This window comes from Typopeltis vanoorti, chromosome 1 (assembly GCF_054136105.1).
Source record: "Typopeltis vanoorti isolate ZY-2024b chromosome 1, IOZ_Tvanoo_1.0, whole genome shotgun sequence".
In the NCBI taxonomy this organism is placed as follows: domain Eukaryota; kingdom Metazoa; phylum Arthropoda; class Arachnida; order Uropygi; family Thelyphonidae; genus Typopeltis; species Typopeltis vanoorti.
This window is the reverse complement of record NC_143549.1, coordinates 146,295,605-146,439,783: the sequence shown is the minus strand read 5'-3', so window position 1 is coordinate 146,439,783 and position 144,179 is coordinate 146,295,605. Positions and strand designations below refer to the sequence as shown.

The 144,179-nt window shown below is 35.1% G+C and overlaps 1 protein-coding gene across 1 annotated transcript; it reads right to left on the bottom strand.

Annotated features, from left to right (window-relative positions):
* Positions 1-40,323: 40,323 nt before the first annotated feature.
* LOC150110518 (T-cell leukemia homeobox protein 3-like) lies at positions 40,324-124,452 on the bottom strand. The gene is made up of 3 exons (XM_090394422.1): positions 123,521-124,452; positions 81,912-82,143; positions 40,324-41,212 (listed from the first exon to the last, which is right to left on the bottom strand). The coding sequence occupies exons 1-3, from the start codon at positions 124,020-124,022 to the stop codon at positions 40,918-40,920; spliced, it is 1,029 nt and encodes a 342-aa protein (XP_090250548.1). The 5' UTR covers positions 124,023-124,452; the 3' UTR covers positions 40,324-40,917.
* Between the last annotated feature and the right edge of the window lie 19,727 nt (positions 124,453-144,179).

The following is a 144,179-nucleotide window of genomic DNA, read 5'->3' as shown; positions in this document are numbered from 1 at the left end:
TTAAGCCCAAATTTCTCGAAGACTGTGTTGACTGTTTCAAATATATCTTCACCAGTAGTTGTTCCTTTTAACGGCCGAAGCGCCAATAATTCTTCTGCGATGTTGAAATCCGCATCAACTCCTGGAATAAATATTGCTAGGTGTGTTGTATCGGTGGCATCGGTGCTGTCATCCAAAGCAATTGAAAATGCTTCCGATCTAGCAATCTTCTCTTTTAAACTTTTTTTGATATCATCAGCCATAATTTTTTTATCCGACGGACAACAGTACGTCTCGACAAACGAATATTCTCGAAGTCTTTTTTCTTTACAGGACATATTATACTTGCAACATCCAGCAGACATTCTTTGATAAATTCTCCTTCACCAAATGAGAATGCTTAGCGATTTTTTCGCTTACCACAAAGCTGACTTTGACAATGCTGTGGTGCTGCGTTCTTTGCTTGTTGAACATTTGCTGCTGGGTATCCAAGTTCTTCTTCAACTCCTGTATTTCATCATTCGTAGCTATCCATCAATTTTTGGGTGATCCGCATGTCTCGTAGTAAAGTGTCTCTTCAAGTTGTATTCTTTGTTGACGGATACGGATTCTTTGCACAGCAACATACAGACAAACCTTTATTCAGAATAAAATAATAATCCTCCGTCCAGATGTCTTGAAATTGATGATTCTCTGCATCTGCTTTTATTTTTTTTTGCAATAACCCCTGACATTGTCCCAAATTTATAAGCGATATTCAGAACTGTCAAACAAAACTGTCTTCTACACCGCACGCACTGAACAGAACACAACATCAATGCAGGCACTGAACAAAGCACAACACCAACGCAAGTACCGAACTGACACTTTGTAACACGTTCACACATGCCACTAGTCAAAGTGAGAAAGAGACCTTGGTTGAAGAAAACATAGTGTGTTTTGCGCAAGTCATATGACGTCAGCTTAATGTGACTTAATACAACGCACCATGTTTTCTCCCACCAGGAATCAGACAAACTTCGCTGAAATAGATTAGGGCCGAATCAAAAGAAGTAGAGAGCTGGATCCGGGCCGAGGGTTGCCCAATATGTGCTCTAGAGTCTAGACGGTTGATACGTCATCTGTTGGAAAAAATAAGACTTTTACAAGACACTGGCACACTTGGCTAAGACTGTTTCCTTGGGGATCTTTCCTATTTTCAGAGTGCAATACTCAAGTAACCTCTCAGATGATTCCACGCACTGTAGCAAAGTTAGTCATGGATTGGAGTTTTTTGCTTTCCTAGAACTTAGAAAGAGAGAGAGAGAGAAAAAGAGATTTTTTCACTCTTTCTTTTATTAATTGTGATAACTGTATAAAGAACTAAAGAAAGCAATGGCGCAAACGTGTTCGTTTTAAACAGAGTGGGGATGGAGCACAAAAATCAAAATTCTTAGAAAATTGTTAGTGCTAGTGACGACGCATTTTGTTTGTGAAGACCTGGGTCTCATCTGGGATTCGAGGGAGTCTCATCTGGGATACGAGGAAAATTTATAAGAAATAACCAGTCAGACTTTATCTATATATATATCTATATCTATATATATTATATATACTCTTATTTTAAGATACCGGATATGGAAGGATATGACGTAATGTTTCCGTGAAATATACAAGTCACGCTTCTATTATGAAATATACAAGTAAATGACGTCGTTCTTCATGCTTGACCGTGTGCTTTTCTTGGTTTATGTCGTAATAATCATGGACGCGTCTGGTTGAGGGAGGAGAAATACCACGAAGAGATGACGTAAACTAGACACAAGATCAGCTCAGTTCATTATCACGTGAAGATCGAGTGATGAAGCAGCAAATAATTTTAACAGAAAATATAGACGATATAATCAATACACACAACGACTTTTCAAATGAAGGTGAAAAGTCTCATGAGGTAAACCAGCCAGATTACACGCCCATTTTTTCATAAATATATTATACCTTAGTTGTTTTAGATAACTCCAACCAACCTAATCCAGCTTGAGCGCTGCGTTTTTGACCTATTATTTCCACGAAATCATTGCATACATTTGGATAATGAACCATGAGAGAAATGCCTTAAATTCTTCACCAATTTCTTCAGTGGTTCCGTTGCCTTTTGTTTGGAAAGACCAAAGTTCGAGTCCCAATCTCGGGCGCAAGGAATATTTCTACGCATATTTCAACTAAAAATGAGCTGACCGATCTCAACGGAACATAAGATTTTTCTCGTTCTCTAAAAATTCGGATTTCAATCCGAAAACCGGCTTAGTTATAAGACTTCTGCTGCAAGTTCGAACAACCGAACACAAAGGAAGCAGAAATAGTAAGATTCTCTGATCGGAACAGGATCAACATTCTCAGTTGTTGTTTGTTGCTAGGAGCCATCCAATCGTTTTTGACTCTTGGTGATCTTGTGTGCATATATAGGTCTTCGTGTTACTTGATTTCTTCTATTTCTCTCTTTATATTCTTTAAAACTTAGTATTAGTTATTCTTGCAGGTCCATCGGATTCTTAATATTCCTCTCCATATCCATAATTCAAATGATAAATCCATCTTCTTTCATTTTTCTTAATGATCTAGCTTTCGCATCCATGTATCACTAATGGAAAATACCATTTCTTTAATAATTCTAACTTTTCTGGCCTTACTGAGATCTCTATTTTCCATATGTTTTGTCAAGTTTAACATTGCTTTTTCTCCCAATAACTATCCTTTTATCTTTCTTTTAATTTCATCTTCGCATTGACCGTCACTTCTTATTTTGGTTTCCAGTAAATCATAACTTTCATCCATCTCTATTTTATAAAAGATAAGCTTAAGTCTGACGTTTTTACTTTTCTTCTTAACGAACAGAATCAACCTGTTTAGATCTTCATTAGGTCAGCTGCATATCTTATTTTTCTGCAACCAATCTTAATTCCTGCTGGTGTTTTTAATCGAATTCAGCTATTTTCATAATATATTGGCTATGCATATTAAAAAGATAGGGCGACAATATACAACACTTCCTCATCCCTTTTCCCACTCCGACACTGTCCGTTTGGGACTTTTTAAGGTAGGGATGAATATTTATGTTTTTTCAATTTCTAGGCCAGTATATTTTTTCCAAGTCTGTTAATAAATTTCAGTTAATATATTTACTACTTCGTTCCCACCTGCTCTCCACAATCCCTGATGTTCCATCGGTTCCAGGAGATTTTCCTTTTGGCAACTATCACGCTGTCTATATCATTAAACTTGTTATCGTTGGCTTCGCAACAAATTCTCTCCTCTCAAATTATCCTTTAATTCTTGCAAAAATCCTCTCCCCACTCTTCCAATCAATCAGTAATAAATATCCTGAAGTTATCAATATCAAGGTGATATTGCTATTTCTTTCTTTACAAGTTCCAGTTTTTCTTGATAGTACCTCTTTCTTTTCATGTTTCTATTTTATCATCGCAAATGCCTTCTTTGGCATTTGCGATGCACGGTGGCCTTAGGGATGCCTGTCTGCCATGGGAGGCTCTACCAAGAGAGAAGTTCGCCAGACAACATAGCCAGATTTGTTCAAGTTCACTTCCCCACCATACAGAGGTATGCATCTGACTTGAGATGGAATGTAGGCTACCTCTTCATCCCAAAAGCTGCATAACTGTAATGAAAAGGGCATTTTACTGTAACAATAATCTTGACACATCTGGAGAGAAAAGGAAAGTAGACCGCATAGCATGCAGATTCCTCATCGCATCTTTAGTAGGCATCCATTTTGTCCATTGAACAGAAATTCGATGGACGAAAAAGCAACGGCATTTTTTGCACATTCTTTATCATAAGAACACAGTAACGAGCGCACAAATTTCATCAAAATCTGTCCAGCCACAGTTATCATGGACGGATAAAGTAAAACTAATGGGTGATATGCACTCTTGCCAAAATGTATCTAAAAGATTTTCTGTGGGGGATGAAGAGCAAATTGTGGGAATATTTGTTCATTTTTCTCTCAAATAATGTTCAAGTTACACAAAGAAAATTTCTTAAAATATACTTAAATGTATATACTTAAAAAAAAAAAATAATAATAATAATAAACTTGTTCAATTATGAGTCAATCTTAGCAGAAGACAGCCTGGAATAAAATACCAAAAAAAAAAAAAAAAAAAGTGAGTTTTCATTACCGTGCACTAAAATATGGTTTTAGGAAGGAAATCAACATTATAATATACAGCAATGGATTTTTAGCCAAACAGAAACGGACACCTGTCGGAACTTTTCATAGTTACTTAAGTTGGATGTCCTCTTCGGCTGTCCTACTTTTCTTAATAATTTCTCGAAATAAGTAACTTATGTATTTCTACGAAACGTTTTTTTTTTTTTTTTTGATGAGAATGTTCGAAATTATAATTCGGCATAATAAACTGTCACTCACAATGACAACATGCTGCCTAGATTGTAGGTCGATTACCGGGGTTAAGTGGATTGCTCGGGGCGGATATTTAGGTGGGTGAGTGCCGTACAGTACAATGAATGAGTCTTTCACTAAAATGCGTTCTTCGTTGTGAATGAATTTCTAAGGAGGGTGTACACGCTCATTTTTTTTCTTAGGTAATGGTCGGTTGTGGACGAATGTCACTTTGAAGTGCTCAAAGGGTTAAACGAGAAGGTCAAAGACCTAAAAAGTTGAAAATTTTACCAAAAAAAAAGAAGCAAAAATGGTTGTTAGTCCCTTCTTTTATAAGAAGAAAATCACGTAATTTGAGTTTATGTGGGTTTAAACCATTAAGGACCCGTTGAAAGCTGCAATGATGTATCCCGAGGCCAGATATGACGTTTTGCCTCATTTCAAATGAATTCTTTCCAGCCTTTAAAATTACTTGTAAAATATAAGCAAAATACAACCAACCCATAAAGCAGTGAATATCTTAAACCGGATGTTGAAATAATTAATAGTTTATCGATATCAATTTCGGGCAAAGAATTCCCCCCTCCCATTAACACACACACACGCACGCACGCACGCACCAAGAATCGATTATACCACAGTAACAAAACGGACCTCTCCTGGGAACCGGTTCGATTCCCGTCAGTGGCGTGAGGAACCTTTATCTGGTCTCTTTCGACTAAAGGTGAGTTAGCCGGTCTCATACAAGGTAGCATTTTTTTTTTAAACTCGGAAACTCGGGTTTTTGTGTCCCTCAGAACAGGCAAACCTCCGCGAACACGCAACGCATGGATTACACTCATGAATACGTCCCAGCCATATGCCGGTCCCGAGTCCGGATAAAACGGAAGGGGGGGAGCATGGTGAACTACTCTGAAAAAATCTCGCTAGGAATACTTTGTGGGCAAAGCCTACAAGGCCACCTATGGTCAGAAATGACTGAAAGCGAAAATCAGTCAGTTCTGGGACCGAATTCTTCAGCAATTTTAAGTAACTCTGCTACTTTTATTTCAAGACTAACTAATCGCATTTTATTGTATTAAATGAAATACATTGAAGAAATAGTTTAATCATTGAATCAACTGATGCTAGAGTGTGCTGAATATTTTTCTTTGAAAATTTTTTTGGGTCACAAGGATACAAAAAAAAAAAAAAAAAAAGTCACTCTGCATCATAACCCGGCAAGATTATTCAAAAATACGGAAAAATAATTATTGACATAGCATCCGAACGTTATTTTGTGCTATAAAATCACCCTCTGGGTGAGACCAACGCATGTTCTACAGTTCTTTGTTCGTTATCTCAGACAGGTAGTCGAAAATTCTACTTTTAGAAATGAACTACATTTCTTCAGAACAAAGGCTCAACTTTAAATAATAACACGTATTAAAGGATGTGGTTAGAAATAATAAATACCTTTACAGGTGTTGGGGGGGGGGAAGAAATACACAAATATATGTTGAAACAAAATAATCACGTTATTGCTCAATACGCATTCTTTAATCTGTATGTAATTTGAATTGTTATTCTACTGTTAAAATTATAGTTTAGAAACAGTCAAACAGAATCCTAACAATCACTAATATGAAAAAAAGTGCAAAAAAAAAAACGAGTTCTTAGTTGATCGGAGTTACTTGCCTTGAAAGAGATGGTTATCTTTTCCGGATATGGTTAATCATAGATATGGATTTCTGATGTTTATCAAAAGTAAATGATACCGTAGGAAACATGAGTTTTATTGTCATTAAATGAGTATCAAAGATAAAGAAACAAAACACAGCAGCTGGCAGGGTCACACGCTAAATCGGTGATTCCAGTTAGGTAACCTGTATAGAAGGTCACTACTAATTACAACTACAGCCATCTAGTGAAAAATGGTAGAACTATCAGAATTTTTTATATATATATATATGAAATAGGAAGAGTAATAATTAGAAAATGATTTCAAATATCGCGTATGTGTTCTCATTGTCGCAAAAGTGATGCATTTGAGAAAATCTATTAAACGTAGCGGATCCATTTGTTGCGGTGCCCAATTAGACGAAACTGTTAGGCATGTCAAGGTTGACAGAGAATATCCGTACCTGTTTACAACGCCATTAAGCATTGTGTTAATATTTTAAACACACCCATACGAGCACTCGTATCTCAGACTAAATGTTATGGCAGTTCGTTTCTCACCATTTAATTTTCATTACGTTCACCGACTCGGAAACTTTCTGCGGGCCAAGTGTCACGAGGCAGGTTTAGTTTGCACCAAACGAATCTCATCCAGGTAACACAATAAGCTTTATTAAATTACTTCGCTCACTCACTCTAAAGTTCATAATTCTTAGCTGATGTCTTCGTTTTATTTAAAAGTATCTTCCCTATGAGCACTTTCGATAGACAACAAACTAATAATTTTCCACATCCAAACCTCTCGGATCACATACATTCATTGACTAACTACAAAAATGTAACGATCGACTCTGATAAAATGGGGTCTTTATTAAATTAGCTGCCAAGGCTGTCTGGATTGTGTCAGAATGGAGGCGTATGTACACACGGTCTGAGCGCTGACACCATCTGCTACACCGACGAAAACTACTGTTACCAGTAGTTTGAATGGGAAGACATCACCTCGCTTTTTCCATAATAAGTAACGCAAAAAAAAGCTTCTAATTTATTACTATAACACGCTAAGTAAGGGTTAAAAAAGGCTCTAAAGAAACAGTTTATTTTGTCCTTCCCTAAACGGAAAAATAAACATAATTTCATCATAAACTTTGTTTTACGATCTATGTACGATCTTTTTTTTTAATGCTTTTTTTTATTTTTTTAAACAGAGTTCTGAACTTGTATTAAAGAAATGTCTTTCATTAGAGTTGAATCAGAAAATAGTTTATAAAAATCATGGCTAAACGCTCCACAATACAAAGCACTAGGACACGTGACTGATAACAATTGAAATTCATTATGAGATGCCAAAATGAGTTTGGTTACTATGGTTTCCTTAACAATTAGAAGTGACTTTGTAATGGTGATAGCATAAATAGGGCGATAAATATTTATTATAGCAAAGGATAAACAACTGAGTACTATCAAATTACAATGGAAGGTTATCGATCCATATCAATTCTGTACTTATCATTTTATTAATCAAATCCGTAACAGAGGTTTAAGTTTCATATTTCTTTTAGATTTATACGTATAGTCGTTAACGAGTGTTTCTTCTACTTAGGCTACGGGAAGATTATCGCTAGGCGGTGCTGAAGGACCAGCACCGCCTAGCGATAACTATCTCATCTACTGATATTATGTCTTCTATCGTAATGAATTGTTTTAAATTTACAGCCAGTATAAAGGTGTTTGATCTTATGTAGAGGCAAAAAACGTTATCGGAATAAAAATATTCAGATTAAATTTTGTAAATATGGATTAGGCTCTGTCCATTCCTGGGATATTTGAGTGGCTTTTTGTTTACGAATATTGAGTGCTACTTTATGAGGATGGTGTGCGATTGCAAACACACAGACACACATACATTGTGCCAAAAATACTTATACAACAGAATACTCACTATATTCATATGATCCATCTAGTAGAGATTGCTTTGTTTTACAAAACTAAAGTGACATACACGGTCAAACTCACATAATGAAGAAATTGCACACAAGAACACAAATTAGTTGGAAAATAATTTCCAAAAGAGTACCAACGTTGCATCATAAGTGTACAGCATCCAAGACCCAGATTTTGAAGGGGAATAACAAATGAGTCAAACTTTCTAATATATATATTGTTATTATTCATTTCGTCACGCAACACTTTAGACATACCTCGCGTATGTATTTCTTTTTTGTTTTCTGTACAGCTTCATCCAAACTGAAACAGACGCCTGTTTTATCGCCAGGACATTTCACCCGGCTGTTTGCCGTACTTAACCGTTGGCGGCTGATAAAGCATAACTCTCTCTCCTAATTAATTACTATCGTGCGGTAATGAAGCAGGCAGATCGGAATGCATAACGTCGATTGCCTACTGTTCTATTACGTAGATGACCTGACAATTTCTCTAGAGATATGACCACTTTATTCTCCAATTAACTTTAAAAGCACCGTGCTTATATGTAGTGTGTGTTATGACCCGTTTCATTGCCGCACATCTTGCGTCCTTGGCTTGACTCCATGTTTCGTAAGCGATGAATGATATTATCTTCTAAATGGGTGGGTCACGCTCTGCCGGCTTTTGCCACATGTCGCAGTTAGCTTCTTCTCCATGCTAGTGGAAGGAACATACTAGAAAATGGGCTGATAATTCTCTAAATTTGTTTTCTTCAGTCCATTTTTTTCCCTCTGTTTTATGTTCATCATTTTGATTGGCTTTCTGTACTTTTGTATAGCAATCTTAAAATGTGAGAACCAGGAAAAAAATACTCTTCCAAATTGGTCATAAAGGTTTTTTTTTTTTTTTTCAGTGAGAGGCTTCCTACAGGTGCGAAACCTAAGGTGGTCTCACTAAATTGATATGGCTTAGGACAGGGTTCTGTAACTTTTTTAAATTTTTTTATTTTGTGAAGTACGACTAGCTACTTTTCAGTGAAAAGTCAGATTACTATACCTGATGTAAGAGGGCGCCAAGGTCAAACTTGGAGAGATTATAAAATGTGTACAATAAAATTTAATTTATTTAAAAGAATTAAGGATTTCATATAAAATGTAAATTAAAATTATATATTCAAATTATTTTTTAAAATATTTTATTATATTAAAATTTTTTAATTAATATTTGAATTTTAGTAATACACCTTTTATTATTTATAATAGTCTTTAAAGTAAATTACGAGTTCACTAAACTTCCAGGATAACAAATGGCAATGTAGTCAATGAAGTTTTAACTGAGGCTTGGCTTTTGCCATTACCCAGCCATGACTAGAGCCTTTAACTCAATAACATCCCATCTACACAGATTTTCTTCATTCAGATGACGGGACATTCAGATGACGGAATAAAGAGTCAAGGACTCAGCCCATCTCCCAGTTCTTTTAAGAACTTAAGATGTACTTGCTTCCAAATTTGTTGAAATCCGTTTATCCATTTTTAGCAGATTGACCACCATTCTATAAATTTTTTTGTGTTCTAGTACGTTCTTCCTTCCGAATAGCAACGACATGAGAGTTAGACATATGAGTTTAATATTTTTCTCTTCTCCCACCTCCCCCATATGGCACATTCAGTGACACAAGCATGATTTCTCTTTCCCCTCCCTCTCACTGTTCGCTAACCTCTTTCTCCCTGATCCCATACTCACGTAATCTGAACGGCATTAGCCAATGAAAATATATTCTTCGCTATTCAAACACTTCTCACGCTTTATAAGATCATTATAACAAGTGGAAAAAATAAATGTTTTAATATGAGTAACCACTTTTTATTAATGCACAGCGTAATTTGGACCAAATTGAAATGGTTAATCCAGTCGACAATGGCCAGATTTTAGACATAGAAAATTTATATCTAGAGGCGTTATGAAGAGCTTGATAGAGAATGGCAACTATTGAAGACTGTAGAAGCATTGAAAAAAGGTCATGGTTTATTTGAATAAAGTTTTTGAAATGAAAAATGCTATAGGAGAACAAATGCTTACTAATTTAACAACATCAGTTAAAGCTGTACTGTGTCTCCCTTATTCATCAGCAGCAACTGAAAGAATGTTTACAGCAGTGACAATAAATAAGAATAAAATAAGAAATCAACTACAAACGCCCTTGATGAATGGACTCCTTTTGACAAAAGAAAAATTGAAACATTCATCAGCTACAGATTTTCCTATTTTTGAAGAGTTTTAGCAAAATCTGCTAAAAGTAATGAATAAATACTTCCAGTGTTTTTCTTGTGAGTGGGAACTCTTGTATATTTGTAAATAGTATATTAAATAACTGAAAATTTAATGTTACATCAATTTAAACACTAAAATGAGACTAAAATTATGCTAGAGTTACAAAGTTACATGTGCAAGCACTTAACATGTAACTCTAGCACATGTTAAGTGCTAGAGTTACAATTGAGACTTCTCTTATGATGATTGACAACTGCAGCTCTTGGACTCATAGACGTGATTGAAAGATTTTTATATAACTGGAAAGAGAAGAATAAATAATAGAAAAATAAATTACATTTGTATAGAATAGAAAACACATGTACGAAAAAGATAATCCTTGAGAGGTTATCTCATGAATTTCCTATCCCCATTTCTTTTTTTTTTTAATTAATTTGTTTAAGCAGTTTTATTCATATTGTGATAGTACACAACAGGTGGGTGATGTTCCCCATTTCAACATGCAAACTGCCTCTTTATTTCATTTAACTGCCACAACTACCGACATCCTATATAAATCTTAACCCTCACCTCTAGGTAAATAGATACGGAATTTCCAGTTTCATATTCATCACCCAGTGTTGGACTACTTTTCCCAAGTATATTAAGCATACAAAATGGGAGTGGTGCCATCCACACCAGCCTTCATTAACGCAGCTGAATGATGATTGCCAACACAGTCCTACAAAGCGCAGGAAAGTTAAAAGGTATAAATGAGTTGGATACTTATCTAATATGTAAACATTTTCTACGCAGTGGATGAACACTGTTTTAAGATTATTATACATACAGCAACTCACCTAACTACCGCAGGATGTATTAAATATTATCTGTCGATGTAATTGTGCTATGATCGCAGAATTTTTCTGAAAACAGGTAAGCACATTTTACTTCTCTTTGTAGAGCTTATAGCGAACCCCGATGTTCTCCAAATTCCTTCTTGTCTGGAACTTGTGTAATTTGTTACTAGTTTAAATGTTTTTAATGTCACATTCTTAAGTAGCTATTTGTTCGATTTTTTTAAATGCATTTATTATTAAATTTTTATTGAAAAATAAATTATTATCATTCATTTTTGGACAGAATTCTATTTACTTGTTTTAATTTTTTTGTCATAATTAAAAGAAATTAACGAGGAAAAACGTGTGCGAAAGAAAAGATGTCTTACAAGCTTTGGTTTGTATCAATATAATTATGAAATCATGATAAAGAAATTCCTGTAATTCTAGGAATGTGTATTATACAGTTCCGGAATATGTAAAATTACGTTTTTAAGAATATGAACAAGCTTTAAGAATATGAGTGTTTTTTTTTTCTTTTCTTTCCAAGTTAATCATAAACATTTTCAGAAGTAAACCAAATCAGATCATTTGAGAATAGTAAAACAAGAAGCCAAAAAATTTAGTCATCTCCCGCTTCTTTAATTAAAAGAAGCCGAAAAGGACTGACAACCATAACTTGATGCAATTAGTCTGGGTCTTTCTGATCACGCAAATTCGTCTATACTCCAACAAAAGTTCCCCACATAAGAAAAAGGGGAAAAATTTATGAGTCCGAAACCTTTAACTGCTAAGATGAGTCGGTATCTTAACAAATCCGTCAATACGTATCATTGTTCAATAAACTCAGTGTCTTCTGGGAACTGCTTCCTGTAAACAGCCATTTTGAATCAGGTGGAGGCATTTCCGACAACTTACGGAAGGTCTGCAGGCGGGTAGCTTTATTTTTACTACTTGCTTTCCAGACAACTAATATGCAGGACAGGCGGCAGGTTGGAAATAAAGAAACAGTGACATCGTGGGGCCAGTACGGTTCCAATTACAAGTAAAGTAAATCCAAGTGCCGACCTCACTAATACCAAGGGTCAACACACCCTTAGCATATTATTGCACTCTACCCAGAAATTATGTGGCGTCCGTAGAGTTTTGTCAATCGACCCCACACCAACGCACACTTATTCTTTTTTCCCCCTCCGCAGTGAAACACATGTACACTCCAGTACTTGTCACGGCAACAATCTCTTGGCGCACCACGTTAATTGTACTTAACGACACCAAATAGCAACCCAGAGACTTGCAAACACACACGGAAGTGCCTGTTCCTAACTGCTTATTAAGATTGGGGTGTGGAAGGTGTAGGTTACTTTCTTTGTCTTCCCGTTGAAAAAGATACGGTGGCATCACGAGATGAAGCATCTGCTGCTTTCATTACGGAGATGACGTTTGTCGACTAGCCTTAAAGTGTCATTGAAATCAAGAGATAATAAAAAGGAAAACAATAGTGGTTACGGTGCGAATAGTGAACAGAAATAGTTTTCGAAGTATGTAATAGCTGTAAGAATCTGATTTATGAAAGTTCTTTTCGGAATAAATACAAACATCTGTAAGTTTATGCATATTTACGGTGTTTGATACCCAGAGAAGTTGCGTCTTCTGTAGTTGAACTGCTAAAGAATTTATTTTCCCACTAACTTTGTTAATATTACACAATAAACCTCCGGTTGTTACAAACTTGACAGTACTTCTAGAAATACCAGTACTGTTACTCAGATTTATGGGGTAGGGAGAAACTAAACAAACTACTCTTCCGTGTCAATCCCTCGCAATAGCCTTTATAATGGGTTCTATTAAAAAAAAAAATTCTCCCTTGAATGGCATCAAAAATATATAATGTACAATCTGGACGTAACATGAAGCTCCCCCCCTCCCACCAACTAATTGTTGGTAAGTACAAAAACAATGGAAGAAACAAAAGAAATAAGAAGAAAAGAGATGAAATTCTATATCTTGGGATATCTGAAGACTTTTCTTACTTACCAACAATTAACGATAATGCCTCTGAATTTTTCAGCGAACGTAGAGAACTTCATGCCTGTATACTACGTTCTAGTATATCCTACACATTCCTCGTAGAGTTGTTATTTGAGAACGGACGGTGACTGGAGAAGAAGGATGATTGCAATATGACGCTCCTCAACTCACAGCAGAAGAGATCGGATCCATTATCATCATGAACAAAGTCACCATAACAATGCAGGATATTTGTGACATGAAAAATACATAACAACACTGGATATTTCCTCAAAGATATCAGTTAGGCTCAGTTCATCATGAGTAAACTTCCTTATACCAGTATTCTGTCTTCTGCAATGAGGTGAATGATATGAAGGATTCCAGTAGCATTGTGAACAAAAGAATGCAAATTTGGACTCCTCTGACTACTGTAGTCTCTCATTTATATTGGAAATAATTTATAACTAGATTATCTCACATTTCGTATTTTCCTTTGTATGGCTTAAGCCAGTATGGACTGATCATTGTTTAAACAGCGATCTCCATACTAGATTGAATCATTAGGGTCAGTCAGCTATTGACCTCACCAATTAACTTTAATGCTCTTTGAAAAATTGTGGTCATTCTCCTACAATATCTTGACTTTATTTCACATGTACTCCTACCGGAAGAGGATATGTTGTCTTTTAACTCTGACAAGTAGGAAGGTTGCCATAGTTCTTGCTTTAGGTGTGTCTTTGTTCGTCCATATTATCCAACAACAAACGTTTCCAAAATTCATTTATATCACATGTTTTCCATCTCGAAATACAGTGTAATCGGTATCTTTTTATGCAGCATTTAGCACCTGAAGGGATTTAATTACGTGAAACAAAATTTGCGAGCGAAGATACCTCACGCGAAAAGAATATAATTAAAACAGGAATATGATTTCTTGTCTAACACACACACACACACACACACACACACACACACACACACACACACACACACACACACACACACACACACACACACACACACACACACACACACACACACACACACACACACACACACACAGAGAGAGAGAGAGAGAGAAAGAGAGAGAGAGAGAGAGAGACCGAATAACACTAGTGATATAATCCCACCCCTTAACCCATATACGAATTATTAGTAATTGATTTTTATTCCTTTCTTAATATGTTATAATATGCTAAAACATTCCCCTCTTTCAATGCCTTAAGTAGATGTAAAGATCAACACAAAGAAAACATTTATGCTCGAGTTTATGTTAATATTTGATTTCCGAACTTCTCTCAATCTTAAAGGTTCCAAAGCCATCGCCATTTAAGACAACTTAACCATCACCCCCAGACTGAGACTAAAACGAATATGATAAGCGTCTGTGTGGTCTGTATCTAAATTAAACAACCCTGTCATGTCATCGCTTTTAAATACACAAGTTTGCAACACTCCGGAGGTTTTCTCCTCTGACCTGGTCTACCACATCGAAGTCATACCACCCATAGTTGCGCGAGGCCAAATGTTCAACCAGATTCTCACTGATAATTTGTATGTAAAAGTCAAAAACAAATGTAATCAACATCGCGTGGCCGGTGGTGTGTATGTTGTATGTGTAGCGTGTCCCATTTGGACTATTAAAGGTTAAGTTCCTATTACTTTCATACCGGGCTCTATACCAAATTCCACTTAACCCGATCTTATCACTCTTCGACTTAATTAAACTTAAGGTTAAAGTGTTTGAGCTGAAGGTTCTCGATAACGGGTAAAAAGGAAAAAAAAAAAGATTTGGCTTCTGTTAAACAAGTAGAGATTGTTTCCATGACAATGGCTTCTTTGTTGTATACAATGTTATACTGATGATTGCTCCGATCATCTTAGCTATTAATAATGTCCACTCTAGGGTATTTCATGAACAGATTTATTTAACGAGGGCTACTATGCCTCTGTATCAGTGATACTGAACTGGTAAGCTTTTAAGAGAGATTGAAACAGCAAGAAGGAAGATCTAAAAAAAAAAAAAAAAAAAAAAACGAGGTAAAAGTAACACAAAAAACCATATCATCTATGGTTTACAAATTTTTTAAGTTTTCTTCTAAAGTGAGTTATTTCATCATGATCAAATTAGGTTTTTGTTTTACATTGATACCTATACAATATACATATACAAAGCATGGCAGTTGCAAAACTATTTATCGACAATTGTTAAAGAATTTGATGAATAACGACATAAGCCGTTAACATGTAATGATATACTGACTTCGTCGCCTCAAATCCATTGCCGCAGTCCCAATCAATATCCCAAACTTCCCAAAACCCGATAAATAGATCTAATACTACAAACAAAGCCAGATAGACAGGTTGAATCACTGTAAGTTTTAAGCCTGTTGAAAACAATCGTATAGTTTTCTTAGCCTAGGAAGTATGGGAAGCAACTTTGTGAGAGCTTTTTGATTATACAGTTTAATTTTTACGAATCGTCATAAAAATTAAACTGTTTTTGAACTAAGAACATGAATACCTACATACGATTAGAATGGCCAATCATTTTTTATCTACGTTTGTGTGCGCATGCGCGTGTGTTCAAATCCATTCATCCTATCATTTTGAAACAACATTGAATTATACGTTATTACTATTTAAAAAATAAAATCACATTTTTTCTTCTGTGATTTCTCGAAGGAATAGATCTCCTTTTTCTAACTAAATAATAATAAATAATATTATTAATATTATATATTATTATTATGTATTATATATTATTATTATTATTAATTATATATTTTAATATAATTAATATTAATAATATATAAATCTAATACTTATTTAAGAATTTTGTCACAAACATTCTTTCAAACTGTTCGTGAAAAAGTGTTTTGTGAAAACGTATTCGATTTATTTCATCAGCCGTCCGTCTCTTGTAATTTCTCCGCTTTGGACGAACTGATTTTGATGAAATTTGGTATTTAGAATTTCTGCTGAAATCTGTCCAGAAATATCACTTTTTCTTTATATCCATTCATTCTAAGCGTAAAATAAGACAAAACGTTATACTTCAAATGACAATAAATAGTGTGTGTAGAAGCTAAGAACTAATCTTAGTTCAATTTTTGGGGAGATTTTTGCCTGCTTGCTGGGATTTTTTCTCCCGCAAGCAGGCAAACCGGCCTTGAGAACGCAACGCTTCTACAGACATAGGATACACCGGGAAGCATAGGGCCAACCACTTTATCCTCATAAAGCGGTTGCGGTTATAAGCAATAGAAACCCTCGACGCTGTAAAGGGCCCCGCCGCATCCAGGCCCAAGCTAAGGGATCAAAATAAATAAATAAAAGTAGTACTTAATAAAAATAGGCGATATACACTGCAGTTAGCTAATCTATTGTATAGTGGAGTTTGCTACTGATTGATTTCAATCCAAATAATTTCTATTACGGAAGTTGAATGTAACTGGCATTCAATAGAAGTGATAATAAAATCTAAAAAGGATAAAATCTAAAAATCTTAAGAAACTAATCGAATAAGTCTATCTTTCTACATGATAAACAGTTGCTGTATTTCCTCTACGAACAACGCAACTGATATAGAGGTATTGGTGTTTGTGTGTAGCTGCACTTCATTTATTTCGGAACTGACTGCCTGTGAACCCGCTGGTTTATCACAGTGGTCCAATTTAATCAGCTACGAGGTAAAGTGTCTGTTCAATCTATCCATTTGTGGTAGTTAGACAATTTAACAAGTGCCCAGTCATAGAGGCACCTCTTCTGACAGGGTATGTTAGCCACAATTATTTAACCGGCCCCAATTACCGTGAGATGATATGCAAATATGTGGCGAGGGAACAATCCCCACTTCACTGTGTACAGAAACACGAGTCACAGTTGACTGAAGAACCAGTGAGCCGTAGCTTCACTCGTAGATGGCACTTCAGTCCTTATTTCCCACAGGTACTCGGGCTAGTTGCTCCACCCTATTCCACAGCGTTATTTAGAGACTGGTTCGTTAATGTACGCATTCTATGTTCCCCCATCTCCTTTCCCCCCATTCCAGATAATCGTTTCTCTGTTCCTTTTTTTTTTGTATTTGTATATGAGAGGATATCGCATTTATTGTTACTCTTAATAGGTTCTAACGTCAAAGAATTATTTGGCAGCTCTTACGCAAAGCAGTTTAATACTTTTACGTGCAAGATTTTAATGCTCCCTGTGGAGTCTTTATAGATATATTTTATATATGTTCCGCTTTCTTGCTAACCAACTGGTTCTTGCAATAAGAACGTATCTCACTAAACATCATTAATAACAACATCATAAAATGTAATTAAACTCCCGATTTAGGACAACAGACGGCATGTGTATTTACACACTCTCCTTCCTTCCCTCCCCCTTTTTTTCTATCACAAAAGTACTTAAGTGACAAAGAATATTTATAATAACTAATGTTAATCTATACGGAACTAACTCAAATTACATTTAGCTATAAAAAGAACCTATAAAATTGTTTCTTAGACAAGTTTTAATGATATTTCAACTGGAATAATTGTCAATAATAACTTGGTTTATTTTATTTTTCGCATTTTATTTATTCATTTATATTTTTAACTATCCACAGTAGAGATTTTTTTGTAAACTTTTTTTTAATTATGGCCATTCTATTTCAAACTTAGTAAAATTACATAACTGAAAATTCATTACTCATTCAACATAAGCCATTCTTTGGTCTTGATCTATTGCTGTATCAGGTGCAATCCTTGGATGACAGAATTCTCGACACTCACTTTCTAACTATGCCATCGAAATTTAACTAAAACCATATACATTACTTATCTGGACAGTAAGTGCTGTTTCACTTAGAGTTGATCTGTTTCGTGTGTTTTCAGATTGCTGAAGAGAAATAAAGCTGAATTTGAGAATTATAGTAGATAGTACTGAGTGTTCCATGAAAGTTCCAAGCATTATTGAAAGACATAATAAAGAAAAAACTACATTTAGAAATTGAAAGACATAATAAAGAAAAAACTACATTTAGAAATTGAAAGACATAATAAAGAAAAAACTACATTTAGATTTAGACCAAATATTTTCGCATAAATAATACATAATACATACAAATAAAAATTCATATCTTCTAAGTAAAGCTTTTATTTAAACTTTACTAATACTTATGAAGTCCTTATAAGGACTGGCTTAAAGGGGCGAAGCAATGCTTTTCATATTCCTCGTTATCTGTAGAGGACAGTGTAGGGATAAGGTGTTATTGAGCTATTAAAGCTCTGATCATGTCAGCAGGGTAACAGCAATAGCCGAGCTTCAGTTAGAAACTTTATTGGCTACAGCATTGCCATCCATTACCCTCCAAGGGTATTAGATTGAACGAATCAAGCGCCGCATCTCACGGTACTTATGAAAAAGAAGTGTCTATTAATTATATTATTTACATATTTAAAAGAAGTTGGTGTCAAAATGTTATGTAATAAAATAAAACTAAAATAAAATATATTAAGCTATAATTAAATAATTTGTTTAAATTAAAATAATTAACAAGTTTTAGTATAAATATTACTAAAAAAGCATTGAAAATCTGCAGAAAAATTAGAAATTATTACGGCATTATAGGTCGTGGGCTGGAATGGTTTACATACAATCATATCAAAGATTAAGATATTAAAAAAGAAGTCGATATTAATACTCAAATTAAGTATTGATTGTACTTTTCTGTTGATTTAATATAATCTCTACACATAATACTGCAATGCTCTAAAGCAGGATGTTTCCTCCTTCTTCTTCTTCTTCTTGAAACTTGATTATTCTGGCGCTAGTTTTATCGGTCTAATAACACTACAAGTCAACAAATATTTTATGATTCACTATTAACTAGGGTTAAACATAAGGCCTTTTGGGCAAATTTAATAACAACAAAGACGAAAAAAGGCAAAAAAAAAATTCTCCATCCAGTTTAACTACAAGAAACGAGGTTCTATAAATGGGAATTAATCACCAGTAGTAAACGTTAATAGCTTCGCACCTGAAAATAAAACAGATAAACTACCAATATATGACAAGAAACATTACTCAAGCGGGTAACATAATTAAAATATTATTGAAGTAATAGAACTTTATTAGAAAATAATGTGTAATCATATACACATCTGTTTTATTATTACTTTTGCAAAACATTCGTAATAAATATGAGGAAATAGTAAAATTTTAGCAATTAAAATTTAGGAGATCGAATCATTTCCTTAATGAAGTTTGAGGAAACTAGAATATTTAGGTATATGTTAACAACACCTTTGGACGATCGAACTTATTAAACAATGCGGAACAAACTATAACATTTTCCGGCTACAAAAACGCATTATTCACCAGCGGAGGTGATCGATGAGATATTTTGATCCATTGGTTTTTGATTTGTAATAACATTCTTGTAATTCGTACTCTTCCGCGTACAAAAAATGACACCTAAGAAATTAATTTATAAAATACGAAAATACGAATATAAAAACATTAAAAAAATGAATATATAAAGAAATATCAAGTATGAAAATGAAAAGCAATACATTGCAAAAACAAAATGAAACAGTATATAAAAAAACAAACAAAAAATCTTTTGTTTGTGAAGCTAAGTATCCCGGATGGATCACAGTTACACAATGTAACTTTTAACCATAATAACATAACAAGTTATATAAATTTAAAAGAGGACTGAAAGTTTTTCAATCAAACCAAAAATATTGGAGATTAAATCTCGAAGTTGCATTCTGCAGAATATTTCTAAATTTCCAAGACAAGTTTCAACCAAAATCCAAGTCAATCAGTAATCTATACTTCTTGACTAAAATTCTTGGAATTCGTTGAGGTTTGAAAATGTATTTCGAATCCCAATGTTTGCAACCAAGATGGAGATCTTTCCAGGACTATAAAATGAAATCCTATTTTCCAGCAGCTGATCTAGACTTCTTTGTATAACTGAAGAACATAACCCATAGTTCTCTGTTTTGCCGATGAGTAAAAGCTGTTGTTAACTTTTGTCTAGGATCAGCATGCATCATTATCAATATCAGGCATCTCATTGCATGTTTGCAGAATGTTTATGACAAAACGATGCATGTTCTTGGTCTAGATATTAAAATCACATTACAAGTCTCAATGAGCACATTTGTGAGATGTTAAAAGAAAGACATTCGAATCTTCTTGCATATTTACTAAATGAATTTGTCTCAGCAATCAGGAAAGTTGAAGTTCCGCTTCAACGGCAATAGCAAAAATTGATGAAATATTATGCTGCCTGATAATAATTGATGGTAAACAGTTTACATGTTCATCCATGTAGACAATCCTATAGACGATAAGGTATGAAGAAACTGCAACTGTTTCATTAAATGGAATGACCGTTCACTTTTTGGAGGTAAAATTAACATTTACTTGTGCTATTGCATTAACATCGTGGTATAAGGGGGTTGTGAGTCTGTGAGATTTAAGGTAACCAGTGGTCACCACAAGGATCAGTGCTTGGTCCACTGTTATTCAATCTGTACATTGATGATATTGTGAAGGATTTGACAGGCGACATACAGGTATTTGATGGATGATGAAAAGATAGGTAAGGTAATCAGGAGTGCTGCTGATATGCAGTACTTGCAGAATGGTTTGAATAGGCTGGAAATTGTGGGCATAGGAAAATGGGTATCAGTTCAATGTCAGTAAATGTAAAGTCATTCACTTTGGCTTGATTAGATAGCAATGTCGTATCATATTTGCGGATTATGCTAGAGGAAACTCATCAGGCTAGGGATCTTAGAGAGTTAGTAGATATGAAGTTGAAGTTCAGGGACCAGGTAGCAAAGATTGCAAATGCAACTCACAAAAGAGAATTAATGCTGAAAAGAACTTTAACATGTAAAGATAAGGATGTCATTTTGCTTCTTTACAAGACCTTGATAAGACTTCAGTTGGACTATTGTGCGCAGAACTGGTCTCCTGGTTTCCGTTGTGATCCTGATATATTGGAGAGAGTACAAAGGAGAGTGTTAAAATGATATCAGGATTGCGGAATACTGATTATGAAAACAGACTGAGAATTTGTAGACTTCAGACACTAGCGAACAGGAGAAAGAATGGTGATATGATTGAGACTTCCCTGCCCTACATAAATTGAAAAATTGCATCAACTTTTGAACGGGACATATAGGATTTCAGTTGATGGAATTTTTCAATTTATGTAGGGTGGGGAAAGGGAATCCTTTGAAACTGAGAATGAATGCCGCTAAGAGGGGGTGTGGGCTAGATTTTTCTCTCGTGGTCCATTCTAATCACGTGGTGCGTGATTAGAATGGATTGCCATTGGATGTTGTGAGTGCAAGCAGCGTGAATGAATTCGAGAATAAGTATGATAGCTGGTGTATATAGTATGTGGCCTACCTCGATAAGTCTGACTCCCTGGAGGTCTCTCTTAATAATAATAATAATAATAATAATAATAATAATAATAAAGTATAAAATATTGATTACAAAAATCTATAAAGTCTATGGACATATTTATGGTGGCTGAGAGAGAGCAATTTGAAAATGAACTCTACTATTTAAAAAAATATATTTAAAAAACCATATTAAAACGATATACCTTGTTTGGTGGACTACCATTTTGTAAAGAGAAATATATTCTTTTAAATAAATTAAATTAAACACATATACATAAATATATGAACCGTTTTTATCTTCAGTTATTTTTAAGCAAGTAATGATCGTTTTCATTAATGACGCCGCTGCAGCCATGGTTTATTATTATTTATTATTTAATAAAAATTCACCAAATTAAATAATCAGACAAGTGGTGCAGGTGCACATATTATTAAAACAAATGAATTTATTTAACAGTTATCAAAATTTGTCATTTAAAGCTAACAATTCACTGAAATGTGACACAAATTGTTTATACGTATAAGCAATAATATTTCTGCTGCTGTATTTTTTTTTGTCGTCTGATACACTCATTTTCATCGAAATTTTTAAGTGAGCTTCATTTAAATTAGTACATTGTTATAAAGCCAGTTCAGTTTAATAAAAATATCTTAAGTGTTGCAGTTTTATTTAGAAATATAATTTATTTTCCCATTTTTAAAGTTTAGTGGAACTCGGATCTTGAAAAATGATACTCTCTTAAGATGCTTAAAAAGAAAGATGACAATTCAGATTCGAAAAAGATAAAGAAGACATTTAAGATGGAAGATCAAGGAAGGAAAGATTAGAATAAAATAAATTGAAAGCAGTTAGTTCAACAGGTATAAGCATAAAGAAAAAGAGTCTCATAAAATTGATATTTACTGAAAAGTGATAGTGGTGTCAATTTAAATTAATAAAACTCAGTTTTATACATCGTTTTGTAATAAACATAATAAACACAGCATACGAGTCAGTGAAGTATAATTTTTTTCGGCTTCTCACTCATAATTGTGAGGCCCTTTCGCTTCCATTGAGTTCACAGCTTAATGGAATACTATTAAAGTTAGCGATTACCATATTAATAGAGAAGATATGATGCATATTCTTTTTTAATGGTAATGGGGAAAATGTTCGTTTCCATACCATTAATATTATGTTTGATAATATTGCGTTCCATGATATGGAGTTAAAAAGCTTTCATGTTCGATGTACTGCATTAATGTCACAAGTTTTATCTTAGACTTCGAAAATTAATTACGTTGTGTGAGGTAGTAAAACGCATCATTACCTAACAACTTAGATAAAGCCTACCAACTCAACTTTCCTGTTTAGTAAATAACAGAAACATTTTGAAGCACTTTAGTAAAAAGACACACCAAAAATACTGTATTAATGTAGTAAATGAATAAGTATCGTTGCTATCTCGGAAATTGATCTCACCGTATATTCGTGAGTCTATTTTCATATCAACGAACATGCTAAAAACAAGTCTAAATACTGTACAATAATAGCCACCATTTTACATGAAGATCAAAATATCACTTCGCTTGAGAGCCAGTGACGGGAGGCAATCATTTTAATCCTCCACCGGAAGAGTAATCGCTAGATGAAGAAAGAAAGTAGTCACTAGGTATAGAAACTTGTCTTTGTAATAATAGCCTGTAATTAACATACATGATCCTCTTGCTAAACGGTAGACTGAGTAGAAGAACAAACAAACAAACACCATACGCTAACCTCATATCTTTAGTTGCTCGATATAAAGTTCCAGACGAGGAGACAATGCCTGTCCACAGATATTCTGTTACCATTCCTTTGGCAATAGGGATGGTGCGTTTGACTTTGCGAGATCTGAAAGTGCTTGCCAGAAAATAACTAATTTAGAATCCATCGCTTTTGATCTCTTTCTGGCTGGTGTCCCTCATTTAGTCACATTCATTACTGTATTTCAATAATGAAATTCAGTGCCATAGAAAAGCTCAAGATAAGAGTTGAATGGAAGACTTTGAGGGAGGCCTTACATCCATCAGTGGACAGAGGCCGATGGATGAAGGCCTCTCTCAAAGTCTTCCATTCAACTCTTATCTTGAGCTTTTCTATGGCACTGAATTCCATCCATTTCTTTAATCTCATCCTCCCAGTGTCTGTTTGTTATGCTGTATTTACCGATCTCCAATCTCCGAAAACCTCTCTACACGTTTCACCTTCCTCTCCATGGAGTTTGACCATCTCTAATTCAGCTAGTCAATGAAGTGGCTTTAATGTCCATAATTCCAACTGGCTTCCCTTTCTAAAATCATTCATTAAGCCGGAAGAGAAGATGTGGAAGAGAAGAAATTGCACATCTCCCTATCCGAATTCCTGTTCACTCTTATAACGATGTTGATCCCTTTTTAATCATTTCGCCTTCTAATATTGAATATTTCTATACCATTAGCGACTTTCCCTACACCAGGAGACTAATGTCCTGGTTGCAGCCAGTGATGCTTATAGATTAAAACGTCCCATTTTACCCCTCAAGCATTGACTTTATGTGCAAAGGTAGTAGAATATTGAAATTTTCTGAAAGATTGCAGTGGATACTTCTTAATGCAGTGATTTTCGCTTGGGCAGTCTCCTCTCTGAGTAACTTCAGTTTTTGAAACGTGTATATCTGAACCTAAGATGACGTTTCCTTTTAAAATAAACTCGAAATTGATATATTTCACTTGACTTCAAGTGAAAGATTTTGAAAAATTCATCCCTTCACGTTCAAGTAGTTCGCTTTTCACGCCCTTTTATCGTATAAATCGTCTGAATATTTTTACTCTCTTATACTAGAATGCCAAAGTCTGCATTTCAGTATAACCATATTTCACAACAAATATATATATTGCACTTTTAACAAACATTTTTTTTTTACTTTCAAAATTAATGTATCATATATTATTTGTTTGTCTCTTCACAATTAAAAATAGTTTGTATTCTTATTTTGAATGGGGCGCAGAAATATTTTTAGTTATGATGGAATATGACTTTGTAAATTTTGTAAGGTGCAAGGGACTACTTCTAAAGGATTTAGGTTAGATTTAGAACGGACATAGAGGAAATTAAGGCCATTATGTCTATTAATTGTGTGCATATTCCCTTGTGAATTTTGAAAATTTATGTGTTTTTTTAATATAAAACTTAATACATGTTCGTTTAGTTGTTCAAAACCTTATGGCCTGTTCAAACCGAAGTCAGTCATATGATGGTACTGATTATACACATGTGATGCCATCAGTTTATTATCAGTTTAATATGCATCTTGATTGAGCAAACTATGATTTCTTTTTTTCAAAATATTTTGTGGCTTTTATTATGGACATCTGACGTATGAATGATAATTAATGTTCTGTGATTTCGTTAACGCAGAAATTATCGTTTATCTTGGATCGGGTTCAAATTTTGGTATTAGCTATATCATAAAAATTAATGTTTTATGTCACTTCATATTATTCAAAGATATTCAATATCTTTGGATAATATGAACATTAATTAATATTCATTTAGTGAAATCAATGCTTATACTTTTGTTATTTCTCATCTGTAATCGAAATGTGTATGATCAGAGGTAGATCTGGAAATACTTAAAAATAAATCTGATAAATATTACGAAAATTAGGCACGCATTATGTCATTCATGAATAATATAGTAGCAATGAAATATAGCCTATGCGCTCGCTGAGCAAATTACAAAACAAAACCTATACTGCACACTGCAAAAGATGATAATATTCTGTATTTACTGCAGGAATTACTTAACAGATTCGTTTGTCATGTTCAGAAATCATACATCCTCTAAACACGAATCTTGCAGTGTGTTCCATTCAGAGGCGAATTCTCCATGCTTGTTATGCGTGCTGCGCAAACTCGTTAATTGAGAAAGAAGTAATATTTATTTGTTAATAAACGCATGCATTTATAAGCATTCCACTTAGGCTTTTATTTTTGTAGACAGAAGACGTCTTAAGCTTGCGCGGCAATAATTGAGCTTTGCGTTGTGTATCGAAGGCCGATGCTTTGACCAGAGCCAAGGTAGGTAGCTCTAGTCAAAGCTACCTCGGCTTGTTCTATTCTAGGAGCTTCCAAGTCCTCGCAGCAGCACTGTGATTTCATGCGCGCGTATAGCCATTTCACGTCGTCTCACTCTATTGCTTAAACACAGGCCATCCGCAGTCAACGTAGCTCTAGCCAGTGAGCTTCAGCCAGCCTTTACAAGTGTGCGTGTTGCTTGGGAAAATTAAGTTACAACCAACTTTTTATGACGATGTTATTGACCAGTTCATAAAGAAGAAGAAGAACCGGAGGGTAGAATTTGTATTCAAGTAGCTAAATTGAAAAAGATGGAATATCATTTATAAAATAAATGTTGTATTTGTATGATTAAATGTACATAAATTTCTAAATATATAGTTTTAAATGGTCATTAATTCATTATTCCACTAATCAGACTTAAATCACACCTCTCACTCCCTGAATGATAACAAGAGCAAACGTGAATATCAAGACCAGCATTCGCCCTGGCTCCATTATATGTTTATAAGGTAACAAAGACCTTGTTTAAATCTTAACAACTCTACCGAAGTGTGAGAAAACAAATAACAATGGTCGTTTGTTTCAAATGAATCTATAAATGATTTGAGACGTGCTCATAGCTATGCTGCATGAAAAGTTTACCAGACATGAAGAACAGATGCAAAAAAAAAAAAATAAAATAAAATAAGAGGTTGTTGATGACAGAGGTTGATGGAAAACGCTGTGATGGAATGCAGGTCTTCCTTTGTACACACAGGTTACTTGTAATGCCGCTTTTTTTAAGAGTTTTTTTCCCTATTCGCAACAAGGACCTTGAAGGAGATTGTGTCTAATCACAGCCACATTACTTACCGACACCACAGAAATTTGCAAGAACAATTTTACAACCACATTTCGTGTGGAACATCCCTCTTCAATGGTTAGTCACCTTGAGAAACAGTTGACCATTAGAATAGCACGTAAACAGGATGTTCCCTGTAAACATAGAGAATCCTCTAAGCTTAACGACAGCCTCTTCTTCGTCCCCAACTATCAGATTACAATCGTCAAAGAAAACACAAGGCTTCTGATTAGTGTGCATAGTAATCGGTAAACTGCAATGATCACTAGGTGTTCGGAGCGCATATTCACGTACTTGAAAGGCATTTTGTGTATGTCTAGCTCAAGACTGCACGGCACGTGGATAATAATAGTAATCCGTAGGTCAACATGGCGCCCACGATGGAACGTAAGACGGGACGACCAAGGTAACTTTTGTGGGCTCTCAGAATGGAAACAATCGTTTTTAGGCAGCTTCGAGAATAGGGAGGGTTAATATACAGCTTTGAGACTTGGAAAAGTTCGTTTCTGAAGTGGTTTTCTAGAGTGTTGTTTTAATTTTTATCACAATGGCCCAGGTGCGAATAAATGCAGTTGACTGACTCGGGCAAAATGCCAAACCTTTTATGGGTGGTTTAGTATAGTGTAGCGGTTACCTAATAACATTATAACTTCTTCTCTCTTTCTCTCTCTCTCTCTCTCTGTGTGATGTCTCGAAATGACGTAATTCACTAATGCACTCATGTCCATCCAACGATACCAGTTAATTATTGAGCGATTTAAGTGCAGCTCTGAGCTCGAGCAACGTAGAAGCCTTTTGTGTAGTTCGTTGTCTCAGATGCTTAGATTTATTTTTTTATTTTTTTTCGTACTTGATATTGAGCGAACGAAGTCCTTCTCCATTCCTATCCGTAATGTGGTAAATGTCACAGCAAGAGCGCATGTGACCTTTAGGTATGCGACCACACACGCATACACACAGGTAGTGAAAGGAAGAAATTAACACGTGATCAGTGACGCCCAGATGGAGGTCGTTAGGGGGAGGAGGAGATCCGTCCCGGGCACCAAGCTGAATGGGGACCAAGAGCATGGAATATCATTACTATTCACCAGATATTTGTATTAAAATTTTTGTATCATTTTCAGTTCTTAAAAATTATTTAATATTATTGATATTTGTAAATACCTTTTTTTAAAAATTTGGTGCTAAATACGACATACATATACGCTATGTAGATAGCTAATTCGAATTCAAATCAAAATGAGAGCATTTTAGTTATTTTTGTATTATTGCAACGTCAAAGTTGGAGGGCGTATAACATTCTATTTACAGTTAGTGGGGTGAAGTGGTGTGGCATTAAGACAGAAACACATGTGAACGTGATTGAAAACAACCAACAAACTTGACTATTTTAAAATTTCAAATTTTATTGTTTTAAAGCCAATCAAAGCAAGGCGAAGACCAGCGGAATAATTTCATAGTAAAATCACACATTATTTATCCAAACATATAAGTGTACACATTCGTGTTTTTGTGTCGGTGATAAAATATTGTGTGTTGAAAATAGGCCGATTATAAACAAACTTGGAAGAAGTATTTTTGTGTTTGTACTACATTGCAGATACAGTCTTAAGTACAGTTTTTAAAAGTACAAATTTAAAACTTTTTTTCGACTATTATTTGTTGATTTGCTTCTGATCGATATAATCTATACTAGTCAAACACTAATCAAATCCTATTTAAAAACATATAGGAACATGAAACGACAAAGACCAAGTGGATGTCAAAGAAGAAAAATTTAAAAAAAAACGAAAGAAGAAGCTGTTACAAATATGTCGGGCGCTATTATAAAATACGTAATGCCAGCGACATCAGTTTCAACCATAGCAAATGAAATAGGAGAAATAGTGGCGGAAGAACGCAAGAAATGGAAGATACTTTGGAACAAATAGTCCAGCAGGATAAGAAAAATATTGATGATGAAAAGAATATTGAACTCAGTACGACAGATGCAACAGAACAACAAGTAAAGAACGTCAATAGTAAGGAAATGGAATGGACAAATACAAATGAAATATTCTGCGATGTTGCTGCTTGGTCAATCCCAGTACAAAATGAAATTAAAATTGATATTATTAAGCAAGGAAGTGAAGTATTTCAAAATAAAGATGGACCTTTTGATGCAACAGATAGATCTGGAATAGGAATTAAAGGAGATCGTCGCCAACTTACAAACTCATGGTTTTATAAAGAACTACCAAATGTTCTTAGGACTTGGATGGTTTATTCTCAGACAGCAAAAAAATTATACTGTTTTTGTTGCCGTTTATTTGCCTACGCTGATACAACTAGAGTATCGAGTTTTGTGAATGGTTTTAATAAATGGTAGAAATTAAATCCAAAGATTTCGCAACATGAAACTTCGGAAGAACATCTTAATTGCTTAGAGATGTGGAAAACTTTAGCAACAAGGTTAAAATTAAATAAGACTATAGATCAAGTTACTCGAGATCAAATTATTAAGGAAAAGACAAAAATGAAGAATGTTCCATCCAAAGCTCTCTTCAAGAGAGCTTTGGATGGAATACTCTATTTAGCTCATCAAAATCTTTCTCTTCGTGGTCATAGAGAAGATTTGTCAGCGACAAATAAAGGAAATTTTTGGAGTTAATTCAGTTTCTATCTCATTATGACTCTGTTCTAAAAGAACATTTAAGAACTGAACATTCTGCTTTGCATAATAGGAGATATAGCTCATACTTATCTCCCAGAATTCAAAAGGAATTCAGAAATTTATTAGGAAACCATGTAGAAGACAAAATATTGGTGGACATAAAAAAGGCTAAATATTACGAGATCCTTTTCAACAGTACTCCTGATGTATTTCACGTGGATCAAATGTTTGAAGTTATCAGATACGTGCACATCGAAAATGGAAAAGTTAAAGTAAGGGAGTCATTCTTAGGTTTTTTTTTTTTTTTTATATCTCAGGAAAACATGCAAATGATGTTACTTCTGATATTCTGAAGAAATTAGAAGAGGACACACTTGACATCAACCTATGCCGTAGCCAGGGATAATGCTGCAACTATATCTATTTCACTATGTTTAAGATTTTTTTTAAAACTATTTGTGCATCAGTGGCTTCTTTTTGAAAGAATTTTTTCTAAATTAAAATTAATAAAATGTTACCTGTGATCCAATATGACAGAAGAGAAACTAAATAATTTATCCATTCTTTCTATAGAAAATAATTATGCCAGCAAGATAAACTTTGACAAAGTTATTGAACATTACGTAAATGTTAAATGCCGCAGAATGTAAAATAAAATGTGTGTTGAAAGTTAAAACAGATGTTAAAGAGCCAAGAGGCTATTTTTCCGGCGACATAAATTAAGTTAAGGGGATAGTAAATCCCGTATTATTTTACAGCCGGGTACGAAACTCGGAGATCGAAATCCATCGAAATCTAAGAGTTTCATGCCGAAGAACTATCGGCGAGTCCAAGCGTAAGTCATCACTTGGGTAGTACAACACTAGGGCAACTCGGAGCAAAGGTGGAGCAAGATCCGTCGCTATCCTTAATATATTCTCATAATGTAAAACGCAGCTCCTAGGAGATGTATTACTGTTTTTCATTATGAGGAGAGGTCACTACCCAGATGGATTTCGATCTCCGAATTTCGTACCCGGCTATAAAATAATACGGGATTTACTACCCCCCTTAACTTAAAACAAATGTGTTTTTTTCTAGGAGAGGGGGCCAAAAAAATACAGCCCCAGGTACCCAAGATTCTGGGTACGCCACTGCACGTGATTATTTACTTAAATGACCTTGCAATTTAGATCGGGGGGGGGAGGATAAAAATCAATCATCACTTGAGGTTAAGTTTAATGTAGGTTACTTGATCAAATTCACTGGACGGAACATAAATTTTTACGAAATGATTTACAATAGATTATCCCAATGGGATATTTAATCAGAGCAAATAACAGATCAGTTATGGATCAGCTTCCCATTCTTATCTTGAGCGAATTAAAACTCACCCGTGGAAATATAGCACCGATTCATATTGACGTTAGATTTTTAGTCGCATAATCAGTAATTTTAGCAGTGACATCTAGCGAAGAATAAGCCAAAGAAGATGAACTCTGTTTTGGGATTATTTTTTATTAAAGACAGAAAATAGTTACTTAATTTCGATGAAATTAGAACATGTGATTATAATCTTAGTTGGAGGTGAGATTAATATTTAACATATCACCTTCATTTACAGAATGGCGAACGTTTTGTAATTGACTTAGTAACAGTCGCCCTTTTCTTAATTTTTTTTTTTTTTCGTTCCGTAGAACAAAACAACAATCAAGCAGGAAAACTGAAATGATGGTAAATTTTGAATACGAATTGTCTTTTAGTGGTAGTCTGTAGATACAGATGATAATTAAGACCATGGAAAGGTCAAGAATAGAAATTGCTGTATATTGATACACTTTAATGCCGTTTTCAAACCTCTCGCTTGCGGTGGTGCTCACAATTCATCAATCGGTGAGTTTATTGATCACTTTGGTTGGTTTTTGTATTCTTCTCTGGCGAGAAAATAGTACATCGTTGTTATTGTGGTATTGTGTTTCCTGATAGAGAAACGGTATTTATTTTCTAAAGTGTATTTACTTAATATACAATTTTATATAATATAATTTTTTTTCATGACTTGCATGTACCATACAGACAGACGCCAGCGTTATACGGGTATTGTCATCGATCTTTGTCATCACTCTATTTATTGCGATTTTCTGTCGAATTCAATATGAAAAGTTCTTTTTCTTCTTATTATTATTATCATTATTTTGTAAACATTTCACTCACAGAAAGCTGGAAACGCAAACCACATCACCCTGAGTGGAATCTTAGTAAGAATAATTTGGTTGTAAAGACCAGAAAATCTTAAATGCTGAACTCATTTCGGGCTCCATACCAGTTTAATCTGTAGAACTTTCGAAAAATGAGAAGACAAATGCAGTTTCATTTCATCGGGCACGATTAACATCTTGATGGGCGATCCAAATCGCTAGCGCTGAAGAGAAACTCCACTGCGTGCGGAACTAGCATAGTGACACAATGTGCGATTTAGTCCAAGTTAAAATTGGGCAACTATCTTTCCTTTTCATTTTTCCTATTAAGTTCATCCATTCTTGAGTTTTTTTTTTTAATTCAAATTTAAATTTTTAAGCGGAAGCAGGAATCAATATATTGATACCAATGGATGTCTTTTCCTCGCCTAAAACAGTCGCTTATGATGAAATAATACATGAATGATAAATTATGGATTTAATAAAAGAAAACGAGAATTCTTAATATAAATTGAAATTCATAATTAAAGCAATTCTTTGGGTAATTGAGTATCAATGTAAACATCGAAATATCACGTCTCTATCGAGAGTAAACTCGTTTATGGAACATTTCTCTATTTCGATAGGAATCTGACATTCAAACAGTCTTGTTGGTTTTTCATTAGGAATTAGCAAGAAATATGTTGGAAAGAGTTTGTTTCCAGAATGAATAATGAATTCATATTTTAGAAAGTGATGCGGAAGTAACCCAAGCGAATGATAAAAAGGTGACGTCATTCGTGACATAATGGTAAAAAAAAAAAAAGAATTTTCTTATTTTTTTTTTATCATTCTTTCAATGTCAATCCCCTCGATACACATATATACACACTCACCCAAAACTTATACCACATTGTCGCTTTATGAGAGCAGGTTAAGGGAGTGAGAACCTATTAATCTTCTTTTCTGAATAACCAGTGATTGCGGTCATTGATCTTGTCTTGATTTTGATCTGATCCTTGTCTGTCCCCAATGGTAGAGTACTTCTTTCATGAGGAAGTTCGGTGGGTTTGCAATTGGACTGCGAAATGATGTTATGTGGAAATATCTCATGTAATATTTGATAATATTGAAGAAATATTGATGTGAGTTCAGTGGAAAGCGATCTTGGAAGTGCTTGTAGAAAATATATAAAACTGGAGAATTTTTATACGTTTTTGGTGCACCATTCCAAATCTGAGAACAGCATTAAAGCAGAAGAATTTGAAATTTTCACGTAATAATTCGTAGCTAGACAAGAACAAAAAAGTGACATTTGAGTAGAAAAGGCATCGAGTTTTCTGGAAGCTGAGAAGGTTATGGATGTGATTTTTTTTGTTTTGTTTTGTACCAAGAAAGGTTAATTCTAAATGTCTCCTGAAGAAGAAGAAGAGAAACCTGATCTTGTCTGAAAAGCAGGGCATTATTAAGTCCCCTTCAATGTTATTGGCAATGAAGATAACCGTTGAACAAAAGTAATACTGAAAGTGATTAGGTTTCTCTCGTCCCAGTGAAGAATGGTATGAGGATCAGTATTTAAGACGTTGTTTATGGATGAGCTTAAAGTTGGGTTGTCTGAACACGTTCGTCAAATGAGAGGGCGGGGGAGTTAACAACCACAGCAAAACTAAGGACACCGAGATTTGAGGTCAGAATGAGGTCTTTTATGTATAGGGTAAAAAGGGTGGGTGACAGGACAGTGCCCAGAAGTGCCATCCGTGAAGAAATTGAAAGTATGACACGAATTGAACAGAATAAAACAGGATAATAAACCAGAGAGGGCGCAATGCGATTATAAAATGGCTGCTTGCCGAGTAGCCTCTATTCAAGACCCGATCATCATATGCAATGGAAATGTAAAGTTTGACTATGGACGTTTCACTTTTAATCGCACGGTGTTTAGAGGATGGTGAAAGGCTAGGAGATCTAAACCTGCTGAATCCATATCGGTGGACATTGATTAACTAGTAGACATCCACAGGTAAAGAAGTTGACTTTTAAGAACCCCTTTACTTTACAGAGAACTGAAAGGAGAAAAAAGAATCAATAGCTTTATCTCTTTTTTTTTTTTCTTGAATGGGATGAATAGATTTGCTTCCATTGGATGGTAATTATAAATTATGTATCCCATCAGAACCAGGACCGGAATTTTTTGGTTACTTAAGATTTTCTTGCCAAAGAACACACACACACACACACACACACACACACACACACACACACACACACACACACACACACACACACACACACACACACACACACACACACACACACACACACACACACAGAGGAGAGAGAGAGAGAGAGAGAGAGAGAGAGAGAGAGAGAGAGAGAGAGAGGGAGGGAGGGAGGGGCGGAAGCACAGATGAGCCAAGGTAGCCTATATTGTTGTTTGTAAGTGACCAGGAAGTAAAATGACATTTGTGCATAACGTGAATGTTTCTGCATTTGGATCCTTCAAAGGAAGAATTGGAATTCTTGGCGCTTGCTTTGTTTTCTTGTTCTTCACTACGAAGGCTAATCATCTAATTTAAACCGAAATTGAACTATCTCGAACTGTCAAAAAACAAATCTTAATAGTTGGTGACGCATTTATCATAACTCACTTAAAAATGCAAGAAAATAATTTCTGTCCGACATTTAAAGTAATCCGATCCAATAACCTTATTCAGTGAGTTCATAATTGGGTAAATATTACGTTCATAGAAAATATAAAGTTTGAATGCATCGTATATGTTTTTTTAATTCCAAAGCTTAAATTGGCAATCAAGGAAGAAAGATTTGATGGCATCGTTACAATAAAAAAAATAAAAAAAAAAAAAAATCGGTAGGTACTTTGCCATTAAATTTTTTTTTTTTTGATGCCATCATCCACTAGTGAAAACTTTTGCACACTTGACTTCCTGTATAAAGTTGTAATGGAGAGAGAGAGAGAGAGAGAGCATGGAATAATAGGCAAATACCGTTTTGTTACAGAAAAAAATCTTAGAGAAAATAATAATGAAATTTATTTATTACATTTTGTAGCTGTAAGAATATTTTCGACAAATTGTTCGAATGTCATTAAAAAAAAAAAAAACATCTCAAGTGAATACTGGCATCTACAATTAAAGAAAAGTTATAAATGATTCTCAAATTAGCATACCACATCAATATATGATTATATCCGATTTCATATAAAGAGATCTGCATAATCTTCAATAATATTTAAATCGGAATATATTATTAATCAAATGTATACGCAGGTTACCCTAAATGCCTAAGGCGATTATTTTTTTATCCCGTTCTTATTTTAGCATGGCTAAGTTAACTTCTAAACTCGGTGTAAATGACGATGAAAGAGGCCAAAAAGTTGTATGCTCCAATATTTGACGTCATCATCATCATGATCCTATGGGTGTCAACAGCAGCATAAGCCAATAAAGGAATAAGTCAGGAAATGGATATAAAAGGGAAAAAACATCTCGAAAACACTTGATAAATTAGATGATAATAATAACGATTATTAATCATTAGAATCGTCATTATTTCTTATTATGATCATTACTATCCATTAACCTATTACAGTTGTCAGAAAGATTGTGGCAGAATAATTGGTTGAATTATTGCTTAGCGGGGTCAAAAGGTCAGGGCTAGTTCGTTACGTTATTCTGTTAGGTTTATTTCTTCCCGTTACGGATTAGCAATGAACAGTATGTGCAATCTGAAACTTTAGTAAAAAAAACTTTTAACGTGCATACAAAGCCATAGTTATTGGTTCAATCTTGAGTGTGATATTAAAAGTAGTGTTACTCGTGAAGTGGGAATCACGTGAATATATTACACAACCACGAAAGACAACTGCTTGGCAATTAATTCTTCTTATATCAATTGCGACATTTGATGGAAGACTCGCTAATATTTAACGATATTTACTACAATTTGTTTTATTTCTCTTATAATCATACTTTCAAATTAATATTTAATGTCTTCAAAAAATCAAGATATTTTCCAAAATTCTAAAAACATAGAACACACCTTTAAATATTATATTTGAAGGTATTATAATTAACTTGAGTAGATAAAAATTATTACACTACAGTAGATTATATTACAGTAGAGAAGGTGGCACTGCCATTTTCATAAAAAGCCACATTGATCACCACTCTGTAACCAACCCCTCAACCAGAAATCTAGAGCTCACAGGAATAGTAGTACCCACTACCTCAGCTGGGAAACTAACACTTTATGCAGCTTACATCAAAGAATCTACTACATTTAGATCTGGATGCCGTCCTGGGCAATAAAGATCAAGTCATCATTGCCGGTGACCTAAACGCGAAACACCCGGCATGGAACAGTAAAACCACCAACAGAAACGGCTACTCCAGTTCAAATTATGCAGTGGTGGCAGGCCCTGCAGAACCAACACATCATAGTATGTATGGCACAGCCGACATACTTAACATTGCTATATTACAAAATATTAAGCTTGCAGTATAGCTTAGACTCTTTAAACGAGCTGACATCCGATCACAATCCAATCCTGCTCCAGCTAGGAAAGCAAGAACAACTGCTGCCTCCTCCCCACTCCTTCATCTCATGGAAAAAACTACCAGAAGTACTATCGGAACACATTGGACCTGTCCCTCACATCAGATCCATAAAAGAAATTGAAAATGCTGTCAGAAGCCTGACCCAGCAGATCAACATAGCCATAAAGGTTGTCACCTCTACCAAAGCCAATCTTAAGCCAAACCGACTACCCGAAGACATCATGGATTTAATTAGGGACAAAAACAAAGCAAAGAAAAGGTACCACAACACCCGTGCACCTCATGACAAAAAGATCCTCAATAAACTGAACAATGAAGTTAGAGAAGCACTTAAAGCTCACAGGAACGAAAGATGGGAAGCCAAACTAGCCTCTGTATCACCCGGCGAACACTCCATCTGGAATATATTAAGAAGTCTCAGAAACAAAAACAAATCTCTTCCCCCACTCAAGTTAGACATTTGACTAGTACACACGGACGCAGAAAAAGCTGAAGAAATAGCAAAGCACCTAGAAAAACAGTGTAGCCCTACATACGACAACTTGGATATCAAGCATGTCTATAAAATCCACCTCCATGTCAGACATGCACTGAAAGTCACCGATATCTGCAACAACATACCTGCAATCACCTCACCAGCGAAAATCTATGAAGTTCTAAAGAAGCTAAAGAATAAAAAAGCCCCTGGCCCAGATGGAATAACAAATAGAATAATTAAACTGCTACCCCCGAAGAGCTGTCGTACATCTCACCACCATAATCAACGCCATGTTCCGATTTAACTATTTCCCCAGCTATTGGAAAGTCGCAGATGTGGTCCCAGTGCATAAACCAGGTAAAGATCCACACGTGCCTGAAAGCTATCGACCCATCAGCCTAATCTCAAACTCCATATATATATATATATATATATATATATATATATATATATATATATATATATATATATATATATATATATATATATATATATATATATATATATATATATATATATATATATATATAAAGAGATTACTTACTAATTTAATAAACCCTGTTAATCATTTTATGTTATAATTTCAATAGGAATTCTGAAAATATTTAAACCAAATCACATTTGTAGATGTATATTAACGCATATCGCATTAACAGATCAATATCCTTATAAGGACTGGCTTAAAGGGGTGAAGCAAGAATGGGGGAAAGATGAAAATGAAATTTTCATCTTCCCCCTTATCTGTAGAGGACAGTGTAGGGATAAGGTGTTATTGGGCTATTAAAGCTCTGATCATGTCATGGCAGGAGGGTAACAGCAATAGCCGAGCCTCAGTTAGAACTTCATTAGCTACAGCATTGCCATCCATTACCCTCCAAGGGTATTGGATTGAATGAATCAATCACCGCATCTCCATCTCTCAATCCTTATAAGGACTGGCTTAAAGGGGCGAAGCAAGAATGCTTTTCATATTCCCCGTTATCTGTAGAGGACAGTGTAGGGATAAGGTGTTATTGAGCAATTAAAGCTCTGATCGTGGCAGGAGGGTAACAGCAATAGCCGAGCCTCAGTTAGAACTTCACTGGCTACAGCATTGCCATCCATTATCCTGATTAGTAAGTAAAGGGTAAAATCTCAAAAAATCGGACGATCTCTAGGCCACTCCATAGTGGGCGAAAGACCGTCCATATCCCAGCGTTGGTTCCACTCAGTGACGGGCTCCCCGACCACTGAGCAGAACCGCTCAAATTCCGAAGAAAATAATTCACCGGCAAGAACCCCTCAGCGGGCCGTGCCGGAGAACACCTTCCCCGGAGACTCAATGTGCTCCCTTAAGGCAAAAACCCTAAGGGAGCGAACTCAAAAACTCACACCCAGGATAACAGCAACAGCCGAACCTCAGTTTACTTCCTCGGTTCAGCATTGCTAATTGTTACCCTGGAAGTCCTAAAAACGACTATTCTCCTCTCCTCCAAGGGTATTGGATTGAATGAATCAATCACCGCATCTCCTTCTCCATACAGTTAAAATCATTGTTATCATGAAAAGTTTAAAGGTATTTTAATTATTTTTGAAACATAAAAAATATTTTAAACCACCTGAAATGTTCTATTATGATACATACTTAAAATATAGGTTACAATATTATTCATAAACTTTTCATATATAAAGAGAAAGAGATAAGTTACTAATTTATTAAACCCTGTTAATCATTTTATGTTCTAATTTCAATAGGAATTCTGAAGATATTTATTTGTTGATGAGTTAACAAGGTGTTGCAGAAATTAGCTTGCAGTATGCATCATTATATATTTGTTGCTGATTAAGCAACAAATGAGCAACATAACAATCAGGAATAATGAATGTAAAATAGATCAATGTGAATACAAAGTCCTTTTTGATTTGTACAGAATACAACGAACTGGACCATAACCATTATCAGTTCGAAAAAGTACTGGATGACAGTTTTATAATATTCCTAGACTACTCACCTTTATCTTCTTCAATCTAGTTTTTTTTTTTTTTTCAATGAGAATATAAACAAATGAAGGTTTTAAAAGTTCCCTTTTTCTTAATGTATTTAGTTTGAAGTATGATAATTAAATGTAGATCAATTGCTTTATTTTATTTCAGGTGTGTTTTGGTTTATTTCAAATTCTTTAGAGCAGGAGAATCTCAACTACTGCTTTCATTGAAACACGTGGTGATGCACGCGCCAAGTATTTTTCATACACGCTTACGCATATCTGCCTAAAGGTTCTAACTCAGTGGCCAGTACGTGTAGGTCGAAATTGATTAATAGGCACAACGGCATAATAAACCTTTAAAAAATAAGCATAAAAAATTTACACCAAAATGCGAGTGGATTTCAGCCAAAAAACGGTTGATCTTGTTAATACTGTTATTTTATCTTTTGTACAGGCTGTACCAAAATAGTTTACTATCCTTATATATTTTTAAATGAGTACGGCAAAGCTTACATCACCTGGTAACTTTGATCTAAAGACCAAACAGGGAACTGTTTGAAAATACCTCTGGATCGCTCCCCAAATAAGCCTGACAGTCATCTTAAAATGGGCGATAAAATTCATTTAAAGAGAATCACAAAAAGATCAATGCTAAAGTGGGATTTGAATCATGGCATACAAGCTGATGAACAGAGATGCAATTCACACAACGAATGTGGCAGGTTTGCGATGTCGTTAGCGAGGTACAACCATATGAGGAAATTTTAATCCTTCTCAATCAATCCTACATTCGGTTACTCGCATCCTCAAACAAGAGGAAGTCTCCCTTCATATACCGGCATCAGCTATAAATTTCTCATTGTCTCTTGCACAGACAAATTATCTATAACTCTCCACAGCATCGAAAATATCTGGGCTTCCTTTTCTGCTCTAGGATGACTTCCATCCCCAACCAAATAACTGCTTATTCTCTCTGCAAATCCCAAATATCTGCCCAGGAATAATACAGTATTGCTCCCATGTTTGTAGAAATCAGTTCAATTGACTGTACAGTTTCAAATCCATCGCATAAATAATCATCCTGTTTATTCATCGTCTGTTTGAACCGCTAACGCCGTTTTCTAGCATCGGCTCTTAACAAAGTTTTTTTACCAACTGTAATCTAAAAACATTCAAAAATAACAAATAAATTTTGTCTTCTTTCCCAGGCCTTGTCCGTTCAAGTTCCAATATTTTTCGTAGAAAGGGTTTACTATAAAAATACACGAACAATTAAAAAATAACAACTGACACTCGAAATTTAAAAAAAAAATGTGATTCACAAGGGTCGACTGATTTCCAATGTGGCCAATGATTTAAAAATGTTAACTATCCCTGCTATATATAATACAGATTATGACGACTGATAAATACTGATACATATTATTATATATATGTATGTTTATTAATTATTATTTATAAACATACCATCATTATTGATAATCAGTTTTTAATTTCACGATGGAGATTGTTCACGATTGTTATGTGGCTGATAATTCAGAATTTTATTTTACTTTGATTCTTAGGGGAGTACAGTTGTCCCTTCCATGGATCCGCCGCCCTCGATTCCGATTAGGTAGGATGCATCGCTAATGTAGAAACATCCCTAGGCAACTAATTCAACAAATGATACAAAGCTTTATGTAGTGTAATATCCCACATTATTGTTTGCCATAGTGATACTACATATATTGTTGGTTATCGTGTTATTGTTGCTTGATTGTTGTCATTTGTCATTCGATTAAACAGATCTGGTGAATGAATTGTTGATCAACATTTAATAATGATGTTAATAGTGATATCTAAATAATGGTATATATGAATAGTTTATATCTAGATCAGAGTCAATGAAGTGGTATCTCTCTGTATAAGTGCGTGCAAAATTTCACAGTTGCTATTAATGTATTGCATTGATGATGAAGGGTGATACGTATGAGTGCAATTATGTTGATGCTCTCTATAACGCTAGGAATAGTTCTGATCAACTGAAATGAATAATAAGCACACAAATATGTAATAAAGAAAAACAGGACTATCTTCATTGCTAAGGGAGATTTATTTAGCGAAGTCAACCAGACAGAAGTATGTTACATAGTTGTTAGAAAGTTTAACAAAGGAAAATAACTTTATTTACTGTTCAGGGCTACTCAGTCGGTCTGAACAAACAAACAAAGAAAAATAACAACAACAAAATTTTAAAAAAAGTTCGTTCCTGTATTTATTGTGCAGGTATCCACATAAATAGTTTTGTGGATTAGAAATATTAACTTCTTGTTTCTTGAGGCACCTTCAAGTCACATTCTCAATGAAAACACATCGCAATCATTGAGATCATCGCGGGGGGGATGCACATGTTGCTCTGAAACATCACAAGAATCACGTGACAAATTATTGTAACAAATTCTTTTCTCTCTCTCACACACACACACGTGAATGGCAGTAATTTGGAAACTGAGTAGAATTCCTACTACATATTTACCTGCAACTTAAACCGTAATAGTGTGGTGTCCCACAGCAACGCATGCGTCCTATTAATTAACACAGTTGTCGACACAGCTGTCACCTTCTTTTTTTTATTTTTTTTTTTTTACCAATACAGTTTCCTCACTAATTTGTCGTTACACAAGCTATTCAACAGATCGGCGACGCTAATGATGGCGGTCCAAGATAGGCGGGCGGTCTGTCAGGGGGTTGATGGTGAACACCGGCTGCAGCGGCAGCCGCAGCGGCGGCGGCGGCGGCGGCAGCGGCACTCTCGTTGGCCCACGGCTGGAGAGACTGTAATGCATGCAGCGATGCGTTGCTAATACAGAGGGAATCTCGTGTGGAGTCGTAGATTGACTTGGTCACCACCTCCGCCTGGAGAGACATCATCAAACGGTTGGCGGCCTGCCGTTCTGCCTCGCGCTCCTCGGCGGTCTGACGCCTATATGTAAAGAGAGAGAGAGAGAGAGAGAGAGGAAGAGGGAGAAAGAAAGAAAAAAAAGTTAATTTTGATCTTCTCCCAGTAGGATTCTAAAGTTGTTTAAAGTACTCTAACTTCAACAGCACGCAATCCTTTCTCTAAATATCCCTAATTAACCCCCTCTAAGGGGACTCTACGTATCCCCACCTTTGAGAAATGTTATTTACACCACCCCTAATTGGCTCATTAACTTGACTGTGATGTGTGTCCTCACGCACAGCCTCTGTGGTCGAGGTGTCGTTCGTATTGGTATACAGTTACTAATTTGTCCTTTGTGCAGTCTTCTGTTTAGCTACCATTGTTGCGTTTCGGTTGAGACAACAATACATGAAAATCAAATGGCGTTCTTCTCCAACAATGACTAATGCTAGTTGCGATTCAAGTAAATGTTTATGCTAGTTTGCTCATAATAGTAGCAACAAAACAATTTACAAGAAAAGACATTCTTAATTTAAAAATAACAACAGAACTGGTTTTACAAGTAACGAAGACACTTTCAGATAATCATTGTTATTATTATCATCAAACGACTATTTAAATGGTTCAAATTAAGCATAACTATGATCTGTAAGCCGCCATACATTGAACTCCTGGCTTGTGTTTCATATTATTTATATGTAGTCGAGCGTGTCTCTGTATTGAACATAACAGAGTTCAATGAATAGTGGTGTTTGTATGTGTAAGTAGCTTCGGTAATAACTCTCCAATCGCTGAAAGGAAACAGTTGTAGGATAATAATACAGCCGATTCTTTAAAAGAGTTTTTAATAAACGTTTGACTTTAATTCCTAATCCCATTCTTCTATTTCTTATTTTGATTACATATGCATCGGTTCACTACATGTGCCTGAGAACATGAGTTAAAAATCCTGGGATGTATTAATATTTATAATATATTAATTTAGTTTTATGGTGTGATACATAAAACCTAACTGTTTTAGAAGAAAACGAAATAAACTTAAAAACACTTAATGCAGCAATTATAATTTTCAAGTGGAATGAATAGTATATAGAAAAATCTACAAAAATGGATAAAAAATTACCATAATACGGTAAGACACTTGTTTCTAAGACAAATCAGAATTTGCTGACAGAATACAAAAAGAAATAATATATTAATGGAGAATAATAACTTGGCCGACATTATAATAATGCAACCTACAACAGCAAAAGCAAATAAAGAAAAAAAAACAATTAATGGAAATAAAAAAGCACAAATAAAACATTATGACTCTATTATCCCAATAAAGAAATAGCTCTGAGAATACGGCCATCAAGACGGTAATCTAGATGGTAGTGGAAGCTGCAGAAGTTGCAAAATTTCACACGTTAGATCTTCGTTGAAGTGAATAAATATTCCAACGAGAAATTACGTTAAGTCTTAACAGTTGTACATCAACCACAACGCAAGTCTTACGGAGATAAACTGAGGTTACCCCATTAAAGTTAATAAAGGCTTGGCATTCTTATGGTCATCAGCAGCTGAAATCTACTGACGTAACTGCGCCTCGTGCCCCGCTGCATCACGTGGGAGTGTTGTAGAGTGTTAATTACTTGACAGCCTAAACTGCGTGTACATCGAGAAAGGGCTAAGCGACATGGAAGCGATTAATGGCGCCCCTTCCGCTAGGTCATTAATTCTTGGGTCTATCTCGCCAATTTCACTCTGCTAACGAATGCTGTTAACGAATAGCTAACTCCATAAGGCTTACTATTCTTATGTCCGTCTGGTTAGAACTAGCCTCATTATCAAGGCCCATGCAGATTAAGCTAATAAATGCAATAATGAGTTAGGGCCACAGTATGTCCACCGCCAAGTTATATTAACGCATGTTTAAAACTATCTATCCTACAGTTCGTAGCCGGGGCTACAATATAACAAGAATCTTGAAATCTTTTATATAATGGGCACTGACAGAGGCTCCGCATTGCCTTTATCTAGCTGCGAGACTTGATGGCAAGATAATGATATATATAAGTCAAACGTTCATAACCTTAAATTGGTTTTCGTAACTGCAAGCGTGCTTCGTTTCTACCTTAATAGATCAGATATTTAATAAAAGAGTGCAATATTAGAATCGTCAGCAAAGTAATCAAAATTTCTCCCATTCTCCGCGATTATACTAACCGGTACCTGACAAAGGAATTACCCTAAAAACTAAATAGTGAAGGAACAATACTACTGCTGTTAATAGCTTGTAAGTAACCATTTTAGTTACTTAAAATATGAAGTTTGATGTCCTTACTGAGTTTGTTAAAATGTTATATTCCAACTTACAGAATGTGCAGTGTAACGCCTGTTAATTTTAATATGGCTCCCAAGAATATATTGAGATAGCTTTTTAAAAAAATCCATTTATACAAAATCCAACAATTTAAACGCGTGCACACGCACGTGTTTAAACATATATTGTACCGACTATTTATTTCAGTTCACATTTCCAAGAAATCTTTTCCATGCATGAAACTGAGCAAATTTAAGATTAGAAATAAGCTATCCATTCATTGTGAGTTTCTTCCTAACTGTCCTGAAGAAAGTTCGGTTGCACATGTGTCACAGAATCCATCTACAATGCATATTTATGTTGAGATTACTTTTCAACTTTTTTTAATTGTTGCGTCACTGAACTGTATTAACAGTCAAGAAAAGTATGTATGAGAATTGTCAAACATAACAACAGATGTTCTTCCATGGACCGAATTGGTCATCTGTGCTCATCAAGGCATTAAGCGAAGTAGAAAATTTTCATCCTCTCAAAACATTACTTAGAACAGTTAGTCCTTCAACGATGAATTGAGGACGTGACGTGACGTCATACGTTCACCTCAATTTCCATTTTTGGTTTCATTTACAAAGCAAGTCATTTTGGGACAAAACTTCTCAAAGGCTTATCATACAACAGAATTTCAACAGTTATTGGAATTAGTTTGCATAATAAAATCCCTCTGGTGAATTTAGTTATATTCTGAAAATATTTTATACGTTCTTTAGTGTTTTTTCTTCTTTCATGAGAATATAGGATTGAATTAAGTGTCCAACTCAAGGAGAATGCAGACAATGAACGCAACTCACTTATTTCATAAATATATAACTCAAAATGAATAATGTTTTTCTTATATCAAAATTTAAGTTTGAAACAAAAAGCATATCATATTCACAAATGAAAATTAATGATAGAAGATATCAATAAATAAAATAATTATTTCATTAATATTTAATGGCATAATAAAAATATACATTTGTTCATTTTGATCTTCATAGTATTTACATAGACATTAAAATGTAAAATAAATAATAAGATTAAAACTTATGAGGTTTCACAAGTCTTTGAGGATATGTTTTTTTGCACATAAATGTCTTTTTTTAAATGAAAATATTTCACTCATAAACTACAAAGACTGAAGCTAAAGGCAAGAATCCACATGGAAATAATCTGACTCAATACAAATAAGACGGAAACATACACTATACATATATTTGTAATGGAATACCCAGATGTTTATATGCATTTTGCCATCTGGGAGTTTGCTATTAGCCAATAATTACATCGATGAGTATACTGGAATGCAATAAAAATGTACATTTTTTTGAAAATCAGCAGCCTGTACTATTTTCAATGAAAATGACAGCGAAATACAGATACTTTGAAGAGAGAGAGAGATAGACAGAGGGAGAACACGATGATTGCGAGACAAGCTTTTGCCCTCATAAAGACGCGAATGTCTGGAAGTGTGCCCGAAGCTACTAAGCAATTGTTGGAAGAAAAGTTTTCCATATAAAACAAGTTTCAAATAAACTAAATGACGCCCCTTGTTAGAGCACTGTGGCGCCACGAAGTGGTTGATTATAGGCTACAAATTCTAATGTCTCTGCTGGCCTTCTCCAGACGAAATTACCATCGTCTTTCAAAGACTAAAGGGGAACTAGCGAAAAAACTGGGGGTGTTCCGATGCTAGAGAGCCACCGGCAAAGTGTCATTGTGGATGGTTTCGGACGATACTTTTCAATTTTTTTTTTCTCTGACTGAAAGGAAAAATTGAGCTGCTTGGAGGAAGTACGAAATTCTCGGGTTTTCCTTCCTCAACCAGCCCGGCTTTTTTTTTTTTTTTTAATGATGGCAAAATAAAAAAAAAATACATGATTCTATTCAAATTCTGAATCAGTAAATTTATTTAATAAAATCGAAAATGAAGAATTGGAAGAATATTATAAAAAGTACTAATTGATTAACGTATAGTTAAACTAGAATTTGCGGAGTTTGAGAGTTTCAATAAAAAAAATAGCTAAGGATTCTGTTATGAAAAACTTCTGATTAACTGTTGGATTACGAGAACATCTCATATTTAGGTCGTGTTCCAATGTAAATAACTAAGAACTGATGACCAATAAGCATTTCAGAGTTGCGCTAACTCTTCCCTGCACTTTGGCTTCTTTAAATACATGTTCTATGCATTCTACAATGTTTTTCAATATCCTTTACTGTGTATTCATAGACTTGTTTTAGAAGGATATAAACTTGATTTTTCATGATAAAAATCTTTCCACCTCTATGAGATTCACCTTGAAGCATGACGACATTCGAACCAACTCTCCTCCAAACAATGGTCACACAGTGTATTGTTCTTCGGACTGGAGCAAGACTGCTTTTAGATATTCGTTAATGTTAAAAATTCCAAGCCCGTGGGAAATCATGATATTAAGAATTTGGATAAGCCAAAGTATGAAGTTTAGGCTCACTAATTCTAACCTTCGTGATAACACGATTGGATGCTTATAAACTTCAGCAAATAAAATCTATGGTATATGGATGATATATTTTTTCTCCGTTACCATACTTATTCCCTATTACCAACCAGTCGTTTAAAAAAGATAGAAGTGGTAAAAGGATTACAAAACTGTTATGTAATTCCAGTCTAAAAGGATTTCCCATAGCACTATTTTGAGATGAGCAATCAATTCTGTCTGGCACGTTTTTCATTACGTTTCAAAGAGCCACCAAAGTTGGTGGCTGATAGTGCTTGATCTCCTGCGCAATATCGCCTACTTTTCCTCACTGTCAGTCTAATATGGATAAAACAAAGCACGAGCACACACACATATACACACATTACTGCACGTTAGTGTCATTAAATGGAAATAATAGTATACCAGTTGTAGTCAACAGCAACAAACCTCGTGTGATGATCGAAGATTAAGTGATGCATTATGTAAAGAGTAGTAAGTTGGATAAGCGATGGTATAACTGCAATTCCAAGTTCTCTCAGCATCTCTCTCTCTCTTTCTCTTCTTTCCCCTCCAATATTTCATACCGGTCGATAATAAAGCAGGTGTTACCAAGGAAACGTCGCGAAGCGTACTCTCCGGCTGGGATTCGTCTCTGATTTAGAATAGGAAAAGTCACGATGAGTAAATAACGATCAGCAATCTGACGTGGATGGAGAAGAGGGCGAAAGTAAAGGAACATGAAGAATGGCGTAAAAGAAACGAAATTTCAACTTGGTTAATGCTAAGAAGAATAGCAACTGGAGTTAGAAAAACGAATAAATGGAAAATAGTGTCAACATGGATAGTTTCTGTGGCACAGATAGTCAACACGGAGGATCAAGATTTTTTCTTTTTTTCCAAGACATGAGCAGCACACAAAAAATGCGGGCTGCTCAGGTCTTGCATTTAGCCCACAACAAACTCCCCAAAAATGTATATAATTTGTTGGAGGTTTCTGTTAATCGTCAAAGTAAAATAGATCATAAAAGCATTTTAAGCTTTCAAGATGGATTTTATCAAGAGGTGAATGTTGGCGAAAGAAACTTCATTGCAGAGTCCCACCTGCCTGTTGATTGATAACATTACAAATATTCAATTTCAAGTGAATAACTCAACAAATTTATAGAATCGAAAAGCTTTAATTAGACATAAATAAGAAAACAAATTAGAGGATATTACGGAGCCATCCATATTTTATAGCCAAATATAAGAAGAAACTTAAAACGTTACGAAATTTACCAGAGGACTTATGATAATATAACTTTCGAGAAAATGTAACTCTTTTTAAATTTCTTCTTATATTTGGCTATAAAATATCGATGGATCCATAATATCCTCCCTTTTAATATCAACAAACTCAATTACTGAGACAAGTGTACTTAAATAATTTAGATGAAGTATATCAAAAATAATTGTATTAGGAAATAAATTATTATAATCTATTTTAGATCAGAAAATCAACATTAAAACAGACGTACTTAAAATAAATATTTATCAGTATTAATAAACTGACTGAAATAAATAATATTTTAAAATAATGACTACTTAGGATTTATATTTTATAAAGAATTACTAATAACTATTGACATTTACAAAACTAAAATATATCTATAAATATATACTGAAATAAAATATTAAATTTCGAAATATTACTACAAATGATTTTAATTAAAAATGCTATTCTTCAAACTATTCAAAAATAGCTTCAGAATTTTTTGAATCCCAGCTATTTCTTTATCTCTAAAGAAATAGCTGGAAATCACTTCGCCTTCTATTGATAATAACGATAAAGCCTAACTGGAATTCTAGTAGTAAGTAAAATTTCAAAGGATCCCTCCCAAGAGAAACAGCAGTAGATGCTCTCATAAAAAATGAGTTCGCTTCGAAGAGCATTTTATTCCCGAAAGATAAATGCAATACTGTAGATATCTCAAGCACTGCATATCTAAGAATTGTTCAAGATAGTCAAACTATTTGTGCTTTTGAATAAAACTAGGATGCTGTTTTTTAACAACTACTCGTATTAGTTTTCTCATAACTGAAATTTAAAATCTGGTTATGCGATACATCAAAATTTGGTTTTTATTTTTAATTAAGTAAGCTTTATCTTTTTTTTCTTTTTTTTTTTTTAATAAAAATGTACAGTCTTTATCTGTGGTAGTACTATCGAAGGCTGTTTGAATATAGCAAGTTTTATTTCAAAGTTTTTACCCCTGCAAAAGAACCCTAACTGATCTAAGAACATATGCAGACATATATGCAAAGAGCTAAGATAGATTGTACTGTACCCGTGTATAGCTTATAAAGACTGGCGGTCTTTATAAAAAAAAAACAAACATTTATGCATCCATTCAAAGTTAATGAGAATACCTTCAATGTTGGTTGTTTGTATTTGCTCAGAGCATGTTTCCACTATTTATTTTTTCTTCAAACTTTTTTTCTCTTTCAAAAATTTACAATCCAATGATGCATAAAATTATATATTATAACGAATCATGAGATATAGAAGTAAAACTATTAATACAAAAAAAATATCAACAAAAGTAACAATGAACTAATACAGATTTATAACGTTTAACTTGAACGTCTGCTCAATTTATATCACGCAAAATGTATCCATTGTTGGTATATAAGCGCATTAGAGAACGGTCATCTAAGGTCACCACTACCTTAGATGACCGCCATGATGTCCCATCTACCAGATCTAGAAATATTATCCACTAAATCATTTGTGTTTAATCATATTCTCGACACCCACACAATCCTCTAATTATACGTATGGTCTTCAAATTCACAATTCATTCAACGGTCAATAAATTCTTGAAAAAAAAGAATCTCAAAAACATTTCTTCTTGTAAGCAACAGTGACATAAATTTGAAGATAACTACCGATTCTGTTTTTCTTCTATTTCTTACCGTAAAAGAAAAATCAGGAAATCTGTTTAAAACGTAAGTGAAAAGCTAGCATGATGTCAGCCATATAGCTCATATCAATACCGACACTTATGTACAGCTGCGAAATCAAGATAATACTCAGGTGAGCGAGTTCTGCGCGTCATAGGTTAAAGTTAGTACGAACACAGATAAGCGATTTTGCTTCCAGCAGACAGAGAACAATTTAAGAAGAGTAGTTTATATGATAGGCGACGAAAGCCAACGACTGTTTTTTCTCATTCTGATCGCTTGCTTTAGTGTGCTTCCCAACAGCCGGCCTGCATCAGATTTTTTACCGACCCACAAAACATTTACTACTGTACGTTCTTGTATTTTAAACCCCATAAACCTAAAAAAAAAAAGTGAAGAATTTAATAACTATATGTTGCTGGTACCGTTCGGTTTAAGATGCAGCAAACACTTCTAAATACAATGTTTCTTTCACTTTAAACGTTAAAGATTTACTAACAAGCCGTTTAGTCCTATGAAGAGAGTGCCTCATAGCTTAGTATCGGTGATGCCCTTTGGTTTGGAAAGATCTGGGTTTAAACCCTAGCCAGAATCCTTATAAAAGTTATTTAATTAAAGATGAGTTAAAGGCTTTTACGTGTAAGTGGCAAATTCTTTCTTCTAGACATTGAGATTTTTTATTCCACAAAACAGCACACCAGAATACACCCAACTGATAGATATAATCGCCAGCCTGGTTGGCCGAGTGGTTAGCGTATACACTCTCCAGCCAAAAGGCTGCGGGATCGAATCCCGCTCTGGGCATGGATGTTTGTGATCGTATATGAAAATACTAGTGGTGGTGGACAGCAGACGGCGTTGGTATAGATAATGGGGTTCGCTGTAGTTGGTGAACTGAGTGGAGTGACGGAGAGTTGTAGGGTAGGTATATATGTTACGGTTAAAGTAATAAATCCGGTTATTATTAATAATTACCGGTTAAAGTGAATAATTTACGAGAATTAATCACTTTAAGCGGTTAAAGTGAATAATTCCTAGAGGTGTCTGGTAAATGTAATAAAAACATGTTTATAGGTTTTATATACAGGTTTTCATTCTCAATAGAAATTATAACAGCTTAGGTTAGGTTAGTTTATAATGAAAAAAGTAAGGAAAGTACTTCTTTTGCACTCGATGAAATCAGAAATCATTATAAACTAACCTAACCTAAACTAACCTGGATGTCGCATGTCGAACCAGAGTGTAGTCGTAGTTTGTCGTGGGCAGATTAATGGGGATAAAAAATAAAAGTTGATGTGGGCAGATAAATGGGGATAATATATAAATCAGAGAGGAACTGATCAGTGTTTTTCTCCATTGATGAGGAAAGAGGTACAGCAACGACGTTTATCTATTATCCCCATTCATCTGCCCACAACAACTTTTATTTGTCATCCCCATTTATCTGCCCGCAATCATTAAGTTCGTCCCACAACAACGTTTATCTTTCATCCCCATTAATCTGCCCACGCCAAACTTCGACTACACTCTGGTTCGACATGCGACATCCAGGTTAGTTTAGGTTAGGTTAGTTTATAATGATTTCGGATTTCATCGAGTGCAAAAGAAGTACTTTCCTTACTTTTTTCATTATAAACTGACCTAACCTAACCTAAGCTGTAATAATTTCTATTGAGAATGAAAACCTATATACAAAACCTATAAACATGTTTTTTTATTACATTTACCAGACTCCTCTAGGAATTATTCACTCTAACCGGTTAAAGTGATTAATTCTCGTAAATTATTCACTTTAACCGGTAATTATTAATAATAACCGGATATTTATCACTTTAACCGTAACAAATATATATATGTTGTTACCTATACAAGTTGCAACTTGTATAGGTAACAACAAAATAAACAACAAAATACAATTAAACACAACATCCTACAGCAATACTTTGATTTCATAAGATCGGATTTTAGCAGGAAAGAAAACACAACTTTGTAAGTCCTGCAGCTATCATTTCACCGCGTCTGCTGTCGTAGAATAGAACAGCTGTGTATTATAAAATGACGAAATGGGCGTCCCTGAGACAGATGTACAAGTGTTTCGAATATGCATTTATAACCTACTAATCGACTGTCACGAAACTGCCGCTTCCCTGAATAAAAATCAAACTGGATTATCTCGCTTATCGTGATTAAAATACACTTCGCAAAACGGAGCATTCATTTCAGCTGCATTTTACAGAATATGCTGTTAAGGAGCTTATTTGTATTCGTCCGTGTTTGTAATGTCGTGGGGCAACGGATTTTTATAACTGTGGCCAGTTTCCCCACGCCCCTTTGGCGAAAAGAAAGAAAATTATACCTGACAAGAACGTGTGATTTATACGTGTGATTTACTCACCCTTGGTAAAATAAAAAGTAAGAAATTATATTCTTGAGTACTTTTTATTTTACCAAGGGTGAGTAAATCACACGTATACATGAAGTGAAATATCTCCTATATTTGAATATCGATGCAGTCAGCTTCAACTGAGACAGCTTGATGTGAAGTTAACTGCCTTTATTATACAAGTAGCCTAGTTGGGATTATATTTACACCCTCTGCCCAAAAAGAAACCGAACTTTTGATAGAAAATAAAACACAGGCCAATTATAATTATTCAAATCATTTACTTCAATCAATATACTCTTCCTCAGCTTCGGTACAGCATTTGGCACGATCAATTAATTCGTTAAATGAGTCTTTTTATATCGGTTTTTGGGATACTGTTGAGGGTCGTGGTTAATGCCGTTTGAACATTTTCAATGGTGTCGTATCGTTTTTCTTTCAATGGCAAATGAAGTCGGGGGAAGAGAAAGTCAGAGGGTGCTAAATCAGATGAATATGGCGAGTGATCCAACACACAAACTTGGTTTTTCTCAAAAACAGTCTCACAATGTTCGAACGATGAGATGCTACAAATCGCGAATTCAATTTACGAAGGCCCAAACTCTCTCAAAATGTTGTGCACAGTTGAATTTGGAATCCCCAATTCATCACCATATGCTTTTTGAAGCATTTGATGCGTTTCGGTAAAACTTTTACCAAGTTTAACATAAAAGTCAATCGCAGCTCTGTTTGAAACTCATTTTCCGACCGTTCGTCGAAACACACTGTCACTCTTGGCACTATAACTCGGCTTCTAATGAAACAAATGTCATAAACAGTCGATACAACACTAACGAAGGTTGCCGCTTTCGACAACAAAAAGATACAACAGGTGGCGCCTCTAGTTTCTTCTATTTTTGAAAAGTTCGGTTTCTTTTTGGTGTACATACAAAGCGGTATTTGCCAATCCTTGGGAAAATATGGATAAAAACAAGACCAGTGTCTTTTCAAGTATAACTGCATTTCTTAATAAAAAAATTAGATATTTTGAATGCTTACTAATTTGTGCCTAGCTACCTCGATTTCTGGGCAACTTAAAATGTGAGTTTATAAGATTTCGTATTTTTTGTGATAGGATAAATTCTATTATCTTTATCATAGGGGAGAGAGAGAGAGAGAGAGAGAGAGAGAGAGTGAGAGAGAGAGAGAGAGAGAGAGAGAGAGAGAGAGGGTATTTAATTACGAAATTACTGTTCGTTCGGCTATCAATAGACACCTTACTACTGAACCAGTGAACCCGCCAACATCAATGAGTTCTATTAAGCAAGTTTATACCGTGAATAGCAATCAATAATAAAGTGATTTGGGGTCTCTTTATAGGTTAAGATTAAGTCATAAAACGTACAGGAATTAGCTGATTCGCTTTAAAGGTCATCATATTTTACTGTTACCCGATTTAGTATCTTAGAACTTTTCTATCAAATGGAAAACTCTCACCGCATAAAAGCGAAAGTCCATCAGAAACGTTGGTACTATTTCTTCAAATCATGAGAAGGAAAAAAGGTAAGAAAGAAAGAAAACGTAACACAGAATGGAATGGCCACTGGATTTCGGTAGTGGTCATTCTACGTAGTCCACAACGTAATTCGAAGCATTATCCAATGCGCTGTTCTCGGTCCGAATATGCAATGGTCAGGTGCAATGTTACGTGCGTGCATTATACCCCTGAAATCAGCAAATTTAGTAAATATACTCGTGTGATTCTATCCTGCATTATCTGGTCGATCAAACCACTCCGGTGGCCTACAACTTACTGGCCTCCTCAGCTCTATCGGACTAGAAATTTGTTTTATCTATGAATAGGAGGGGAGAAATTGATCACCGAATAGCACCGCTTTCAAGAGCAATAAATCTTTTAAATGTGCAGAATTACTCGCAGAAAAAAAAAATCCGGTAGAAGATATAATCATTAGGATGCTTTCTACATGTGCATGCTGCAAAACATACAAAGACGGTATATAATCGGAAAGAAAGAAAAAACTAGCATTTCCAGTGGGGAAGGAAGGGCGATGTGGTTGTTCAAAAATTCATTGGATGTGTGATGACGCTTGTAGAAATATTGATTCCATCGGAGACCTAACATAACAAAGAATAAATAAGAAACAAGGAATGTACTCAAAGAGATTGTAATTCAGGATTGGTTTTCAGAGTCAGCGGTTGCTAAGGTTCGCTCTGATGTAGCTAATTATGTCGAAAGTTATTTTATAACCTATTCTGAAGGGAAAAAAAATCTGATCATTGCCCTGATCACATGAATAAAAATCTAACTTGGTCTGAAAAATAAGTACAAAGGAACATGAACACAGACATTTTAAATTTATTTCGTGATGACTAAAAGTACAGCTCCAATCTAGACAGGAAGAAAAGCTTCTCGTCCACACACACACACACACATACACACACAAAATTCACAACCCAATGATATAATTACTATGCTGTTAAGATGCCATAGGGGTTTCCACCCTGCACGTGCTGAGGAGGGTGTATTTGTCGAGCTACAGACGACCCACCCTTTTCCAGTCACATTTAGAAAGACAAAAAAAAAGAGGCACCCCAATGCCAAAAAAGGCAAGAACCAACTAGCCCATATTATCGGTTTGAGAAAACCAAACTACATGGGATCGTCACTAAAAACAGGAGGAACATTCACAAGAAATGAACGTACTAATTAGCTTAGAAACACATTTGACTTCCGTAAACTAATTGGATGTTATGTGGGCAGATAATTTTGGGAGGTAATTTACGGAAACAAGTGAACAGTGTGTGAACCTACTTTCAATAAGAGTGGATTGATAAAACACACTGGTCTCGTTTGGAGAAACCTGGATTCCAATCACAAGCAAGGACAGAGGAATTTTTCATGTGCGTGCATATAAAGTACCATCTATACACGGAGAACGGCCACATTCTTCACTAAAATAATTACAAAAAAAATTAATATCCAACTAAATAGACATTATCCCCCCCTCTCCCAAACAACAACAAGAAAAAGATTCCTGAGCTAAATTTCATTTAAATTATTCTTACGCAATCATAAAATTTGAAATAACTTCGTCAAACAGATAGATCCTTGAAATCTAATTCGCGAATATAAATTGAAGACAAAAATCCAAGTTTTTATCGACTTCCTTTTATAGGAAATATCTCTCAACATATTCAGGATTTAAAATTTATTGCTGTAGACAAATGAATAATATTATTCGGGTTGCAATTACAATATTTAAGCGTTTCTTTCATTGAATAAAGTTAGAATGATTTAAAATAAGATTGAACTGGTTCATATCGATAAGAAAATATTTCTCCGAACAATAAGATCAATTTGGTGAATCATGGCAACTCTTATACAGTGTCCAGTTAACAGTTCATCCTCTCCTGTCTGTTGTATAACTGGAATATTTTTTGACTAAAGCGACTAGAAATGACACCAATCCTTCTTCCCTGGGTTGTGGAATCAATGAAATAGTATCTAAGATCTCGACTAAAATTTCTCGCACCATCTAATTTTGGGTTTCAATCAAACCCATTTTAATGACAAAGTTAGGCAAAACTAAACTGTCATAGAGTACACTTGCCAAAATAAGTTCTAAGCTCAATCTTTGTGATGATTGGGTGTCAGTGAACAAGAATACGATTATGAAATGCACTTTTATTTTAATGACTGTTCTACGATGATTTCTGTACTTGTTTATATTGATGACTATTATTTTTTTTTTATCTTTTACATCGCAAGTATGGATCGTTATGATTTAGGCCCTGAGGCCAAATTTTAAGTTACCGCGTATGCACGTGATTTTAACTCAGAGCAGAATTGCCACCATAAATAGCATGCTCGACTAGTTACAGAGCAACCTGAGAATTATTGGAACTCAAGCAAATTGTGGTGAACCGTAGTGTACTGCAGTTCATGTTATCAAGTCAGATAAATATAAACAGGATATTGAGAATCACACGTCTGTTTTTGAATATAACTAGAATGACGCATGCGTGGCATTGCATAAAAATATGTAACTTATCAAATATGTCATGATCATTTTACTACATTGAATTGATTTCCTGGAGTGATATAAATGCCTTTTATTCTTAATAGAAGTTTACTGCCAAATATCTTTCCTTTTTACACGACAAGTTTCATTTCAATAATAAGCACACACACACACACACACACACACACACACACACACACACACACACACACACACACACACACACACACACACACACACGCTTTTTATTTTTGTCATAATAAACTGAAGTGCGAGCTTGTCTTTTAACTAGCATAATTCGTTTTAATGTTGTTCTCACATAGATCGACATACAAGACCTTGAAGTCGAATTCCGAGTCTAAATTGTCTAATTGTTTATAAAGTGGTACGTTAGGCGTGCAAAGTCATTTTCAGGATTGCTATTTGCGATCCTATCTCTTATTTTATTTTGTGTGCATGTACTGAACGCTGTTTAGAAGTGGTTACTATGCCATTAATTTCTGTATTAATGACTTTTATATCGTGCACCGCACATCCACCAAGGTTGCCTAGTTTAATTCAACAACGCCTATAATACATTTGTATTTATCAGCTAAGCGAGGAGTATTGACGTCTGTTACTTTACTGCTCAACCTCTCTCCAAAAATTTTTTAAAGTTATCTTAAAGTGTAGGTAACCCTCGTATAAAGCGGATGTTAAGTTCCATAGAAATGCCGCGTTATATAAACCCCGTTATGCGAGATTCAGATCACATAGAAAAAGAAGGGTTATGTTCCGAAATTTTTTTTTTTAACAAATTATATAAACAACGACATATCCAACCAAAAAATATTTTTATTTAATTCAGGTAATTCATGTAAGTTAAGAAAACATATAAACTAAGAAACAAATACATAGTATAAAATTATAAAAATTACAAATTGTATAAACTTCATTGTACGTAAACATAATGCATAAATGTTTTAGGCAAAATAAAATAAATTGCATATTTTAATTTTTCATAGCACGAGGATAGGTTAATAAACACTGGTTTTGTCATGTAATCACCTGATTCATTACTACAAAACAGTAGAGTAATTCTATCTTTGGAAACTTTGAATCCAGAAGCTGATCTTTCATTTGTCGAAATAGGTGCGGTTTTGCATATTTTTCCAATCTGATCCGGATTCATCCGCATTGAACCTGGTCTGCACTATAAATGTTTATAAATTTTGAGAGCTTTTTGTTTAATAAGATTTCTATCCAAAGGAATTTTCTTTTGAGCACAATATTCTATCCAAATCATTAGAGATTTCACCATTTTACCCATTAGAAGAATATCCCGTACACGAACAACGCGCTTTGCACTTACCGTTGACCCAGCAATAAACACTTTCTTGGATTTTATGTTCATTTTGTTTGATTGTTCGAATTGTTGGTTCATTTAAATTCAAAGTCCTTGCAAAAACTCTTGGTTTTTCTCCATTTTTCAAACCGATCCATGATTTTAATTTTCATTCGAGAGAAATGAATTTTCTTTTCCATGTTGGTTTTCCCTTTCGTTGTGAGTTTGTGGCCATTACTATAAAAATAATTTCTTTACATAGATAAGGATTACATATTAAGTATGTATGTAACTCATCAGAAAATAAAGTGCTCAGCTTGAGATTAACACGCTTATGATTTTTAATGCGCTTTCCTGGCAGAAAACGAAGACAATTTTCAACAAACACTTTACACAGTAAACAATTGATGTACATGCGTGCTAAAGGGTATTTCCCCTAATATAAATACCTTACTTATAACTACATGCGGGATACGGACAAACAAAATTAACGAAGAGAAAATTCGATTTTTAAGTCGCACGCGAAAAACATATGAAAAGATAAAGAGTTACTACAATTTGTAGACCGCGTTATATCGAAACCGCGTTATATGAGGGTTACCTGTAGAAGTTTTGAGAGAAATTTATTCTTGGGATACTTGGACCATTCGTCTTTGAAATGTCAGTAGTCTGAGAAACACACTATGCGGTGTGTTTCTCAGCCAATCATATGATACGTGCAATTCTTCGTAGGCATCATTTCTGGATCCAAATTAATCACTGATTGTAATTTTATTGTAAATGATCAAAAAATGTTCCTTCGAGAAGTACATAGAACACATAATAGTACTCCATAATTGTATTTTTTACCGTATTCCTTTCATTAATTTTCTCCAAAATTAAACTGTTGTCAGATTTTGCATTTTATTCTTCTAAAGCAGTTGTTTCTCAAACTTGGAAAAACATATAACTCAGCGGTCCACTAGCCTCATACTCTACCCTTTATCGATAGATAAAATTTTACCACCTTCATATGCTGCCCCTAAGAAAAAAATTGTGGCATTAGTTGGTATAACTTTAATATATTTAAGTGGAACATTAGGACAGGATTACTCGGTGCATTTCTGTGACGATTCATATACACACGCACGCACACACACACACACACTGGCTGATTTTATGTAGCACTATACACTCGCGTGTATACACTCGTACAGCATGCAATAAAATATTTTGCGTATAAGGAAATTAAACGAATAATGTAAAATAACTTTTTCATTAATAGGATTTTTAATGTATTGTAATTTAAACTGTATCTGGAAATTTATAACTAAATTAAAAATGCTGTGTTATTTACTAATTAAATTCTCTCACAGTGTCACAGTGGGCCGCCAACCACGCTTTTAGAAACGCTGTTCTACGACATTATTAACTGTATCAATCCATCTACATGCACATTACATCAATCGGTTTTATCTTCCTCTGGGTCGTTTCCAACATTAAATATACACGGTCATTAATTCTAAAGAACAATCAAATAGCAGCAAAAAAGTATTATTATTATTATTTTAAATTTTTTCAGTTACTATCATCGATTTCATCTTAAATTCCGAAACTACTCTAAAATCTATTACGGCAGTGATATAATAATAACTTTTCCAGTCAAAGTGTCTCAGAAACGATTTACACTCAGGTCTTTTCAACCAAACGGAATCGTCGAAACCAACCTAGTCACGTAGTCTACAGCAGTGACATCATGATCATCTTCCTATCTTGTATTAGGCTTCGGGGCCTGTTACGGTCTCATTCCATCTTTTATATTGTCTACAGAAGTGATATACCTGTGGTATATAAGTGATCCTTTAACAAACACTCTAAATAATGATGCAAATACCGTCTTTATTAAATCAATCAATCAATCTTTGAAAACCTTTTATTTCCTGAAGGGAATAGGTGAAGTTCCTGTAGCCCCCTTAAACAACTTTTGGAAAAGGGGAGGAGGAGCTATTCCTAGCTTACAGAACTGTTGACAATAGCTAAACTACCGAGAATTTTGAAGTCATAGGAAGTAGTGTACAACAAACAACTTTCGCGAAATGCATGTTCCTAAATAATAACATTGTGTGAAATAACGTCAGCTTTAGGGACGATTTTTCTGAGCTCTGGGATTAATAACTGAGAAAAATCGTACTTGCTTGTGCCAAACATCGACTAACTGGAAGGAGTTCTTGAGTTAGTTGAAAGTCATCAGGAATGAGTTCCTCTAGTCGGTGACTAAAATTAAACCTAAAACCTTTATTATATCTTTATAACACCGTTTTTAATGCAGTTAAAATTTTCCTATGAGAGAATTTGGCGAGATATTTATCTTCAAGTCTTGAAGTATTCTAAGCACCAGTGATACTTGCTATGCTCATGAGAGATTGGAATGGGTTTAAATAGTACCGCGTTTGAGATCCAGTATTAGCTGATCCTTAGTCCATCTGCGGTATTAATGTGATATATATATATATATATATATATATATATATATATATATATATATCAGAACTGCAGATAGCAGTTCTAGATGAGGGACACAAAAACAGAAAAGGGCATATGTACAAAATTAATTCGCTTTATTATGAGGATAATATTCACATAGTAAAATAAGGCGAGCGCAAACCTGGATACATTTAAAGAATCAAGAACAAGACATGTGTCTGAATCAAAACTTTCTCATTGTCTTCGTCATAAGTTCTTGATCGCTTCACTAGACATAGTTAAGCAAGTGATGCATCCGAATTATGACGGTCACTTGTAATTAGTTATACGACAAGAATAAGAAACAATACTTTATTTTGTAAGAAAAATGCATACCAAACGATAATTATTTCCGTATTTAAATAACCATTATTATATAATGAATTAATTATTCCATTTATTTTTGGCATTAACTTTAATATTAAAAACTTTAATGCTAATTTGAATAAAATATTTCTATGTTTAAACTTTGGTTTCTTGTTAAATAATATAATATGAAAATAAATGTATTTAATCTCGACCATATTTCTGAAGTCTAAGTTTTGAACAGCTTTTAAACTACGCATAGTTGTAGCTTAATATCCGCCATGGGAGATGTAGACGCCCTCTCCCATCCCCTTAAGAATGATGCACATGCCATCCGAAATAGCAGCACAACAATTTATCAGACTCGAAGGCGTTAACTCCAAATGGACCTAATTTCTCTCAATATACTTCAGTAAATCAAAGAAAAGATAACTGTAATGCAATCAACAATTTATTTACAGAAAATGAAGACACTTGTGTGAAAAGAACAAGCAACTGTACTTAATTTACCTGAAATTCTGAAGAAATTCTGTTATGCTGAGACAGGTTTCAGCATAATACTCTGAGACGGTGATCGATCGGCTCAGACTCTTTTTAATATTTCGTTGATGTACAGAATTTGAGTTTACTACAGCGTGTATTTGCTTAATACTGGAGATAAAGTAAATTAGCGATGACACTGAATATGTACTTTTTTTTTCTTTTTTCATTCAATCAATAGGGGACCGGACATAAAATTGTTCTCTTCCCAACCAGACTTGGGGTTAACTATTATATTATTTGATCCCTTCTCAATTCTTATTTCACTTCGCCATTTTGAAACCGTACAATTTTATGTCCGGTCCCCTATTGCTTGAATGAGGGGACCGGACATAAAACTGTGAGAGATGAAGATGGAACGTTGTTAATTCGTTCTAATGTTATCATAAATGGCAGCTAAAGGCCGACCTGGTTGGCTGAATAGACAGCGTTCTCGCTCTCCAATCAGCCAACAGGCTGTGCGTTTGCATCTCACCGTCAGGATTTGTAAATATTTTTAAATATTAGTTCAATATCATCGCTTGATGTGAGACCTCCTTACTGAAGACCCGAAGTGTTTGAAAACGTTTCATGTTTAAGCTGTAGAAAAGGGATTGCGAATTATATAACCGTTAAGTGAACTCACGATATTGGTATTAATGTGCTATTGTACTATAAGTTTACGACGTTTTTTAGATGGGATCCACATAAACTAAAACTACGAAACGTTGCAAACTTATATAGATGTTTTCGGTAGGTTTAAATTTACTCAAGGCAATCTTGGTTAAACTAGTTATAACGCTCTACTCGCCAACGTCTTTTACCAACAGGCTGTGGGTTCGCATTCCATTATGGTGTAGATATTTGCGAAAGTCTTTATACGATATATGATGTTCGTTGCTGACAAAGCCTGAAAATGTTCCAGGCTTTGTCCCTAGAGGAAGAGATTTCCGATTTATCTAACTATTCATGTACAGGACTCTCATTATTCTTTCTTAGTCAGTGATTTTAAACTGATGATATTCACACCTGAACTTAGATGAACAGATTTATAGCCTGTAATTTTAACAAACATGAATACTGAAACTTACAGTTTTAGTATTAATGAAAATATTTTCTTTTTAAGTTACATTAACTTTCGTTTTAAAGTCAACCCATCCGACAAAAAGGGCTTAATCACAAAAGAGATTTAATACTTTGGGTATACTTAGAGTCAGATTATCCGCGAAGCTACACTTGAGACCAAACATGAAGTTTCTTTTAGTTTCCGAAATCACTTCAGACCTCCGCTTAACAGGTTGGGGATCTCATATGGAGTGATGAAAATCATCCCCAACTTAAAAACAAATAAAAACAGCCACGCCACTGGGTTGGGAACCCACGGACCCGTTCCTCGGAAAACAGAAATGCTGTCTACCTAGGCATCTAGGCCGACAAAAATGAATGTATAATTTTGTGTGTGTGTGTGTGTGTGTGTGTGTGTGTGTGTGTGTGTGTGTGTGTGTGTGTGTGTGTGTGCGCGTGAGAGAGAGAGAGAGAGAGAGATGCAGCATTTTTATATGAACGTTATTTGAAGAACAAGCATATAACTAATCTATTAGGAATTCGGAGTGCTCTGAAAAGAAAGCAGTGGAAAGACCAGCAACAATCATTATGAGATTAGTGTCAGGATCCGATCCTCAATTTTCTTATTCATCATATATTTATCTAGTGGAGCCGTGAGGAAAACACACACACACACATTTAACTAGTATTTCAATTCAACTAGAAAAGTATTATTCAATCATGTAACAATTTACTGTAGGAGACAAGAAGGCATGAAAATGTAAAGAGGCAAGACGTAATGTAGCGAACAAGCGACAGTACGTCTTGCCTCTTTACATTGTTATTTGGAATATTACATTTGAAAAATTAAATTAATCCGAACAAGCCGTTCGGTTTTGATTTTAGTTCCCTATTTTGGTTGAGTGCTATGTGTTTTAACTATCCCTACGATGTTTATTAATAGTATTGTGTAACTATAAAATGGAAATATCGCCAAGAAAGCGTTCAAAAATATATACTCTTTCAAACATCCATGACTCATAGACAAATTGCCAAAGTGTGGTGTTAGTTTGGCTACTCTTAATGCGATTTTAAAGTTTAAGGAGACGGGTAACTTTTCTCACGACAGAGAAGGAAAATGTGAGCGAAGAAGGGAAAACTACACTTACTCAAGATCGTTTACTAATTAGGAAAAGCAAAATGAATCCAAGGTTGTCTGCTGTAGACTTAAATAGAGACTTGGCAGCTAGTGAGATTGATGTTTCTGACATGACAGTCCGCCAAATATTGCTGGAAGCAGGGAGGACTGCCCACAGACCCTAAAAAGAAACAACTATTGATGAAGTCCATGCAGAAAACGAGGCTCCAGTTGGCAAAGATGTTCAAAGATTGGACTGTTGAGAAGTGGAAGAAGGTCATATTCTCATATGAGAGACATTTCTTTTTCCATGAAGAGCGGGTACCGTATGTTCGCTGAGAACACTTCTCTCGTCTACTTTCAACAAGCTCCTAAACACCCAGCTCAAAAGATGTTCTGGAGTTGTTTTACACGTGACGGCTCAAGATCAATTGTGCCTGTTGATGGTATGATGAAAAGTGACCACTACATAAAAATATCGGAGAAAAGACTGGTTCCGCAGATCCAGAAAGACAAAGAACTCATCTTATACAGGATCTCGCTATGTAGCTCTCCTGATATTAACCCAATAGAAAATTTGTGGGCCATAGTAAAAAAAGAGACTTGGAAAATTAAATTGTGATACAAAAGATAACTTAAACAATCCATTATAAAAGTCTGGTTTCGAGATGCAGAAATAAGAAAAATATGTTCTCCGTTGGTCGAGTCTACCTAATTGAATTAATGAACTTATTAGGAACAGAAGAGCACATATAAATTATTAGGAAAGGTTAAGGTTTGATCTTTGTACTTATTTTCCTTAATATGTGAGTGTTCGGATTAATTTGTTTGCTACTGCATCTAGATTACGTTACTTAGAAAAGTAGCACCACAATGTATTTTAAAAAGTTACATATTTCCATTTTAAAGACACACACACACACACACACACACACACACACACACACACACACACACACACACACACACACACACACACACACACACACACACACACACACACACACACACACACAGAGAGAGAGAGAGAGAGAGAGAGAGAGAGAGAGAGAGAGAGAGATGGAGAAATTCATGATATTCGTGCATCATAAAGTCCATCAACAGTGACGCATTTTACTTGACATCTTCGATTATAGGGCATCTGCTTCTTTGCTGCTTTGTATGCGAGCACCAAATAAACGGCAAAGGATAAGCCAACAAAGCTGCTAACTGATTCCTATATCTTTTAGCTTCGTCCTCTAAGAACAAGTACTGCGTACTACAACTAATGATTTTTTAATCTATGAAAATATAATTAAAAGCAACAAAAGAGACCTGAAGGAAAACATGACTACAAACAAATCATAAAAAAAGGTGCGTCTCGTAACAGCATTCTTGCGTGGTGACACCATTCATTATCACAACAATGGAACCAACCTAGGACCGTTTTTACATGGGCAATATAGACACAATTTTTTTTCATTTAAATGGTCCAAATGAAAGGATAGTTTTGATATAATTCTTTAAATTTTCTAAAGCCAGAGAGAAATTATTATTATATTTCGAATTGTTTTGTCCCCAAACGGAATTATTCTCATTTTTCTTCAAGGGGTTTGTCTCTCCAATCGAGCACCAGTTTAATGATAAAATTATAGCAATGCAAGCCTATGCAATCATCAAATAGACACGGGATTTATATGAATCTTGTATTTGTTTGCATACAACATAGGTCGAATTTTCACAAGTTATTGGCCCACTCAAACTAAAATGTATCTAGTGACCCAACTGAATACAACAGTTGTAAACGTTTCGGTAAAAAAAAAAAATCTATTTTTATTTTAGTGAATAAAATGTTTCTAGAAAGGTGAATCTAAAGTGATTGAATTCAAGGTTTTAATTGGAGAATTCTTTTTTTATGTGAGTTGTTACATTTCTGGGATGAGTGAACTTATATCTGTTTACATGCGTTTTTCCTGTAACAATATTGTCAACCGAAAATACACGTTAGAGTGGCACATGGAAAATAATAGTATAGGGGTATCTATCTAGGTAAGATCTTTTATCGCCGTATATATTCTCATTAATGTTTAACGCTAGTGATGTGCGTATCGTTGAGGAAAAATGTTAAGTTCGTGAACTTGAGATGTAATTTACAGTTTGAAGGAAAATCAGTAAGTTTATGCAAGTTAAAATTTGGCATTTGATTCAGTGAAAGGAAATGCAATTTGAATTTACATAAAGTATAGTGATATTTTCATTGCATAGCTTAAATACAAGCATCATGTTCCACACCTAGAAATAAACAGAACCGTTCATATAAACATATGGGTTCAGTCACTTTGTTCATGAGATATGGCAACAAAAGCTTAAGGGAAGAGAAGCGTAAAAATAATGTAGTCATAGATCTAAGGTGTATAAGCAGTTAACAAAGCGACAAGATGTTCCAACAGTAAAAGTATAAACGATCTCTGCTGCTCTGCAAGAATTCCTGATACACAGAAAATTGTCAAACGTCGAGTTGTGTCATTCTGCTCTTTTTATTGACATTCCACACGTTCCTGAAGTTTCGGTATATGTTTCGAAAGCAACTGTAAATAGGAGGACCCTGGTACTCGAAGTGGTAACTTATAAGGACCTAAGGGGAGGAGATGGTCAATTATTTAGCACTCAACCACTTATTGCAAAATGATGTGGAATCACAGATTTCCATCAGCTTGTGTGCTGGTTATGACTATTCAAAATCCCATCCCATGTGAAACACACACCATCCGTCGCCAACGCTCGGCTGAGAAAGATTGATGCGATATATCTTGTATATTCGTAATACTATTCTCAAAATAATCTCGCTTCCTTTCAACATATTTCCTACACGATGTAATACGTTTTTCAAAGCCATCGTAGTAAACTCTTCTGTTTTCAAAACATTTCCATACCTTTGCTTCGAAGTGCTAATCGTTTTCATCCATCATTATAATTTTTTAATTAAAATTCGATCTATGAAATATCACCACCCTGACCTTACTGAGAGTTATAAGTTCAAAACTTGGCCTTCCGCGGAAAGTCTATGCTGATTATCGTTTGGGACAGCAAAGACTTCATTCACGGATAACTATAAAGCAATGTGAAGATCTTGAAAAAAAGTTGAAACAACAAATTAATCATGTTGGTGCAGGGAAGGACTATTGCTTTTGCAACATGAGAGCACGAGGTTAGACACGTGCATTCATTTAAATAGCTATTGAAGAGATCTGACCTAAAATTGTGAAACATAATTCCTGCAGGCCGATCCATTTCCTAAATTGAAAATGAATCTAGAAGTATCCATTTTGAAAATGACGAACAACAGAAAGCTGAAAATGATTTCGAAAATAACTTGAAGAGTTTTACTAGGACAGCTTTGAAAAACTTGTTAAACGGTGGAGAAAAGTTATTGAAAGAGAGGAAAATTATGTTAATAAACGGTGCATAAAATTACAGTAGAGAATTTAAATAAACGCTTGTTTATTTATTTATTTATTTCAACGATATATGTAGAATGAGAAGGTATCACGATGGATATTTTGAAACGTCTTTCGTACATCTTAATAAGCACCGTGTTCTACACCCACGGGTAAAAGTACCGGAACGTTCATAAAGTAAGATGTAGGTACAGAAAACAGGCAAACCGTTCCGTGAATACGCACAAATCTACAGGCATCAAATACTCTTGAGAGATACAGCAGAAGAATGGAATACGGGCTGCATTAAAATACCGTGACTCCTAATCAGATGGTTTGAGTCGTCCTAGGGAACAGAAGGAAGAGATTTGACTCAGTCATGATCCACTACCATCACGACCTGGACGATTTCATTAATGTTGCACAATCAATGATTACAGAGCAGCGACAGCTTACTCGCAGGTGAGAGAATAAGGTCATTAAAGACGAATCAAATGACTCATTGGGTTCACGACTTCATTAAAATCAAAATGATGTCCCTCAATACGCATGAGTTAACACCCTCCTTTTCATGAAAACATTTCCGTGAATAAATTAGACTAAAGTGGATGCACATTATAAATCGAGGAGCACACTTCCGAAGAAAAAAGTTGAATACTCTTGACGTTACATTTATTTAATAAATGTGATTATGTTATTTAAATGGATCTTGCTAGCTAATCACTGTTAATTAAAATTTATCTCGGATTCGTACTAATCTTGTGTTTAGAATTAGGTTAAAGCAACTAGCAAGATCCATATCAACATTCATTAAATAAATGAATTTAATGATAAAACGTAATGAAAACCAGCGTGTATTTTGTCTGTTAAGTGAGTGTATTCTTCTTACAAGTTTGTTTATTTTAAAGAATGAAAGCCCTCTCGCCTTCCTGTGAGACCAGATCAAACTCATCTTCAGTTATAAAAAACTGGGGGGGGGGGGTTAAGGCGATTCTCATCATCCAACCTGGGATTCGAATGCAGAGATCTTGTCTACCAACGAACGCCGTCAATACCGACGGAGAGCTACGGAGCAACAACAGCTAGCACATCAGAGTTCGCATATCAATCGGCTTCCGACGGTAGATTTAGGGCTTCGTCAGTAACAGCCGACATCATACAAATTCGTATTTTCTTACATGCCGGAGAAAGCTTCACATTCTTTTCTCCAAAAATTCACGATCCTTGACCTCAGTACATGGAATGGCATAATCAACAGAGAATGACTATAACTTTAAGCTTCTAATTACATTAATTTCGACTAATTGCGTGTTAATTTTTGAAAGGCTTGTTTTTGGTTAAGTAATTACATGAGCATCCAGCTGTCAGAAACGGTTACGAACAGCAACACTGAAAAGAAAAAGAGATTTTGAGAAATTTGGTTTGGTGATGCGATGTACCTCTGAGTGAGGAAAATGATAAGATGGTTGTTGCAGTATTTTTTCTCATATACGAAAGCTGTCTTAAAATAATTTAGGTTGTTGTAATATCTAATTTTCAAGCAGTTCTAAATTACCATGTTTCCTCTATAAGATAGTAGTTTAGCAAGGATAATCAAGGATGTTCCGTTGAAATGATGACAGTAGTCACATTTTCTGATCATATCGGTGCAATTTCTTTTCTCGTTCAAAAAGAAATAATAACTAACTTGTTTTTGCCTGTCTGCCTAAAGCACGCTAAGTGTGTGTGTGTGTGTGTGTGTGTGTGTGTGTGTGTGTGTGTGTGTGTGTGTGTGTGTGTGTGTGTGTGCGTGTGTTAATGTTCCAGATTAAAGAAATCTCTCTAATTTTAGCGCTTAGCAGAAATCCGAGATCATTTCATTATCATCACTGTGAAATGCTTTGTAAAAAGACAAATCTGGCAAATCATCTATTTCTAAATATTCAGCAATGTACCGAAAAAAACAGTATACAAACCAAAAACTTTCAGCAATTATACCGCAATGATGTAAGCTACACGTGAGTCCCATTCATTGGAATAATTTCTTTTAAAAAAACAAAAAAAATCTGTTGTAATGATATGTGAATATCAGGATGGAAAAGATTTTTTATTGTCATGTCTTAGCTATTCTACAAGGTTGTCAATCGTTTTCATAATTCGACCATCAGTTGAGTTGTTTTTTTTTATTACGAGTATGAACATTCTTCTAAGGATAATTTCGGTTTTCACTGGTTAAGAACTTTTGAAAAATTTTAAATTCCTCTATTGAAAATTTAGTCAAGAGGTTAATTACGTTGTAAAACTAAAGTTTAAATTGAGCGAAAACACGTGACCAATAACGCACGAAGAAATAAAGAAAAATATCAGAAAAGAAAAATTGAATTGCAAAGACGAAATTAATGCCAACAAATATCAATACACTCAAAAGTGAAGTTATCATCATCATCATCACTGTTGGTAAACCTTTTTAATGCATAAGTGTCCTAATTTGATGCTTAGCTTTATGCCTACTGAACACATTTTTTCCCTGTAAATTGCGTGAGTTTTCATGGTCAGTTTATCTGTTTGCGGGATGAAAAAAACCTGTCAGAAAAACGAGATAGACTCCCAAGTTTTACAGGAAGAAAAAAACTCTGTCAGCTTTGCATGAGACAGGAAAAATAACTTTCTGTTGAAAATTCCTTATAAAGATTATTTTTTGCATCCTAAACAGGATTAACCCAGATTTTTTTCCACCCAAAACGCGTCGATGATGCTACCAATTGCGTTAAATAGTGCATTACAAAGGAAGCTTAAAATGTGGAGACAAAGCATTTGTTAAATGCTAATCACAGAAAAAGAAGTCAGATGTGTGTGTATTTTGATCACAGTGTGAGTCAAATAATCTAAAGAACTCAGACGAACTGAAATAATGCAGGCAAATTTGCTCTCATTAATGCGATAATACAGAAAAGAAAAATGGACTTCTACATCAGAACTGTCGTCGATGGCTTAATGTATCAAAGTGATGCTGTGCAAGGTCATAATTTTCTTCATGTTTTGCATTATTACAAACCGTAAATGCTGTCAGAGTCAGTCAAGTATTAACAATTCCCTAACGAAAACAGAATCATATTTACAAACTCTACAGAGTTAGATTTAAAGTCCTACTTATTCCTGAAGGTTATTAACTTCTTAAATACCAGGTGTTTTCTAAATTTGCCTCTGGTGTGTCAGGTCCTTCCTCAATCAAGTCATTAACTGCGTACATTACATTCGTGTTCATGTCAATGTACATTTAATGATAAATTGTAATTTATAATTATCAGAATTTCGTGGATATCATTTTGCCTTCGTTCTTTTTTTCAGCGATTCTAGTATCGATCGTCAATATAGCAATATTTATATTCATCGCCTCAGAATTTTCTAGTTTAAGTAAGTGTCAATATTCCTTAATCAGAAGATCCTGTTCTAAAGAAAGATTCGCTAATTGAATCAGTACATCAAAAGGCTTCATCGCTCGAGTAAGATCTGATTTGCTTAATGTTTCAAATTTAATAGAGATGGATTTATTTCAAGGTATCCAAGTGCTAGAGAAAGTATGAGTTCGACATTTCAGGCTTTGGAATTACCACTAAAATATGCTTCGTAGGAAACTTCGTTTACTACGAAGCTTCTGATGTGGATTCTGTTACTAATGGCTATGGATACAATGGAAACCTGCCAAAATGTGCGTTAACATACATACCATGTACAATTATGATTTATGTAGTTGTTTATGATATTGTACAGTATGAACAGTTATCGTTTTTATCCGGTATGCATGTAACTAATATCATATAAGGATAATAATTTGGCAAATTACTAAACGTACTCCCTGTAAAGAAGCTAGATAAGCCAGAACACACATTAGCTATAATGAATAATACGTTATATTATTCATTATATACATAGATTATCGCAACTGAAATATTTTGCAAAGAAAGGTAACGGACAACCATATTAAAAATTAATTAATATTTTGGCTTGTTTTTCAGCACACACTTTTTTGAAATCGTAGAAATGGTTCTTATAAACATTTGTTTAATTTAATTTAAACGATATTCATGAAGGAATATCAGAAATGAGTTGCAAGTAACGTTCACTGCACTGCAGCAAAAAAGTGAACCAAGTACTGTACTTCGCTGTGAAGCGACTGAAAGTGTTATTAACCATTGCTATGAGCTTCTTTTGACGCCGACTCGTTACCCCTCGGCAAGGAAAGCTTGCTCAACTACTTAGAAAGCATTATCTTGAAGAAAACATGAAATACTGAATTAATATTCGTAGCTACTGTTTACGAAGCTATTTTGTGTTACTACTGCATACTTAGTTCTCTTGTCAAGGCCTCCCCGATTCTAGGTAGGCGTCATAAAAAACACAACTACTGCAGTCCCGGACCATAAAACTAGAGAAGACAATAAAAAATCGGTGGTCTTTGATGTGTCAGTGCGGGAACTGCCTACAACATTGATTAACAGAGATTATCGCAAAAGAGCAATTTTCCAGTTTAATAGTCACGGATAAAAAGTGGTTTCTCTTATTAATTGGACAACCCTGCTAAGTAAACGAGACTCCTCCCACTTTGGGAAACTTATGCAATCTAAATGAATAAAAAAATGCTTTAAAAATTTAAACTGGTATGAAAACGAGTTCGTAGAGGGCATTCATATGCTTTATGATTATAAAATAATGGGCAATTTTCTATGGAGAAAAAAAGGGAAATGATGCCTTTTAAAAGGTAAATTTCTTGCTGTTTTTCCATTGCTATTGTTCAAGTGTGCGCGTCGAATGTTAAAATTTAGATTCTGAAGCTTTTGATTCTCTTTAAATACACAAAAAAGGCATTCAAGTTTCTTAATTATTTAAACCTAACCATAAGATAGTTAAATCTCTTAATTTATTTTTCCTAAGCCGTAATTTTCCCTTAACTTCGAATAACTGACACTTTCATCCGAGACCGGGTTAGTTAGTTTTCGCTGTAAAGGTCTAGCAAATATTCGTTGAATAGACGGGATCCGAAACTTGACTCTCCAATCTAAGTCACGCAACGAAACAAGAATTTTGCTTACTGAAACTCGGTTCCCGCAAAACAAATGGCAGACCGGAGAATACATGCAATTAGCAAACATACAGCCTAACAGATTAATTTCTATTTTATTTTATTATTAATTGTGTAAAACCCCAACCACGAAAGGCTATTGGCATATGATAAGTAGCATCTGTATGTAAATGGGCTAATTCTGCTCAAGAGGTTCAATGAGTCTGAAGTGGCTTGAAAAAAAAATCCAAATATGGAACTTTTTTCCAAGCCACTTCTGACTCAATAAACAGGGTGCTAACCTCACATTAGGATTTGCACCTACAACTCTTTGTCGGAAAGCGAATACGCTGTTCACTAGTCCAACTAGGCCAGCAGACTAATTCCAACCGTGAGGCAACTGTCATTCTGTTGTCTACGACCAAGGATGCCTCCAAAATTAATGATTATAGATGTGTAGTAAGAGTGGATCTGCACACTCATGTATTATGCAAAGTATATTTAAAAATACACTTTGCATAATAGACAAGAAATATTTCAACCATATATCTCTTTATTTCTAGCATAAAAATCTAACAGATTGAGAACATTCGGACACTGACCCATGCATAGAAAGATGAAAGCTATAAGAATGAACAGTTTATGGTAGAAGTCCACAAATATATCAGTGGCGGCTGTCACAGGTGAAATCTCGGACAATAAAAAATACTGCAAAGCAGGAAAAGCAGTACAATTTTGTAACCTTTTTTTTATAAAATAAAAATATTTTTGTTATTGACTAAGACACAGCTGAAGTCAAACCTTTCATATTTCTAGAAGAATAATGTGAAGTAATTGGTACAGCACAAGATCCTTATTTTCGCTAGGAAGAAATCGTCAATAAATGTATCGTTTTTAATTTAGTTATCTGGTACGTGAAGTTTAATAACTAAAAGTCAACTAAATAATCAGCTTATTGGTAGTATTTATGGTTTGCGAGTGCCAGCATAAATTAATTGCTGTTTATTATTCGTTATATATATATAACACTGGTCGAATGACCTTACTTTATAAACCTTGAACCGACAGCGCTCATTGGTACAGAGAAACGACTTCATCATGCAACCATAGATCGTACATATCCGTGGCCTCCATTGGGTACATGATGAAGTCGCAAGATTCCAAATCGTATGTCATAGTAATACGTGATTGGTGTAGAGTGCCACATTTTTTATTCCATTAGCTAAATTGAATGCGTTCATTGCGTATTTTACAAGTGTTGCGGAATGTGTTACCATGGTTTCATGAACGCAGAAGAAAGTGCAACAGCAAATCTGCTAAAAAGGTTATCTGTACTTTGTCCGCTTTTTTTTTTTTAAAGATGAAATACATTACAAATCGAAATGTTAAACGTTAACTTATTATATATTTAATACATATGCCATGTTGACTTGGGATAGATTTTTCTTAGAGGTTTGTCCTCTACTTTTACTCCAATTAATCTTTATTGATATCCAGTTGCATAGAAACCTGATGAGAGAGATTTCGGATGTTATATTCTCTCTTGGCAATCGTGCCTACTCGTACTGAGAAAGAAAACTTTACCACGCAATAAAACTGCAGCAGTAAACATACCAACTGAGACAGAGCAACTCAAGCAGCACACCAAACGAAGTCGTAAACGCTCGCAAGAAGTAGTCACCTCCTAATTAAGCCTCAATATCGATTCTACAAATCCCTCTGGCACATTCGGGGACAGTTATTAAAAGGGCACTACACAAACACGACACGAAATGGAGTCGGCAATCTCGAGGCCGCACCGACAACGCCCTTTCATCAAGTTATAATACGGCAAACACCCGTTTTTAAAAAAAGACTAGGAAATGCTAAAAGAAACTGCTACTTCCCTTCCTAAAGAGATCGAGCTACCAACTGCGCAGACCACCATTTATCATCGGGAAGCGTTAACAGTGACATAATGTAATTCGGATCTCTTGCAGCCAATAGTTGGCTCAGTTCTCTAAGTAAAAGACTTTAATAATGTCTTCAATTTAGTACCCCGAGACGATTCATTTATTCTTGTGCAGCAGAAGAACATCTCGTTAAGATACGAGGGCTTCACGCATTGCTGTTCGTCTTGACTTAAGATGTAGATTAATTCATATTTAATATCGAAGCCATCCTGTCATTTTCATCTCTTTCTTCTACTTAATGTTTAATTCATCGTTTTATGTAATCGCCATCATTAAGACCCTCGCTCCGCTGTATCTGTGGTTAGCTGGGAGTCACAGCACGTCCTGGCACTTCAGCCATTCCCGACTGATGAGGGGTGGTAACTCTACGAGCAGAAGACCTAGGAGAGATAGAGAGAGGAAGAGCAAGTCATTCTCTGGTGTTCGTTTCTCTTGTTTCTGATGCGGTCATCGTAGCGCGATACACTTTTGAGTGACGACCATGTCCATTTTTTTTTTTTTTAAGTCTGCGCAATCAATGTTTGCTTTTGTTTAAATGTTCCCTGCAAAATATTCGAAATTATAGAATAGGCCCAAGTGCTATGCAGGGAATCAATCACCCTTAGAAGTGATTCCAGTTTTTAAGTAGTCATCGATATATTTCACCACAAAATATTTAAGTTTCAGCTTAATATGATAAAAACTGGTTCTAGTCCCGAAATTCTCAGAACAACATTTAGCTCATGGTAGATTTCCGATAAGCTAAATTTAGCCTAAGCGAAACTATAACTGAGCGACATCCATCTGACTATCATCTCTTCATCACTCAATCTTTGCCGGAGTTCATGGGCATGCTTGATGTTCGCGTAATTGCTGATCATGAATTTGTACTAAGCGTTCCTTTACCACACAGAACCCTAATAACTGTCAATTACTTCAACCCTGTGATTATTGTAAATGTGACAGTAAATGGAGATTGTGACATAAATTCATAGCTCCACCTTCGGGGCACTATAAAGCTACGTCTAATTGCAGTTCTCATCGTGATCACAAGTGAATTTTTGATATACCAATTCTCACTGTTCCACAGAAACCTCGCCTAGTACTTTGATCCCAACGAAAATAATTGTTGGGGTCAAAAATGTGCACGCTTTTTTTTTTTTTTTTTTTAAATTTAAGGCGCAATTTTAAAATATGGAACAATTAATGTTGGCAGTAGAATTCACTTTATTTGAATATAAAGAAATACAATGATTGATATAAATAATCACCTTAAATTATGTTTTTGTTTTCCTCTTTAATGTTGGTCAGTCTCATATATGGACACAGTAGGGTTTTTCCCTGCTGGAATCAATATTTTTTCGACTTATTACAGACAAACTGGACAGAGAACACATATAGTTTTGGACAAAATGGCCATGCCTTTAGTTTTAATTATTTGGAGCGATATAAAACAATCAAGAAAAACTAGCTTTAATAAAGAGTGTATGTTAAACGTTACGAAATTAGCATATAAACTTTTGCAGCCCCCACATCTTATTAGAGACTTCCAAAATTCAGTAACATATTCCAACAATCAACAGTTATCAGCGTCAGAGCTGTCTTAGTTGTAGAGTTGTAGTGATACACTTGTCGTACACACACTTAGAAGTATTAGGCCAATCCCTACGTTAAGGATGAATTTACTTTTAATGTTATTAAAATATTAAAAATCGACCGCACTATTTCAGACAATAATACAAAAATTATGGTTAGAAACATGAGATGAAGGAGACCGACTGCCAATTCATGGAGAAAAGGTAGGCTTAAAAGTGTTCTACGATTTAATGAAAAGACGTTAGAAAATTTCTTTCTTGTTAATATGTTGCATACGCGCAAATGAGATGTCATGACAGTAAGGGATCAACAAAGAAAACTGGTAAATATCAACTGATTAAGTACAACATATTTAAAAGAAATTATGTTGTACTTTTCCATACTTTAAATTTAGCAAAAGCTATGAACACCTAATTCAAGGAATATCAGATTTTGTTTTCCATAGATACGAGAGCAACAGATGACTTGTCATTCTTGATAAATATGTAGATTCTCTTTTTTTTAGCCTTTACTTATAAAATTGACATTCTTCAGATATTGTTGATTTTGTATTTACATCGTGTAGGCATGCCGAGCTATTGGACTATTTGGAGTTATGGTCGAAGCAAACTAAGGATAAAGTCAGTGTATTTTAGAGAATAAAAAAGTAGTCCTTTATATAAAGTCACAGTGATCACTTCCCTATTGTGTACCGGATACCAGTATCACGGAATACGATAATAATATTATGGTCACACACCAGGAAAAGCGTCTCAAACAACGGGCGGAAGGAAGTCCAAGTCCGAACTGTCCCACGGAAGGATGAGCTTTGGATTTCCTTGTGGATTTAGCCCTCATGTGGTGGGAAATGATTGGCAAAAATTGATATGCACAGGCGTTATTCTTGTTAACAAAATAGCTAAGTGACTCAGCATAGCGATATATGGATTCTGAATGGAGGACAATAGTGTACTGACGTCAGTCTTAATTACTTAGCTTATGCATGTGATGAATTTATGCTTGGGAAGTTCTTTCTTCCTCCCCAAATAACTTCAAGGCATCAGCATCCATGTAAACACAAAAACGAACTAAATCATACTGTGACTATTCTTGAGCATCCTGCTAGAATCCGTGTGTTCATCTGCCAAATGGGAAAGTACACATCTTCTGAATTGTGCTTTTCTGAAAGAGCACAATTCAAATGGATTCCCAAATTCAATTCATATTATAAAAAAGAAGGTAAAAACACGTAAAAAGATACGTTCAGAGACTATCTATGAAAAACACCGACATTCAGTTTTAATCAAGACATTTTCTCCATACACGTACCAAAAGATGAATACAGTTTAGTTGAGAAAGGGCGTCGCACCCTGAAAATTTCGAAGATAATGCAGAATTAAACAAGAAAAAGCGTCAGCAAATAGTTTAGAAGCAAAAAACTCAAACAAGAAAATAAATAAATTTCAGCTGTACTATACTTTGCTAAAATAAAGCTTACGTATACGTATGTTTACGATACTAAGCGCATGGTCTGCGTTAACAAGCCTTTGTTCTAACCGCATCTCATTTATGATTGCTATTCGTAGTGAACATAACAAATCTTTGTAATCACTTTCTCATGATTGACTTAGATGGCCGCGGGGGGGGGGATCTTGGAACATATCCCCTGTGGATTAGGTGGGACAACTATACATAAATTTCTATGTATATGAAAGAAATATTAGTATAGAAATTTGAAAAGTTAGATAATCTCGATACCAAATATTTCCTTATACAATCATGATCAAATATCTGGCTTCGAGATTATCTAAATTTTTAAATTTGTATACTAATACAGTGTTTCTACACATAGAAATTTATATATAGTAGTCCCCCCCCGTTAATCAGGCACGTTTCAAGATCCCCCCCCCCCCCACAAATACCTGAAACCGCGAATAGTACCCAACCCTATATATATATATACTATGTTTTTTCCTATACATACATATCTATGATAAAGTTTAAATTATAAATTAGACACAGTAAGAGATTAATAACAATAACTAATAATAAAATACAACAATTATAACAACCTACTGTAATAAAAGGTATGTGAATGGAATCTTAGCAATCTCAGCATACATTTTGCTGATTATTTTATGAAGTCAATTTGGGGCCATTACTACGTAAAATAAGGGTTACACCGCGATACTCGATCTCACAACTGAGAACTACTCAGAAAGGAGCGCAAAAACTTAAAACTTATAAATTGTATTATTCAAAATTAAGTGGATATTGAATACCACATATATTGAATCCACTTAATTTTGAATAATTTTACTTCGCCGAAGTGAAGCCTGTTGGCTGTTATTTCAATAATTATAAATTGTATATTACTAAAAGAAAGAGCCATAAGGCTTCATTTTGGCGATGTAAAGTTACACAGGCAAAGTGGATATTAGATCCAACATTATTTCAAAGCCGAATGTTTGTACATTTGGCTTTGAATTCTCGTAAGCTCTCAGGTCAACTTACGAGGCTTTCATAGTTTGTACAAACATTCGGCTTTGAAATAAGGTTACATCTAGTATCCACTTTACCTAAGTAATTATAAATTGTTTATTTTTGGAATTTTCCATTTAATATTTTCGGACTGCGGTTGATCGCGGATAGCGAGCTCATAGATAAGGGGGGACTACGGGTATAAAATAAAGAAGCAATGCGTAATTACTGTGGGTCATAATAAAAGTGTGACCTTACAATAGCAATGATCATCAGTTGGGATTAGTCGGCGGATGTGAATTAATCCTTTGATTGATGTGACTATTTGACGACGCCAGCACAGCAATGCTTAAGATAATCTTGAGTGTGGTTCCCTATCGGCTTTGAGTATTACAAAGATATTATGTAGCAGGTAGGAAGATATAAACGTTTTGTTTTATTTAATCACAATAACGACTTTTACAACTATAACTTAATATTTTGTAGTCATCTTTCATATATAACTTCCCTGCCCAGCGAAAAATGACTTAAAATATCGCATTTTTATAATGAAAACAACACGTGGCTTTTCATGTAACAATTAACATCCTACATACGAATGAAAATTTACTAGCCAATCAAACATTGACATTTTTTACTAGTCTGCGCATGCTCCACTTTTTTTTTTTTTATGCTGTTCATTCTGGGAAGTAGGCTATTAAAATACTGGGATGTAACCTGCTGTACAAGACTTAATAATTATGTGCTTGGTATTTTAATTGGCTGCCAAAAGATAAAGACATTTTTTGTAATAAGAGATCGGGTGGATAAGGACTTAAATGAATGGTCGGTTGTGAATAATTGCTAGAAAACAAAAAGAAACGAATCAAATGACTACTTACGTGAAAGAATTTTAAATCATTATAGTACCTCATAATTCTTGTTTACTATGAAGAAATCTTGATCACTGGGGGAATAATTTTTATTAAAGAAACTGTACGCCAAAAGATACGAATATAAGCTACCTCCACGCAGAACGCTACTAAGGGTGAAGCATAATGCTTTTAATCCCTGCTATCTGATAGGTTACTGTGTAGGGAAAAATTTATGAGCTACGTGCTCAGCCCGAATTGAGCAAATTATAGATCTTTGAAGGGAACTAGGATGGTCTTAGGTCGTGTATATTTGCATAATTCCGATTCATCATAATTTGCTGCTTATTGAACTAGTTCATTTGGATATGAGAACGATTTTGAGAAATATTTTACTGCGAGAGATTGCAGGAAAGTAGATATAAGGGATATTTGTGTCTCGATAAAGTTGAACATTTCTAATGTACCATGGTGCATTTAAGATCATGCGTAAGCATTTGTTTTGCAGTCTAAGGATGTTTCAGCTTGAAGTATGGCTCCAGACGGGAGACGCATAAGTGATAATGGGACGAATCATCAACTGATAGAGGAGCAATTTGATTTTAATATCTAGTTTGCTGTTCCTATTGATAAGAGGGTAAAGCTGTGCTATGACTTTTGATGCCTTTGCACATAAGGATTTTGTATGCGGACTGAAGGTTAGTTTTCTATCTAGCAGAACGCCTAAATATTTGGCTTCTGTTTTCCAGGAAATCCTGATGTTAAATAGAAAGATGTCTTCTTTGGGAGATGTTGAATTTTTTGTGAACAGAAGAGCGCTGCTTTTTTGAGGGTTTACTTGCAGTCTCCAATTGGAGAACCATTGTTCCAGTTTCAGCAGGTTATCTTGTAGTTTCTTTGAAACAAGATGCGGTTTAAGAGATCTGGCCAGTATTGCTGTATCGTCGGCATAGAGAGCAATGATAAATGACATCGGGTTATGCGGGATGTCCGCCATGTAAATCGAGAAAAGTATCGGCGCAAGGAGGGATCCTTGAGGCACTCCAGCCAAGATCCACCGCTGGGTAGAAACCGCCCCATTTAGTTTAACTTGCATGCGTCTTCCAGAAAGAAAGGACTTAATGAGGTGGATCAGATCCAGTGGAATGCCGGCTAAAATCAACTTGTATAGGAGTCCAAGGTGCCATAATTTATCGAAGGCCTTTTCTAAGTCAAGAAACACTGCTCCGGTGTATTGATGCTAGTTGAAGCTGGTGGTAATGTATTCAACTAGTCTATGGATCTGTTGAGTAGTGCTGTGAGTTTGCGTAAACCAAACTGCTCTGTGGGTAGGATATTTAGCTTGTTAACAGAAACTTGAATTTGGAGAGGATGACTCTTTCAGCGATTTTGTCCAAAGTGGAAATAAGACTGATGGGGCGATAACTTTGTGGCAGCTGTGGGTCCTTACCAGGCTTATAAATAGGGACCACATCTGCCAACTTCCAAGCATAGGGAAAGTATTTTAATCTAAGCATAGCATTTATTGTTGTTGTAAGATGTACAACGGCCTTTCGGGGTAGCAATTTAATAACTTTATTTGGGATGCCGTCAGGTCCAGGAGCTTTTTTATTTTAAAAATTTTTTATGATGTCGTAGATTTCGGCTGGAGAAGTAGGTGTGACTTGGCTGGTACAAGTATCGCACTGTTTTAGTACGTATTTGACGTGGCGGCGGATTTTATAAATATGATTGAAGTTCAGGTTATCATAAGATGGACTGCACTGCTTTTCTAAATTTTTGACTATAGTTTCAACTTTTTCAGCATCTGAGTGAACTATGCCTAAATCCGATTTGAGAGGAGGAAGAGTTTTATTTTTATTGTTGATATTTCTTAACAGTTTCCAAACAGTTTGATCACCGGGTGAAATGGAAGCTAATTTATCTTCCCATAGGTTGTTTCTGTGAGCCTTCAGTGTATCTCTCATTACACTATTCAACCAGTTGAGTAACTTTTGATCCTGGGGAGCCCTGGTATTAAAGTATCTTTTTATTGCCTTATTTTTTTCTCTGATTAAGTTCATAATATCTTCTGGAAGTCTTTTAGGCTTAGAAGTAGGCGTATTTGAGGAGTAGATGATAAGGCTGCATTGATTTGTTGAGTAAATTTATTGATTGCAGAATCAATTTCTTCTTTAGAGTTAATATGAGGAACAGGACCAAAGTAGTTTGGGAGCACATTAGATAATTTTTCCCAAGGTATGAAGGTGTGAGGCGGGGGGAACATCCCTTCTGATTGCCTAATTGGAGAAGAATAGTTGTGGTCAGAGGTTAATTCGTCAAGTGAATCCAAGTTGTACTAAAATTTGACATTTTGGAGGACAACTATGTCTAGGACGTCGGAGGAGTCAATTGGACTGATATGAGTAGGTATATAGGACCAGCCACAGCTATGCAATTGGAACTTGAGTAGTTAAACAGTATTCGGCCATTTTTGTTGGTAGATTTACTGTTCCAGGCAGGATGTTTTTCATTAAAGTCTCCAGCGATGATGACCGGTCCTTTTACTCCAAGGATGGCATCCAGATCTGAGGTCAACAATGTTTTTGATGGAGGGTTGTAAGCAGCAAACATTTTTAGGTTTCCAATTGAGTTTGTGAGGACATTAATGCTTGTGGTTTCGAGGTTGGTGGTTGGTTATTGAATAATGGTTGATATAGTTTTTGATAAGGGTGGCTGTACCTCCACCTCTACAGTCAAGTCTGTCGTTTCTGTAAATCTGATACCCTCTGATTTTTAGGTTGTCAGCATGACTCAGGTGAGTTTCATTGATTAGAAATATGTCTGGATTATATCTATTATTGAATTCCTGTATTTCCAACACTCTGTTTTTGATACCGTTGGCGTTCCAAGCAATAATCCTAAGCGAATCTGGGGTGATTTTTTTCCCTGTGCATCAGAGAGTGCAGATAATATGGATTGGGTTTGCTGTAAGAATCTTTTTGTAACACTCAAATCCATCACTAAGATGGATTTGAGTTGCTGAAATCTTGAAGCATATTTGCAAGAGAAGAGGTGATAATAGCTGATAGATTTGAATGTGGATTAGCCAGGTTCTGGGTTTGTACTATTTGTTTGGCTTGAAGGGGTAAAGCAAGAATGCTTTTCATATTCCCCGTTATCTGTAGTGAGGACAGTGTAAGGATAAGGTGTTATTGAGCTATTAGAGCTCTGATCATGGCAAGAGGGCAACAGCAATAGCCGAGCCTCAGTTAGAACTTCATTGGCGACAGCATTGTCATCCATTACCCTCCAAGAGTATTAATCATCGCAGCTCATGGTCGATTAAAAGGAGTTACTTTTTGGGAGCGGGCCTTTGAGGTTTTATAATGTTTTATATTCTTTCTTAATGGGTGTATTCTTTGCCTAAGCAACTACTATGACCGAAATGCAGCTACAAAAAATTACACACTTCCTTGTGAGAGTTTTTTAAATCTGCGTTAAAATGTTTATGCAGTGACTAATTAAAGAAATGAAAAAAAAAATGCTATAAGCGAAATACTCTGAAAAGAAAAAAAAAATTATTTTTATTTTGAAAAAGAGACTAATTTTATCATTTACAGACTCGCCTGACATTAATGGTTGGCTTAAATCCAGTTCAAGAAAACAAAATTGCTCTTAATTATGTTGTAATTATATAAACTCTGATTTGAAATAAAGTCGCGTTTTAATGCATTTAATTTCATTAACTAACACCATTAATTACAAAAGTTCGTCCGGAAAAAAAATAACTCCCAGAAAGTAACCATTGCAATGTCAAAAGTATAATAAAAAAAAATCCATTTGAGCTTTATCTAGCTCTCTTCAGACAACCACTTAAGATAATAAACTTTTATGCTTTCTTCTCTCCTTCACTCACCCCCCCCCCATTCCTGTCTGCTGCCAGAAATGCAAAAACTTGGCACAACTTACACACGGTTGGCAAGACCTCAAAACACCGCACTCCAACTTTTCAACCACATTTTATTTTGTTTTGTGTAAGCATGAACTTAATTAATTTGTCGTTTCTGCAGGCATAATGACAGACGGGAAAATGCAGCGCGAACTACGTTAATTTCCCAAGTTACCTGCTTTCCTCCAACTCGCATGCTATACATTGACCATATCATAGTAGAGCGTGTCAACTCCTCGAATGTTAACTAATCACGAACTACCACGTGCGTGCATGTAGTTTCAGAATGCAAAAGCACACCACCTGATGATCCAAGTTAACTGCTTTTTTTTTATATATCAACGATTAGAGTCGACAAGGGGTGCGATACATATCTTACCAATCGCATATACTCAGAAAAAACACGAGAAATCGGACATCGCATGACCGATGGAAGCTAAAAAAATCATTGGTTCCTATGAAGAAATTAATATAAAAGAAAACAGATGTGATGTTAATACTCAAAATGAATCATCATGAGTATATACTTACCGCCATTTCGTCCTCCTATTCTGAAACCACGTCTTAACCTGAGCATCCGTCATCTTCAACTGTTTGGCAAGAGCAGCTCTTTCAGCCGATGCTAAATACTTTTGCTTGTGAAACCGTTTTTCCAATTCACAGATTTGCATTCTTGTAAAGGACGTTCTGGGTTTCTTTCGTTTGGGTGGCGTCCTGTTTTGATAGGGATGACCAATCCTTCTTGGAGCTACAGATGTTAATGCTAGAGGAAGTAAACGATACCATCAATATATATATATATATATATATATATATATATATATATGCTAAACTTAACATTACTTACAAATTGAATATTTGATTAATCGAATGATTGAGAGAAAGAGAGAACATATTTCTTAATGAGAAATTTGAATGTGACGGTTTCCGAGCTTCAAATTTGCTTTCTATGTTTGTTAGTGATACGAGGAATGTGCGTAAACGAAAGAAGAAATAATGAAGAACCACACGTACGAAACTGAGTCGTTCTCCCTTTCATTTCCCTAAAGCAAATAGGAAATTACAGTTCATCCAAAACAAGGGAAAATACACTGTTGTTATTCTATAAGGAAAAAGTTATACATTTCTATTAACGGTTGTTGTGTTTATTTCACGACATAAAATAACTTAAATAAGTATTAAGCGATTGAAAGAAGGTGAAATGGCGATTTTAGTGTTTTAAGAAATCCTCTGAGGTAGATATAAATATAACTCTCAGTAATTCCACGAGAAGCTAAAGCCTGATTGGTAGGCAATGAAATATTTTCATTGACTCACTCATGAAAATAAGCATGCAGACAGTTAATAACACGTGCTTTGAAAATAAATGAATTATTAGTGTACTTTTTTCATTTTATGAGAACAGAGTTGTGGAATAGCCTGTACACTTGACTTTTTTAAGCCAATAGTCATGTTTTAAGTTTTGAAAATATCACAGAGGATTATGTGCAGATTTATTGGAAAACCAACAATTGTTCGGTGGATCAGACGGTTTTAGGTGAGAGATCACCCCTCCCCCCACAAATGTGAGACGATCGCCAATTTTAATTGGTGAACAAAAGCTAAGATTTTATGAGAGCAAGGTTTCTGGATTACATAACCCATAGCCCATCCATGGTGTTAAATGAAGTTGTAGATTTATAATTTTTTTAATGCGATTCATCAATTCCTCGTATGCCCATATTTATGCCAAAAATGTGCGTCACTCGAAACCAAAATGAATCTTATAATATTGACTTATATATATATATATATATTGTCTGCAGCCAAGTTAGCCGGTCTTAGGAGTAGACTGCACGGTTTTTCTCCCCAGTTTATGCGGGGTTTTTCCTCCAGCAAGAAAGCGAACTGGTCCCGTGAACACATAGACTACAGACACATCGAGATGCATAGGGCTAGCCACCTTATCCTCGGGACGGGTACGGTTTAGAAGGGCTAAAGATAGCTCCGTAACAGGCCACTAGGCCTAAATACCTGAAGGGAAGAAGAAATTATATTTTATTTTCGAGGAGTGCTTGATATCATTGATTTGCTTTCTTCATTCTAATAAGTGGTTAAAATCCCTATATCATCCCCACTCAGTCTACAAAAGTTAATAGGGTTAAAATACAATCACCTACTCCCTATAAGGGAATAAAACGCGTTAGATAATGGGATAGAATCCCATCATGGAAGCGCGAACCATTTTTTACTTTTTCAACCGAAGCTGAGTTAACCACTCTAAAACAAACCTGTCATCGAACAGATTTGTTTTAGAGTGGTTAACTCAGAGCGCAACCGAATAGCGGTAATACACCAGTCTTCTCCTGTCCTTAGCATCTTCGCAATTAATTGTGTACAAATGGACTGAAATCTAAAGTTGGCATACGATTTAAGAGTAAAATTACATCCTTAGATTAAGACATTTTCTTAATCCAATCTAATATAATCTACGAGTGGACTATGGATTAGGTAATCTAGAAACAATTATGGAATGTTAGCTTCTTCTGGCCACCAATAAGACTTGCGATGGTCAAACACTGGCCGATGAAAGTCACCTAAAAACATCACCGCTTGGCCAGTTAGGCTGCACATGAAACCAGAGTCAATTTTCCCATTGAAAATCAAAAGGAAACGGCTGAAAAGTTACATAAGAAAGCAGCATATGTATTGATTATGTTAAACACTTTTAATAGTGGACTTCAAGATGACTTGGAACAAATAAACATCAAACAAAGTTTCCTTCTGGCCCCTCACTACCCACTCAAGAAAACTATAGAGGAACAATACTCCTTATCCATTAAATCCATGTATACTATGGTTCTTGTTAGTGCTGGGGGTGGTTTACTACAGTTCCCTGAAGGGGGAAGTCTCAATCACCAGGGTATAATTGACCGGAGCATTGATCGCGCACCAGGAATTACAGGTGGACTCCCTACTAACAATCAGCGCTAAGCGGAACAATTTCGAAGATTATCTTCCCCACATGTCCCTGATGCGGCTTTACAATAGGGAGGGGGGGGGGGAGAACTACCCTTTTTTTTTTCTTTTCGGGTAGGCCGATTCGTTCATCTGCCGTCGCGGCTTGCATGGCAGTGTGCCAATTTCAACAAAACACGAGCTGTCATTTCCTTCGTACGCAAACCGCGTTAGAGATTTAATATTTTCACGCTTTCATGGAACGGACAGATAAAGGCGGTGTTTTTCTTTAAAACTACTCGTAACTGCAGGCAGATTTAAGTTTTATTGCATCAAGGGGGACATTTAAACGGTTTAATTTTCCGCAGGCGGCGATCTTTTTTCTTTATTGTTTTTCCATGTGTGAAAAGAAAACAAATGTCGCAGAAAGAGAATTTAATATAGCCTAATGCGGCCGAAAATATGAGGCCGATCTTTCATCAGTAAGACGTATCATTTATAAGAAGTATCACTTAAAACAGGGCGTAATTACATTTTACAAGAAATAATTCCGAGTAACTGTAGCTTGATTCTTTTATCACACGCAAATGGCTACGAAACTCCCAAGTGTGGCCTTTATTTGAGATAACGACACCATGCCGCCTTAGCGCTGGTTTAAATTAAGTTTAATCTGATGTAGGGTGCGCTGATACATGCTAAAAACTATCCAGTCTGCGATTCTGGCCTGCATGAAAAAAATAATAATAATAAAAATGGAAAGAGGATAAAGATAATGGCTGTTTTAGAGTACGGTGCAAGAACCATTACAGAAACATTTTCCTAATGACTTCACAACTTTGCATGAAGAGATAAACGCAACTTTCTCAAACACCAACCCACTCAAAAAAAAAGTATAAAAATGAATAATATATATACAAATTGGCATTAGTTAACGCACGGAGAAGGAAGAACGAAGTTGCTGATGCTGCAAGAGTTTTCTTTTTAATCATAACGTATTGTTCATTAAGAGAATAATGATAAACAAAAGCAGGGTCTTCAGGGAGATTTGTACGTCAAAAAGGAACTTCACTGTTTTATTTTGCGAACTAAAACAGGAAAGTAATCACTCTACTGCTGCATCGTTTCCTGTTACAGTCAAATCCTCAAACAGTAATTAAGTCCGGTTAGTTTTGTTTTATTTTTTTTTTCTAGTCTTAGAAAACGATACGGGTATCAAAATGTCGTGGAAGCCTTTGGGGGAAACTAATAATAATGGGACTGCATAAATGGTACGCTATATTTCTATTGCCCTTGGGCATTCTGATAATTTCGCAATGGCTCAATGCCCATCCCACAATGTGACGTCATGAAGTACTAATGTCGTCACACGTTAATGGACTGCTAAGGAAGACAGCTGACTTTGCCTTTCTAGCAAGAGACAACCTATGTTACTGACTATATTTTCACTTTGGAGAATCTAACGTACTCAAACGAGATTAATTTATAATTGAGGTTTCAGAGCGCATTTTAATGATGAACAAAGCGGCAAAAAACTGAGAATATTTAGGATTATTCGGATGGTTATTTGCCTTAATCCGTCGCATCTGATGTGTCCTCTTGTATGTTAAAACATATACAAAATCAAAAGCCAGATTTAGTAGCAGTTTTTAAGTCTTTTTACATGATTTTCAAAATTTTTAAAATATATTAGGAAGGTGAATCTTAAAGCAAAATGCCAAACTGACCAAGAAATAATTAAATCTCCTTATGAAGTCTTAATATTCAAAGCATTTCCTTTGACGTCATGACATCGTAAAATAAGCCTATAAACTGAAGACTATAAAGTATTCGCTCAAACGATTCTAACCTATAGAGGCAGACTAGAAAGAGCTTTCTATTAAAATGCTAACATCTTACAAGAAAAAAGTAACAAATTATAAACTTTTGCTTCTTCAACTGCACCAAAACCAGTTTATTATTTTTTTACTAGATAAGGAGTCGACATTAACGGATTTGAACTTTGTTTCCGGTATATGAAATTTCATTATTGTAGAATCATGTATTGACCCAATCACTGATCATACGATGTTAGTTTCAACATTCTCTTAATTCTTGGCTGTTGTTCCGCCTATAAATATACACCTTTAATACGGAGAGTGACAAGCAAGAAAACAATACTTAAAAGAACAATAGTGACAGCTCATAACGTAATAGTTTTCAAAAAAAAAAAAAATACACACGATTTCATGAAGAAAGAGGTCACCAACAGATCAAGAAGAAATAAAAACTAAGAATGTGTACGAAAAATAAAGTAATTGGTTTGCAAACTAAAGACGCCCGCAGCAAACACTTTCTCAAATCAGATTAAACCAAAAGTGCACAATCGACTCTACCGCCCATCAAATTAAAAATCCATTACGCAGAAAGTTGCATTTATTTATTTATTCAGAGGCGCATATGAGTGTTAAAACCTATAATTGGGTCAACCCGTCCACGGTATGGGTCATTAAGGCCATCTTTCCGAGTGGACATTTATGTTACAATAGATTACAACGCAAGCCCTCAATTGTCTTCATCGCGAAAACGCACAGCAGCAGCCCACACAACATTCTGTTGAGGTATATCGACGTTCTTGTATTGAAAAGCGTGGGTGGGAACAACTTTAGCAGTCACGATTTTCTCCTGCGAAAAACTAAATGCTTGTGCCCTTAATACACGCACACACATACGGTTAGTTGTAATTAAAAACTTCGCTATTGTCATTCGACTGCTGGAGTAATGAAGTGTATCTCCGCAGATCAACTGCGTGTTTATGCTCACTTTTTTTTTTTTTTGGCCCCGCAGGCAACAAATACGTTTTCAAGTTGGTAAATTTGTAGCGTCTCGAGTAGCATCCAGTTCATAAAGTGCGTAGAACGTGATGTGTTTTCCTGACAAGTTCTCTTTCGGACGAACCCATCGAGGTCATAAAGCTGATTATGTATGATATCACTCTGCGATTTCAGTTAGTATTCCGGTTATTCTTTTCCTTGTTCAGGTGTCTTTGAAACATTTAGAAATTGCACATGAATACCGGATAACATCATGCAACAGTCCCTTTGGTTGGAAGCGGTATGGGTGATTGTTAACAAAGAAAAATTAAATATACTAAAATCAATTAAACGTTTCTTATCACCCAAGTATTCTCCCCACCCCTTCCTTCAAAAAATAGGACCCAGAGAATAAACTTTGACGATATATATTAACAATCATTCTACCAATATGCGCATTGATACAAATAAACTAAGACCTGTGCACGCCAAAGAAAAACTAGATCAAAGAAGACATTCTGGACGATACAATATACCAAGAAGTGATTTCTAGATTGTGGTAGAAGTCTTCATTATATGATAGGGCTAATCGATTAATGACTAAACGGAAGCACAAACCATCTTCAATAAAAACTACTATTGTGGAAATTATGACAGAAGAAAACATATAAAAATAGATATTCTAATTGTTTAGCCAACTCAGTGTTGCTTGCTTTAGATACATAATTTGTCATGGAATTTCTGGGCAGGAGATGGGAATGGTATGGTAAGCATCATTCTAGATCACCGTGAATGTATTTAGATCCAAGATGTAAATCGATATTGCATTTGATAAAAGTCTTTGAGGTTGTCACTCTTTCTTTCATGAGAAAAATATGTTGAACATGGTTGACTGTTCCTTTTCGGGATGGTAAAATTATTAAGGGACCATCTCCTTGCTTATTGAAGGCCCGAAAAGTTCCACGTTTGGTTTCGCAAGTAGGATTTCCTGAGTCTAAAAATACCAAAAAAATTAAAAAACAAAATGATAAAAAAATCTTTCATCTGCCCACGATATTTAACTTTTCGTGATTGGAAGTAACGTAATAAATGTAAACGTGACTTAGTAATGGAAATATTGCAAAGCATGAGACAATCGCTCCTTTAATTCAAAAAAGTGTGACGAACCAGAAGAAAATGTACTTTATCGCAGCGATTTACAGTGGATGCAAATAATACATAAATATCATATACAGGACAAATAAAAATTAGTAGTTTTATAGTTATTTTGATCCCCCCCCGCAGGCTGGTCTTCTACCTCCCCCAGCATCATCAAGATTTTGGTCCAGTAAGTGCTCCTGTTTTTCAATTTTCTACTCTTAGGAAAAATATAGAAAATTTCTGGAAAAACAAAACTCCTTTATACTTTTGTTTCTGTCCAAAACGAGCTACCGCTTACCCTTAATTAAAAAAAAGAAGCTATTTTTCTTTCTTCTCATCATGGCAGACGGTATGTCAGCTCAGTCTTTGTTTAATTACCATATAATCAATTCTTCGTGCTACGGAAACTAATTAACGAATTTCTCAAACTGAGTGCCACTGAAATGTTAATAAAACAATAATTAAAATGAAAATCGATAGCGAAATGGTTGAGAATTGCCAGGAGAGAGTAACCTTACGAAATATAAATTATAATAATTTCATTGCTCCGTGTGAGACCACTACCATCATCACACATACCGAAAGTCTAAACAGACTTCAAAACGATCCGCGTTTAGTTTTTACAACAGGGTTTCCTGTAAACCATACTGAGATGATGCATCTTAGCTACTAAGCTACGATGCGTCATCTTTATAAGCTCTCCATTTCGCCCATAACTACGATATTCTAACTTGGACATAACTCATATTCATCCTGTTCCGAAAAAAAAAAAAAAAAAAAAAAAAAGAAGAAGGATTTTCTTATCTTAGAATTTTACCCTTTTGCGGGTGGATCGGTGGATGGGATTCTAAATACTGATTTAAAGCTGACAGTCCTTGGCGTTTGGCAACCTACTTTTCTCTTTGAATAGATGAGACTTAATTGATAACCTTCGCCTATTCGGAGATCACCACAGCTGTTCTCCAAAACAACTTCTAAAAGGAAATCAAACATTTAAGGAAAACCAACTTCTACGTAAAAAGCAGTAATTCGGAGCATAAGCTGGTTTCCAGATTATAACAGAAATGAGTCAGTCGGGTTAGCCGAATGGACGATACTTTCAATCTTCCATCGAAAGTATCACCGGAGGATGAAATTCTCTACCACTCCATAACAATCACAAACATCAATGCTCATAGCAGGATTCGAAGCGTCAGTCTGTTGGTTGGAGAGCAGGTAAGTTAATCAATCAGACAATTTCTTTAACAATTATCCCAAATAAATGAAATTAACATCCACGAAATAATGAAAATAAGAAAACAAAACGTTTACACCGGCTTTGTAGCCAATGGCTTGGATCTTGTATTGTCAAAACGTCACTATAATTCAAGATTAACTAAAAACGACTATTTTTACAAAAAAATATTTATATAAGATTTCTATCAATAATTATATGCCAGCCATAGTCAATATTACGAAAATTATTGTATTTCCAACGTATCTGCTTTAAGCTACAAACTTACTCGGCGCGCAAATAAAAATAAAATTTCCCATGCATTTTCATCTCGTGGCCATTTTTCTGAATACGCACTGTAATCTCTTTTAGATCCTAATTAGCGTGCATAATTTATGCATCCCGAATCGCATTCTTGTCGGCAAGAAAATCAACCCTCTTTGCAGGTTTTCAAATATTGAAAGGGAAATTGTTAAACCCCATCAAACGCAGTAGATGAGAAGCAACGCTCGCGTAATCACACGCTTCAGCGACGCTGGGTTATTTACGGAGACAAACGCTGTGCTAAGACGTGAAGAATAATTTTTCCCTTCACTCTCTCTCGGGCGAAAAAAACCGTACCGAGGATTACAAGTGCTTGCATGAATATGACTTCTCGCGGAACCTGAAATATCAAAGTACCCTTCATTTTCATTTATGTGGGGGATGAATAATACACACGTGGCAGCTGAACAAGAATGTTCTTGCAATCAAGTCAAGATAGGATTGCCCTTTTACGCCTGGTAGCATTCACAGATAAGAATCGTTAAGAAAGTAATGCTTAATGCAAGACTGTTAGTACGATGAGAAAAAGGATGGAACGAACGACGATACTTGAATCCATTGTGATGCTAGACAGAAAGCAAATGCAACCAGATTTAATAAACCTTTGAGTTATCCATCCCTGACTAAGCCATTATCGCCAATAACAATGCTCAATTTGAAAATAAACCATTGATGGAAGGAATATTAGCAAGGACATATACTTTACTTTAAAAAAAAAAATCGCATACATTGCTGGATATTAGCGAATGGAATAAATGATCCGTCTGATTTTCGTTATTTGCAAGACCAGACTTTGTATGCAGTATGAAGAAGAGCATGTAATTACAAAGACCAGAGCTTGGATTCCATCGATGATGCGCCAGTAATGTGCACGCCACTGTACATAAAGAGTTTAGACCTCGCCAATTTCTTAAACGTTTTTGTGGCCCCAACAATTTGGGATATCTCAGATAATTTAAAGGATATTAGAGGGTGTGGGAATCAACATCAATCAAGAACTTCTATTGTATTTGTTCTTAGTTGTTATCTTGTTATGTTTGAATGAATCGAACATGGCAAGACTTTCTTACTAATTTTGAAGCTAACGTGTTATAAAATTTAAAATAACCCAATTAAATAAAAAGTGCCAGCTTTTCATTGAAAAAATTGGGAATCATTATGCATTAGGAACCTTCATTAGGAGACAGTTAATGTCAAAGTGACTCATGACTGATCTTGAAAAGCGATATTGCCAAAATGAATATAAGCAATCACGTTTGTCATCTGTGTGTTAAAGAGTGTGATATATTTTTAATAGAATTTAACATTTTGCTCTATATTCAGATTTTTCATGTGCATTTCGCAGTGGGATTGCAATCTCAAAGAATTTTCGGAAAAGACTTTGGGTTTTATCTTATGGGTATTCGACTGGGACCCCAGATTTTTAGAGAACCATTTCAGTTGCGTTCTTCTTATTATTATCTCATTTTTAATAATACCAACAATATTTTATTTAAAGGAACAATAAGAAGACTGAACTTTTTAGTGCATTTCTTATCTCAAAACAAAACTGTAATTATATTAGCACAAACACTGATCAATATTTTATTCAACGTCACTAATAAAATAATCCTAGAATACTACTTACACTTACAAACTTTTATTTTGTGCTTACGCTATGGATATAACTTCTTTTTGAATATTTAATAAACTATTAAACTCATCAAAATAATTCTTTAATAAATTCAAGTTCATAGGAAATATTTTATTAAAGATTGGAAAATAATTATAAAAAGGGTAAATTCTTGATATTTTTACAGATTTTACAGACGTGTCAGTGTCACTTACCGGAAATCTCGGGTATGATGAGTACAATTTTCACTTATATTAGCTTGCGTGCAAGTGTACAATTACGGTGACAGATACGTGGAATACACGTTATGACGAAAGCAGAAAAGAGGGGGGGGGGGGTAAATTCAGATGTTGCCAAAAAAGGCGTATCACAAGTCGACTCCAGGTTTTCCTTGTGTGAAACAGAAGTTGATGATATGGGGAGGTAGATAGGACGCCGGTGTTCATGTAGAATAAGGTCGAAAGCTTGCAGCTTGCAACATCTGTTGCGGGAATAAAAGCGTGCAAAACATCATGTGGATGGGTGGGCAGTGCATTTCATGGAACCATAATAAAACAGTTGAATTATCTGACAAAATTTAATCGCCAATATAATGAATAATATATTGAAAAACTATGATTAGACACTTCTATCTGAAACTCGCTTTAGTAGAAGACTGTTCGTTGCGTTATTATACATATGAACTTCAATTTTACCTTTAACTTTGGGTCTAAATTAGGTAACAATTACACACGAATGGGTTTTAATGCCGATGATACAAAATATAGATCGGCCAGTTTTTTTTATTTTATTTATTTATTTATTATTTTATTATTTATTTATTTTTTTATTTTTTGTTATACGATCAAATCTTAGTGAGCTTCTCCTTAAAATGGCACACCTGCATTTCCGGGACTGCATTTCCTCAAGGCTAAATCTCCTTAATCCACAAAAAAATCGTAGTTTATATTAGGATAAAAACCAACAGGTCCAGTTGATTTAAATCATGATCATCGGCGTTAAAGGGTAAACTGTTATAGACAACTGGTTAATTTTTCTATCACCTGTCAAACAGGAAGCAACTGAACCGGATATGTAGTCCCATTGATCATTTAGTTTTTCTGCGCAACAATAATTATGCAAAACTACATTTTTTCGACAATGATACTCCATAACGGCTTCATTCTTTTATATCCTACTGCTGATGTTCGCTTAAATATATTTTTATACATTACTATTAACAAGAATTCCAAATGCAGCCTTGAACATCAGTTTTATTTGTATAATCAAACACAAAAATGGAAAATGATTGAGAACAATATTAACCTACAATCATTACTAAAGACATTTTTTCTCTGAAACAACTGTCATGTACCTATACAATCATTTATCTTGTAAGGTAATGATGACGATAATTAGAAGGTGACTTCTATTATGTATACTGAAACATTCCTAACCCGTTGATATGCAGTTCTAAGCTTCAGATAGTGCGTGAAGGACAAGATCTCACAAAATAACGCCGGTACTTTACAGGCAAATATTTCTAGGAAAAATTAAGTACCAAGCATTGTTAAATAAACAGTTAAATGTAGGATTTTTTTTAATGATACACATTCAAAGCGGGTACACATTCAAATTTTCGAATCGCGCCCAAAGGAGGGGGGGTCACCTGGTAGCACTCAACAGAATAAAAGGCAAAAGGCTGCATTAAGCGAATTGTGTTTCAACCAAGCTCTTTTCCTGAAGGAATAAAGTTGCAAACTGGGATGTTTTTTAGTGCGTCAATACATGATCTTGATGATTTCACGAGGGGGAAGAACTATTGGGAAGCTTGAATAAGGCCGCAGAATTACTGATATTTCCGGAGAATTTGAAATCTCACTTGCGATGTATTCAGGCTCTGGGCAGTGTTTCAAAACAATGGAATGTGTTCCAGAAGTTTGCTAAGCGCTCGTACTCGCTCTACCACGGAGCATGAAGACAAATTTTCGGTTATAATAGTAAAACATAATTAATGCACCACGACAGGTCAGGCTCCCTTCAAGCACAGGTACACGGATATCTCGACAAACGGTGGAAAGACGTTCTGCGACAAGCAGGCCTGCATTCTGCGTCCCTTTATCAACAGCTCATCGTTTCAGTGGTTGTGTATCTATAAAAATTAAACAAGGCACCAATAGTGCCTTGTGCAATCGGAAAAAAGCTTGGTCTGGAGCGAAAATGGTACTGCTTACCATTGCGAGAATGTTCTTGAAAGGGATAGATACAGCAGTGCTGGGGTTATTGTGTGGGGGAGGCATTATGCTTAATGGACGCACCGAACTACAAGTGCTGGAAAATGGGACGGTGACTGGTGAACGATATCTAACGAAGTTCTTCAATGTCATGTTCGATTGTTCCTTGGTGCTGTAGGCGAAGGATTCACTTTTATGGATGACAATACCACACCACATCGTACACGAGCAGTGGAGATACTTCTGGAGATTGAGGATATTAATCGAATCGAGTGGCCAGCACGCTCCCCAGATCTCGACCTCCATAGAACACGTTTGGGATACAATAGGGAGATCAATTACTGCTCAAAATTTCCCTGCTCAAAAGATCCAAAACTGCTCAAATTAAATTGCATAGTTTTTCTGTAAGCACTGTACACAAGGATATTTGTAACTTTTGACAAAAACGTACTGCAATTTAATTTGCACGAAATTTATAACACATTTTTGTATTATAAATTTCGGTTATTATGCTTGCTAATTGCGCATGTCCTCTGGTTGGTTTCCTGTTTATTTTTTGCTGTGTGGGAAACCTGAGATTTCTAAACGAAAAACCCTTGCACAAACATTCCTATTTCAGCTTCTTAGTACAAGTGTATTCTATGTAATGGGAACCACCCATCTTCATATATTCGAATTCTAAGGATGCCTATTATTTTTGAGGAGAAAGCCAAAGAATTTACATTATCAAATCAATGAAGAACCCTGATAGGGTGAATTATTCCATACAATACACACTGGTTTTCTTGCCAGTTTGTATACTCTGCTGAATGGAAAAAATCTGATATTCAGAGAGGCAAAACTTGTTAATTCACTTTTAGCAAAAAAATTTCTAAATATCTTATAAGCGTTCGTAGAATATTGCTATCGACTACACTACGGAAGAAATGGAAAATAAAAATCTTCTAAAGTCAGTCACAGCTGAACTATAATTCCTTCTCATTAGCAAATGAACACACTCCTTATAAGCATTTATATCACAATAAAATGAGCTCCGTACATAATACCGTAAGAAAACCAACTAGGAAACAAAAATGGACGATAGTGTAACCCGTTTTTGACGTCACTAACAGTAACATTATGCTATAGGAGTTAACACGTGGCATTGTTCACTTTCAATCATTAGGACAATCCCATCACCCCGGCGGTGGGACTATGAATGATAGCAATATATAGTGTAATGAAGGCTTGAATCCATCTTTCGCATCGCACCTAACGGTGACACTAATTCATGAGTATCAGCCCACACACATACTTGTAAGTGGTTCTAATGCTTTAAACGATCCCAACCCAATGCTAATGGTAAACTAATTATCTGTAAAATTAATATATCAGTGATGTAATTATTTAAATAGTGTTTAGGCTAAAGGCGTTCTACAATAGGGTGAACTGTGTGGGAAAAGGTTACGTTACTACAGGCATATCCGGATACTTAAGAGGTTAAAAGGTTCCTCAGCCTTCAACGGTTACTTAATACTTCCTTTTTGCAATATTAGCATAACCCTGAAGTGTGATTAAATTAATTTTGAAAGATCAGAACTAAAAACATGGATATTCGTCGATTCCGGAAATGTAGATCAACAGAATCAATATTTTCGGTTATTTGCATCGATCCCATGATTGAAACGTGTGCGTGCGTGTGTCTGTAATATAACAAGGGTGTATTGAGTTTTAATTCATGACTGCTGCAACGAAACTATGTTCTAAAATAATTACAATGGTGGGAATAATATTATCTATTAGGTAATATTATTATTGTCCGCGCGGTTAGCCTAGGGTTATGCACTTCGCAACCATATGCCTGGGAAAGAAGTGTTCTGGGTTCGATTCCCATCGCCGACGTGAGGAAGTTACAGATCTTTCTCAGACATAGCCAAGTTAGCAGGTCGTGGTCATGGACAGCTGGGTTTTCCTCTCGCAAGCTGGCAAACCAGCCTTGAGAACATAACGCTTCTACAAACATAGGATACACTGGGAGGAATAGGGCTAGCCACCTTATCCTCGGAACGAGGACGACTTAGAAGAGCTCAAGTCAGCTCTGTAACAGGCCAGTAGGGAGAAGAAGAAGAAAGTAATATTATTTTCATAACAGAGTACAGTAAAAGTCTACGAGTCATTTTCAGTCTTCTAGGCTATGCAATCAGAACTCTGCTTGTTGGTTCACTGCGAACGACATTTAATGTTGGAAAGCTGCTTGCCTAGTTAGGTGGTAGGTGAATTTCGTTACACCGTGTGAGATCACCACCTTGTTTATTAACATGGAAAGGTGTCATATTTGGTGTCTAAGAGCAGGGTTTTCGGATTGCCTGACACCCCCATTCTCACGGTAATAACATGATATAAGTAACTTTGAAGTCTTATAGGCAGGATTGTCATTAAAATTATGAAAAAAACGGGCACTGTAATAGAAAAAGCGCCTCAACTTGACTGGAAGACATTACTTATTGCGATTAAAGAAACCGAAACTTAAAGAAACTAAACAGAATAAAAAAAAAAAAAAACGATTTCAAATTGCTAATTACAGTCATGACTACATACTTGACGCATCAATCAATGTTAGATTCCAGTATCATTTTCTGAAGCAAATCATTTGAAAGAACTAAATTGCTAATTTTAGAAATTTATCCTGGATCTTCTAGTTTCATCCTATTTCTCGACAAGTGTTTATGCGTCATTTTTAGAGTTACGAAGTGTCACGTTTAGCGTACGCAAAACATGTTAAGCACCATCTTTATGGCATCCATTTGTTATTTGTCTTATATAATTAATTTTGTTGCGATCAGGATTATTTTGGCTACTTTTGCCATTACAAGATCCAAAAATTAACAATATTTGACAGTTTAGTAAACATTCCAAATACCAAATTTCATCAAAATCCGCCCTGTCTTAACTTCGTATGCATGCGAATCCTTTTATCCTTTCATATGCATGCGCATGCATATGAAAGGATAAAACGAATTTAATAGATATTTATGCATCGGAGAAAAACATCAAGCATATTCATTACTGGCTCTGATAATACCAGTAGAAAAAGGATATTATAGAGAAAAACAATAGAAGAGAAATAAATAAATTATTCTTTCTAATGCAAAAGACACAAGATGACACGATCTTCGTAATTTTTTTCTCTATCATCTGGAACGTTAAATTCTGTTCATAATTCCTATTTTAAACTTCTCTGTTTAAACTCTTTTTTTTTTATCATACTATCCGCTGTTTATTTCATTTCCCATTCAAATGATCTTTCTTTATGTACACCCTGACTTAGTAACAAATGTTTAAGATAATACATCGCAATGGCTTTATCACCGAAAGCCATAGTTTCTTTTCAGTCCAAGTAAACGCTCCTGGTAAATGCAAAAAAAAAAAAAAAAAAAAAAAAAAAAAAAAAAAAAAAGCATCAACATTTTAAATCTGATTTGGGCAAAACCGAGAAATGTATCGTATGAGGATTTTATCTGGTAACAACGTCTGTAAATCCTTTTATTCCACCACTTCTCGATAGTTCCAAACAATTGCTCCGATTTACTGACATCTTATTTTTTTTTTTTTTTTACACTCTTGTATTGAATTGTGCAAGAGCCACACGACCTACAGCACACTAGTGCCGTGTATGTACAAGTGGAATAGAATAAACGAGGAGTTTGTTCACATTTTGCTTGAACAGCTGAGTGTTGTAATCTTTGGGGAAGGTAGAGTGGGGGAGATTGTTAGAAAGGACAGAGGTAGGTGGAATAAAAGAGAAGGCAATGAAGTTAGTTCGGTGAATGGTTCTCCCCTTCCCACAGAAACTCAAGTTTATCCCACAGAGACAAACAGGCCACAGAACACACACACATTACTACATAGGATTAGCTGTCCTATTAGAACATTAATTAGGTTTCTATGAAGTCGAGTTCTTTGGCCCCGATAGGCCATTGAGCCTAACAGGTTAAGGGAAAATAATCGAAATCAATACAAACATTGCGTTAGCATTCGAAGCAATCTTTTTTGTGGCCCTGTTAAACTCTAGTGCTAATAATTTTTTTTCTAGCAAAAAAATAATGAGTTCTCCCATTAAAATGAAATTACTTGGTATGACATAAACTTATCACTTGCGCAATTTCCTTATAATCTAGGAAACCTGGTTTTTTTTTTCTCTTTCATTACAGAAGTTATTACTTCTCAATGACAATTAACTTCATGCAAATTGAATTTCGACCAATCATAGTATCGTGTGCATAAATTTACGTCGCTGCTCCCTTATACTTTTTAAGTAACTCTAAGAAGACAGCACTAAGTTAATTAATGATATTTTTTTCATTAAATAATTTCGCAAAGGAATCGAGTGAATTTTCTAAAACTTATTAGGAAACTGTCATGATCCATTTATAGTCCAACTTCAATCTCATCAGTGAATTTTGTTTTAGTGTTATTACAACTTACAATTATTGAAATACCGTGCGAATAAGTTCATCCTTTGTTTCCACCTGTTTCACAGGAATAGTTTCTTATTTGGAGATCGAAATGATGCATCATGTAGATGAAAATTAAGAATAAGAAATATGCCGATCATGTTTGGGTGGAGAGTTGTATGTGTTACAATTCACATAACATAACCTTGAAATTAAGTTTCTATCTATGACACAGAACAGAGGCCAGGCTGAGAAACACACGAAATCTGGATGTAAGGTGGTAGCCAACAATTTTCCCGTCTAAACCAGCCGAAAATTACAAGTATGGAAATCGGATCATCTTTTGTGCGACGTTATATAATCAGCCTTGCAGAAACTCAACCTTATCTCATGAAGCCACTTGTGAAATGCTAAATTATGGAACGCATGCAAATCTGACGTAATCTAAAAATGCCTTCCACTGAATTCCCTGATTTCAGTCTCAAAGAACACTATCTGGTAATGTGTAGAAAAACATCATTCCTATTGATAACTCATGCACTAGTACAGTTAATGCACAAGCAAGAAGGGTGCTACTGGGGGATACCCTCTTGTAAGAGTTCAATTCTTGCTCGTTATGAAAGAGGGAGGTTCATTTATTACATACACCTCATAAAACGCTATAGATAAATTGTTTATTTTCAGTTTCTAATTTTATGCTTTAAGCGTATCTTTGATTTAGGAATTTATACCGAGATAAACAAGCGGCTCATTACTAACATTAAAAACGTTACAAAACCGACAAAAAAAAAAAACTATACTACTGAAAATGCTGAAATCTCTAAAAGATGAGATTTCTCTTCTTGGTGTATCTATAACATCTAATCTTCATTAGCGTAAACATTTTACAATTATCATCCAGTTCAGCATCCAGAGGGAAAAAAAATTTTTTTTTCTTCTTGCCCCAGCACAGCTTTTGACTCTATACAAATCACAAATCTGTCCAACCATTGAATACTGTTTTCACAGTTGTGCAGGTGCGCTTCAATCTCCAGAAAAATACTTGACTCCATACAGAAAAGGGCAAATAGGTTGATTAGTGAACCATCTCTTACCAATTCACTCCATCCTCTTTCATATAAACGTTCAATTTCTGCTTCGCATTTTCTAGATATATTTGCATGATCACTGTTCATCAGTTCTGGCATCAACAATTCTGATACTCTCTTCTAAATCCAATCTGTTAATACGTGTGCAGCAGCGATTCAGCGTCCCTTCGCAGTTATAAACTGCGAAGTAACAGAACGAAGTTTTTTCCTAACAGAACAAACAGAAGTCATGTTTCCATAGTCTGCGCACTTCGCAACCATATGCCTGCTGAAGGAGTGTCCTAGGTTCGATTCCCGTCGACGACGTGAGGAGCTTAAGGATCTTCCTCAGCCATAGTCAAGTTAGCCGGTCTTGGGCGCGGACAGCAGGGTTTTCCCCTCAGTTTATCTGGGGGGTTTCATTCCGCAAACCAGCCCCGTGAACACACACACGGATACAGTCAGCATACCTAAGACGATCCCTCCAGCCATAGGTCTGAATTGTCGGCTATGCCGGTCCCGAGCCCGGATAAAAATAGGGGGGATTGAGGTGGTGCCGTACCTCAACGTAAAAGGGGGACACGGCCGTTGATTCATCATACGAAATAAATATTTTCATAACCAAGTGGTAAAACTTTCAACATCTGTCTTTAATCCAGAGTATTTTAGTAACAAGGTGTGACACCTTTTGACAACTTATATATGGAAATATGACTTCTGGATACTTAAACCTTGATATCTTGCTCCCACTGATGAGACCTCACTAAAGATCGAAACCGGTCTGGGTAGTAGCTCTTCCAATAATGCATAGCATTGTATATGTCCGTAAGTATAAGTGTTTTGCATTATGGGATACTAAGGCAATTAATGTGTAATCATTAGCCTCTATATTCAAGTTGTGAACTTATTTCACTTCTTCCTTCTACTTATTAGGCCTACTGGACTGCTACAGTGCTAACTTAAGCCCTTCTAAGTCGTACCCATCCCGAGAATAAGATGGAAATTATTTCACGACTGGGATAAACGATGAAACCAAAAATATAACTTCTTGGCATCTTTAATTTGTTTTGAACACAATTACAGAAATATTTATAATTAATAAAAATGACGATGTGAACAGTGACCACAGTTGTGTCTATTATTGAATAACTTATACTTTATTAAAATATTCTTGTACTTCTTTTTCAGAAACCAAACCATCATATTTTGAAAGAAGATAGAATTCTTGGAAAGAAGATAAGTTATGATAATCTAGGATTTACAAAATGCACATTAGTAAACAAATAACTCCATATGCTACCCCTTGTGAAATATTATACGATAACACTGAAATATCCTTTTTTTTTTTATAATATGAGATCGTGCTGACAACGGTTGCATATCATACATAAAAAAAACCTACCGAGTGATTTCAATTAAAACTGTATTTTCATTAGACTGGAATGCACTTTGGTGAAGTTTCATAGTTTTTCCACCAAACGAATTATAAAAGTGAAAACAATTCAATGTAAGGATTGGGTGTTGTGTTGTATCGACTTACAAAGGAAGTATCTATGTCTATAAATTGCGTGTGTTCTTCTGATCATTTTTACCTGTTTTGCAGGGAAAAAAAATCGAGTTTCCAGGAGGAAATCCTTCCACTTCCATATGAAGCCCCGGCTAACTGATCTTCTAATGATGTGCCATGATAAAAGTTCTCCCCGTCCTATATGGGATTGGAACTTTTCTGTCAATGAGTATTGTCGATATCGACTGAGCTACGGTCAGTGTAAACAGATGATTCCAGCTCAGTAATATGAACGACACGGTGATGCTGTTTTGTTGAGCATTATCACCAGGAAGACGAAACTAGATCTACGATTACGGAGCTGAAAAGAAGAGTCGTCTGTGGAATTCACAATGATTCACCAATACCAAAGAAGTTGAAAATCATAACCCTCAGCTGGTAAATCAAGCTCGAGGTGTTTCGGGACCTGAATCACATAATGCATTATAAGACATCTTGAATAATTCAAGACTATTGGTACATTGCTCTGAGCAAAGATTTAAAGAGTTAGCAGCTGTATTTTCTCCGGCACTACCATACTTGCGCAACCTCACACAAACGACTTCAGATATTTTTAACTTTAGTTTAAATCTTTGGACCATCCAGTCTGGAATTATCTCCACCTGACCACCATCCTCCTTCCGAAATTGAAAGAACATTTCAGAAGAATAGCAGTTTATCAAGACAGCAATGGCGATTGTATCCCCGTCGTCAAGGACACGAAGAAATCTCATAAATTGTGAGACTGCAGGTTTGTGGGCTGCAAAAAAGAAGGGCCTGTGAGGATACAATTGTGTAAAAGTGCAGAATAAGTTTCAGAACGTATCCGTTTTTGTTTCAGCAAAATACTCGCATTATTTTACTGCATGTTTCCTTAACTCAGCTGGTATAGACAAACCCTTTAATTGAAGATATCCCGTCATAGATCCTGTCTATGACGTAAGAAACCTTTATCTAGTTATTTCAATAAAATGATGAGTTAGTCGGTTTCATACGGTGTTTTGTCTTTCTTTTTTTTTCCCCTCCCAGACACTCGGTTTTTAGAACAGGCAACCCGGCCCTGTGAACATAAACTCACTCCTATAGGAATGCAACAGGAATGGCAAGCCGGCTGCATTAAACTAAAGTCCCTAATCAGACGACTCAGCCCATCTTAGACAGAGAAATGAATGGGATTATTTCGCTACATATGACCACTGGAAGAACGCACTGGACGTAGACTTAAGATGAGTTCACATTAAGTAGATTAAAGATGCCAAGGAATTATATTCTTGGTTTAATACTTGATCCAAGTGTAAGCACACAATGTTTGCGCGTGAAGTATTTTCATGACTAAACTACTTGTATAAAGAAGCTAATGATTTCACATTAATTGCCTTAGTATTCCATGATGCAGAGCACACATCCTTTCGGGTGTGTATAATGCCATGCATTATGGGAAGGGTCACTAGTCAGGCCCGGTTTCGACTTTTACTGAGGTATGTTAAAGTACGGGAATATCTTTCCAAAAACTCTGAGTAACAAGGTCATTCTAAATCTCACCGAGTGATCCTAAGGATGCCTACTAAACTCATCACTCGTGACCCGAATCACGCCAGGACAGGAAACTCAGCAGTTGTTCCAGCCAGTGTCAGGCAAAAACCAGCTACCGAGCAGAACCTCTCCACTCCCCGGGAAACAAGGTACCATCAGTGGCAGACCGACCCAGAAGGGATACCAAGGTTCCTTATATCCTTATAAGGACTGGCTTAAAGGGGCGAAGCAAGAATGCTTTTCATCTTCCCCGTTATCTGTAGTGGACAGTGTAGGGTTAAGGTGTTATTGAGCTATTAAAGCTCTGATCATGGCAGGAGGGTAACAGCAATAGCCAAGCCTCAGTTAGAACTTCATTGGTACAGCATTGCCATCCGTTACCCTCCAAGAGTATTAATCACCGCATCTCACGGTCGATCCTCATTCCGCAATTCGGATACCAATGTTCTTCTAATAAGAACTGGGCGATGGACTGAGTCCTTGACTCTTTATCCCGTCATCTGAATGAAGAAAATCTGTATGGATGGTGTTATTGAGCTAAAAGCTCTAGTCATGGCTAGGTAAAGGGCAATAGCCGAGCCTCAGTTAAAGCTTCATTGGCTACAGCATTGCTATCCGCTACCCTGGAAGTCCTAAAAAGGACTGGTATAACTCCAACTCTGGATACCAATGTTGAAGGAATGCAGAAATCATATATTTCCCATATGAAAGTAGTGAAAAGGTGTAACATCATATGATTTAAATTACTGTGGATTAGAGCTAGTTGTTGAAAGTTATTTTATTGTTTCATTGTTATTTTCATTATAATCACCTGATTATAATGCATAACATTATACACACCCGAAAGGATGTGTGCTCTGCATTATGGGATATTAAGGCAATTAATGTGAAGCTATTAGCTTCTATGCACAAGTAGCCCAGTCGTGAAGATACTTCAGGCAGAAACTGTTGGCTTACACTTGAATAAAGGGTTAAACAAAAATATAATTTCTTGGCATTTTTAATTTAATTTATACCAAGTGAAAAAACTTTCAGTCACATTAAGTAGGCTAACTCTTAGCTCAGATAACCCTTGGCTATCTGAGCTAAGGGTTAGCGTACTTAATGTTCTATATGTTTAATACATTTTGTGGATAGGAATTATTGATAAAATATATAAATAAAATAAAATAAACTCGAAAAATCATCTTAGATGACTGACAACACCCCGTCAAGATATTTGTACGTTAAGTTAAGTGGGTCAGCCCTTTCCTATTTATCAATAATGTCTCGACGTCACAATCAATGCAATGTAGATTGGAACACATCAGTCACAAACAGTATCCAATAGCAAACTTTCGTTCTCACGTTCAAAAAAAATTATGAAATTAATATTGAAATGTATTAAATTTGGGACATTTCTACCAGATCCAATCGCGTTATTAATTAATACAAACCAACTATGGACATTTGAAATAAATCGATTTTAATACTTATAACTCGTGTATAAATTTCACATCACCGCCCGTCTCATTCCATCGTCACTTCACGTTTTAATTTTCATGTCAATCTGGAAACAAACAGATTTGATATGAAAATTCAATGTGAATGAGTCGCTTGAGATTAAAAGCTAGATGACTGGGAGGAGATCGCCCCCCATAGCATTTGAAGGAATGAGGGTTCTTTACTTGTCGGGGCTTCTGAGTTAATGCCGAGCGTTAGTAGTATCTGTCTGGGCACTGAACGATCGGGTATGGACTGACATTTTAGGGTTTATTCCACCAAAAAATAGATATCTTCTTGAATGTCACGCAAATTCAAGTAGAGTAATGTCAGGCAAACATCAAGTAGACTTTTTCTTAGTAGACTTTCCACAGAACGTCTACTAAGAAAAAGCGGAGGAATTTTTCGAATTATTAAAGAGAGCGACTGATATAGAAAATCCCAGACATACAAAAATGTTTTGGAAAAATTTGGAAAAAATGGAAAAGATATTAATATTTTTAAAGTCCTGTTTGATTTCTGTTCAATACTCAGACTAGTAATAACTAATTTTCAACATAAAGATATGCACAAGTTCACATGAAGAGAATACACAAGAAATATGAAGTCTTATGGTTACATTATTGTTTGATAGGAATATTTATTTACGAAGATTCCAAAATATACAAAAGATTTGAAAAGTAAGAAATCACCCTTTCGTATTGAGCTGGTTAAAAATAAATTTCCTATTGAAAAGTAGAAATTTGTAAAAAAAAACTTTAAAAAGAATAAAAGCAAAATAACTTTCAGAGGTTAACTTTAGATGAAAATATACAAATATTATTAGAATAAAAATGGAATACTTTGGAAACAATAACTAAACTTTAGAGGCTCGGCAGTAGACTCCGAAGAAAACAATATTGGGCCAGAGGTGAATGTGATAAGTTTCTGGAAGGATATAAAAATGAAAACTCCATGGTGATGGTGGACTCAAGAATTTAAAAAGGAATCATAGAAAACAAGCATATCGAAAGTTTCTAGCAAGTAAGTCATCATACGCTCTGAAAGAATACAGAGAAAAACAAATTAGGCAAGATTTCGATAAGAATTTGTCAGGAAGGTGGCAAAATGTTCTGATGGTTATTTAAAGAATTTATGAGTGGAGGAAATAGTGCTGTCAAAGAGATTAGAGATGATAAAGGTGACATGAAGAAAAAACCGGAAGATATTTAAGATGTCTGCAGTAATTATTTTGAGAGATTGTTAAATGAAACAAGGTGATAGAATCGCGATAAAAAATCTAGCAATCTGGAGTTTATTAATACCTATTAATACTTATGCTATGTAAAACTTGATACGTGAACGCCTAGCGTAGATGATAATATTTGACCAGAAATGGATCGCATTCCAGATAATCGGAGTACAGTTCTCACCGTCCTCATCTATAAAAAGAGAAATAAAACTGAACGTAATAACTACAGAGGGGGGGGGTTTCCCTCCTGAGTATTCGAGGCAATATTTAAGCAATTCACATTTGAGAAAAGGCTAGAAAAATTGTAGAAGGAAACTTGGAGAAATACAAGCTAAGTTCAGGCCACATAGGGATAGTGTCAGGATCAGATTTTCACTTTAAAACAAGCAGTTGAAAATCCTAGGAATATAACAATGAACTCTAATATTTGTAGATCTAGAAAACACATACGATAAGATGCTAAGAGAAAGCTGTTCAAAATACTACAATTCTATGGTGTAAACTAACGTAATATCGAGCAATACGTAGTCAATATTTAATTTCTAAGTAAGCAGAACTGAAAGAGATCAGGAAAACTGTTTGATATGAAATAACGCGTGAGATAAGAAGGCACATTAGCCCCACTGTGATTCCTCACCTATAGGGATCGCATTATGAAAGAACGTGGCATTATCGGTGATATTCAACTGAGCTGTTTGCTATCTAGAGATCATATACTCTTAAATAAATCAGTTAGATTTATTTAAGATATACTTAAAAAGTTACAACAGTCTTCGTGACTGCTGTAACTGCGTCACAGCAGTCACGAAGTATTGGTATGAAAATCGTTAATAAAAAGACCAAAATTATGAAATTAGAAAGAACACAGAACTTCAACTACGTTCTCAATGGAGAACTTATGGAACCAGTAAAACATTTCAGCTATTTAGTCATGATTTTTAGTGAAAATGGCAATTTAAATATGGAAATAGACAACAAACTAATGAAAGCTAACTGAAATTATATAGAATCAGAGAGAAATTAATAAACGAAGGAAGACAGGAAAAAGAGCCAGAGGAAGACTAAGATCTATTTGGATTGATATAGTAAGAAGTTTCTTAGAAAACCGAAATAATATTTCTGACAATATTTGATTCTTGGTAGTTAACAAAATAATAATATTTGGAGGAAAACTGTCGATAGAAAGTTAGTAACAATTTATACTCTTCTAGTACTTTCATAGTATCAGGAATTTGAATGATATAAAGCTAAACATAAACTTTCCAAATATAAAGTATTGTCGCAAAGTGTCGATTTTTGTAAATTACAGTAGATTGTTGGAGAAATGAAATTTTAAAAATGCATTTGAAGTGTATTTTTTATAAGAACGTATATTTCCGATTACTTTTTAAAGAGCCGATGTTGTTATGAGTTTGAATTCTGTGTTGACAACTAAACTACTTGAACAATGCACGGGATTTTAAAAATGTTTCTTCACATGTCGTTAAGTGTTTCACATACCCAGAACCCAGAAACCCACTCTCGCTGTAAAAAGGGATGGAAGAGAGGGGGAAGAGCGCAAATGAGTTTCGTATGGGATAAGCCAGGCGATGCTTAGAAATTTTCACATCTAATTGATATACAGGCTATATCAATGCCAGTCAATATTTAGAAGAATCTTAGGTCATGGTTTTCGGTTTCATGCGAACCCCTTCTCCATATATAAGTCAAGGCTCATGTTCAAGTATATGATTATGACGGTTAGGATCTGGATTATCCTGCAGGATTCAATCTATTGGTATATAGGCAGGGTGATGGTTGGAATACAAAGTTCATATAAACTCCTTCTCGTAAAGGAATCAAACTCTATTTTCAACCAACAGACATTGCCGCTACCGACTGAACCATGGAAGCATGCTACGGTCATCCTTCAATTTACCCTAATTTTCAGTGTGTCGGTTAATCTTAATGATATCTTTTAAAGAACTATTGGTCTAGTTCATGCCTATACTGTATTTATTGTTTCCGACAGGTTTATTTCTTCATTAGAAATAAATAAACCTGTCGGAAACAATAAATATCATCAATAGATAAAAGAAAGCATGCATGATATATATTCGTGTTTTCTTTTATCTAATAAATTCTATTTTGGCAGCAATCATTCTATTTTTTTTTAATCTTCCTTCTCTAATTTTTAAGCATTGCCAGCATGCTAAGCAGCGTAAATTCAAATATCTTTTTTATGTATGCTGAGTTTAAAATACTCAAAAATATCGTTTATATTACTTGATCAGAGCTAACGATATCTGTATTCTGCTTTTTTTCCCCCATAAAGACTCTTAATTGTCTTTTTCAACCGACTTTATTTAAAAAAGATTTTTTTTAACTGTATCAAAGATTTTCTGACAGCATAAATGTTAAATGCGTTTCCGAATATTTTTTTTTCTCAATAATCATTCCAGAATAGCATGAATGATCGTGGATTGAAAATGTAGAAAACTATTTTTCAAAAAACATTACACTAGCAGCTTTATGGAATACGAAAGGAATTAGTTGAATAAAGAAAGCATCAGATGGTATTGGGAATAAATATTATTGAAAGAGTTACAAAAATTACATACAAATGATGGTGGAGTAAACAAAACATAATAAGATAAAATGAAGAAATAAAAAGAAAAAAAAAGATAACGTAAAAATGTAAAGAAGAAATCCAGCAGTAAACGGTTTATATCTGAAGAACGAAATGAAAAAAAAAAAAAAACTATGGAATTCTATGAGATGCTTAAAAATTTATTGGAGATATAATACTGATAACCGCAACGCTAGCACGAAAAGGGGAGATTTAATACTGAAGATGTATAACCTCAAACATGCAAAGAAATATTAACGGTCCCCCTCCTCAGAATACAATAACTACAGAATCTCTCGAACACAGCAGTGTACATAAATATCACTGCAAGCAAGTTGGTAGAACTCGAAAGATTAAATTAATTATCACACATATAGAAATCACTATACCTACGAGTAAAGGAGGTAAAATAAAAACACAACAGAAAAAAGAATTGGATAGGATTTTAGGAAATTGCTACAGATCGAGGGAATTATTTTACCCCATCTTGCATTAAGCATAACCTAATTGGTGTAATCTTTACTGCCGAATGCGAACATGTATGTCTATGAGTGTATACTTGGGCTGGTTTGTCTGTTTTATAGGAATCAAACTTTACAGTTGTCATAAGAAACCGACTGAGTCACCTTCAGTTGAAGAACTGTTATAAAGGTTTCCCCTCCACCATCTTTGGAAAATGGAGAGAAATTCCTTCAATTTTTTTTGTAAAGAAATGGCGCTGTTGCTACCGAGTGCGCTGGAAGAAGATGCCATCAAGAGATTATACTAATGTATAATTACATGAAACTGATGATATTGAGAACAACAAAATATGTAGTAAATTGCAGATAATTATTCACTGTTAGAAACATTGATCGAGTTCTTTTCGGAATGTTCAAAAAGAACGTCACCGAATTTCGTTGGGTTACGAAGTCATTTAAAGTTAATATTTTGCTCTTAAAAAAAAACAGAGTAGACATGGCATGAACTAATTTCTTCTTTTGATTTTTGCATATGATTACGTCGCACTTTTTTTTACCAAAAAAAAAAAAAAAGTCGTCCAGAGTGCGTTAGTGTTGAGTGAGTCCTCTTATCCGTGGAGTGAACTGTTCAAAAACTTGAGTATGTCTCACAGCAACAGCTCTCAACTACTTCAGCAATTCATGTTTCAACAGCAGTGTCGGACTTCAGATATTGGGCTACATGATATCTATTTCTCAATGCATGTTTCTCATTTAGAAATAAAAAAATAAATCATACATTCTTTAGATATATTATTCAAGAAAGTTTAGTATTATAAATATATTATATCGTAGTCATTTAAAATTATTAATATAAAACAAATTATTACACGAATGCACAAATTTTATATTTAAAATTATAACTATTAATTTTTAATTATCAAAAATTAAATTATTAAAGTTATATTTAAAATGAATATTGAAAGACTATGGTAGTCTCCCACGGAAATGCCATCAGATCTGAGAGCAACCATCGCTCCAAAGAATCTGTTTCCATTTGAGTCCATGTATAATCAACAGTGCTTCTTGGTGTTACGTAGCTCATGAACCATGAAAACCAAAGCAACTGCTGTGGCACACAAAAACAAGTTGATTTTTTTTTTGCGTTTTTTGATATTTATTTTAGTGTTCTTTACCCACGTTTGCTCATATCATCTACTACATTCTGGAGAGTGTGCCATTTCTCTTATTTTTTTTTTAAATTAAAATTGTATTATTCTAGGTTATACTTGTTTTTTCAGAATGCATATCAGTTTTATGCACACTCCACTGAGTTTTCTACTGCATTTAAATCTTATGATTTAAATGCAGCAGAAAACGCGAAAATCACGATATTCCTCAAGAAATAGATCCGTGTGTGTGTGTGGTGGGGGGGTTAAGAATTATGTTTTTGTCTCCTACTTCTCGAACTCAATGCTTTAATGGTTTGATTGGTATGAGTTCTCTGAAAAGATGCAACTACATCATCATCAGCAACTATGATATTTTCTATTGAATTATTTTTAATTACATTAACACAAGCTGTCAGATTTTTCTTCACTTTAATATATTCATTCAGACATTTATAGAAGCGTTTGTGTAATTAGGAATGTCAACAAAAGAAAAGCGACATGAACAATTCTAAGTAGCACACTGGCCATGCTATCATTTATTATAATGACTCCTACACAATCTGGTTATGTATATTTGTGCGCGTACAAGTTTCCCACGCAGGAAAGAGTAATAGCTAAGTTCGGTAGCACAGTAAGAAGAACACATGGAAAAAAAAAAAAAAAAAACGTGAACATTGTAAGTTTTAGGAATTTATGAAAAAACGTATCTTCGAAAAAGGAGAATGGCTGATTACTCTGCATCCTTTAGTGATCTTGTTGAAAGTAGGAATAATGTGAATAAAATCACAGCACAATGCATAGAATAATCATGTATTAGAAACTGAGAAATACACGACGGGGAGTGCAGTAAATCTACGGGAACAGTAGGAGGTTATTCACTATACAAACTACTCTCCTTTGAACAGGATGAAGGATTTTTAAATATTATAAAGCCTACATTTTAAATATCTACTGTCAGCACTACCCTTATGTACACTTATGAATCCTGATTTACAAGAGATTATTCTTGAAAAACAAAAAAAAGCTTCTTCAAAATTAAAAATTTGTAAATAGAAGTATGATTTCCTATTGTTATCATTAGGTAATACAAGGTATACGTTTTCACATCAACAAGACCACTAAAGCACATGATGCGATTCATTATCATTTGTAATATATAATTTTGTATTGTTTCAAACTATTTTGCATATATATATTTTTTTTAATATTTAAACCACAAACAGAAATAACGCGACATATTTTAGGTCCTAATTACCAAATTTCATTAAACTTGTACAGCTAAACTGAAGCTTTGTTGCATACGGACAGACAAAAAGAAGTCGACAAGTGTTAAGGCATGGTTACGAAAGTGCATCTACATAGCAATCACAACAGAAGAAGCAATTTCATGTATTTTAGGAGGACATTTATTGCAGATAGTACTCAATACAGATACTGAACCATGTAAATAATAATTATATGTCCGACTTTATGAATTTTCATTCATCAAGGTAAAAGGTGAAACATGCGAGTTACAAAATCTGAAATTCAAGGATTTTGACCGAAAGAAAAAAATAAATAAAACTGTAATCCCATGAGAAGATGCAAAACCTGCAGCATGTTAGCGCTATTGTCGACGACTGGTTGACAAGAAGGAAGGATCACAGTGATGTTTCATTGAAAGCTAGGGAGAGGTTGTAATCCTCAAGGAAAATAGTGTGACGAAGACTTTTCTGAAGAACAGATAAATGGGAAGGAAGGAAGACAAGTTAGTTCAGTGGGCTTGAAGCTGAATTGTGCATCGATGATGAACCTCTAGCTGCTTCTTTTTTTTTTTTTACTATCTTAATAGAAAGGAGTGAAGAGTTAGCGACCAGTTCAACAGAACAGCACTTCTGAAAATACTTATAGAAAAATCTAAGACAGAAACAGTCGCCGAGAGTGGGAGGAGCGAGTCTGTGACAGGGAAAGAAAATTGTCACCTGTTAATCAGATTATTCTTTTCTACCAATCAGCAAGCATTTAAGGGAAGTTTTTATTACACAACTTAAATGTGCAATAAGAATATGAAACACCTTTTTCCCTTGTTTTTATTATCATAAATATATGATATTTTATACAAAAAAAAAAGGAATTATCTCATAATTTCAGTACATTGGAATCTATCTGAATTTTAAGAGTATTTTAAAGAACTTAAATTCGGAATTTAGGGAATAATTTTTAAAAATGTCGTGAAGATGCCAGTAGCGATGTGTACTAAAAAAGGTATTCTAAGCTTCGATGGATATGGCATTTATACAATGTTAGCAGTTGGGAAGGCGAGGGTTACTGTCTTGTATGGACAAGAATATCAAGTTTTTTGGAGGCTGCAGGGATGCAAGATGTGATCCGTAAATGTTTTCCAGGAAAGGCTAGAAGATAATTTAATCGAGTGAAGAGAAAGTCGATATTGTCCGTAGATCTGACTATTATAATCTGGGATAAGTGAAAATAAAGCAAGATTTTTCTTGCGAAATGCCAAATACTTTAAATTATTATTAAATTTATTTTAAATCAGTATTTTAATCTCTATGAACTTTTGAGCTGCGTTTTAAAAGTTCATAGTGATCAAAATACTGTTCTTTTTAAATATAAATATTTTAAAATATAGTTATTACTATATCCTTTACTTTCACGGCACGCTATCAGAAAAAAGACGTGTGCTCTTTGGCTGTAATGTTGTAGGAATAATGGAATGATGAGTCGATTTCAAATGGAAGAGAGAAGAATCTTCCTCCCAGAAACTTTGATTTTTTTTTAAATTTAACCACCTTCGCAAAACTGACAAATCTGTCGGAGAATACACGCAATTGACAGATGTAATACGCTAGCCTGTGATCCTAAGTATTTCGGCGTAAAACTAAACAGCAGAAACACCTTTTTTTCCCTTGTTTTTATTATCCTAAATATGACATTTTATACAAAAACAAATGAAATTATTTCGTAATTTCCGGTAATAAACGAACCTCTGAATCATTCTCTCCTCCCTCATCCTGTAATTTAAAATTTTCGTAGAACCCATAAAAGTAAATTGGGATCTATCTCAATTTTAAGAGTATTTTAAAAGAACTTAAATTCGGAATCTAGAGAATAATTTTAAAAAATGTCATGAAGATGCCAGTAGTCAAATCATTACTGTCTGAGGAAACCCTAGCTGTTGTAAGAATGATTCGCTCTGTCACGCACAACCCTTACAGAAAACCGGAATAATTATCAGTGACATATAAAAGAGGAAAAAAAACAAAAAAAAAACACGTGAACTGGGATTATAAGAATAACAATGGAAGAAGCATGTTATTCACCGTCGGCAATTTTCAACACCTGAGACTAGCATGGTTAAAAAGCATCGCTGAACATCTATTCCAAGTTTTTTTAATAGTAAAACGTATAAAATTAATAGTAATAATTTCCGATGAATGCAATAAATCACGTGGTATAAAATAATTACTAGAAAAACCACAGCTTTCTCTTCCTTGGTCTGAATCAAGATATGCAAGAACGAGCAATGATTTTCCTGAACTATCTTTCAGGTTTGCTAACAAAGTTCGCACATTATCCTTAATGGGCGAAGAGTTACCGCTATGATGGTAAAAAGGCTTCAATAAATGTAGCGTTAGAACCTTTAAAAAGTGTCTAGAGTCAAAGTGTTCTTCTGTGGACCTTCCCTCTTAAATAGCATCAAGGCTGATGGAAGCCGTAGGGCAACTTCAGGTATTGTTGATAGCTGTAATCTTATGAGCGAGTAACAACCCAAGTCCAAAGAATGCTCGATAAATATCAATGAGTAAAATGATCATCGTCATTAGATCCATTAATGCCGTCGATCTAAGGAGGACTCTGGTAAATGAATAAATAAATAGAATAAGTTAATGTCCGTATGAAAGCAAGGCTCTACGCGCGCGCATAGAGGAAAGGAGGAGCAAGAACAAAGGTGCATTCTGACATAAATATATTGAGCAAAAATATATGTTAAGAAGAAGAATTAAGATCACAATATGTTTAGCTTTAAGTGTTAAATCAAACAATAAAGAATCTAATTCATCGACATCAGCAGCATATTGAATCCTAGGGATTCAATATGTTGCTGTCTCTTTCAACTGCGGTAGTGCTGCCGCATTTGGAACCTTTACCAACGGGCATCCTTTCCACTGAGAAGAGGAATCCAAACGTCTTGCGTACGTCTAAACTACCGTAAGCAAGAAAAATGCATTAAGTTGATATCAGAACATCTCTTCCGGATGTTATTTACAACCAGGAAAATGCTGGCTGAAAGTGCGATTAAGTGAGGACAGTTCTGGAAGATCAAACAAACTCTAGAGAAAAACAGTCTATTCTGTAAAACAATAGTGTATTGTGACGCTTGGCAAATAACAAAAGAGGAAGAATGTCCGCAAGTTCTTCCCCCAATAAGTTAAAGTAACTCGAGGGTAAAATGAGTTATAATAACGATGTCAAAGATCATTAGGAAAGGACTGAACTTCAGAGTTGTTGAGTTTATAATGACAAAGGAAAACAGTATACTCACTGCTGAGTATACTGCTAGGATTGTAACCTCTATTGGAAAAGAATGCTAGTACGATGAGCAGTTAAATATGAGCGTTGTGTTCCCTATGAAGTGTTAATGGAATTCTCTTTCAGCTTGAAGTGAATAGTTATGAGAAACAGTCGTTCAATGAGTGATGAATGATAGCTATTAAGGACCAATTAATGGTAATGCATTATATAATTTTAAATTCAAATAAACACGGACTTATATAAACATGAATTATCTAATCATATATGATATCGACGCTTTAATAATTAATACGAACTGTGCAGGTGAAAACATGAATCCAATATAAGCTAAGACTGGATTCAAGGATGTTAATCCCTACTCATCTCCAAGGGCAACACGGACTTATCGCGTTGCGCATGCGTAGTACAGAATTCTTCATTATTTGAAATCTGCTGAATTTAGCACGATTTGCATCAGTGTTGTTATTTCTCATATTTATTATGCACTGTTTCATTGTTTAATTATAATCTGAATGGATCTAGTTTAGTCATTCGCATGTTAATTCATTTTATTGCTCTAATGGGCAACAATTAGCGAAGAAGCGTATGCTCTAAATAAAGAAACAAAGGCGCATTTTCATTCGTGTGTGCAACGTGTACCTTCAGTGAATTAAACGTTTCCAGGTATGACTGAAAGAATAAACAGTATTCCATCTGCCTCCAAGAGAACAAACCAAAAATAATAATAAGGGTTTATGCTTAAGTATATACAATAATATATGATTAAATTAGGATTATGCTAATATAATCAAAATATTTTACGTGAAAGCTTCTAAGGCACACCTTATGTTCAATTCTCAAAATATACGTTCTGGAATACTTTTTTGTACCCATTTCTTTTGAGGAGCAGTATTAGACAACAGACAGGCTAAAGATTAAATCTCCCATACAGTAGCGGTGCGTAAAAAGAGACAGCTGGCTTTTGTTTACAGAAGCCACCAAGATCACACAACTTAACAGATCACCCCCCCCCCCCGTGAGTTAGTCGAATGCATGTCTTCCATCTACGGAAGGGTTCTAAAACGTGCTGAAACGACTCCGATACGCGGCCTTTATGAGACATGCACGCAGCTTGCGATGTTTTCCATCATCTTCTGCCCATTAACACTTACCGCGATCATTACCGCGGTATGGGGGCACACGAGATACGCAGTGGAGAGACCTTCCCTTTTCGTGAATTGCTATGCACCGTGCTTATCGAAGAAAAAGAATAGCTTACGGTGTGTGAGGATCGAATACCGAGTGAAGATGGGTAAGTAGGGTAACTGATGTTCCACAGCCTACGTCACATCGCATTTTGATTAAAAAAGCTTATCTTTAAGAAAAACCAGTGGGAGTATTCAATGCCTTTTCTTTCTTTTTTTTTATAGTATTATTTTATTATATTGCACTGGCCAACCAATTATTTTTTAAACAATCTTATTTTGTCTATTTAAATTAATAATCCGATAGGTTCTAATTAAGGCTGCAAAAAGAGATTCCTCCAGCTCACTTATGAACTTTTTTATGAACGTAGTTGAAAATTTAGAGTAGTTACATTACATTCTTTAAAGTTAGACACAGCATAGCCTTATGAAAGCAAGCCAAATGAATTCGGATGTAAAAGAAGACATGAAAATATAAAGGATTGTTGCTTTTTGGATTTTCTGATGAAAAACCTGATGAGTTTTGGGGAAGAAAAACCTTGTCACCTCCATATGAGATCTGTTAGAATGCAAAAAGAAGTTAAGCAGATACTTTCTTAAAGCTGATAGTCACAGAGAGACCAACCTCTCTCTCTCTCTCCAACCATCCCCCACCAACAACTTGAAACCATCAACTTCTAACAACATCAGGCATAACCATTACTTCGTAATCACACATACCCATTACTTCGTAATCACACATACCCATTGTGGAAATATTTATGATTTTCTCATTTATATTTCAAAACTTACTGTTTGGAGCACTTGACTGCTGTTTGGGTCATAATGTAACCATAACATGTTCTGGAAGACTTAAAAGTATGATGTGATTTTTGAATCGGAAAAATTATTGAATTTTAGGTTTATACGTAAAAAAGCTATATTAGTATTGGTCATCCGTATAAAATTATGTATAACATCACATTCTTCTCAAAGGAAACCTTATTATTACCTTACACCTCAAAGAGTCCAAGAATTAGATTATTATTATTATTATTATTATTATTATATAAGGTGCCTCCATGGAACTCATCGCGGGAGACCCAAAATTGACATACTAACCGTTATTAACACTATCATACTTCTCCTTAAACTCGTTCACAGACGAAGCATTCACAACCACCTCTGGTAACGCATTCCACTCATTTACAACCCTCCAAGCAAAAAATATACTCCTAACACCTTTGTTAACCACACTCTTACACAATCTCCGTGGATGACCACTCGTTCTCTCCTTTTTAGCACTGGTCTTAAAAAGGTTATTGGTATCAATCCTATAAAATCCTTTTAATAATTTATATGCCTCTATCATATCTCCTCTCATACGTCTATCAACTAGTTTTTGAAGCCCACAGACCTTCAATCTATCCTCGTAGGAGACATCCCACAGGTCTGCAACAATTTTCGTAACCCACCTCTGAATCCTCTCCACCATTTCCACATCACCAAGAAATCCCCAAGGATTGTGTGGAGTGTAAAGTGTTCATCGCTTTTGTACTCTATTTGACATAATCCACGATCTACTTTATTTAATCCTCCATCTATACACAACGCCACTATCCCTTATTTAACTCCCAATGCCATTCTCTTCTTTTCACAGTCACAGAGATCGAATTCAAATATTGCTCACTGGTATACTTATGTACATTGAATTATACATGACACCTCGTGTTTTTTTTAATAATATAATTATTATGATTTATTTTGTATGATAATCTCGCACAACAAAGACTAAATCTACGGCATTATATCACATGTATGTTAAGGATTAGATAAACCTGCCATAGAGATCAAACGCAGAATATTTTTAAGCCACTTTAGATCTCAAATAAACAAATGGCGATCTTACACCATAAAATGAATATCATCTAATACCTAAAGATATTCATCAACATCCACACCATGGTAGGATTCAAATTCATAGCTTCTGGATGAAAAGCCAAATTACGGTAAGAAATTATTACTTGCTGAAGTTCCGGTTAACAGAACAAATATTAATTAATTACCTTTAGATTTAACTGAAAAGTCAAACTTATCTTTAAAAGAATGACAAATTCTTGTATGTGAATATAATTCGAACTTTCAACATCGAATCATCTTGTTGGTTTTTCTGCTGAGGACTCATCGTCATCATCATCGACTAATTAATAAACAAACAAACAAACACTGGATCATTTCAGATAGTTGCAGACCAGGCAATGAAACTAAAACGAATATGTATAATATAAGTACGGATTGCAAGGTATTATTGTTTTAAATTGTCTTAAAAATTAAATAATGAAATTTTTTTAAGAGAAAATCATTTTTAGTAGTGTTGAGAAGCTGCGCATGCGCAAGAGTGGACAAATAGGATGGAGCATACGATAAAATGCAACGGCCACAGAAAATAGTAACATTACCGGCCTGGTTGACCAAGCGAGTAACATGTATCCATTTTCAAACCAACAGGCTGTGGATTCGACCCACCGTGGGCATGGATGTTTGTGATTGTCTTTAGGTGGAAGATAAATTCCATTGCTCAGTGTGAGACCACTTTCCCGCTTATTGGAGACCTGAAGTGACTTGGAAAAGGTCCATGTTTGATCTCTTGAGCAAGGTTTGGAGACTATGCAAAAATAAATGTTAAATAAATTAATAAATAAACAAATATTTCTTAGGACCAGTTAAGTTGCAGTTCTAAGGTTGATTTCATATTCAGTATTTGAAGTGCAAGGTCAGGACCATGCGGCTAGAAAGTGCTAGAGGACACGTGTGGACAGGAAAGGCATTTGTTTGATTGAACTTTAGAATTTGTTTCTTTTGTGAATATAAGGTGATCGAATAAAACAGCATTTAAAAAGATGAAAATCAAAATTTAGAAATGTATATATGTTCATAATCTTGACAATTTCGATGACAGGTGATTTTCATTTTACAACGGGAAATCACCATACTTATCGGAAGCCTGAAGTAGCTTGGAGTTCCAGATGGACCAGAATGCCGAGAGAGAGAGAGATAGAGAGAGAATATGTGAATAGCTTCACCAAATCGTTATAAAACTGCCTTATTTCGAACAGCACATTACTTTCAAAAGTCTATGCTTAGCATTATTACGTTTCAGGTCATATAAAGTTAGTCCACACACACACGACATTCAGCACTCCTCCCACTGCACTTAACACACCTCTCTTTTAGTGTAACCGAAGAGCGGAGTGCGCAGAGGTTATCCACCGTAACTGATTGCTCGGTGCCCTTCCGTAACTTATTTCACATCGCTCTTCCTTATCAAGTATTTGTATTCCTAACTATGATCTGTGAGTAATCGAGCACTTAACATTTTCAAAAGCTACATTCATGTAGCAGGTGAAAGGCGCAACCATCACCTGGTGTTAATTTCCCTGGTGATTCGACGAACCAGAACCCCCCCAATCCCCACTCAAAGTTTCCCTCTCTTCCCATGGGCATCCTACACGGTTGAAAGATTTTGACATTAGTTTTACAACGTAACTTCAAACGTTCTCCTTAGCCGTCAGAGGGCGCTTATTGTCCTATTAAGACTGCCCACTTTTTTTTTTGAAAAATTCAATCAAGCGATTCCAGGGAAGAAGAACGTGTTTATTACAACAAATGTCATGATTGCTTCTATATGAAGGATGTCCAATGTCATTCTACGCTTGAGTTGCAACAATACTTGATGTTTTCAACTGCAGGGTTTTCATTGAAAATCAGAAATATTTATACAAGAAACTGAAATGGAATTATCATCATCACGATCAATATTATTATCATCATAATATCATGTTGGTGTGGTATCGGATTTTCTTTACCAGTTGCAAAAACTTATTCTGGACATGTTTTCTCATTAACATATGCATAATATCTAACATCTCTCCAGATGAGCATGCGTGATACTGAAGAATTTACGTTACAACCATAATTGAAGCAGTTGAGAAAATGCCGGCTTTCAGTTCTGATGTGGAGGCTGCTTTAATCTTATCATCATTAACGGAGGCGTCGAAATACATCCATCTAAATTCAAGATTATATTCAATTAGAATATAATCTTAAGAACGAATAATATTAAATAAGAATAATATTAAAACAATAGTTATCATATAAAAAATAAATAAAAAAAGCTTATAGAACTCTAATTGTGAAAATCATAGCAGGAGAATGCACTGTATGAGAAAGTGATCCTACTTGTTACCCCCCCCCCCTCACACAAACACTCCAGACTCATCTGAATGAATTATATCTGTCTGAGGACTATCTTACATAGGGAAGAGGGTTTGGAGTTATACTACATCACCGACATTTCCTGATTTCCAAGAATGACAAGGCATTTTTAGATTGTAGAACACTAATGTTTCGGTGACTTTTCAGTATGCAAAATCACGAACTGGAATATTAAAATAATTATCATATATGACGTCATGAGCTAACAAAGACACTCCCCCGGATCACTATAATATTCCGAGACAAAACTGGCTTCATTTATGGATCAGATGTAATCATGGCAGATCACAAGTTGATATGATGACAAATATGTCGCGAACAAGTTATACCGAATGCCATGCGCAGAACCATTGTAATGCTGTAATGATTTTCAGAGATCAACAAATAATATCAATAACCCCAGCAGCTTGGACTAAAATGGATGTGCACATACGGGTACTTTGATTAATGTAATTTTCAAACTGAAATTATAATATACTCGTACACTATTCAGTCATGATATCCACTTTGTCATAAGAGGTGGGATTGACTAAATCAGTCAAATACGCTTTTAAATTTCTTGACTTTCTTAAAAAAAATTTTAAAAAATAAAAAATAAAATAACAAGCCCTATAATTTTTTCAACATTTGTGGATTAATGTAAATCCTACTCATGCACACCTACTATAACCCTGTACTGTGAGATATTAGAGGCGGACGAGTCGAGAACTGTGCTGATCTAGACAAGAAACGAGATTTTAATGCTACATCAGGTCTCCGTAAGTAAAGTTGTGACACACAATGAAAAAATTTCATTGTTATGAAATGAAAATCATCTAACGATTGCTGAGTCATAGAAAAACAATGCTATAGGAAAAACTATACTGGCCATTATTAAAAGCAGGGAATTTCCTATAAACAGTAAACTGTTTAATTATTACTAACAGTTGCTTTAATATGCTTGACACCTCCGTATTGCAGTGAAGAATCATATGCACCCTTCGAATGAAAAAGATCCGGGTTCGATTCATTTTCATGAATGTTTACATTTTTATTTTTATTATTTTAAATTAAAATTAGCGCCTCCATAAAGCAACTGGAAGAACAACGCCATTGCGTGTTCCAGTGGAAAGACCCGGGTTCGATTCTTGTTGATGAGAAAATATTTTTATATGAGCTTTTTTTTTTTTTTTTTTTTTTTTTTTCCCAATTGGAGATGAATTAACCGATCTCATACAGTCAGGATTTTTCATCCAGTGTATACAGGCAAACAGGCTAGAGAACACGCGATTTATAAACAAAATTACAACTCATAGCAATAAACTAGTTTCAAAAGACCGTGCCATACCTACCTGCATACGCCTCATAGCCGTTGTGTTATTATACGCTAAATTAAAATAATAATAATAATAAATAAATAAATTTAAGATAAGTTTGTTAGTTTCATAACAAAGGTAGTTTTATTTCTGCATTTTCCTTTCTGCAAATAAGACAAACTGGCCTTAGAACACACGCAATTAACAAGAAAAAAATACCGTGTAGTCGACGGCGTGATGCAGACGGTGGACTATGTCATATCAAAGAAGACTGATCGTAGGGACGATACGGAGCTATTGTGTAATAATAATAATATGTCCGAGTCTTTTGTAATAAATTTTCATTTTAAAATTGATATATCATTTAGTTAGGAACATTATTTTGCTGCTATTTCTTGTAAGTAGTGTAATGTAAAAACCAACATGATTTAAAAGGAAATATTGCTTTTAAAACAAAGAAAATATAGTTTTCATTTCTAGTTTAGACTTTGCTTATAAACATTGACATGCTAAACAGATTTTAGGTAACTAACTCAATACAAAACGTAAAGATAATCATTACCGCATGTGAAACGTTGTGTGTGCAACGTTTCTCATGTTACTTCAAGAAAAAACAAAGAATGCAAATCACAGAATGAAAGCACATACACACAAACACACGTCTTTTGCGTGAGCAAGTCGACGCGTGCCAGTTTTATTTGTGTGGGAAATTAAATTATAAGCGTTCCCACAGGAAAGAACGATAAGGCAAACATACTATGTTTATATTGCGCCGTAACATAACAAGTTTCAATAATGTTTATCGAATATTACAACCAGGATTTTATAAGTAAATTAAAACAGAAGTAAAATCTCTACAAATCAAGGAAATAAATATTTATTACTGTAAATAATTATACTGCACAAGGAACAATCAACGTAACCCATTTAGGACATGAGGGGAAGGGGGGAAATGTTATTGACATTCTACTGTTGTCAAATGTTCCACCAATTTGCTCATCTTAATGAGGGTACTTAACAGAAATTAATGAAAATATTTTAACACTGAAACAGGCATCCGATATTGTCCTTTATTCATTATGTTTATGTTAAAGAGTACAAGTATTTCCCTTTACATGTGCAAAGCGACCAAAAAAAAAGTGTGTGCATGTGCTACTGACAGGTCATTTCCTCATCTGTCAAACACCAAACAGACCTAAAATATGTCGCGTGATTTGTGCATTCCTTTCATAAAAAAAGCGCTAATTAATGAACGAAAAATAAGACATAACCAGATGATAAATCTAAAACAGTGCAGTTTTAGATTTATCAGAATTCAAAATATAGCGAAGTGGCAGTAACAATGCCATCACTCCACTCAGCTGAAATGGTCAGCTTGGTATGAAGCTCTTAGATTGAAGAGTTTTCAAGGATAAGAATTATTCTGCTCTTAACTTGACTCTCGCTTATTTCATTCTCACATCGGAAAATTTTATTTAGGACGGCTCCTTTTCTCCTTACAAACAGAAAAAGTAATAAGCCTCTTTAGCCAGTTTTCCAGATCTCATAAGAAAGCTAAAGTGAGGGGGGGGGGTATCCTACAATTTGATAGACAGGCCAGGTGAATACACGCAATTGATAAACAAACACACGGTAGACAATGCGGATTAGATTAAAAAGCCCTAATTTAAGGCAAAGATAAGAAATGGGATAGAGAAAATCACCTTGTTTACCCCCCCCCATACATTATTTTTATTTTATTTTTTTCACTGAAATTTATATAAATAAGATTACAAATTTCCATGATTACTTTGAGGCCTTCACATAATTTATAGCTCTTTCGGACGTTTGATTGTTTTGCGGGAAGCAAATCTGGGACTATAAATCCTGTCACATAGTATATGTTACATTTAACGTTCGAATGGAGTGGCAGAAAGAAGAAGCTAAGGGGAAAAAAAATACTTTATTCAATTACATGCAATCACACTAAGAAAACATGATCAAAAATTGAGACAGCTTACTAACCGGTGAACTGCCAACTGCAACATTTCAAAATATTGATGCCTGATTCTCTATTGATAATTGAATTTCGCTACTTTGCATCAAAGTAGCGAAATAGTAATGTCGGTTCGATTCTATTCCTGTTCAAGAAACATTGGAACACAGGGATGATTTCAGCTCCTTAGACTAAGAAGAATAAGAATTGTTACTGATTATCCTACATTAGTTTAATTAGTGAAATATATTTGATATTTTCTTTCCCCAAGTCTCAAACAAACAATTGGAATTCGTAATTGTTATGTTTATAATCGGATGTATTATTATTATTATTATTATTATTAAATGGAATAATAGCATTATTCCATCTGTCTGTTTCGAAAACTTACACACACCTGAACAACAAAACGATTTTTTTTTTCGTGTATCCGTATATCAGCATAAAGATGTCGACAATAAATTTTATCATGATATTAGCATATCTTTGAATGGATATTCGAATTTCGCTTCATTACCATAGTTATTTATGTTTTTTTTCTTCTCTTTTTTGTTTCGTAATAATAATAATTATTATTAAAGAATGACAGCGTAAATTTAAATTTCATTATTTTTTAACTTAGAAGTTATTCTCTAAAATATCCTTAAAATGTAATTTTATGTACAATTTTGATCTGAAATATGCTTGTGGACATTTTGGGAAAGAAAAAAAATATAACTCTCTCCAGTTTTGCATACAAATTGTGGAAATGTCCTTTTTGAAAATCAGATGAAGCGTTGAAATCGATAAATACTTTCAACAAAGAATTTATTATAATAAAATCGGCATCTTTATTGGATATTTTGCCGATTCTGAAATTTGAATGATGATGATAATAATAATAATAATAATAATAATAATAATAATAATAATAATAATGACAATGCAGAATAGTAATTCTGGCTGTCTAACTTGTCATTGATATTTCATCTATGAAATATTAATAGTAACTGATGAATGGTTGTGTCTCAAGTAGCGGAAAACGTTCCAGTCTGAGATCATATTATTTTTTAAACAACGAAGTTGACATTTTCAGCATGTAAAAGAAGTCCTTTTGTGTGTGTTTGAAATCATCCTTCTACAGTACTAAATTCATTAAAAAAAAAAAAAAAAGACTTACTTGGAATCCGGTCTTTCACTAAGCCTTGGGCTGTAGGGCTAAGCCAGGGAAAAGCAGCAGGGTATGGAACAGGAGCCGGACGATGCGCTGGCACTCTTATTACAGTCCCGTGACCTCCGCTATGCAAAGGGTCGTAGATAGGCATCATCCCAGGTAACGAAGTCTTTAAGTCAGACAGATACTGTTGAGTGATAGTTGTGCAGCACCCCATTGACGTAGCCGTTGCCAAGTTCGCACAGTTTCCACGTACTCCGTCACACTGTCGGCACAAGGGATCTTCATAAAAGTCCTCGGCTTTTTTTGCTTCTTTTTGTTCATCACCCAGAAGCCGACTGATGCTGAACGACAGTTTCGGTTTGTTCACACGCTGGGAGGGTGGCGGGGACAGCGAAGCCGGACTCGAATTCGTCGCAGGTGAAGTGGAGTCCCTGCCAAGGTCAAGTTCCGATGCTGAAACCGATCGGCTAGTCACTTCAACGGCCGTTTCTATACCGCACTCCATAACTTCAAAAAAAAAAAAAAAACACAATCACAACAGCAAAGTAGATACACGCTGGGTTAAAACACGATACTGGCGAGAGTAACTAACGCAGTGCAACTGATGCCGTACAGGTCTCTACGGCAGTTGACATCGTATTAACAGGTGTTCGCACCACGCGCTATGTTACGGTTGCTAACCGCTGGCACGAACCGCGCGTGTGATAACTCATTCTCGCGAGGAACCAATAAAGAAATTAAAAAAGAAAAAAAAAATCAAACGTAGAAATGAGGTAAGAAAAACGTAACGAAACTCTCGGAACAAGATCGATCCGCGCGCTCAGCAGCGGACAGAAGGTTTTCGCCTCATTCACGACACCAGCAGGTTTGCCCCTCTCCGACTGCGGATTATTCGACTGTCCTACCGTTTGCCCAGCCGACAGCACGAAGTCCGTCTACTAGCGCGAGACTGACTGTAACAAATGATGATTCCTTTATAATCAAGTACAGCCCCGACAACCGACCGCCCTTGAGCGGAAGAACCTCTCGGAAACGCGATTGGTCGGCAGGCTATTATCACCCAGAAGCTGCGCTTCGCACGGCGTCAAACGTACAAACTGAGGCGGATGCTCCGCCCTGTTCGGCTGGTGGTTGTCTACGAAAAAGAGATTATTATAATACTAGAGGCGGCACGTTTTTGGGAGCAAACTGGACGCGAAATTTCAGAGGGAAAATCGGTGTTATTTGACGACAGAGTGCCCTTTTGTGATCGCTGTTTTGTGTGCTCGCGCAGTCAGTAGGTGAAGTATTGATTACAGTGGGAAAGACATTATTCGAAGGGTGGTTTTGGTCCTGTGACAAGAAAAGAAAAGAAATATGCAATTATGGATTTTTTTTTCTAAAGTTATGTATCAACTACTCTGTTTCCTCCAGTTATGTTAGATTCACGTAGTTCATGAGAAGCCATTTTGTTTTAATTGTCAGACTCTTCAGGAATGTTTAAAATTGCAGATTTTTAGCACCCAGATAATCGTAAATCTAATTATTATCTCAGTAGTAAAAGCTTTAACTTAGTACTACTTTCAGCTTATTTCTTTTCACTCCCATATTCTAATTCTTTTCCAAACCATCTTAAATAACAATTTTTACACATGTATTTTTTAAAAACGTTTTTAATGTCTCTTTGCACCATAGACTCTCCACGAGTATGTTAGGATTGCTCATCATCATTTTGGATGATCTTTCTAGTAAGCATTTTTTTTTTTTTTCTTGTCCTCTCGAATAAAGAAATGACTCTCCCCCCATTTCTCTATTTATGAGAAGTTCAATTTTCAAGTACATCGTCATCATCATTCGATAAATAAAATTACACTAGAAATATGAAAAATATTCTGCTTATAAAAATAAAACGTTCTGTTTTACGATATTAAGGAAGAAAATATTCTTTTTGACCAAAATTCTATGCTTGATATATCAGCGTCTATTACATTTAAATTCGTAATAATTTCTTTGTTCATTTACCATATCGATCCAATTTGCATTTTACGTATTAAATGCACACCGATGAAGGGTTTCTGTTTATTTTTATTTGAAATCGTCTAACATTTGTCTGATAAACGTGCACACAGCGCAAAACTGTATAGTTTAATCTAAGACTAGAAGTATTTCTTCGGCAAATAGACGCATGTTTGGTGAGTTTATTATTAAATTATTGTTCTATTTTTATAATTAAATAGTCTGAAGTATCATTTGAAATTGCGGTCTGAAGTTGAAAAATGTGAAACTTACACGTTGAAAGGTTTGGATTAAAAGGAGGGGGGGGTTTCCAGAAACACCCATTCATACCAGTTGAGCATTTTTTATCACTAATTTTAGCAACATTGTTTCTATTTGAAGACGCCAATACAGTCTATAAACTCAACCGACAGAAAGGTTTGATACGCAAAGTAAATTGTCAACATATTTTATTTTGATTTATTTATTTTCTTGTGTTGGTCATTGGCTGTATCCGAATATGAGGAGAATGAGTAATTCGACTGCATATGCTTGTATTTTTTTCTGGGCTGAAATGGTGCCAAACTATGTTCATGAAACTACTGCGCATTTGTGTTGATAACAGCATTCAACTGAATTTAAAATCAAATTTGTTTCCCTTTCAATTATGACTGTGTTTATTTCATTGAGACCTTTGAGATCTGTTTATCTATGGCTGCGCGATCCTGTTTATTGTTCGGTTGCTGCTTTTTGTTCTGTCTGTATTTTTGGCGGCACTTTGTTTGTATTACTCTGCGAGCCATTTACGGCGTAAAGTGCAGTTTATATCATAGCAGAAATAAACATCGAGCACCCAATTAATTATCCATCTGCAGAAAACTGCGTATGTTTTCCAATATAACTTAAACACAAAGTGAAGAATTAACTGAAGCATATTGAAGGCTTAATAAAACCTGATATTTTTCAGCAATGAGGACGGCCAACTAATGTGTGGCCTAAAATTTTTGCCCGTGATAGTTTAACTTGTATAATCATCGGGTTGAGATGCTATAATTAAGAAACAAATTCCAAGGACCATGTATTTTTTTTTTTTATTAGGGATTTATTATTGCTTAGAAAATGCCTTCAGATAATTCATGGCAAGCGAAGCCATCTGAAGGCATTACTGAGCGATGCAAATACTGGGTATGCCTTCAGATAGGTACAGCATACTGTACTCATATTTTTTTTAAAACCTCAACTTTGCTTCCTTCGTTAGAAAATACGGACTAATGCTTTAACTTTGTCGCCTGACCATTCTCAGTGGTTTAGATGAGATCAGCAGATAGGTGCCTCGTGTTAGCAAGGAGTAGTAATCGAGACCATCAAGCCAATTTAAGCCAACACAGAAAAGATGGACAACAAAAAACAGAAATGATAAAAATGCTAGATAAAAATTTAAAGTCATATTACGGATATGTGGCAGTTGAGGAAGCAAACGAAGTGAGCATAGCAAGGGCAAGTATTATGGTTCATTAATAGTTTAGAGGTCTTATAAAGTATGGTTATTAAAATTAATCAGTGAAGTCAGTTCAAACGAAGATGATAAAAAGAAAATAGCACCAAATTAAAGATAGCATTTTAAAAAAAAAAAATTCTGATGTTGAGCCACCCTCTAGAGTTCGAGCAATGTACATTGCTTAGAGACGACATCTGGTGGTGTTTTCTATAAACTACGAATCATCTTCTTCAGGCTCTTTGGTCTATGTGAGATCTATGCGAGAATCTTACGAGCAACCTTTGATCTTTTTAACGAAAAAAAAAAAAAAAGTTTGTTACTTCTTGTTTTTAGCACCAGATCAGATTTTCCAGCCAGGATATGAAACTAGTCAATGGAAATCTAGTGCAACGATTTTGGAAGAACCAGACAACGTAACGAAGCCGAACAACACGCCGGAGGATATCCATCTCTCTCTCTCTCTCTATTGTTTCAGAGAGTGTCTTCCTCATCCATAAATCTTCATCATATGTGATTCATCAAACATACACCATCGACAGTATTGACCAACCTCTTTAATGATTCATATGAATCATATGATTTTGATATATGAATTCATGTGATGCTTAAATGTTCCTTAGGACAAAGTCGAGTTCGTCCGTTTAAATATCATGTAAGTGTGCATGAAAAATAGTAAGAAAGAGAAGAAGATAGATTATATCGTAGTCAAGGGAACCACATTGTTTGTCACAGATCCGTCAGAAGTAGGGATGTATGGTCGATATTACGATCTTTTTTTTAGGAATTCATAATTATATTGTGCCAACTCCCTCGTACCACTGATCTGACCATTTGTTAGTGCCATGTTTACCAAACTATATCTCGCGTGGTGATGGAAGAAGCAGCGTCCAAGTGACATTGCAACATTTGCAGCATATTATAATGAAATAGCAAAATATTTAAAAATAACAGGTGTAATTAACTCTATATTTAAACCAAACCTAGTTCAAAAACAAACCAGGCTAAAAGTATACAATACATTAGCCTTACCAGTCTTAATATATGGAAGCGAAATCTGGACAATAAAACAAAAAGACAAACGAAGATTAATAACAGCAGAAATGAAGTTTATGACAAAAACTGCAAAGTATACTCTATTTGATCACAAAAGAAACGACGAAGAAATTATGAAAGAATTAAACTAAGAATCAGTAATAGAAAATTTTAAAAAATATAAACATATATGGAACATGTTCAAAGAATGAAAACAGAAAGATTACCAAAACAAGCCTTAAAGTACAAGCCATTAGGAAAAAGAAAACCAGGACGTCCTCTTAAAAGATTCAACGATGACTTCTAAGGCCGGAACAGGCCATGCTAGGCCTAAATCCTTGATACGCACGATGATGATGATGATGATATAATGAAACAGCGAAGAGCACAAAAGCCAATCGAAATCTATCCATTCTGTATATATGTGTTCTGTGTGTGTGTGGGGGGGGGTCGATTTTCCCTGAAGCAAATCTAGTATACGCTCCCAGCTAATTCATCTTAATTTGAAGGAGTCTTATGAAGACTTTAATTTCATAAGCACAGCGTTATTTTTCAATTTGCAGATTTAGTATTATCTTTGTATTAAAATGTAGTAATATTGCTTATACGTGTATACCTATAAATTCGTCGAAATATAATAAACTATTGTCTATTAATAATAATAATAAAAATAAAACAATAAAATCGAAATTAAAATGAATTATATAATGTATTTTTCCATTGTGAAACTACTGCTGTTCTATTATTGATTTTGGATCACTTCTGAAATGTTACGATGATGATTGTACAAGAAACTTATATAGTTATCAGTTATTGCCCTCCTAACGAAATGTACTTGTCTAGTTCAAATAAATAAATAAATAAAAATGCTCCACGATTTTCCAAATATGTGATAAATTATATCACAAAAAAAAAAGAGATAAATTTAGAACAATGACTTCTTTAAAAATGAAATAAATATTTAAACTAAAATACTTCTTCGCTTTTGCCGGCGAATTAAACCATATTTATTATCAGATAACACAATGATATAAATAAGTTTTAAAACTTGCATTTTAAAGTCTTGATCCGTTAAAATATTGGAAGAACACTAACATCAAGGCAAACTCAAAGAAGGAATGTTCGATGAATGAAAAGTGTTTCCCAGTTGGATTACTTTTAAAGAAACTTAATAACTGGAGCAGATTTGGTGTCTGTAATGGAGTTACTTTCGCACGCTGTCGCTCTCCCAAGCCCATTTCTCTTTCTACTCTCGGAACCCGACTCTTTTTATCTGACTTTTGAAGAGATCCCAGGAGAGAATACGGCCGGTTGGCTCGTTTCGTTTGTATTCCCCATTTTGTAGCGTGGAAAATCATTGCTCTCTGCTACCAGCTACCCTTGCTCCCGTTCCCTAAATGTAAGGATAAGGGAGACTCAGGATCGAGAAGGGGGACCATATATTTTTTTTTTTTAGTACGTTCATATAATATATAGAATTGCATGAGAACTGTATTTTCCAACGTCTGGCCTATAAATCCCTAAGGGTTTTTGAGGAATCTCCAAGGGGTTCTAAAAAAAAAAATCATAATAGCTAATTTTCCCCCCTCCCCACTTGGATACCTTTTAAAAGCTTGAAGGTCCCTTCCCATGCGGGTTTCGACTCTATTCTAAGTGCACCATCAAATAAGTGTTTCGTATTATTATCAACGTTTTACACTCAAGCAATGAGAGGCGGTTATTAACGAAAATATAGGGGTTGCGGAACAAATATTTTAGTAGGGAGATTTGGGATATAAAAAAGTCAGAAAACCACTGTTATTAAAGTAGCATATCGAATTGCTCTGACCTGACACTATAATTTAACTATGCTATACGAGGATCATATGACGTAAGTAAAAAATAGCAATAAAAATGTTTTTTTTATTACTTTTGTTTAATCTGTCCATCTCTCTCATGATTGCGCGCGCCGCGTATTGTTTAAATGCAATTGAGTAATTTAATTCATTAGTTAATTGATCTATTTCTTAGAGAATTTAAATTTCATAACTCAGTTATACAATTACGTTTCTCCATGTTTTTTTTAAAAGATTGAATAATCTAATGATAAAAATGTATCTAAAAGCCAGTTAATGTTTGGAAACAGTTACGATGTAACTATGTCATTCGAACTATCTCCAAGCATTAAAGGCTACTGTCACGTGATTGAGGATCGCACCTCTTCCATAAGATGTCATTCTTAAATAACGTCACAATTTTCATCGAATATCAGACTCCTATCTTCCTTCTTAACAAATTTAACAAAAATTCTAAATAAATTTATTTAGATGTTATTTTTATTTTAAAATTAATTTAATTTATTTCTATTTTTGTAATTTCAGTTAATAACTGTACCATAATATTACACTGAAATTAATGTAGCAGGTTTCTTTTTATATTTAGCAGTGTTTAAAATCTTTTTAATGAAACCACTATAACAACCACTATATAAATAACCACTACTATCATTAATTTATGAATTGTTTTTTTACAGAAATGTACTTAAAATAGTCGAGTTGGATTGCACATTTAATTTTCTAATGGATATCAAATCGTGAGTTTATACTCTTTTGCTTAATTTAATACACTGATGCCACCTTGAGTTGGATTTTTTGGAATAACAGCCGAAGCTGCTAAGGCCATGAGGCCAATTTATTATGTATGTTAACTGTGCTCTCCGGCTGATTTGTTTGTTTTGTTGGATGGAAATTCTGCATTTCGGTATGAGAGCAGCTTACTTATCTTATGTTGAAAAGTTCCTCAAAGTTCTTTGGGTACATGGAATTCGAAACTAAGTCTTTCCACCCAAAGAGGATCATCGATACCGAACGATCTGCATAAAAAAAATTTGAGATTTCTAAAATTATTTGGAACCCCAAAATTTTAGGGTTCCTTGAGTATCACATTTCTGATGGGCATAAGATACCGAAAATGTCGTCTGATCCCTTGAAACCAAGTTCCTTGTTGAGTAGAAAACGGCAAAATAAATCCATAAACCTTGAGAACAATTTTGCCATACTTCATTGGTCTGCTTGGACAATTTATGCTACAAAGTAAGTTGGAATTATTTTGAGAGTTTAAGAGGGGAATATTCATTGCTATTTAAGTTTATTTAAGTTTAGGCAGAGATAGAGAAGAACTGATCTTGAAAATGTAAGGAAATAAGCTGGCACAGGTTACAAAAAATGCAATAACTTAGACGGGTCACAGACAGGTAAAATTATGAAGAATTATGAGTGACCTACTATGACTAAATTTATATAGACGAAAGAGGCATCTCACCAAAGAACATAAAATTATTTCAATAGTACTGCCGACATTTTTGCTTTCTTCAAAATCTGAAAACTTTTTAGGAAAAACAAGAATCATTTATTGAAAGGAAAAAAATCCGTTCAACTGAATCTTAACATTCATTTCCAAATCTTCAAAATAATAATCGATTTCGATTTTCTTTCTTCTTTTTTTTTACTTATTTATTTGTAACTTCGAGCTCTTCTGTTAAGAAAATATCCTCATCCGTATGTGGACATTAACAGAAAAATCTCGAACTGAACAACTTATCACATGCATAAACTCTTTGGCTTCGTAAACTGGACTTTCTCCTTCACTACAGAAGGATGTTTTTACATACTGCTTCTCCACTGTTTTCCTAAAGGCCTATTCTATACAGTTCCCAAGATCTAATCAGGTATCGTACAACTGTGTTCTATTTAGTGTGGTATCTGAAGCTTCCTTAAAAATCCCAGGCTAAGTTGAGCATAGAGCATTCAATTCAAATTAATTTACGGTCCATTTATTTTATTTGATATTTAATCCCTTCAAAATATTTCAGTCAGTTCAAAAAAAAAAAAAAAATGGAATTTTCTACTACTTTAAACAGCATGATTATTCAAATTTATGCTTGTACAGGTTAACTTTCGCCTCATTTCTGCCACATCACTTATTATTTTATCTAAATAATGAATCAAAAGCTGGGTAGTAGTAATACTAGAAGCTTGCGTTTAGTATTAGCCTCCTGTGACAGTAGTTGCAGCTTCTCACTGCTGTCGCACGTACTTGAAATGGAATAAACTTCAAGTAGATCCCTTCAGGTGACTTTTTTTTTTTTTTAAAAAAAAAAAGGAAAAAAACTTCCACTCCTTACGTGTTGCACGTGCATTTCCCATCTATCTCAGTAGACCCCTTTAAGCAAAAGTTACGAAAGTTTGACATGACGCAGCTTGTATAAATCAACCACCTACGAATTCAGTCGCCACTCATTTTTCGGATTTGCAGTTATGAGCCGTGATGGTCTCCTGAGGCTTTAACAGTAATTATCTTAATTTTCTTTAAAAGGAGTGATTTAATGGTTTCCACAGTCAATAATCGTTTCCTCCGCTGATTTAACGAGCATGGAGATGCTTAAATATTGACGATGCGAAAGATAAAGAAACTTAATAGACATTACATTTGCTGCAATTAGCTTATGCATAAAATTTCGCAGTATTCGCATTCATCGTCATTTTATTGAGATTCAGACGATCATTATTCAAAGAGAATAAGGATCAACTGTCCCAACGTTTGGAAATGGTGACATGTAAAAAAAGAAGAGATACGCCGGTAAGGCAATACGCCCCATGTGTTTATATGGCTTGTTTCATTTCATATCCTTCTTAATAATCTTTATGACTTTCTAGGTAAACTATGATACGCTATCAGCAATACGATAGCTGAATCTATTGCAGTTTCTCCGAGTTTTGCAAATCACCTGAATATGATTTGCAGGATTCCTCTTGGAAGTAATGATTTTTTTTTTAAGCAATTCATTGATGACTGATTGTATTGTTGTTGTTGTCCTTGATTTTTCTCGCTAAAAGTTATTTTTTATTTAAGTATATATTTCTTCTTAAGTATATAAAATAAGAAAATTCAATTTGACAGGAAACAGATTGTTAATATATTAATATAATAAACTTTCTTCTAGATAATCTCTGCAAGAAATGGAAATTTGATCATTTTCCTCGTCTATAAAGAGAAGATCATCCCGCAGCACTGCTTTTACAATCCTGAAATCATACCCAGTAAATTAAAGCCAACTGATTGCGTTAACAAAGGCTGGTTAGACTTTTCAATTGGGCTTCGAAAGTAACATTGGGATGGATTTTCAGTTGGAAATCCGTTCTTACTGTTGGTTTTGTAAAATGATTATAATAAAATCCAGTTCTTCTCAACCGAACTGTGTCGACGTCTACTGAAATAACAAAGTGCCAAATTAAGAGTGACATCTTTTTAATGTCCTACAGTACTTTCGTCTATTTTAGAAGAAAATATTATCGTTGGTATACTTATTTTAGGTCGTATAGGAAATGGAAAGAAGAAATTGTTAACGTCGCATGTTTCAAAGCTCATTCTTTAACTTCAACAGTTTTGCTGTTTTAACATTTGAAATCTAAAACAAATTAAAGGTTCAGTTATTATATTTAATCAAAAAACGTGAATTTTTGATTAAAAGTGTCCTCTTAGTTTATATAAATATTTGGAAGAGGGAATTTTCTCAGTTTTTAATTTCCCTTGCTTGTTGGACTCACTGGTCACGGCCAAGTAATTTGGTGTCTGATTGATGATCTGATAAGGCAGTTAATCAGGTTTCCAAGATGTGTTATTAACATGTATTAGTGCATATTAGCGTATTATGGCTGTCAGAGACCGTGTCAACTTTGTTAGAATTAAAGGATGATTGTTCGCCGGAACAAATGAAATACGATTAAGGGAAACTTTCCAAGGATACACGTCATGTGGAAGCGATATCTGAGGGGGGGGATTGCAAAATTCACAACCAGAGGCGGTGGGCTGTATGATGTATCGAATGGTAGCAATTTTTCTGTGTGTGTGTGTGTAAGAAGGCGAAAAGCGACACAAGCATAGACAACACGTTTTTATTCATTTCCATTATGCATTCATGGGCTGTACTCTTCAACGTACTGCTCTTCCCGGTATGCTATAAACTGCATCCTTTGTACAATGTGTTCAATGGCAGAACGCAGCTAGTAGGGAGTGATGTTGCGCGGATGCTGTGCTATGCTGTCTTTCAGCACTGACAAGTTGTCAGGATGATTCCATTAAACCTGTCTTTGAGGAAATCTTTCAGAGCCAGAGGTCACAGAGGGTCAGATGAAGTGAATGAGCCAGCGATGCAGTGGGAAACGCACGATGGATCATGCTGGTTTCCGTGAAATGTTCTCGAAGAACCTTCTGTACGGATCGACCGATGTGTGGAGGGGACCTATCCTGCATGAAAATGACTGAATCCATGCACAGGCGCTGCTGTAGCTGTGGCACAACAAAATTGTTTATCATATCGCGATACCTCTCGGCAGTAACTGAGCAGGACCCGATTGGTGAATGTCCTCAAAGAAGAATGGTCCAATGATAAACGAAGCTGTAAACCCGCACTAAACAGTAACTTTGGGTGAATGGAAAGGAATTTGTTGGATTACATGCGGGTTTTGGGTAATCCATACCTGACAATTGTGAATATTCCAGCTCCGTTCAGGTGAAAGTGAGACTCATCTCAACACAAAATCATCCATGGTCACGCAGCGTCCAACTCCACTCGAGCGAGGAATGTTAAAGCGAATGTTAGTCGACTTTCCTGTGAGTGCAACTCCTGTGTCAGGATTATCTTGAATGGGTAGAAATGCGGAGCTACCGTAGAATTTTCCAGACAGTTGTATTGTGTCTTGATTCATCACGTGCACTGCAGGAACAAACGCTGTTATTCATGGCATAACGGCAGTAGCAACTTCATTCACTTCATTGTGAATGAAGTTGCCACAATTCGTTCACAATGAAGTGAACCAATCAGTTCACTTCATTGTAAACTGATTGGTTTGCGACCTGTGCCACGTCTAACTCCCAATGATCCCATTTCTTCATAACGACTAATTATTCGTCGCAGAGCATATGCAGATAGTGGGCCTCGTCGACGTTCGTCCAGGCGACGAAATTCGCGGAGTGCAGCAACATTATTCCAATACAGCTTCATGAGGTCAGTGCCATCACTGCGGACAGTATTAACAACGAGAATAAAGGGAAAAAAATCTCGCGTCCATCTTTTTAAACCCTACCTGCCGAGTTGTGTAATATACAAATTCCATGCTCTTGATGTTTACAACGCCTCTAGTGGTGAATTTTGGCACTTCTTCTTTTTTTTTTTTTATGAAATTATTTATACTTGTATTTATTTATATCTAGACGTGATTGGTAGGCATATCATGAACAGAATATAGCAATAGATTAATGGAGTATTGCTGTGAATAATTAATTAATGAATAAAATTTCTGTTTTCGATAAAGATGAACTATGAGTGGAGTAATTAAGTGATTGGGAGCTATTTTCGAGGTTTTGTAGACTGTCAAGTGGTTTTTCTTTGTAGAAAAAACTGACGCTTCTCTTTATCATTTTGCTTCTCTGATTAATGACAAGTTTCGGAAAGAAATTTGAATTTCTCTGAAACATCTCATTAATCAATTTTTATCATTCATACTTGATGACTAATCAATCATTCTTAAAGTTCCATTTCTACTTACGGTGTCAAAGATTCAACCGAAGATGTATTGTGATATTATTGCTATAGGGGGTTCCTATTATGTGACGTTTTCTACAACAAACTTTGTTATTCATAAGGCACGCTAATGAGTGTTGAAATTTCATCTTCGCACTTCCTTATCTTCTTAACGTCCAATAGCCTCATAACAAATAGCCGGGAATTACTTTTAATTATCACTTACATCCAATTAGCTGTGTCATTACATGGGCTTGTCCCACTTTTTTTTGTTCCAATAAATCATCTCGGGCGTATATTGGTGGAAGTAATTAAAATATAATTAAACGCGATTAATTAGGCTCCCGATAATTAGGAACAGACGAGGAGGGTGACAGATAAATATATGTTCTTGTAGTGTGTGCAGCTTGGGTTTGGGTCTGTTGCTTCGTGAAGATAAACCAAATCAGTGTAATTAAGCCAAAATTGATATTTGCATGTAACGGTTTCACGGAATCTGTATTCACCACTGAGAAAATTATGTACATATGAGCGATGATCGGATTATAACAAGATACGGACGGTGTGTTCTGATTTTACGACTGATTTTTCCATGGATTCAACTTGGTCGTGGAGATACTTCCAAGTTGCAAGAATAATAACAGAGCAGGATATCAGATCGGCAATGCAGAGCCATACAAGTGTGGTACAAAAACTGGTGTGTGTAACTACCGACCTATCAGTATCTCTGGAGTGGTAGCGAAGAGTTTAAAGAAATTGGTAAGAACTTGCATATAGAAATTGGTTGACAGACAAGCTATACTCTGCAAGGAATAGAATGGGTTTACTAAAGGGGGGGGGGGATCATGCTTTAGCACTCTTCTCATATTTTATAACAATATAACAACAGTGTTTCGGCTGAGATGGATACCGTAATAGAAATGGATACACTGTGATACCGTTGGACTTTGCTAAGACATTTGTTAAAACACCACTGCCGAGTATTCAACTTTTTTTCAATAAGGCTATTGAATCAAGCGGAGAATATGGGGCTGGAATAACTCTTTATTTGGATAAGTGGATGGTTGCCGGACAGTTATTAGAAAGTGGTATACGAGGGTGTGAATCTGTCATACGTATATCTAAAGTGATCAGTCGTGCTTGTTCAATCTGTACATTAGTTATATTAGGAAGGATCAGACGGGAGATATTCGATTGTTTGCTGACGATGCAAAGATAAGCAGGGCAATAAAGACGCTACTGATATCCAGCACTTATAGAATGATTTGAATAATCTGAAGAGTGGACAAAAATAGTGTCTGTCTGTTCAATGTTAGTAAGTGTAAAGTTATTCACTTTGGCTGATGAGATTTCCAACAGTATATTATATTGGCGGGATTATGCTCCAACAAACTGATGAGGCTAGAATCTTGGACTAATGGTGGACTGGAGAAATCGAAGTTTAAAGGTAACATAGTAAAACTGCAAATACAACTAAGAGGATAACTGGGATGTCAAAATGAACATTGATAAGGAAGTCATTTTGCTCTTTACAAGGCCTTCGTACGATCGCGCCTGGATTATCATGCGCAGATTTAGTCTCCTGGGTTCGGAGGGGATAAGGAAGCTGTGGACAGGGTGGAAAGAAGAGTAACAAAGCGATATCGGGATTATCGAATGTAGATTATTAAAACAGATTGAGAGTAGAACAGACTGTGAACTGTAGACACTGGTAAACAAGAGAAAGACGGGTGATATGATAGAGATCCATATCACCACTCTTTCTGATATGAGAAGATGTTACAGATTATGAACTGATGAAAAATTTCGTATATACAAGATAGGGGAGTGGACAAGCTGGCATCCGTAGAAGTGGAGCTTGCTTATGGATGTGAATGAGTATCTAATGTGCGGATGACCTCTTTAGGGAATAAAGGGATGAATCCACGTCCCTTCTCCTGTAAAACGATGTGTCAAACGAAATACATTCCTCATTTTCCATTGAAGTTAAAAAAAAAGTGTCGTGCATTTTGCATTGTGAACACAAGCAAAACACTGCAGCACTGCACGTCGTCACGAATAATATCATGCATGTTTCCTAACTAGTTTACAATTTGGCGGACATGTGACTTAAAGATGTTGTTGTTCCGTTTCCTCGAATCATCTCATAAATTGTCTTGCATTGCATTCCGTAGCGGACGTACTTAGCCGCCTACTCCGGAAGACATCGTGATCATCGACTTCGCATGCTAATCTGTCCACACTGTTTTGTTTGCTCATTATACGTTGACATGAATTTCGTTTTTTTTTTTTTGTGTGTGTGTGTGTGTGTCCGTGCGCTGCGCATCGTGCCGCTTAAAGATTTCAGCTCCTACAATGCCACCCATTATGGGAACTTAAAAGTTCCTTCTGTTATCCCATTGCGAAATAACTGACTTTCTTTATGGTATTTTCAACCTTTGTATTCTTATTTTCAGACAACCCGTCATTTTTACAAGTTTTTTTTAGTCAAAAACACAGGAGTTATTAAACGTTTCAATATCACAATCCTGTTAAATATATTTACGTAAGTCTATGCGATCTCGAAGGTTACGAGCCACACAATAAGTAAATTTCAATTTCGAAAAGTTATTTTTAACAGTGGTTGCTGCAGTGGAAAACTAATTTTCATAACTAAACATAAACTGATCGTGACAGACTAATACATTGTAAAACTAACAGAATATAATTGAATGAAATTTTTCATATTACACCCTATAAACCTTGTACGAAAATATAGAAAGGAACCCAATTGTTTTATTTTGAAATTTGCAATATGAACTGATTTTATTCCACTTTATACATTTGTCACAAGAGGCATTTCCTCCTCTGAATTTGCCGACAACCGATTTAATGTTCATTCTGTTTCTTCAGTCCATAATACAACTACGTATATTCTTTCTTAATTCTTATCATGATCACAATGTGAGAGTTTTCGTAGTTCAGTCGGTCTAGACTTATAGAAGCTCTTTGGTCGGAAAAACCTGGGTTCGATTCCCGTGTATGACGTGAGGAACCTTTATCTGGTCTCTTCCGAAAATGTGAGTTAGTCGGTCTTATAGGAAGGTATGTTTTTTTTTTTTTTTTCATTCGGGAACTCAGGTTTTTCGTCCTCCAGAATAGGCAAACAATACACACAGATTTACAGCCATGAATACTTTCGACAATATGTGGAGGAGGTAAGGTCTTCACCACAGGTCGTACCGCCCGTAGTTAACCATGAGTCAAATCATGGTAGTCAACCTCCTAGATAGGAGATGGCACTTGAATTGGGGAGGGGGGTATGATTCTGAGGTTCATTAGTAATCTAATGATACCAATTATATTGGAGTATCGGATATCCTTGAAAAGACCGTGTAATGAACAGTTACCACCAGTTCCAAGTATGCCTTCCGCAACCTATTCCCACACCTTCCGGGGGCTTGATCATTCTCTGTTGCATACCGGGAAATCCTTCTGTTCTTAGCAGCACTAAAGTTTGAAGTTCCTGATTGTTCTGCAATATTCTAAGCCTACTTCCAGTTTTATAACTTAAAAAAGGTCGAAGTGTCACCCCAATTCCTTTTATATAGTTACTTTATTTTATACAAAAAATAGCTACAATACATTATGGTTAACACATTTAAAATCCTCTATTTTCAATAATTACCACTTCAGTTAGCAATAATGTTATTTAAATATAAACGCTTTTAATATTTTGACTTCTTGTCTTTATAGTTGACACTGCTGTACTCGTAACGAAAATGCTAACAATTACTGTGCTTATATTTTGTGTCATAAAATTTACATATTTTTCTTTTATAAATTGCGCTATATGTTAAGAAAGATTTTAAAAGATAAAAGATAACCCTTAATTTTTTTGAAAATATTAAAGAAGTTAAAAGTGTTTTTAAAACATAATAGAAAAAATAATAAATATAAGCACCGCATCGACATAAAATTGGAGAGCGCGAGGGGCCTGATGTCTTTGTGTGTGTGTGTGTGTGTGTGTGTGTGTGTGTGTGCGCGCACACACACACGCACGCACACACACACACACACGCACGCACACACACACGCGCGCGCGCGCGAAGTTTAAGCCTCCGTAGCTCAGTCACTATAGACGAATCCTTTTGGTCGGAAAGACGTGGCTTCGATTCTTGTCAGTGACGTGAGGAACTTTTATCTGGTTTCTTTCGACTAAAGGTGAGTTAGCCGGTCTCATTTGGATGTATGGGGTTTTTTTTCACCCGGAAACTCGAGTTTTTCGTACCCCTAGAACAGGCAAACCGGCCTATGACCAGCATCTACATACGGTAGCGGTTAAGTGAATAGAAATCCTCGACACCACAAGGTAAAAGAGGATGAAAGGAATAATAATAAGAAGATACACTAAGTTATCTTTGCATTAGGAACATTTACATATTCGGCGCGATAACGAAGTACCACGTGATATCAACGTCACGTGCGGCTACTATAAACGGGCACATCGATCCTCTGTACGTAATATCAATTACCGTTTGCTAGTAATGGGGAATTAAGCCAATTTTACTGCGTCAGTATTTTGAAAAAATAAAGTATGAAATCGATTCCAATAGTTCCGGGTATGTAAAGATAAAAAAAGAAATTAAACCATATTTTTATTAATGCTTGTTTTATTTTACCAAAGTTGATGAGCTCTTTGATTGAAAAGACCCGGTTTGGATCTCATCTATGACACGAGGAACCTTTATCAGGTGTTTTCAATCAAATGGTGAGATAGCCGAATCGAGGGCATGGGAACTCACGGCAACAATTTTTTTTTTTTTTTTAGCGCAGATATATGCAATATTTTGTGACGTAAAACTCAATAATTGGATAAAAAAAATAAACTGTTGATTCGGTCTTCAGAAATCATTCATACTAATTACAATATTTTATTCTCGCTTGTGCGCAGTAATGTCAATCAGTTCAACAGCGTCTAATAGAAGGATACACGTTCCCATCCTTGCTTCTTTGATCTGCTATTTCAATATTCAAAATGGCGCTTTTTTGTTTTTAATTTTGTACACTGATTTTTCATTGAAGGACATTCTCAACAATGCTCACCACTCCAGCCACTTTTTTAATGTATACTTCGCTACCGTTGGTGAGTTAGAAAAAAACTGCAATATCCAAAATTCACTTATGATGAATATTTTAATGTCTTGACACAATCGAAATGAAATGTTCAGATTTAGTTTAAGTTTAAAATTTGAATTGATATGATATGATATAAATTCATTTTTATATAATATAATATATTAATGTCTGCGAAATTTTGCCTTAATATGAAAATAATTTCCTGTGTTTTGCGAGTTGAACCAAAATTAAACAGAATTGCTATTTATTTGAAATTTATATACAGAATTATTTATTTATTTTTCCTTTGAAAGTAGTAAAATCTCATCTTTGATCCAAAGCTTTAAATTCCATAAATTCGGTGGTCTAATTATTATCCTTTTAATGAGGCATTGATAAACATTTTTACTTGCAACGCAACACTTAGTCTACGGGTTAAACTTTCCACGCACTTACGTCGTATTTCGTGGGAAATTAACCTCTGTTCTTCGCCCAGGACCCAGAATCACAGATTTCTGCTATTGACATTGTCTTCCAGAGATGATTTCTCAAATCCTTTTCTGCTTCATTCCGGACGTGTTCAGTCAGATTTAGATCGGGATTCTGAGCAACCTACTCTCTATAAATAATCAATAGGAAGAGCATTATTTCTATAGAATTCCACAACTAAAGGAAATAAAACGAGGAGGTACATGTAGAAGAATAAGAGCACCAATAACGAAATAAAAATACAAATCTATAAAACATTGTTTGACCAATATTCACATATGCATGAAAAAAGTGCAGAAACTACAAAAATTACATAATAATTATATAATAGTCAACGAAATTAACTATTAAGATGAAACCATGAAGATTAATTGAAGTCGCAATGATAGTAAATAATTATTTATCGCATCTAAAATAAATAAATAAAATGTACATTTTATTTATTTTTTCTGATTTGTGTTTGTAATTAATGATTCGATCCAAAAACCATAGGTCGAGGAAGACCAAGTCGAAGAGAGCAGGATGATTATGAGAAGAAAACTTTTATAATCAACCAAGCTTAATAGTGCGAACAATTTTTATTTGCCATTCTTGCTTTGTCGCCATATTTTCTTCAGTACCAGAGGATGAGCCCGTCGAATATTTAGAATTTTACATGACAAAAGTTAAGCGCCAACATAGGCTAGGATTCTTCTTCTTTTTTTTTTTATTATTTTTTAAATTTCGCAACAAATATCAACTCGTCATGACTTTTTGTGCATGGGAAACGTATCAGCCAGAGGAGAATCGTATTGAGGTTTGCTTGTAAGCACTTTTGACAAGTACTATGTTATGCAGTCTTGATCAATGATTGTTAAGCGACGAGAAAGCACACAGAATTCTTGGAAATTAATAATATTAATAGTTACAAGAGAATAATGCCGAATAACTTAATTTATTCATTGTATCCCGAGTCTACATTTATGTTAAAAATATTGATTGTGGCATTGGAAACTAGCAAATGGGAAATGCCGAGTTTATTCGGCCTTGTTGGTATAATATGACCCATTTCTGTAGGTTTTTTTTTTTTTGTGTGTGTCTGTGAGTGTAAGGTATGTCTATCTATGCAGACGTAGATGATGTATTATTTAAAAATAATAATTAAAAACAAAGTTATGTGATTGAAAACTTATATAAAAACAGTATGCACCATGCAGTGCAGATACATTTTAGTAAAACAATGGCAACAAATAGAAATGGTGAATCATTTAACATACAAGGAAATAAACTGGACTATTTTGAAAGAAATTAATTTAATTTGGCACGTTGATCAGTACAGGTTAAATTATGAAGAAACTATTAAACACAGAATAAATCAGGATAGAGAAGAATTACACTACCATATTTCAGTAATAAAAAGAATCAAAGAAAAAATCATCTACAGTGGTACGCACATATGTACGAAATGCCTACTAAAAGGATCCTGACATCCTCTTAAAGAGGATGTTGGGATGAAAGGAAGATCAGAAGGAAAGAGACCGTCGGGAAGATTTGGAAGGAAATGGATGGAAAACAGAACATCAAGAGTATAAGTGGTCTAAACTTCTACATAAATTTAAATGGCTTGGCTGCAGACAGATTATTGGACTGGAAAACTATTGTTGAAGGTACTTTCAACCCATCTTAGGCGGATGATGTTTATTTACAGTGTTTGATACTGAAGATAGATTTTACGTCTATAGGACAATATATGTTTAAGTTACTCATAGATTTTCCCATATCATAAAACTGTAAGCTTTTATGTATCCTGTAACAAGTTCTTGTTTGTTCGTATTTGTGTCACTCCTTTAGTTGTTATTATTACTATAAAAAAACACCAGAATGTACTGTGATTTTATACTACACGCACGCACGCGCGCACGCACACACACACACACACACACACACACACACACACACACACACACACACACACACACACACACACACACACACACACACACACACACACACACACACACACACACACACACAGTGGCATCCACATACATAGCATCTTATTTTTTCTATTTTCTCTGAGATTCATCATGTTCTTCTTCTTATAAATGCTTAGTTGGATGCTACTCTGAGTTGGTGTGATATTATTTTAGCTGAAAACGCTTGTTGTAGAATACTAATAAACTAACGTATTTTTAGTGTGGGCCAATGCTGTTTCAAAATACTTCACTTCTCAAGCAACTTGGATGCTACTTGTATTCAACATGCTATCAAAAATGCCACGTTTCACTGCAGAGAACGTGCAAAACGTGCAACTTCTTATGGGCCCAAACAGACACTGCTCTGAGGGAAATTTGTTCGGTTATTTATAAGTGTTCCGTAGTCAACAGATCCCTATAGATTTCCAAGTGCATAACTTTACATCTAGCAGCTACTTTGGCTTTTTTTTTCTTGTTTTTTTTTCTCCTTCTTTTCCTACTTAAAGGAGCTTAGCTTGTTAAAATTTTGTAATAAGAAAGTTTTCCCGAAAAGTTTTCAATTTGTACTGAACATAGCTTAAAATTCTTACTAAGAGATGTAAATAGTCGTTCAAAAAATTAATAGGGAAGGAACTATGAACACATCATGATCATGTTTGTAATTACTCAGTGCACCATATACATTTAAGCAAGAACCAATTATCATACCGCGTTCGGAGTTCCTTCCATATTAATTTTTTGGATGACGGGTTGTCTCTATGAGTGCAAAGTTCAGTTGTTTTCAGTACAGATTGAAAACTTTGAATACGATTATGTGCTCAGAAGATGAAACCGTATTCATTGTGTGAATATAGTTGGATATGCTTTAGCATGCTTCAATTTGATTAGTGCGAACAATAATTACTGATGTGGTATAAATTGTAAACCATCGGGGGCCATAAAGGAAAACGATGAAATTAAATACCTAATTACTGACTCACGCGTTAGACATCTGGAAGAACTCTGGTAATCACACGCTTCGGGTGATTCAAGATTTCATGACCATTTCTACATCCC

Excerpts from the sequence above, each read along its gene's own strand:
- LOC150110518 (XM_090394422.1), bottom strand. The coding sequence starts at position 124,022 with ATGGAGTGCGGTATAGAAACGGCCGTTGAAGTGACTAGCCGATCGGTT. Across the intron at positions 82,144-123,520 it reads AGTGAAAGACCGGATTCCAA|CATTAACATCTGTAGCTCCA; the intron begins GTAAGTCTTTTT and ends TACTTCCTCTAG. Across the intron at positions 41,213-81,911 it reads AATAGGAGGACGAAATGGCG|GCGTCAGACCGCCGAGGAGC; the intron begins GTAAGTATATAC and ends CTTTACATATAG.